Below are 144,179 nucleotides of genomic sequence, written 5' to 3' on the forward strand. Positions count from 1 at the left end.
CTATTACAACTACTGCCACCACTACTCCTATTACAACTACTGCCACCACTACTCCTATTACAACTACTGCCACCACTACTCCTATTACAACTACTGCCACCACTACTCCTATTACAACAGCTACCACCACTACTCCTATTACAACAGCTACCACCACTACTCCTATTACAACAGCTACCACCACTACTCCTATTACAACTACTGCCACCACTGCTCCTATTACAACTATTGCCACCACTACTCCTATTACAACTATTGCCACCACTACTCCTATTACAACTATTGCCACCACTACTCCTATTACAACTACTGCCACCACTACTCCTATTACAACTACTGCCACCACTACTCCTATTACAACTACTGCCACCACTACTCCTATTACAACTACTGCCACCACTACTCCTATTACAACTACTACCACCACTACTCCTATTACAACAGCTACCACCACTACTCCTATTACAACTATTGCCACCACTACTCCTATTACAACTATTGCCACCACTACTCCTATTACAACTATTGCCACCACTACTCCTATTACAACAGCTACCACCACTACTCCTATTACAACAGCTACCACCACTACTCCTATTACAACTACTGCCACCACTACTCCTATTACAACTACTGCCACCACTACTCCTATTACAACTATTGCCACCACTACTCCTATTACAACTACTGCCACCACTACTCCTATTACAACTACTGCCACCACTACTCCTATTACAACTACTGCCACCACTACTCCTATTACAACTACTGCCACCACTACTCCTATTACAACAGCTACCACCACTACTCCTATTACAACAGCTACCACCACTACTCCTATTACAACAGCTACCACCACTACTCCTATTACAACTACTACATTTGCTGCGATCGTGAAATAGGAAGTTCTGCAACTTTCCAATAAACTTGTTTTTCAATTCATCACCATTATCAATATCTCTTCTTGCAGTCAGTAATTGGAGTCATTCTTTGTTTACATGTAGAGAAATCTTGTCCTGATAATTCGCACAGCTGAGGGTTTGTTACAGTTGTTTCTAGTCTAAACTGACAATCCTCTGTAAACTGAACAAATCAGAAGCAGAAATTTCACCTCTATCCTGATACTTTGTTGCAATGTATCAGAGCTGGTAAAATGTATCGATCTGGTATTCAGGCTGTCTAGACCTGCTGGATGGTCGCATCAAGCTACTGTGCAGCCTGTCCTCTAGATGTAGCTGAGCTGGTCCCGTTGTGGGACAAATGGATTATTTTCTTCACGTCGAAGAGGTGAGGATGAAGTTGGTTTATTATTTTATTTTTATTTCAGGTGACACAGGATTCAGTGGAAGGGGCGTGATTGTAAGTTTTTTGGTTTAATTTAGAAATATTAAAGTTATCTGTGTTTATTTCAAATAAATTATTTTATTCTGGGTGTGGGTGTTTTATTTTACTATTTGACTATGGGGTTAATAATGGGGGCGCCTCTCCATTACTAATCCCCAGGCTTGATGTCAGCTGCCAATACGAAGCCGACATCAACCCTATAACCCCACTTGCCACCACACCAGGCAAAGTTGGCAGAGCGAGGCTAAGCGCCAGAATTGGCGCATCTTATGAATGCGCCTTTTCTGGGGTGGCTGAGGGCTGGTGTTTGTAGTCTGGGAAGGGGGGGAGGCAATATTCATGGCGCCTTCCCAGGCTATTAATATCAGCCCCCAGCTGTCTGCATAACCTTCGCTAGCTGTTAAAATAGAGGGACCCTACTTAAATTTTTTTGGGGCGTCCCCCATTTTCATAACCAGTGAAGGCTAAGTATTCAGCTGGGGGCTGATATTAGTAGCCTGGGAAGCTCCATGGGTATTACCCCGTTCCCAGGCTATAAACATCTGCCCACAGCTGTCTGCTTAACCTCTGCAGGTGAATACAATTACGCCATTTTTTTAAGACATTTATTAATTTAATGATAATACATGCGAAGTAAACTACTGTCACTGCACTAATTATAGATGTCACTGACATCTTTAAAACTAGCTATTCTATGTAGATATCTATTCTTCTCTCTGTTCTATAATGTCGGGTGACTGTGATTTTACTGTACGCGGCTGATGAATTGTCTGGTTTTTAAGTAGACAGATGCATAAAAATCAGACGGCACTTGCATGGTCCGAGTGCTGTGCGATTTCTTTCTCGCACCCATTGACTTGCATTTGCGAGTCTCGTCTGAGATACGCGGCATGCTGCGATTTTGTTCTCAGTCCGATTTCAGCAGAGAAAGAAAAAAAAAAATCGCAGATGAGATGTAACCCATTGAATAACATTGGTCAGAGTGCAATCCAATTTTTTTTATCGGATTGCACTCGTCCGTTTTTCTCGTATGAGCCCTTATAGTGAGTAAATAAAGACATTGCAGTCACCATGGGCCAAATCTGACCACCCCTGCGCCCTGCAGCAACAGGATGTATTTGCAGGCATGTGGTGCCACCTTGTGGCTGACCTGAGTTACTGCAGTTTTCCCCCTGAATAAAAATCTACCTGATTAGCCAGGATTTATGGGATGCCTTTTATATATCTGAGCATGACTGCACCAAATGTATATGCCCCCTTACCTGTCAGAGGGTAATACTTACTGCTCTGCTCATCATCTGTAGGGTAACGCTGACGACAGGGAGCCCGTACAATTGGGAGGGAGAAGTTTTATTCCGACAGAAGTTTTACTATTTGTAATAAAATTATTCTGCACTTAATTGGGGATGACTTCCCTCTCTGGTTGTGGGGTCAGATCTGGGGGGATTATTTCTTGAAAGTGTTTACAGATCTGCAATTCACACTCAGATATTGATTCAAATTTCCCTTTTATTAGTGATCGGTTACGTCGGGTACTTATCTATATTTCACGATTACAATGAATGATACATTAAACACAATTACTGGATAATAAACAATTTAAAGGGTAACTCCACCCAAAACCCAAATTAAGGATCCTGGTTGCTGCACTCTGCTTCCATGAATGCACCAGAAGAAGTGCGGGAAAATAACCCTTTCCTCGCCACCTTGCCATGACAGATATAACTGTAGGGTCCAGAGATTTCAGCAGGGTTTCTCTGGATCCTACCAGACATTTTTCAGACACGGAGCAGATAATTTGTGAAAATGTAATTCCTGAATGTGAGATTTGTAGTTCTAGGTGGATTTCCTCTTTAAATAGGAGGAGGGGTATAAGGAAATATTGGAGGCACCAGGACAGGACTTATAATGCATCCCAAAATCCAGCGCACATCAGGATGACGACCTCCGAGCGTCCTACTGGTTCCGTAGATTTCGGCGGCTTTTTCTGCTTTGGTCACATGATCGCGCAGCAGCATTTTTTGGGGTAGTTGTTGCAGTAAGCTTTGTTCTCCTGTCCGTAGATGAAGTATTCACCCTGCTTACCTCCCCAGGTATAATGGACTTTGGAGAAAGGCAGGGACTCAACTTGTTGCATCTAAAAAAGGGAGACAATGAGAATCAGGCCACATTCACACGTTCAGTATTTTACAACCGTATTTGTAAGGCAAAATCAGGAGTGGAACAATTAGAGTAGAAGTATAATAGAAACACGTCACCACTTCTGGTTTTGGCTTACAAATAATGATGTAAAATACTGACCAAATACTGAACGTGTGAACATGGCCTTAGAGAGACAGTGAGAAGACTCCTTACTGGAAGTAATGTCCGCAGTCCTGTATAACACATCCCAAATGCATCATCCATAGTAAATATGGCAGGAGTTCCCCGAGCTCCATTGGGTCGTAGCCTTGGAATTAGATTTTTTTCCCATTTACCTGTCTCACGATCTTGGTATTAGCAGGAAGCGCGGCGGCGCGCTGCTCGATGCTCCGCTGAGAAGCTTCATTAATAGACGACTCATGGAATGTGGTGATCCGTTCAACCTACGAGCAAAGATTGATTTCTATCAGTTGTGAGGTTCATTTACATGATTGCAGTTGATTAGACAGGTCGACCGCGCGTCCCATGTGCACAGGAGCATGAGCAGTAATACAGGCACCGTGCACACGCAGAGGCGCCATTGCTCCCCGCAGCACATCACCGAGAACGATGATTAATGATTTCACACGACCAACATGTGTTTTGCTTTGGTGTCGAGTGATCAGCCGCCTGTTTACACTGAACGATTATCGAGAAATGACTTCCCAATTATTGGACAATGTAAATGCACCTACAGGTATGTTCACATTGCAGTTATTTTAAGACTTTTTTTTCCCACTCTGAAAACTCACATTAAAAAAAAGACTTCCAAGACTGCTTCTATTCATTTAGCTAGAAAACAGATTTTACATTCAGGTTTTTGATAATTTTTTTCCAAAAATACCATGTGGATAAAAGAAGTGAGTGGAGCCTCCTTCAGGCGTCTATGAAGCCACGGTAAATTGTACAATACAAGTAGTTGGGAAAGCTACAAAACCGCCTAGGTGTTTTTTTAACATTTTTTTTGAGTGGTTAAACCTAAAAAAAAAGGGACTTTTTTAAAATTCTTTTCCTAATGCATGTAAAAAAAAAAGTCAGAAAATCACCCCAAAAAATCTAAAAAAAGTAGAAAAAAACCACACTAGGAAAACATTTACAAAAATGCATTAGGACAGCCGGCCAGACACACAGCGACCAAAATGGTGACTGGTCTGCAAATAATGTCCTATGAGGAACGGTTAGAGGATCTGGGAATGTTTACCTGCAAAAGAGAAGATGGAGAGGAGACCTACAAATATCTGAAGGGCTGTCACACTGTAGAGGGATCAACTTTATTCTCATTTGCACATGGAAACACGAGAAGCAATGGGATGAAACTGAAAGGGAGAAGATACAGATTAGATACTAGATGACACTTTTTGACAGCGAGGGTGATCAAAGAGGGGAACAGGAGGCCACAAGAGGTGGTGAGTTCTCCTTCAATGGATGTCTTCAGAGGCCGGACAGACATCTGTCTGAGATGGTTTAGTGAATCCTGCATTGAGCAGGGGGTTGGACACGAGGACCCTGGAGGTCCCCTCCAACCAGTGGCTTACCGCCAATGGCGGCAGGCCGCGCGACTGCTATGGGGCCCGTGAGCCGGGGGGCTCCATAGCAGTCCAGGGACGACATACCGCCGCTGGTGCAGCTGCGCCGGGGGCCCGCCGATGCAGCTGCCCAGGGGCCCACCGGTGCAGCTGCCCGGAGGCCCACAATTGCAGCTTCTCCCTGCTGCTGACAGGAGAGAATGGCAGCAGAGCTGCAGAGATCAGTCCTCTGCTTCCTGCCCACCGCTTCCTCCCGCACACAGTCACGCGCTGCTTGATGACATCATCATGCAGTGCGGGCCTGTGTGAGGGAGGAAGTTGCAGACAACAAGGATGCTGCGGCCTGCGGGGGAACAGGCAGAGAGGTAAGTGTTTTTTTTTTTATTTTTACTGAAACGCTGGGGACGGGAGGTGGGGGAGAGCAATAATGGGGCTGGGGTGAGCAATGATGGGGATGGTGGGGCTGGGGAGAGCAATAATGGTGCTGATGGGGCTGGGGAGAGCAATGGTGGGGCTGGAGAGAGCAATAATGGGGCTGATAGGGCTGGGGAGAGCAATAATGGGGCTGGAGAGAGCAATAATGGGGCTGATGGGGCTGGAGAGAGCAATCATGGGGCTGGGGAGAGCAATGGTGGGGCTGGGAAGAGCAATAATGGGGCTGATCTGATAGGGCTGGGGAGAGCAATGGTGAGGTTGGGGAGAGCAATAATGGGGCTAGAGAGAACAATGATGGGGATGGTGGGGCTGGGGAGAGCAATAATGGGACTGATGGGGCTGGAGAGGGCAATGATGGGGATGATGGGGCTGGGGAGAGCAATGATAGGGCTGGGGAGAGCAATGATGGGGCTTATGGGGCTGGGGAGAGAAATGGTGGGGCTGGGGAGAGCAATAATAGGGCTGGGGAGAGCAATAATAGGGCTGGGGAGAGATACGATGTGATGGGGCTAGGGAGAGCAATAATGAGGCTGTCAGGGCTGGGGAGAGCAATGATTGGGCTGGGGAGATCAATGGTGTGGCTGGGCAAAGCAGTAAAGGGGCTGATGGGGCTGGGGAGAGCAATGGTGGGGCTGGGGAGAGCAATAATGGGGCTGATGGGGCTGGGGAAAGAAATAATGGGGCTGGGGAAAGCAATAATGGGGTTGGGGAGAGCAATGATGGGGATGGTGGGGCTGGGGAGAGCAATAATGGGGCTGATGGGGCTGAGGAGAGCCATGATAGGGTTGATGGGGCTGGGGAGGGCAAGGGTGGGGCTGGGGAGAGCAATAGTGGGGCTAAGGAGAGCAATGGTGGGCCTAGGCAAAGCAATAATGGCGCTGGGGAGAGTAATGGTGGAACTGGGGAGAGCAATGATGGGGCTGATTGGGCTGGGGAGAGCAATGGTGGGGCTGGGGAGAGCACTAATGGGACTGATGGGGCTGGTAGAGCAATGATGGGGCTGATGGGGCTGGGGAGAGCAATGATGGGACTGAGGAAAGTAATGATGGGGATGGTGGGTCTGGGGAGTGCACTGATGAGGCTGATGGGGCTGAGGAGAGCAATGATGGGGCTGGGGAGAGCATTAATGGGGCTAATGGGGCTGGGGAGAGAAATGGTGGGGCTGGGGAGAGCAATAATGGGGCTGAGGAGAGAAATGATGGGATGGTGGGGCTGGGGAGAGCAGTGATGGGGCTGGGGAGAGCAATGGTGGGGCTGGGGAGAGCAATGGTGGGGCTGATGGGGCTGGGAAGAGCAGTGATATGGCTGATGGGGCTGGGGAGAGAAATTGTGGGGCTGGGGAGAGAAATAATCGAGCTGGGGAGAGAAATGATGGGATAGTGGGGCTGGGGGGAGCAATAATGAGGCTGATGGGGCTAGGGAGAGCAATGATGGGGCTGGGGAGAGCAATGGTGTGGATGGGGAGAGCAATGATGGGGCTGGTGGGGCTGGGGAGAGCAATGATGGGGCTGGGGAGAGCAATGATGGGGCTGGGGAGAGCAGTGATGGGTCTGATGGGGCTGGGGAGAGGAATAATGGGGCTGATGGGGCTGGGGAGAGCAATGATGGGGTAGCGGAGAGCAATGGTGGGGCTGGGGAGAGCAATGATGGGGCTGGAGAGAGCAATAATGGGGCTGGGAGGGCTGGGGAAAGCAATGATGGGGCTGGGGAGAGCAATGATGGGGCTGGGGAGAGCAATGATGGGGCTGGGGAGAGCAATGGTGGGGCTGAGGAGAGCAATGATGGGGCTGATGGGGCTGCGGAAAGCAATAATGGGGCTGATGGGGCTGGGAAGAGCAATAATGGGGCTGATGGGGCTGGGGAGAACAAGGGTGGGGCTGGGGAGAGCAATGATGGAGCTAGGGAGAGCAATGATGGGGCTGGGGAGAGCAATAATGGGGCTGATGGGGCTGGGGAGAGCAATGATGGGGCTGGGGAGAGCAATACTGGGACTGGAGAGGACAATAATGGGGCTGGGGAGAGCAATGGTGGGGCTGGGGAGAGCAATGATGGGGATGGTGGGACTGGGGAGTGCAATGATGGGGCTGATGGGGCTGGGGAGAGAATTAATGGGGGTGATCGGGCTGGGGAGAGCAATTATGGGGCTGATGGGGCTGGGGAGAGCAATTCTAAGGCTGATGTGGCGGGGGAGAGCAATGATGGGGCTGGGGAGAGCAATTATGGGGCTGATGGGGCTGGGGAGAGCAATTCTAAGGCTGATGTGGCGGGGGAGAGCAATGATGGGGATGGTGGGCCTGGGGAGTGCAATGATGGGGTTGATGGGGCTGGGGAGAGCAATGATGGTGCTGGGGAGAGAAATTATGGGGCTGATGGGTCTGGGGAGAGCAATGATGGGGTTGGGGAGAGCAATGATGGGGCTGGGGAGAGCTATGATGGGGCTGGGGAGAGCAATAAGGGGGCTGATGGGGCTGGGGAGAGCAATGATGGGGCTGATGAGGCTGGGGAGAGCAATGGTGGGGCTCGGGAGAGCAATAAGGGGGCTGATGGGGCTGGGAGATCAATGATGGGGCTGGGGAGAACAATAATGGGGCTGATGGGGCTGGGGAGAGCAATGATGGGGCTGAGGAGAGCAATAATGCGGCTGATGGGGCTGGGGAGAGCAATGATGGAACTGATGGTGCTGGGGAGAGCAATGGTGGGGCTGGGGAGAGTAGTGATGGGGCTGGGGAGAGCAGTGATGGGGCTGATGGGGCTGGGGAGAGCAATGATGGGGATGGTGGGGATGGGGAGAGCAATGACGGGGATGGTGGGGATGGAGAGAGCAATGACGGGTTGCTGGGAGAGAACAATGATGGGGTGCTGGGAGAGAAATGATGGGGGTGCTGCGAGAGAAATGATGGGGGTGCTGGGAGAGAGAAATGATAGGGGTGCTGGGAGAGAGAAATGATGGAGGTGCTGTGACAGAGCAATGACGGGGGTGCTGTGACAGAGCAATGATGGAGGTGCTGGGACAGAGCAATGATGGGGGTGCTGGGAGAAAGCAATGACAGGGGGTGCTGGGAGAGATCAATGATGGGGGTGCTGGGAAAGAGCAATGATGTGGGTGCTTGTATATTTTTTGTGTGCACATAGCCTTACAGTTAATTGGGGAGAGTAACAGAGACTGAATAAGTTTTATTATTGGGCGGCGGAGATTATAGTTAATGGGGGGCACAGTGCTGCTTATCACTTTATATTTTGATTACTAAGTGGCTAATAGTATATTAATCGTGGGGGGTACATATCTGTATTCCGGGGCGCAGTGCGGGGGAGACACATGTATATATACAATATGTGACCTTGTTATTTTCTAGGCTGGAGATCATCGTGACAAGACGAGTCATGGCTGGGAGATGTAGACATAAAGGTCCGACCAGATGGAGAAGAAGCAACAGAAACCGACTCTGATAAGATGAGACGTCAGCGGTAAGTGCCTGGATGTAAATATTATTCTATATCTGCATTGTGTGACTTGGAGTGATAATGTTATCAGTATAATCCCTTAGGCTGCATTCTCACATTTGTGTAATGTCCGTGTGCTGCCAGATTTTTTTAATGGACGGCACACGGACTTGTAGAGTTTTCTGTGTCCATTCACACATCCATGAAAATCACGGATCTGAGAATGAGATCCGTGAGGGTCAGAGAATGTCCTGTTCTGATCTGATTTTGAGGATTAGAATAGGACATGCTCAATGTCTCTGTAAAAGTGGGCAGCACACCGACACTGCACACAGATGCAGGAATGTACCCGTGTTATGTATAGCATACTCCCTTAGTATATAAATATAGGAAAAAAAAATTAATCCCTTAGTATATAGTGTACACGCTTATTATGTATAGCGTCGTCCTTAGTGATATACTTTCCTCTTTTATGTATAACACCCTCCCTTATTACCTACCATCCTCTCTAGCTCTAGGGGGTCACAGTTGGGGGATTATACTGTGTTGGGGTCAGCATACTTTGCCCTGGGAGTTGAGGTGGGGTACAGTAGGGTCATTATATTGCGCATGTGGAGGAATTCACCATGGGGGTATCATACTGTGTTTGGGGGGCAATGAAAGAGGGATCTAGGACTTCAGCAGGAGGAAAATTACTATGTAAAGGCTGGAAAGTTGTGAGATCTTCTGTGACCTCGACAATTATTTACATTTTTTTGGGGGGTGCGTGGGGGGCCCAATTAGAACTTCTGCTATGGAGCCCCATGATTCCTATGTACGCTCCTGCCTCCAACTCTAACATTCTATCATTCTATTTCCTTAAGCTTGAAAAACTCGTAATTTTTGATCACCTGAAAATAAAGGTCATGTGAACATACCCTTAGATGTAGCAGAGATGGAAATGCTGATCTGTCTGTATATATATTACAGAATCCTCCTGGGTAATAGCGCAGGTTGTCACCACCAGTAACCAGGTTCTTTATCACCCCCTAGTAGACAATTGCTTCTCCACTCAGTAGGGGGCAGCACTTCCTGATTTTTTTTTTAAAGGTGTTCTATGACTTTCTCTCTTATCTTGCGCCTTGTCAATACTATGAAATATGTCTCACCACGGTATCCTCATCCAAGACGAGAACATCTCCCGACACTTTCTGGAAACGGTTCCCAGGGAATTCTGCTTTATCAAAGACCAAAACCAAACACGACTCCAGGTTTTTCCTGGAGGAAGAAAGAACAGCAACAGTTGATTGTATAAATCAGGGGTGGACATATAATTGATGCAACCTGTGAGAGCGCATAAGGGGCCCAAAAGGTCACGGGGCCCATTTCTACCTCCAAATCAGGTGCACTTTTGCATTTTTAGGACCTCTTGGATTGCAAAGGGCCCAAATATTGTGCTTGCATAGGGGCCCTTTTCTGTGTCCGACTATAAGGAGGATGAAACATTGCCCGTTGCCCCAGGGTATGATGGCGCCTGCACGAGATCTTGGCTGAGAAAAGAGCGACCTGTCAATCACTGGCAGGAAGAAAAAGAGGCTGGAGGAGCCGGGAGATGCAAACCAAGCCCATGTACTGGTGGCTCATTTGCATAAGAATTCGCCAATTACGATTACTAGGCAATGGAGACACAGACTTATTATATAAAGGTATGGGAGCAATCGTCATTACAGGTACTTTACTGTGATGATGTTACTTTGGGGTCTAACAACTTGTTGACAGGTTCCCATTAAGGACAATTTTTAATTTTAATCTCAATTTCCTTTTCCTTTTTTTTTGTTGGTGAGACGCAATGTGAGTTCATCGCCAGCCACTGTCCAACAGATTCACTATAATTTAAGCCAAAAAGTGGAGTATAAAATATAAAAAATGATGATTCACGCGGAAAGTCTCAAAATTCACAAACAACTATAGTGAACGCTCTGAGACATCTAAAGGGAAAAATGAGCAACTTTGCAAATAACTGTGATACATTGTTTCCTTGTGCAAATCTTCAATAGGATCAGAGATGCAGTACACAGAATGGCCACTAGAACGGGGTCTGGCCACTACATGTGATACTCGTGTGGGGGGCTATAATGGTATCAAACTGAGTGGGGGCATAATGCTGACAGACAATTATAATGTACAGTACAGACCAAAAGTTTGGACACACCTTCTCATTTAAAGATTTTTCTGTATTTTCATGACTATGAAAATTGTACATTCACACTGAAGGCATCAAAACTATGAATTAACACATGTGGAATTATATACTTAACAAAAAAGTGTGAAATAACTGAAAATATGTCTTATATTCTAGGTTCTTCAAAGTAGCCACCTTTTGCTTTGATGACGGCTTTGCACACTCTTGGCATTCTCTTGATGAGCTTCAAGAGGTAGTCACCGGAAATGGTCTTCCAACAATCTTGAAGGAGTTCCCAGAGATGCTTAGCACTTGTTGGCCCTTTTGCCTTTACTCTGCGGTCCAGCTCACCCCAAACCATCTCGATTGGGTTCAGGTCTGGTGACTGTGGAGGCCAGGTCATCTGGCGTAGCCCCCCATCACTCTCCTTCTTAGTCAAATAGCCCTTACACAGCCTGGAGGTGTTTGGGGTCATTGTCCTGTTGAAAAATAAATGATGGTCCAACTAAACGCAAACCGGATGGAATAGCATGCCGCTGCAAGATGCTGTGGTAGCCATGCTGGATCAGTATGCCTTCAATTTTGAATAAATCCCCAACAGTGTCACCAGCAAAGCAACCCCACACCATCACACCTCCTCCTCCATGCTTCACGGTGGGAACCAGGCATGTAGAGTCCATCCGTTCACCTTTTCTGCGTCGAACAAAGACACGGTGGTTGGAACCAAAGATCTCAAATTTGGACTCATCAGACCAAAGCACAGATTTCCACTGGTCTAATGTCCATTCCTTGTGTTCTTTAGCCCAAACAAGTCTCTTCTGCTTGTTGCCTGTCCTTAGCAGTGGTTTCCTAGCAGCTATTTTACCATGAAGGCCTGCTGCACAAAGTCTCCTCTTAACAGTTGTTGTAGAGATGTGTCTGCTGCTAGAACTCTGTGTGGCATTGACCTGGTCTCTAATCTGAGATGCTGTTAACCTGCGATTTCTGAGGCTGGTGACTCGGATAAACTTATCCTCAGAAGCAGAGATGACTCTTGGTCTTCCTTTCCTGGGGCGGTCCTCATATGAGCTAGTTTCTTTGTAGTGCTTGATGGTTTTTGTAACTGCACTTGGGGACACATTCAAAGTTTGCCCAATTTTTCGGACTGACTGACCTTCATTTCTTAAAGTCTTGATGGCCACTCATTTTTTTTTACTTAGCTGCTTTTTTCTTGCCATAATACAAATTCTAACAGTCTATTCAGTAGGACTATCAGCTGTGTATCCACCAGACTTCTGCACAACACAACTGATGGTCCCAACCCCATTTATAAAGAAAGAAATCCCACTTCTTAAACCTGACAGGGCACACCTGTGAAGTGAAAACCATTTCCGGTGACTACCTCTTGAAGCTCATCAAGAGAATGCCAAGAGTGTGCAAAGCAGTCATCAAAGCAAAAGGTGGCTACTTTGAAGAACCTAGAATATAAGACATATTTTCAGTTGTTTCACACTTTTTTGTTAAGTATATAATTCCACATGTGTTAATTCATAGTTTTGATGCCTTCAGTGTGAATGTACAATTTTCATATTCATGAAAATACAGAAAAATATTTAAATGAGGTGTGTCCAAACTTTTGGTCTGTACTGTAGGTGGGGAACTATGGGGACATCCGGCCCATTTTTGGGGTTTTGTGTGAAATTATGTCCAATTTGCCTTTTTTCTTTGTTATTTTTGTGTTATTCCAATACACACAAAGGAAATAAACCTGTATGTAACAAAACGTGTAATTGCAATAATCTTCTGGGAGAAATACTTCATTTTCTGGTACAATTTCGAGCATGACTGTGTGTATATATATATATATATATATATATATATATATATATATATATATATATATATATATATACAATTTCTTTTATGCTGGCAGTGTCCTTGTGTTCTCACCATTTTACTTTCATCTGCAAGAAGGTAATCAGTTTTCCTTGCCCTGAGCAGTTTGAGCACTTTACTTTTCCCTTGGCACTACATGTATAGCATCTGTAGAGAGAAAGCTGGCGTTAGGTTGGTGACCATATGGCGATGTTACAGGTCCTAGAACATAGATCATCCAGGATCACTTTATATGTAGGATAAATAGTGCTGCCCCCACCAAAGTGTGTAACCTAGGAAAACAACCCCACCCGACCCTGAAGGTGAATGGGCTAAATTGTCAGGGACATATGTAGAAAAGGAGCATCAGGGGCACTAAGACTAAATCCTTACAGACTTACTACAGTTCATTTACTTTTAAAATGTTGAAAGCAGGGTAATTTTCATAAGAGTAGAATGAGCTGCAGTGTAAAGCACAGGGGACAGAGCAGCAGCCTGAGACTATGATAAAGCAGCAGGTAGAATTGTGACTATCATGTCTGACTACATGTGACTATAATCAGCATGGACTTGTTCCCCACCAATGCACCCAAAGACAACAGTTATAGAGCAATGAAGAAAATAAAAAAAACAAAACAAATGACTTAATAATTGTGCACACAGTGAACATGTCTAGAAGTTCCTCTCTACAGTACGGTGCCTTGTAAAAGTATTCATACCCCATTACATCCACAAACAAATGTATTTTATTGGTATTTTATGTGATATCAACACAAAGTAACACGTATTTGTGAAGTGTAAAGGAAATGATACAAGGTTTTCTAATTATTTTAAGGATTTAAATCTGAAAATTGTGCCATGCATAAGTATTCAGCCCCTGTAGTCTGATGCCCCTAAATAAAATCCAGAGTGACCAATTACCTCCAGAAGTCACATAATTAATACATTGCTTACTTTTGGTCTGTACTGTATGTGTGATTTCTTTTCAATATAACTACAGCTGTTCTGTGAAAGCCTCAGAGGTTTGTGTGAGAACAGTAGGGATCAAACAGAATCATGAAAACCAAGGAGCCCCCCAGACAGGTCAGGGATAAAGCAGAAAACGAAGGAGCCCACCAGACAGGTCAGGGATAAAGCAGAAAACCAAAGAGCTCACCAGACAGGTCAAGTGTAATGGAAAGGATACAAGGTTTTCTAATTATTTTAAGGATTTAAATCAGAAAATTGTGCCATGCATAAGTATTCAGTCCCTGTAGTCTGATGCCCCTAAATAAAATCCAGAGTGACCAATTACCTCCAGAAGTCACATAATTAATACATTGCGTCCACCTACTGTATGTGTGATTTCTTTTCAATATAACTACAGCTGTTCTGTGAAAGCCTCAGAGGTTTGTGTGAGAACAGTAGGGATCAAACAGAATCATGAAAACCAAGGAGCCCCCCAGACAGGTCAGGGATAAAGTAGAAAACCAAGGAGCCCACCAGACAGGTCAGGGATAAAGCAGATAACCAAAGAGCTCACCAGACAGGTCAAGTGTAATGGAAAGGATACAAGGTTTTCTAATTATTTTAAGGATTTAAATCTGAAAATTGTGCCATGCATAAGTATTCAGTCCCTGTAGTCTGATGCCCCTAAATAAAATCCAGAGTGACCAATTACCTCCAGAAGTCACATAATTAATACATTGCGTCCACCTACTGTATGTGTGATTTCTTTTCAGTATATCTACAGTTGTTCTGTGAAAGCCTCAGAGGTTTGTGTGAGAAAAGTAGGGATCAAACAGAATCATGAAAACCAAGGAGCCCACCAGACAGGTCAGGGATAAAGCAGAAAACCAAGGAGCCCACCAGACAGGTCAGGGATAAAGTTGTGGAGAAGAGTAAAGCAGGGTTCGGTTCTAAAAAAAAAATAGCCCAAGCTCTGAACATCTCACGGAGCACTGTGCAATCCATCATCCAAAAATCGAAGAAATATGGCACAGATGCAAACCTACCAAGACATTGCTGTCCACCTAACCTGACATTCCAAGCAAGGAGAACACTAATTAGAGAAGCATAACTAACAAATAAAGTTGCACTCTGTAGCGCTACAGCATGTAAACATCGATGTAAATACTTTTATGCCCAAAAATGACAAAATTATTCTCGGAGTGATACCTTTATTGGCTAACCAGAAAAAAAAAAAAAATATATATGCAAGCTTTCAGAGCACAGAGGCTCCTTTTTTTCAGGCAAATTTTCAAATGAATTCATAAGAAAAGGGGCACAACATTTAAGAGATTTGAGCACCCGCAGTCAGTATCCACCAGCACCGGGACTATCAGGACGCCAACGTGACACAAGCAAGCAACTGCCAAAGCGCAATTTTCAACCATCCAACCACAGGTTAGCAACTGAGCAAAGTAAGTGGTTTTTACTACCCACTGGCAACAGGATTACAACTCGCTGCAGCAATCAGCTTTAACATTACCATTGAAGATGGTTGTAGGTCCTGACATCGAGAAACGCCTTACCGCGGCTGTCAGGTACAAATGAATTGGCCAATTTATGCGCTAAGATTTCTCATTTATTTACAGCAGTAATGCTATTCATTTTCCATACTTCATATTTCATGCGCTAAAAAAATTTTTCAAAAATTTTTTTTATTTATTTCTATTCTTTACAGCAGTTATGCTATTCATATTTCATATTTCACATCTATATACTCAGTGTTACAGTGTGCTACTTTATTTGTTCAGCCTTGTATTGGCGGCTGTTTTGAAGCCCAGGTTAGTAATGGAGGACGTTTATAAGACGCCCCCATTACTAACCGTGTGATAAAATATTTGCCGCCTTTTCAATAAAAACACGTCCAGAATAAAGTATTTTAATGAAATAAAAAACACACGGTTTTAAAAATTTTTTTTTATTGTATGCCTCCGCGAAGCCCTCTATCTCCTGAAAAAAAACGTAAAATAACAAACAACAATATTCATCACCTGTCCGCCATCACCAACGCAGTCCACGTACCGCCAAGTGTCCCACGACGATCTGGGTCACTTCTACAGCTGTGATATCAGCAATCACTGATGTCACAGCTGTAGAATACAGCACTGTATACTGACAGGGGTGTAAAATCACTCCTATCAGTACACATGCTGCAGGAGGTCACTAGGGTTCATCAGCTGATGAGCCCCGCTATGCTCACCACCATGGGAACATTCTTGCGAATGTTCCCAGGGTTAGGTGAGCATCAGCTGATTGGTCGCGTGACTATCAGGGAGAAATGTTTTCCCACAAGTGTGTCCAGTTCATTCGTAATTGTGTGTTTGTGTAAATTCATTCTCGTTTGCAGTTTTTGCATAGTTTCTCCAATATAAACTCCTTCCGGGCACCTTGTACATTTTATCATGTACACCACATTGGAAGATGTACATGAAACAACATCCATGATCTTATAGTCCTGATTTGTGTTTGATATATGGACTGTATTTGATGATAATATGTGGGTACAAGTTTTGCATTTTTTTGTTTTTACATGGGAATGTGCCCGTCACTGATGGTGATGAGAGGACACTTCTGACAAGGAGATTCCTTAAGTTAGGGGGCTGTTGGAGAGAAGTGGTAGTTCTGGGAATATTTCTTTCAGTTTGTGGTCCCTGTGGAATATGGGTTGGAGATCAGCACCAATTTTCCTTAGGATGTTCATGTGGGGGTTGTATGTGACCACAAGAGGCGCCTGTTGTTGTCCTCCCTTTGTCTGTAATCCAGGAGGCTACTTCTTGGTATCCTTGTAGTTCTGTTGATCTGTTCATCTATTTCCAGTGGATGGCATCCTTGTTGTAGGAATGTATTCCTCAGTCATAGCAGCAGCGATTTTCTGTCCTTACTGTCTGAACAAATTTGGATGTACCTCAGAGCTTGACTGTAGATGATTGATTTTTTTGTGTGTCTTGGATGAAAGCTGTTCCATCTAAAATATGCCGGACGTCCTGTGGATTTATGGTAAATTTCTGTTTGTATGGTGTTGTCTTTGATGGATATGGTCGTGTCCAGAAAATGTATTTGGGATTTTGAGAAGTTGAGGGTGAGCTTGATGGTTGGGTGGAACCAGTTGAAGTTATCGTGGAAGGTCAGCAGATCATCTTTTGAACCTGTCCAGATTATTAGCAGATCATCAATGTAGCGAAGTATGCTAGAGGTTTAATAGAGCAAGATGACAAAAACTCCTCCTCTAGATTAGCCATAAATAGGTTAACATATTGTGGGGACATTTTGCTTCCCATGGCGCTGCCCATGCATTGTTGGTATAAATTGTTCCCAAAGGAGCAATACAACAAGAAATAGAATTCAACAATAGAAATACAACAAGGATACCATCCACTAGTAATAGATGAACAGAGCCACAGGGCTACAAGGATACCAAGAAACAGTCTCCTGGATTATGGACAGAGGGAGGACAACAATAGGGTAACTCTTGTGGTCACATACATACATGAACATCCTAAGGAAAATTGGTGCTGATCTCCAACCCATATTCTACAGGGACCACAAACTAAAAGAAATATTCCCAGAACTACCACTTCTCTCCTACAAACAGCCCCCTAATTTAAGGAATCTCCTTGTCAGAAGTGTCCTCTCATCACCATCAGTGACTGGCACATTCCCATGTAAAAAAAAAAAAGCAAAACTTGTACCCACATATTACCATCTGTAACATCCCTGGCAGCGTGCTGGCATGGCTTACCATCCCCCACCATGCAAGACCGCCAATTTACCTATCAGTCCAGGCTGTGCACTATATTCCTTTACTTGCTGTGTGCATGTCTCTTGTCTGCTGGCTTAGGGCGGCGGCGCTGTTACTTCCTGATTCTTAAAGCTACAGTGTGCACAATCCTAATGCGTCCCCAGCCTATTGCTGTGAGTCACTGGATACTTAAACCTCCCCCACCCTGTGGGTGGTGCCTGAGCAACACTTTCTTTCAGTGTATTCTGTGCAACTGAGTTGCCAGGTCCTGTCCTGTATCTTGTCTGTTTCCGCCTTCCTGGGGGCTGAGTACGCAGGCCCGTTACTTGTATCTGTGACTTCTAGTCAATTCCTGCCACCCTGGGGGCTGAGTACCCAGGCTCGTTCCTGTATCGCCACCCTTGGGGCTGAGTACCCAGGCCCGTTACCTGTATCTGTGACTTCTAGTCTATTCCTGACACCCTGGGGTCTGAGTACCCAGGTTCGTTCCAGTGTCAGTTCTTGTCTGAACTGTGTCCTAGTCCGTTACCTGTTTGTCTCTATGTCCGATCCTTCCCTTTACCTCCTGTGTCTGAACCAGTACCTAACTCCAACTCGTTGTCTCTGTACTTCTGTTTGTGAGTTTTGTGCCCACTCGCTACTTCATTGCAAGTACCTTGTATGTATCTGGTTCTGCTTGTCCCGTTTCCCTGCCTCCGTATCTACCTCCTGTGTTCTAGCTATCTTTCTGTGTTTCCCAGTCTGTTCCATGTGAACAGAGCCCTGTCCTGTCTGTCTGCGCCTGCGGTTCCGCTCTGCTCTGCTCCGCTTGTCCTCAGCGCCTGCGGTTCCGCTCTGCTCCGCTTGACCTCCACGCCTGCGGTACTGCTCTGCTCCGCTTGTCCTCTGCACCTGCGGTTCCGCTCTGCTGCGCTTGTCCTCCGCACCTGCGATTCCGCTCTGCTCTGCTCCGCTTGTCCTCCTCACCTGCAGTTCCACTCTGCTCTGCTTGTCCTACGCACCTGCGGTTCCGCTCTGCTCCGCTTGTCCTCTGCGGCGGCAGTTCCGCTCTGCTCTGCTTGTCCTCCGCGTCTGCGGTTCCACTCTGCTTGTCCTCTGTGCCTGCAGTTCCGCTCTGGTCCGCTTGTCCTCCGCGCCTGAAGTTCTGCTCTGCTTGTCCTCCGCGCCTGCGACTCTGCTCTGCTTGTTCACCGCACCTGCGGCTCTGTTCCGGTATTTCAGTCTGTACGGGTCCCTATCCAGCCTGTTTTCCTACCTGCCAGTATCGGCCTGCCTGCATACCAGACGTGCCTGCCGATACCCACCTGCCTGCATACCAGCCGTGCCTGCCGGTACCCACCTGCTTGCATACCAGCCGTGCCTGCCAGTACTCGCTGGTCTGCATACCAGCCAAACCTGCCCGTTCCTGCATTCCCCGGTGTGGGTCAACAGCTGTGACCGGGGCCTGACCTGGAGTAGCACCTGGGCCACCTCCCACGTCTCTCTTCGGACCACGGAGTCGATTAAGCCGTCGTGTGTTCGTGGTCGGATCTGGCGAGGCCCCTAGTCATGCCCCTCCAGACACTCCACGGTTCGTGGCCCAGTGGGACCACTAACCACGCTCACGCCAGTCAGTCCGGGTGTGAGCGTAACACCATCAAATACTGTCTGCATACCAAGCACAAATCAGGACTACAAAATCATGGATGTCTTTTCATGTACATCTTCCAATGTGGTTTACATGAAACAATGTACAAGGTGCCTGGAAGGAGTTTATATTGTAGAAACTATGCAAAAACTGCAAACGAGAATGGATTTACACGGAAACACAATTAAGAATGAACTGGACACGCCTGTGGGAAAACATTTCTCTGGCCCGGGACACTGTATGAAAGATCTAAAGGTTTTAGTACTGAAAGGTCATTTCAAGGGCGACAGAGAAAAATCTGGGAATTTAAATTGATAAGAATGTTCAATTCACTGACAACAGGACTCAATCTAACACCTGGCTTTATAACTCACTACATGGATTCAATTCACACCTCCACCAGACGGGCTTCAAATAATTAAACATTCCCAAAGACTTGCCATTTGCAACTAAAACCCCTAAATTTGATCTCTTTGACTTATCATTAGGAGGCATCACCCCCTCCACCTCATGAACAAATGTCATACTGTAACATCTCTTAAATGTTGTGCTTCTTTCTTATGAACTCATTTGTAATCTTGCTTGATGAAGGAGCCTCTGTGCTCTGAAACCTTGCATATATATATTTTTTTCTGGTTAGCCAATAAAGGTTTCACTCCTAGAATATTTTTGTCATTTTTGGGCATAAAAGTATTTACATAGATTTTCTGGCTAACACGGTATCACAATATAACTTTGTATGGTACATCAGCATGTAAACATGAAATATATGAAATTTGAATTGCATTACTGCTCTAGAAAAAAGGAAAAAACGAAGTTACTTAGTGTCACGTTTCTGTTGTCAGATTACTGGGGGGCCAGGAGCTCCTTGTCCCTAACAGTAGACTGAGCTGCTGCAGTTGCCCAGCCAGAGCCATAATAGGATCCATGATGGATCAAAAAATAGTATAGGCCAGTGTTACTGTCACGATGCAGTTTTCGGATTACCCGGGGCCAGGGGCTCCTTCCCTGTCCCTACCGCTTGGGGCGCCCTAGCTATTCCTGCTCCCCAGATTACTTTTGATGGTGAAGATGCTGGGGCCACTGTTAGAACCCTCCTGTTAGCTTTTTCTATCTTGTGTTTTGCGGTCACGTGACCATCTGCCTATATATTCCAGCTCCGCCCTTCTGGCTTTGCTGGACTTCAATGTTGTTTTACTGTTTTGCTAGCCTGGTGCTTCGGTGCATATCTCTGTCAGTTTGCTTGGTCCTCTGGGACCTCTAGTACTTTTTGTCTTTTGTGTTCTACAACAATTTCTGTTTAGGAGGTGTCCCATTTTTTTGTCCCAGTGCTTAGTTCTTTTAGGGACCCCTCCCTTAATTCTATAGGTCTTCGTTCAGACTAGCCGAGGACGAAGGTGGGTCTGTTCACTAGTGTTGAGCCACCCCCGTAGTGTTCGAGTTCGGTTCGGTTCGTCGAACACCCGTGTGTTCGCCGAACTGTTCGTCGAACTGTTCGTCGAACACCTTCGAACACCGTTAAAAACAATGGCAGGCAAACAAAAACACATAGAAACACATGGACACCTTTGAAGGTGTTTTCTAAAAGCTGACAAACTGCTCAGAAGACACAACTAACACATGGAAAAGTGACAAGTACATATAGTCATGCGAAAATAAAAGAGGTGGAGGAGTAAAAGGAGGGGGAGACACAGATATAGGCATGTCATGCCCTTCTAAAATCCAAAAAGTGAGAAGCCGACACGGCCAGTCCGCTCCTGCCCGTGCCACCTCCGTGTCGCCGGGTTTGTGCCAGAGCCGCGGTGAACCCTGACGGCCAGCCCCCCTCTCCCAATACTGGTGCCTGTCCGCTGGTGGGTCGAGCGAGCCCCCCTGTGGTGGAGGCAGCTCTAAGCTTTTTAATTTAAATTGTCTCTCTAATTTGAATGAATACACTTTAAATCCATTTACAAGGATCTATTGGAGGGCAAGTCTCATGCCAGCAGCCGCGTAATTCCAGCTCCAGTAGCGTCCACTAAAGCTGCTGCAGTTAAAAAGCTTTTATAAGGATCGAGCTCGGCTGTCCACCGCAAGGCATCCTAGTGCCAGTCCCAGCCCCTATGCCTTGGGGTGCCTCCTGATGCTCTTCACTAAGTATCCCGTGGTCCCGAATCATTTCCTTTGAAAAAATTAAGTGTCTAAACTACAGGTGGTGTAGCTTGCTTAACAGCCGGGATAATCCGCTGACTAGCAGACACTGCTACTAGGCACAAAGTATTTCCTGGGCTAGATGCAGTTAAAAATTTGTAATTAGATACTCTCGTTGGATGCTGAGAAAGCATTCCATAGAGTCTCCTGGCACGCCATATATGATTCTCTTAAAAAGCTTGGGGTAGGGGTCTAGGTGACCCTTTTATAGCCAAAATCACGGCCCTGTATCGCAATACGTCACCTAGGCTGAAGATAAATGGAACTGTAGCACCCTGAGGGCTCGGTTGCTACAGACGTATTGCACCTCACCCAGAGGTGTGATATCTCACGCTCAGGTAAGGATGGAGTGTGGATCAGGACCCGACACCTGCATGCATTACACCACATTGCCGTGGGGCAGGGCGACCAATATGCCCCTGAGATGGGCACGACAGTCCCTGTCCCTGGCTGGAGTGGGGGGAGGGAACACTGAGGAAGGGGAACCCTGTAGTGCAGGAGCAGGGAGGAAGCAGTTCCTGGGTGCATTGAGAAGGGAGTATAAAAGGTGGGCACCATCTTAGTTCAGTGCAGAGAAGTCTGAGCAGAAGTGGCAGGGAGCAGGGGCTCTGCATGAGCTCTGCTCCGGAGGCGGGCCTAGTAACAGAGGCCCAGGCCTGGAAGAGGGAGAAGGAAGGAAGAGGAGCGGAGAAGGCTCCAGGAACGAGGAATGAAGGGATCCCAGGGGTGCGGACGGGCGAGTCGCCACCGCACGCCCGAATCCACCTGCGTGGAGGGGTCAGGCCAAAGGGGGAGACCGGTCCCCGAACTAGTGGAGGCAGGAAACGACCCTCAGCTAGAAACCGGAGGCTCTGACATTTTATGTAGCGCAGCCCCTCGCTACACCCGCTAGGAAGGCACCACATAGGGTCAGGGAAACTGGCGCCAAGTTTACCAAGAGGAGGCCCGAGGCAGCCGGACAGAAGTGTTGGTAAGAAAGGCCAGACAAAGGACACACAAAGGGGGTCCTGTGAAGTGCTCCAAAGTTATCTGGGAGTTGTCTGAGCCCCTCACCTGGTGAGCACAGTACGACGTGGGCAGCCGTTACCTGCAGACGTGGTCTGGATAATAAGAACTGTGAGTAAAGGCCGTGGACTGCATCACTGACTCCGTGTCATTACTGCTGCTGCCCTGCACCATCACCCCCATCCTCCGCATACACTGCCCTGAGGCTATACTCCTCCCGTGGGGAGTTATGCTACGCTCTGCTGCACCCACAACACCAGCCTCAGCGGTCTGCCCTGGAGCGGCGGTTCACTCTGACCGCAATCCACGGGTGGCGTAGTCGGACATTTAAACATCAAAACCACATAAATAGTTCCGCCACTGGTTTGACCGCCCTGAGCCACGGAACCGGGTCGCCGCCACGAAGACTACAACCACCAGCATCCACCAAAAAGGGTCCGGCTCCGGGTGTCCCAAGGCCCAGGAGGTGCGTCAGAACATTTTCATCACCTTTCACAATCACCAATGGGACAAGGCAGGGATGTCCTCTGTCCCCTCTCTTATACATCCTAGTGACGGAGCACCTGCTCTCATCAATTCGCCATAACCCCAATATTAGGTGGATTGAGGTGGGAGGCACCGAGTACAAGTGCTCTCTATTTGCTGATGATGTCCTAGTATATATCACTCAATCACATATATCCATCCCTGCTGTTATGGCTGAAATAGATCACTTTGTTACATGGTCAAATTTTAAAATCAATGCAGCGAAGTCTGAAGCCCTCGATGTCTCCCTCCCCAAATCCATACAGGATTCCATCCAGTCCAACTTTCCCTTTGCCTGGCCCTCACAGGGTATCAAATACTTAGGAATTCCTATTCATAGAGACCTCTCCCATCTATGTTATCTTAATTTTGGGCCCTTTATTGAACAACTCCATACAGACCACGGTTGGCAAGTTAGAACTGTAAGATTCACTACGTGAACCGCTGGTGTTTTGTGGAAAAGCACATGTACACTGCGTTCCAAATTATTATGCAAAAAGTGTTTAGGAGTGATAAGGGAAGAAGTTTGTTTGTCAGTTAAACTCATTGATGGTGATGTGTGTCAGGGCTCTTTATATCACTGTAAGCAATTGCAGACACCTGTGCTAATTAGTTTGGCAGGTGTGTCCAATGAAAGGCAAGACTACTTAAGAAGGCTCTCTCACATTATTAAGCAGCCTACATTTTCTGCCAAAATGGGAAAGAAAAAGGATGTGTCGGCTGCTGAGAAGCAACAAATTGTGGAGTGTTTAGGTCAAGGCATGACTACAATCAACATTGTGCGATGATCAGGATGAAGTGTCTTGGCAATCAAGAAGTATGTAGCTGATTCACAGTACACACGTGTGCGTGCTGATAAGGGCAAATTGAGGACTCTTTCCTACAGGCAATTACGTCAGGTTGAAAGAGCAGCGGCAAAAAAGCCTTGTCATAGCAGCAGACAAGTTTTTGAAGCTGCTTGTGCCTCCAACGTCCCCCGAACAACAAGATGCAGGGTCCTTCAGAGGTTTGCAGCTGTGCATATGCCATCCTGTCGACCTCCTCTATCCACTTCACACAAGCAGAAACGGCTCCAGTGGGCCAAACATTACATGAAGACTGATTTCAAAACAGTTTTGTTCACGGATGAGTGCCGTGCAGCGCTCGATGGTCCAGATGGATGGAGTGGAGGATGGCTGGTTGATGGACACCCCACGCAAACACGGCTACAGCGCCAACAAGGAGGAGGTGGAGTAATGTTTTGGGCTGGAATCATGGGGAGAGAGATTGTCGGCCCCTTTAGGATCCCTGAAGGCGCTAAAGATGAACTCCATAATGTATGTGGATTTTCTCAAACAGCACTTCCTGCCATGGTTCAAGAAGAAGAACCGTGTATTTCACAGCAAGATCATTTTTCTGCATGATAATGCACCATCTCATGCTGCACATAAAACATCTGCATCTCTGGCTGATATGGGCATAAAAGGGGACAAACTTATGGTGTGACCCCCATGCTCCCCTGACCTCTACCCCATTCAGAACCTTTGGAGCATCATTAAAAGGAGTGTCTATGATGGCGGGAGGCAGTTCACATCTAAGCAACAGCTCTGGGAGGGTATTCTGTCCTCATGCAAAACAATTGAAGCAGAAACCATCCAAAACCTGACAAATTCAATGGACGAGAGAGTTCAGAAGCTCCTTTCGAACAAGGGGTCCTATGTGAAAATGTAACATCACCTAGAATAAAGTTTTGAGTTGAAAACTGTTTGATTTCAGTTTCTAACAACCTGCTAATGCTTATAATTTCAAAAATGACCATTTTTTTGGTCTTTATTAAAATGAAAAGGTTGATCGAAAAGTTTGGGGGATCTAAGAGTGTGGCAACCCAGTAGTCATGATTACTTCGAATTCTGACAATATGAGGGTCATGCTGCAGGTAGTGCAGCAAGAAGGCACTTATATGTCTTGCGCATCTCGGAGCCCCAAAATTATTTTCCGGGCTAGATGCAGCTAAAGATTATTTTTAATTTTAAATCTGGTGAAGCTTTAGTATAGATGGCCTAATAGGATCAGTGCTGCACACTGCTACAAAGCCCAAATTATTTTCCAGTCAAGATACAGATAAACATGATTAGTAATTTGAAAGCTTAAAACGGTTGGTAGGGTGATTTTAACCAATCATCAAGCTTTTACTCTGCCCAGGATGACACAGGGGTAGAAAAGTCGTTTCGGATCCATGATTTGTTCATCTTTATGAACGTGAGTCTGTCTACATTATCAGTGGAGAGCCGCGTGCGCTTATCTGTCAGCACACCACCAGCAGCGCTGAACACACGTTCAGACAGAACGCTGGCTGCGGGGCATGACAAGATCTCCAAGGCGTAAGTGGCTAGCTCCGGCCATTTATCCAGATTGGAAGCCCAAAAAGAGCAAGGGTCCAGTGACACAGTCATGGCTTCAATGTTTACTTGGAGATACTCCTGTACCATCGTCTCTAGGCGTTGACTATGTGTCAGACTTCTTGTCTCCTGTGGCCTTGCAAAGGATGGGCTAAAAAAGTGGTGAAATGATCCCGCAAAATTGATGTTACCAGCAGATACTGTGGTTCTGTTACGGTTTGAGTGCTGAACACTTGACGGTCCCACGGTTGGCAAGTTGGAACTGTGAGATTCACTACGTGCACCACTGGTATTTTGTGGAAAAGCACATGTAAGATTCTGCAACAGTCTCTGCTGATACTCCTGCATGCGTGCATCCCTTTCTATGGCAGGAATAATTTCTGCAAATTTACTTTTGTACCGGGGATCTAACAGTGTGGCAACCCAGTAGTCAGGATTATTTCTAATTCTCACAATTCGAGGGTCATGTTGCAGGTAGTGCAGCAAGAAGGCACTCATGTGTGTTGCGCATCCAGGAGCACCAAGTCCCTGTTGTGTTGGTGGCGAGGTAACAATAATGCTTCCTTCCTCTGTCCTCTCCCCCCAACCTCGCACAACAGAAATGTGATCAAGGTCTCCCTCATCTGATGAGTCTTCCATCAGTTCGTCCTCCACTTCTTCCTGGGCTCCTGCACCTTCCTCACTAGTTTGGCTGCTACCATGCGCCCTGGTAAAACCATCTCCCCCACCCTCACATGCCTGCCGCCTTGGTGCTGCCGACCATCTGGACCTTGCAGATGTTAGCCCTTCCGCATACAACTCCTCCTCCTCTACTTCCTCCACCTCCTCTTGTGCCACCACCTGACTCCGAATTCTGTTTAACATGTGCTCCAGCATGTAAATCACCGGAATAGTCATGCTGATAATGGCATCGTCAGCACTAAACATCTTCGTCGCCATTTCAAAACTGTGCAGAAGGGTGCATAGGTCCCTGATCTGAGACCACTCCTCCAGCGTGATTTGCCCCACCTCTGAATCTCGTTGGCCCAGGCTATACGTCAGAACGTATTGCACCAGGGCTTGTCGGTGCTGCCACAGTCGCTGCAACATGTGCAGAGTTGAATTCCACCGGGTAGGCACATCGCATTTTAGCCGGTGAAGTGGCAGGCCCAACGACTTCTGTAGAGATGTAAGTCACTGAGCTGCGGGATGCGAACGGCGGAAGTGAGCACACAGCGACCGTGCCCTCTGCAGAAGGCCATCTAGTCTGGGATAGTGGGCTAAAAATTGCTGGACAACCAGGTTCAACACGTGAGCCATACAAGGCACGTGTGTGACATTGCCCCGGCGAAGGGCCGCACCCAGGTTTGCAGCATTGTCGCACACGGCCTTCCCTGGTTTCAGGTCCAGTGGAGACAACCATTCATGAAATTGGTTCTCCAGAGCTGACCACAACTCCTCAGCTGTGTGACTCACATTTCCCAGACATTTCAATGTAAAAACCGCCTGATTACGTTGAGCCCTACTGCCAGCATAGTAAGGAGGTGTGCAGGATCCCTTCTGCGCAGTTAGAAAGCTTGTGGCATGACCAGACAGGCTTTGGGTGCAGGTGGAAGACCGAGAGGAGGTTGAGGAGGCAGAAGCAGTGGAGGAACTTTGACATAAAGAGGATTGACGCACAACTCGTGGGGACGGCAAGACTTGGACAGCAGCCCCTTGTCCTGCTGTCACCATAGTTACCCAGTGCCCAGTCAGCGACATGTAACGCCCCTGTCCATGCCTACTCGTCCAAGTGTCTGTGGTGAAATGCACCCTGTCACACACAGAGTTTCTCAAAGAAGCGGTGATGTTGTGTGCGACATGCTGGTGGAGCGCAGGCACACCTTTCTTTGAGAAGTAGTGCCGACTGGGCATCTGGTACTGGGGCACTGCGACGGACATAAGGTCTCGAAAATCCTCTGTGTCCACCAGGCGGAAAGGCAGCATTTCTGTAGCCAAGAGCTTGCAGATGGTGAAATTCAACCTCTTAGCTTTCTCATGGCTAGGAGGAAATGGTCTTTTACTTGTCCACATCTGAGGGACCGAGGGCTGGCTATTGTGCTTAGACGGGGTTGATAAGGGTGTCCCCGGCAAACTGCCGGTCTGTGAGGAAGATGCAGGCGGACATGTTAGGTTGCCTTGATCCAAAGGTGGTGCTATCGATGTCGGACAGCGCTCAACACCAGCTGGTGTTCCCACCTCCAAAGAAAATGATGACCTGCCAATCACGCTGGCTGTTGCGGGTAAAGAGGTGGCAGGTCTGCGCCCCAAAACAGGTGTGACTGCTGTCCCCCCAGTCACAGAGGATGAAGAGGCCGCGGATGCACAAGATATGGCAGACGGTGGTTGGCCCGGCCGGCTAGGCCGCATTGTAGCACACTGAGCTTCCCACTGCAACTTATGCTTCATGTCCATGTGCCGGTTCATGCATGAAGTACTCAAACTCTGTATTTTTTGGCCTCTACTTAGCTTTTGCTGACAAATGTTACAGATAACACGAGTTGGGTCATCTTTATCGATCTGAAAAAATGCCCAGGCTATGCAAGGCTTAGCACCCATGCGACCTGACGAGCCACCACGACTTGTGGTGAGAGGCAGAGTTGTGTTTGAGGATGCAGTTGTTGACGTGCTTCCAGTACTACGTCTCTGTCCAGGAAGGCGCAACCTGACCTCGTCATCACTAGCATCTTCCTCCACCTCCTCTGCTGACCTCATCTCTTGGCTGACTGTGGGTTGACAGTAAGTGGGATCTCCAACCTCATCATCATCACCCTGTGTGTTATCACACCCGTCGTCCTCAGAGCCAACCTGTTCCTGCCCTGACAAAAAACTAAAGTTGTCGCTCCAATCAGGTATTTGAGTCTTATCATCGTCTTCCTCATTGTCTCCACCAACAGGAGTTACAGTTTGGGAATGAGGGTCTACATTATGGTCAGAACCTTCTGCGTCTGGTCCTGGATCCGACTCATAAAGATTCTGGGCATCAGTGCAGATCATTTCCTCGTCTGGATTCACAGAAGCGCTGGAGTCGACCTCTGATTCCCAGGCTATAGTATGAGTAAACAGCTCTGCAGACTCAACCATCTGTTCTACCTCATACTCAGACGGGCAGCTGGAGATTTGGGAGCTGTGAGGAAGCAAGTGCGATTTGGGTGACACCTTTGAGGACTGGAGTATTTGTGATGTTGAAGTTGATGTGGAGGAGAGCCCACTTAAAGGAGCACTTGATATCCGTTGAAGCACCTGCTGTTTTTGTGCCTCATCTGGAATTTGTAGCGATTGGCGTGGCCGTAAGAAAGGGATCTTATCACATTGTCCGCTAAAAGAAGTAGACATTTTAGTTTGGCTGGAAGATGGTCTTTCTTCTGCAGATGTTACTGTTGCTTTAACACCTACCCCACGGACACAACCTTTTTTCCCCTTCCCAACACGCCTATTCCCCTTTCCATCAGCAGCAGGCCTTTTTCCACTCATTTTGGTGGTTAACTAATTCACAACTCTGGAGTTGTTTGCACAAAAAAACAATGGATGGTAACCGAGCAGAGCTGAGTGGCCAAACTGTGGTATTAGGCCAAAACTATTGGCTGGGTTAGATGCAGAAAAAAATTATATTCAATTTGCAACCTGATGGAGGTCAGTATAGATGGACTAATACAACAAGTCCCACACACAGCTAGAAGCCCAATATTTTTTCAGAGGTAGATGCAGAAAAAAATATATTCAGTTTGCAACCTGATGGAGGTCAGTATAGCTGGACTAATAGAACAAGTCCCACACACTGCTAGAAGGCCAAATATTTTTTCAGAGCTAGATGCAGAAAAAAATAATATTCAGTTTGCAACCTGATGGAGGTCAGTATAGATGGATTAATAGAACAAGACCCACACACAGCTAGAAGCCCAATATTTTTTCAGAGCTAGATGCAGAAAAAAATTATATTCAGTTTGCAACCTGATGGAGGTCAGTATAGATGGATTAATAGAACAAGACCCACACACAGCTAGAAGCCCAATATTTTTTCAGAGCTAGATGCAGAAAAAAATTATATTCAGTTTGCAACCTGATGGAGGTCAGTATAGATGGACTAATACAACAAGTCCCACTCACAGCTAGAAGCCCAATATTTTTTCAGAGGTAGATGCAGAAAAAAATATATTCAGTTTGCAACCTGATGGAGGTCAGTATAGGTGGACTAATAGAACAAGTCCCACACACTGCTAGAAGGCCAAATATTTTTTCAGAGCTAGATGCAGAAAAAAATTATATTCAGTTTGCAACCTGATGGAGGTCAGTATAGATGGATTAATAGAACAAGACCCACACACAGCTAGAAGCCCAATATTTTTTCAGAGCTAGATGCAGAAAAAAATTATATTCAGTTTGCAACCTGATGGAGGTCAGTATAGATGGATTAATAGAACAAGACCCACACACAGCTAGAAGCCCAATATTTTTTCAGAGCTAGATGCCGAAAAAAATTATATTCAGTTTGCAACCTGATGGAGGTCAGTATAGATGGACTAATACAACAAGTCCCACTCACAGCTAGAAGCCCAATATTTTTTCAGAGGTAGATGCAGAAAAAAATATATTCAGTTTGCAACCTGATGGAGGTCAGTATAGGTGGACTAATAGAACAAGTCCCACACACTGCTAGAAGGCCAAATATTTTTTCAGAGCTAGATGCAGAAAAAAATTATATTCAGTTTGCAACCTGATGGAGGTCAGTATAGATGGATTAATAGAACAAGACCCACACACAGCTAGAAGCCCAATATTTTTTCAGAGCTAGATGCAGAAAAAAATTATATTCAGTTTGCAACCTGATGGAGGTCAGTATAGATGGATTAATAGAACAAGACCCACACACAGCTAGAAGCCCAATATTTTTTCAGAGCTAGATGCCGAAAAAAATTATATTCAGTTTGCAACCTGATGGAGGTCAGTATAGATGGACTAATACAACAAGTCCCACACACAGCTAGAAGCCCAATATTTTTTCAGAGGTAGATGCAGAAAAAAATATATTCAGTTTGCAACCTGATGGAGGTCAGTATAGGTGGACTAATAGAACAAGTCCCACACACTGCTAGAAGGCCAAATATTTTTTCAGAGCTAGATGCAGAAAAAAATTATATTCAGTTTGCAACCTGATGGAGGTCAGTATAGATGGATTAATAGAACAAGACCCACACACAGCTAGAAGCCCAATATTTTTTCAGAGCTAGATGCAGAAAAAAATTAGATTCAGTTTGCAACCTGATGGAGGTCAGTATAGATGGACTAATAGAATGATGCTATGCCCAAAAGATTTTACTTCACTAGGTGCAGTAAAAAAATTGGTATTCTATACACAGGTGGTATATCTTGCAACACAGATAGGCTACTCCACTGACTAACACACTCTGCAATAGGCCAAAAAGGATTAGCTTTGCTAGATTCAGCCAAATGCTGTGAAAAAAACTTGCACAGCACTGGCACAGACCTGCCTGGCAAAAACTGATAGGAACTGATGTAACCTAGTCCTGAAAAGGACTCCAATTACAATTAGTCTTTACTCCCACAACCTATCTATTTAAGAGCACAGACCTGCCTGATAAAAGTCGTAGGAAATGCTGTAACCTAGTCCTTAAAAGGACTGCAATCACAACTATTCCCTACTCCCAAGCTATCTGTATATTTGTGCGAAAATTGGCTTGAAGTTAACAAGGTATAGCGCACACAGCAACAGCGGTGCCGTCTAACACGCAGCTGCAGCAGTGAGAAAATGGTGGCGACGGGGAAAATGGCTTGGTCTTATAGGGCAAGGACATGTGACATACACTGCCAATGACACATGCCCTTGCTTGTGTGAAAAAAAGCACTTCGCTCCGTGTGTGCGCTGCTGATAGGCTGACAGATTGCACCTCCCCACTGTAAATGCGGGAAAGAGAAAAAAAAATGGAGATCTTCATTGTTCCTGCAGAGATCCATCCCCTGCCCCTCCCCCCACCCCGCTGTACACTCAAACTGCGTATTAACATTAATTTTCATCATTACTGAGAAAAAATCCAGTTATGATTTTGGTGCACGAACAGTTATCGAACATAACCTCGAACAGCCGAATTTTTCTCAAATTGTTCGTGTTCGCCGAACGGCTCGAACACCGCCCAAAACAGCTCGAATTTGAGATTGGCGAACAGTTCGAGTAGAACAACGCTCATCTCTACTGTTCACTAGGAACAGGCAGCCCGCTACATCGTAGGGATTCAGCTTAGTCTTATTGTAGGGACAGCTTTCCCCTATCTTTCCTTAGTTCTTGTTGCAGATCATAACAGTAAGTCCAGCCCAAAAAAACTAAAAGGAAAGAAATTCGGGGATCAGTATGGTTTCCGTCCAGGCTTTGGCTCATCGCCTGCAGGGATTGTCTCTGGAGGTGGCCGAGCTTCAGCAACACGTGAGTAGCTGTCCTGGAGCGCATTTTGTCGAACCCAAGGTAAGACTGCCAGATGTTTTTTGTGGTAAACAGCAAGATTTTTTTTCCTTTAAAAATGCTTGTTTGTATTTTTGTTTGAGACCAAGATCCTCTGGGAATGAATCACAGCGCATTGGTTTTATGTCACTTTTTCGCAAAGAACCACAGGGTTGGGCCTTTTTCTCTCCAGCCTAATGATCCGTGTTTAAGTTCTGTTGAAGAATTTTTTTCTGCTATGGGGCTATTATATGACGATCCTGATCGAATCTCATCTGCTGAATCAGAAATTAGACATTTGAATCAGGGGTCTGATGATGTTGAAAATTATTGCACACACTTCAGGAGATGGGCTTCAGAAGTTAAGTGGAATGATTCGGTGCTGAGATGTTTATTTCTTGCTGGTCTGAGTGAAAGGGTTAAGGATTTGCTAATTGCATTTCCTGCACCTGAGACTCTGCAGGAAGCTATGCAGTTAGCTATTCGCATAGACAGGAGACTGAGGTGCAGGCTCAATGAGGTAAAGACTCCGGTAATGTCAGGTCCTAGTCCCCAGAAAATCTGCTCTGATGGTGGGGAACCGATGGAGATTGGGGTGATGTCACTCCGCTCTCAGGAAAAAGACCGGAGATTCGCCGAGGGATTGTGTCTTTATTGTGGTAAAGGTGACCATTTGATTAAGTATTGTGAGCGTCATTTAAGTGAAGAAAAAAAAAAGGTCAGTTACGCCCGTATAGCTTGTTTACGCTCTGCAGGAGTGTTTCTTTCTGGGAGTACTACTCTGCAGGGAGATTTGATTGAATTTCAGGTATTTGTGAATTGTGGTTCAACACTTAATGTGATTGATAAAGGGTTTTTGGAAAACCTTAAATTGAAATACAAACCTTTGTCATCTCCTATTTCTGTGGTTGCAATTGATAACACTCCTTTGAAATGTATTACTCACAAGACTGCTGCATTTCCCCTCACTATCAATGGAATTCACCAAGAAATTTTGGACTTGGTTGTTTTGGATAATTTACCCTCTCCAGTTGTTCTAGGATTGCCTTGGTTAAAACTGCACAATCCTTTACTGGACTGGTCTACTAATGTGATTAAGTCTTGGAGTCCGAAGTGCTATGATAAATGTTGCAATGGTCGCATTGCGGCTGTGGAAAAAGTGGCATTACCTGTACCTATTCAAGATTTTTGGAGGGTTTTTTCGGAGGAGGAGTCGCAAGTTTTACCTCCTCATAGGGATTATGATTGCACCATTGAGTTTGTTCCGGGTGCTACTCTTCCCAAAAGTCGCTTGTTTAATCTGACTATCCCTGAGAGAAAGGCCTTGGAGGAGTACATACAGACTAGCCTGGCTGCTGGTCACATTAGACCTTCTAAGTCGCCTGTGGCAGTCAGATTCTTCTTTGTTAAAAAAAGGACGGCGGTTTACGTCTGGATTTTCGTGAAATTAATAAGATTACCGTACGCAATTCCTACCCATTACCGTTAATTCCTGACTTGTTTAACCAGTTAGTGGGAGCCAAGTAGTTCTCCAAAATTGATCTCCGGGGGGCATACAATTTGTTACGTGTGAAGGAGGGTGATGAATGGAAAACTGCTTTTAACACTCCGGTAGGTCATTTTGAGAACCTGGTGATGCCTTTTGGTCTTACCAATGCACCTGCATTTTTTCAGAACCTTATTAATCACATCCTGAGACCTCTGATTGGTAAGAATGTGGTTGTGTATTTGGATGACATTTTGATTTATTCACCAGACCTGGAGTCCCATTGGCAGAGTGTACATGAAGTTTTGCAGTTATTGAGTGACAATTCACTTTTTGCTAAACTGGAGAAATGCGAGTTCGCTGTGCAGAGAATTCGTTTTTTGGGCTACATTATCTCCAGCGAGGGCTTTGAGATGGACCCTGTGAAGGTTCAGGCTGTGCAGGAATGGCCTAGGCCTATTGGTTTGAAATCTATACAGAGATTTTTGGGTTTTGCCAATTATTACAGGAAATTCATTAAGAATTTTTCTGTAATTGTTAACCCTCTAACCGATCTCACCAGGAAAGGTGCGAATACGGCCCAGTGGACTACTGAGGCCATTGAAGCGTTTGAGTATCTCAAAGAGAGGCTCAGTTCTGCCCCTATCCTTATGCAGCCTGATGAGACCAAGCCTTTTATGGTCGAGGTCGATGCTTCATCGGTGGGGGTCGGAGCAGTTTTGTCTCAGGAGAACAATGGTGGAGTACATCCTTGTGCCTTCTTTTCGAATTTTTTTTCGGAAACCGAACTGAATTATGATGTTGGAAATCAGGAGTTACTGGCTATTAAACTCGCATTTGAACATTGGCGTCATTTTTTGGAAGGCGCTAGATTTCCTATTCAGGTTTTCACAGATCATAAGAATTTGATCTATCTGGATGCTGCCAAGCGCTTGAATGCCCGTCAAGCTAGGTGGGCACTTTTTTTTTCTATGTTTCATTTTTCTGTTACCTATATCCCTGGTACTAAGAATGTTAAAGCCGATGCTTTATCTCGCAGCTTCTCTCCTATGGTCGGTGCCGAGGAGGAGGAGAGCATTTTACAGAAAGGACTTGTGGTGGCGACTTTAGACTCCGTTTTGGAGAATGGGATTCTGAAAGCTCAAGATGATGCTCCATCTAACACTCCCCATGGGAGGTTGTTCGTGCCTAGAGCCTTTAGGAGAGATTTGTTTGTGGAGTGTCATGAGTCTCGGTTGGCAGGTCATCCAGGAATTTCGGAGACTAAGAGACTGATCAGTCGCAGATTTTGGTGGCCTGGATGGCAGAAGGAAGTCATCAAGTGGGTGCGTCAGTGTACTGTGTGCGCTAGGTCAAAGGCTTCACATACTCCTGCTGTGGGGTTGCTTTGCCCTCTGGAGGTTCCTAGTGCGCATTGGACGCATCTCACTATGGATTTTATTACTGATCTTCCTGTGTCCGATGGTTTTACTGTCATCTGTGTGGTCGTGGACCGTTTTAGTAAGATGTGTCATTTGGTTCCATTCATTAAGTTGCCCTGCTCCAAGACACTCGCTAAGGCGTTTGTTAAGGAGGTTGTCAAACTCCATGGCGTTCCCACGGATATTGTTTCTGATAGAGGACCTCAGTTTGTGGCTCGCTTTTGTCGTGCTTTTTGTGACAGGTTGGGAGTTCATTTGTCATTTTCGTCTGGTTATCATCCTGAGTCTAATGGACAGACTGAAAGAAAGAACCAGGATGTTGAACAGTTTTTGCGTTGTTTTGTGGCAGACAATCAAGAGGTGTGGTCGGAGTTTCTGCCTCTCGCAGAATTTGCTCTTAACAATCATACATCTTCTTCTGCTGGGTGTTCTCCTTTTTTTTGTTGTACTGGGAGACATCCGTCTTTTGGTTCGTTCTCCAAATTGGTGTCGGCTGTGCCGGAGGAGGAGAATTTTTCCGGTGATTTGGAGAGAGCTTGGACTAATGTACGTTGTAACCTTCAAGAGGCTAACAAAAAGTCCAAGAAGTATTTTGACAGGAAACGTAAAGAGGTTTTGTTTACTGTGGGTGACATGGTTTGGTTGTCCTCGAAGAACCTGCGGTTGAGGATTCCCTCTAAAAAACTGGGTCCTAAGTTTGTGGGTCCTTTTAAAGTGCTTCAGGTTGTTAACCAGTCTGCTGTTAGGTTGGATGTCCCTACTTCCTGGAAGTTAAATCCTGTGTTTCATGTTTCCTTGATGAAAAAGGCTGACGTATCTGATAGGTACGTCACTATCACAGTTCCTCCTGTGGTGGACAACGGTGAATATGAAATTTCGCGTATCTTGAATTCAAGATGGCATAGAGGGAGATTACAGTATCTTGTCTCCTAGAAGGGTTTCGGTCTCGAAGACAACTCCTGGGTAAGGACGGATGATGTATCTGCTCCTAGGCTTGTTAAAGCTTTCCACAGGAGGTTTCCGGATAGGCCTGGGCCTGGAGGATCCGGAGGATCCTCATAAAAGAGAGGGTATGTAGCACCCCGAGGACTCGGCTGCTACAGGGGTATTACACCTCAAACCAGAGGTGTGGTATTCCACTCCCGGGTAAGGATGGAGTGTGGGACTGAGCTCAGATAGCTGCATGCACTACACTCATCCCATTTCCGGGGGACAGAACAACGGTACTCCCACCAAGTAGATGTGCAGGTACGACAGCGTCTGTCCCTGGCTGGAGTGGGAGGGGGGGAGGAACATCCCAGTAGTGTAGGGGCAGATAGGGGAGGGGCTCTGGGCATAGAGGTAGGAGCCCATTGGGTGCTAGTCACCTGGGCTCACACATAGAGGGAGTATATAAGGTGGGCACCATCTAGGAACAGGGTGAGTTCAGGGAGTGAGTTCAGAGAAGAGCTCAGCCAGGAGGGCTGACAGGGAGCTGTGGCTCCGGCTGGGCCCAGCTCCAGGGCCAGGCCTGTAGTGGAGAGGAGGAGGAAGAAAGGCCCAGAGACGCAGGACAAGAGGGAACCCTGAGATCCCACAAGTGGACGGGTGAAGGGTTGGCAGAAAAGGGTACCGCATCCCAAGCTGGCAGAGGCAAGATATCCTTAACCAGGAACCGGAGGTCGTGGTCAAGTTTTGGCACGACCCTCACCACACTCACCAGGAAGGCATACCACGAATAGGGTCAGGAAAGCCAGAGAAGGTTTTACCACCAAGAGGCCCGAGGGAGCCGGACAACGGTGGGTCCCTGGTGGGAACGGCCAGTAGGAAGGAAGAGAGGGGAGCTCAGGACCACGCTCTGGAACTGCCTGGGGGTTGGCCGAGTCCCACACCTGGTGGACGCAGCACGACTCGGGTGGTCACTCAAGGCCGGAGTGACCGGAGCAACACCTGTGAGTAAAAACCCTGAAACTGCATCACACGTCTCTGAGCTTCCTTGCCGCACCATCACTACCACCATCATCTACACTTGCTGCCCTGAGGCCGTACCCCTCCCGTTGGGGGTTATACCATCTACGCTGCACAACCATATCACCGGCCTCAGCGGACTGTCCTGCAGCAGCGGCCCTAAAGCTGCATTCAACGGGTGGCGTAGTCGTACAACACCCTACTATTCAAGACACTGCCGTTCAGCTTGACTCCCTGGGCACGGACCGGGTCACCGCCACGAGACTACTACCCCCATCTGATCCGGATCCGGGTAAGCTCCCCCGTGCGCGCGATGCCGCGCGACGCAGCAGGCCCAGGGGCGCGTCAACTTTGGCGTAGTCGGCAGGATTTCGTGCCCGCAACTACCGGGTACTGCGTGCCTGAAGAAAAGTTTACATGTACCGTGAGAAGAAGTCTCCCGCCAATTCCAGAGGGTCCCCGCCATCGGACGCCATCTCGGGTCGTTTCCCGCCGTTTGCCCGCCATCTGCAGCCTTTTCCCGCCATCCACGGAGTTTCCCGCCATTGGGAGACGGTTCCCGCCATCTGAGACGATTTCCCGCCCTGGCAGAGCGGACGCCATTATGGGCGTGCCAGAGGGTGGCAAGAGACGACCTCCCATCGTGGGCCTGGTCCCAGAAGAGCGCCAAAAGCGGAGACCGCCCCCACCAGCAAAGACTGCAATGATAGAGATGTCCATCAGAGCGAGGGGTTTGCCCCTGGAACTGACAATCACTAAGTGGCCCCGGGACCACCCTCAGTATGGGCGGATCAAGAACAAAAGAGAGAGGATGGGTGCAGCCTGGAGGAGTCTGGAGAGATCGCACCCGGAGATGGAGGGAGAGTCAGGCAGCACCGACCAAACACACAAAATACACAAAATACACAAAATACACACAAACACACAAAATATGCACTTACAGACAACATAGCAGAACACCAGGGAGAAAAGGAAGGTAAACAAAATAGGAGAGGACAAGGAATTCCACACAGGCAAAACACCAAGCAACAGTCACAGAACAATTCTCCAAAACGCCTCTACCGAACACCGAATCCTCCACTCCTCACTAGGCAGTACAAGACTTAACACTGGTAATCTAGATTGCCAGAGGCAAGTATATATAGGAGATGGGAGTGGCCATAACTGAACAGCTGAGATCATCCAAGCTAGGAAGCTTCAGAGAAACCAAGCTCAACAGATTAACCCCTGCACTGCTAACAGAAACCTGCAGCGTTTAATATGAAGAAGTGCTTCTGTTCAGTGCAGGAGTATGTGAAATCAGACAACGTGGTCTTCTGTCGCAGTAAACTCGTGACTGTACCCCCCTTCTAAGAGGGACCTCCAGAACCTCAGGGCCGGGTTTATCAGGGTGTGCCGTGTGAAAGACCGGATCAACCTGACCGCATGGACATCAGATGCTGGTATCCACATCCTCTCTTCAGAACTGTAACCCTTCCAGTGTACTAGATACTGAAGTGACCGATGAACTAAGCGAGAATCAACGATCTTTATCTATCTGAAACTCCAAATTCCCATCAACAATGAGGGGAGATGGAGGCAGTGGTGATGGTTCAGAGGATGTGACGTATTTTTTGACCAAAGACCGGTGAAACACATTATGAATACTAAAAGTAGGTGGCAAAGCAAGGCAGAATGCTACAGGATTGTTGACGGCCACAATCATGTAAGGACCGATGAACCTGGGACCCAGTTTCCAAGAAGGGACCTTTAAGTTAATGTTCCCTGAGAACAACCACACCAAGTCACCAACACACAGGTCTGGACCCACCACACATCTCCGATCAGCCACACTCTTATATTTGGACCCCATCTTCAAATTAATAAAAACCTCTTGCCACACAGCTGTAATAGATGATGAAAACCGTTCTTCTTCAGGTATTCATGAGGAGAGATTCCTATTAAATGACCTGAACTGAGGATGAAACCTGTAGGCCCTGAAGAACAAGAACTTACCAGTGAATTTGTGACAACGAGCTGGAGGTAAGTAAGTAACCCAATCCTCCTGATTCTCAAACACAAAACACCTAAGATAAGTCTCAAGATTCTGGCGATCAGTTTGCCCATTAGACTGTGGATGAAAAGCTGAGGAAAACAACAGATGCACCCCCAAATGAGCGCAAAAAGTTTTCCAGAACTTGTAAATAAATTGCAACCCTCAATCAGAAACAATATCGTTAGGAATCCGATGTAATCTCACGATTTGCGCCAAGGTCTTGGCGTTGGGTAAGGCTGGTAGCGGAATGAAATGAGACCTCTTACTGAATCTGTCCACCACCACCAAAATAACTGTATTATCTGCAGATATTGGTAAATCAGTAATGAAATCTACTGATAAATGAGTCCACGGTCTACTGGGAATTGCCAATGGTTGGAGAGACCCAGACGGACGAGTATGAGGGGTCTTAGAACGTGCACACACACTGCAGGCAGCTACATACTCCCGAACATCCTGATGCACCCCAGACCACCAAAAACGCCGGGTAAGGAGATCTGTGGTGGCTTTATTACCAGGATGTCCAGCCAAGACAGAATCATGATGTTCACTTAAAACTTTAAGACGGAGATTCATAGGTACGAACAGTTTACTTAATGGACAGGCAGCCGTGGCGCCCCCCTGAGCCTCTACGACCTCCTTCTCAAGATCAGAACCTATAGAAGCAATAACTTCTCCTTTCTGTAATATAGGAAGTGGTTCACAATGATCTCCTCCCCCAGAAATACAACAAGATAATGCATCCGCCGTAACATTCTTATCCCTGGCCTATACGTAATGAAAAATTTTAATCTGGCGAAGAATAGAGACCACCTTGTCTGTCTGGGCGTCAGACGCTTAGGATATTCTAAATACAATACATTTTTATCATCCGTGATTACCATGACCGGATGTACTGCCCCCTCCAGAAAACGCCACTCTTCAAAAGCCCACTTAATTGCCAAGAGTTCTTTGGTACCAATATCATAGTTTTTCTCAGTGGACAATAGTTTCTTAGAAAAATTTGCACACGGACGCCATTAACTAGGTAACGCACCCTGTGACAATGCAGCCCCCAATTCAGACGCGTCAACTTCTGCAGTAAATGGCTGAGTGACGTCAGGGTGTATAAGGATTGGCGCAGATGGAAAAACAGGTATCAAAAGCCTCCCGCCGATTCTCTATCTCCAAACCAATCACGTGTGTCTAATTGAGGACAATGTGCAATAATAAGCGATGATGTGCACACTGGGATTAATTCCAACTGACTAATGTGTACAGATTGCAATGATCTCTGATTACCAACCTAGCAAGTAAAAAAAAATACAATGCTGTTACCTAATGAAATAAAGCAATAATTATACATAGAAGAACAATATACACGTTTTTTTATTTTAATTTTTAGTATCCAACTCTGACTTTATCAAAAAGGGTCAGAGTGGATAGACTGCACGAATAGTACAGGGGATAAGTAAATATCATATTTTAATATATCCCAATAAAGGTTAATCTTAATATAGTTAATCCACCTTAGGCAGTAACATGAATTAATGTAGTGGACTTCAGGATGTGCAGTACATAGGTCCTCAATCAGTGAATTGTTCCATCATTTATTAGACCTTATTCATTTCAATGGCAGGGAATATGTCATCAAATCTGAATACAGAGAAGTGGCTGGAGGAAGCGAGAAATGTGTTCTTGGATAGAGACCTACCTACAGACACACATCTATGAATCAATGAATTTGGCTTTTAAAAAGCTTACCTTGTTATACAAAGATTATATATGGTCCTGGGGGGAAGTTCAGGGATTGCAAAATTATCTACAACATTAGATCGTCCCAAGAGGTCTGAAGATCAATATTGTCCCTAATCGAAGAGTGAGATCAGTAGTTCTGGTGGCAAAGTGGGAAAAGGAGGCCAAGGTAAGCTCTTTGAGGTTGAGCTTCATACTGAGTTTGGCAAGACACTAAAAGAAACTATAGAACAAATGAGGAAATTTTCTGCTGATGCAGAATTTGAGAAAAAAGAAAAAGTGTTAAAACTAAATATGGAAAAATTCACATCTTTTATTAAAGGGAGAACGCATCATCAATTTTTAAGCGACTTGGTAAACTTCAAAGAGAATAGGGCATACGACCTGCAAAATCTTATAGGGGGAGGAGGAGTTGATATCTCGTCCTCCCAGTGCGATACCTTAGATAGTGAAAGTGTGTGACGCTTGAAAGCCCTACCCTGGGAGATGGGGACTCTGAGCCGGGTCCTGTTGTTGTAGATGGGGGGTGCAGCCATGGCCCGGACCCACTCCGTGCTCAGGGCCGTCGCACTAAAAAGGATGGTATGGGCTTATCCGGGTTGAGTGGCTGATCTCGACTACGCCACCTGTGGCACCTGGTGAAGGCCACCAACGCTGCTGCAGCCCGCCGAGGCATGGTGTTATGGCAGCCGTCGTTGTTACTACTCCCCACAGGCAGAGCAAGGCCTCAGGGCAGAAGGACAGGAGGAAGGGGGTTGTAGTCCAGGAGGTCTGGTGTTGCGTAGTGCGGTGTAGTGCAGAATAAAGAGTTCGGAGGCCATAGGGGTTAACTTCCAGGGTTTTTTACTCACGTTGTAGAGTACAGCTGCAAGGCTTCTCCCTGCTCCTCGCGGAGTTCTGCGGTCACCAGAGACGGGGGGGGGGGGGGGGTCCGACAACCTCCGAGTAAGTCCAGTGTTCAATCAGGACCCCGCACCAGAGTGTTCCTAGACTTCAGACCGGGTCCCTTTCCTGTCTGTGTGTAGATAGGCCGGGTCTCCCTCTGAACTCCTCTCAGAAAAAGGGTACGGGTGGCAGCTCCGCTCCTTCCGTTACCCGATGGGATCCTCAGGGCCTACCGGGCTTTCCCGACCAGGACGTGGAGCAGCAAGGTCGGGTGTCGGGGGCCGGTACCCCTCTTGCAGCCGGAATCCCTCTGAATATATCAGGTTGGCGAGGACAGGTGGCATACACGGCTCCATCTGCATCCTCCCTGTGATCCATTTGCGGTGGAGCTACACTCTTAAGCTCTGGGCCTTCTTGATCATGGTCCTTGACCGGGCTGAGACATACATTATCTGCAGCCTGCCCCTCGACCCAAGGCCGAGGTATGAGGGGCCGTGTCCCCGTCCTCTGCAGGTCCACACAGGATCTACGCTCAGGGAGGATAGATCACGATGAGATAACGATCAAAGACCATCAAAAGAACCAAGAGCCTAGATGGCTGTGTATTAAATATGAAATTTACAGTGTCACTAAAATGTGAGTCCTCCACCCTCACCCACTAAATGGTTCCCCTATCTCTTGGTTCCCCAGTTTCCCGATAACCAGGAGGGCAGCACCTAGTGCATTCTAGCCCCCTCTGGTGGGAGAAGTGTGGTGTTGGATGTGAAGGAAGGGTCCTGACCATCACACTGTTCTTACCTCAGAGGAGGAACACTACACTCCATTAGAGAAGTGCAGCATCCCTGTGGCGGTCGAACCCTCGGGGGCGCCACAAAAGAACTCAAACTAACTTGGGAAGGGGCAACAGAACAAGAGGACAACCGGGGAAGAAATGTACATACGGAGAGAAGAAGGGGCAGGTTTGAGTATCATACAAGATCGAGGGACAACCAGCCATGCCCTGGAACAAGCCAGAGTTCTGGAGGTACCTCCTCAGGATCCTCTGCTTCCTTGCTTGCAAGGACCACCTCTAGCTTTGAGTACTCTTCATAGAGAGGAGGGAGTAGATAGGTGTTCAGGATATCGGGGTTACTTGTATGTTGAAGTGGGAGAATCTACTGTTATGTGTGAGATCAATCAGGCCAGTGGCGCAATCCCTAAAAAACAAACAATGAAAATAGCTAAGAATTGAGATGATATAGAAGTGGGAGAATGTACGAGATGGATCAGGCCAATGGGATAAATCCTGAAACATAAATAACTTAAACAGCCAGATTGAGGGTAGAAAAGGACCATTTAAACAGTGAGATACACAGACCCATTGGATTGGATACAGGGACTGAAGTTCAAAGACTCTTTCAAAATCTTCCATAAAGGGACCTATCAAACAAAGAGACTATTCGATTGTCCAGGTGATCGTCATTTGTTCCGACAACACGATATGACAATTTTGAATGGACAAAAGATGTGGCTTTATTCAAGAGGAAACTTCGATGGGCTAAGTTTATGAAACAGAGGGAACGTAATAAATGTAGAGATGCAGGTGTCTCACAACATGAACTATCAAATCTAAGGCTCTTGGAAGATCTATGGCGTGAGGGACAAGGAGGTTTAGTGGATGGTTCCTTTACAGACTTGAAATTAAAAAGCACTAAAACGCCGCCTACGTTTGACCCTAGCCACATAGATATCTTTGAGAAATTGGTTACAAAAGCTCTAGGGAATATTAAGGGGGAGAAGGTGAGGAACAACTTAGTAGCCCCCGAATTACAAGCCCTCCTGAATATGGAAAAGGATCAAGCAATTATAGTGAAGGCTTCAGACAAAGGAGGAAACATTGTAATTATGAGGTCCCAATTAGTGATGAGCGAGCATGTTCTCTTAACCCTTTCGGCGAGCATGCTCAGGTGCTCGCCAAGTATTTACGGCAAGCTTGGGTGTTATGTTTTAGTCACTGCGTGTCCATGATTTGCGACTGTTTGACAGCTTTAATACATGTGAGGAATTCCTAAGTGACAGGCATTCCTCACATGTATTAAAGTCGCCAAACAGTCGAGTCGCAAATCATGTGTGGCGCCCTTGCGGGTTCAGTCGCCACAGAGGTACTGCATCTCACCCAGAGGTGTGGGATACCACTCTCAGGTAAGGATGGACTACTGCCCGGGACCCACCCACTTGCATCCATTACACTCCACTTCAGAGGGCAGGGCGAGATTGCTCCTAAGGGAGAGCACAGTCCCTGGTCCCTAGCTGGAGGGTGGAACCATGTAGTGGGTGTGGGTGGAGGAAGTAGTTTAAGGGAGCACTTCAGAAGGAGAGTATAAAAAGGGGAGCCATCTTGAAAGGACAGATCAGTCTGAGAGGAGAAGTAGTGGGAGCAGGAGGAGAGGAGGAAGGAGCGGGCCTAGTTGAGAGGCCCAGGCTTCACTGAGGGAAGAGGATGGGAGCAGAGGAAGGCTCCAAGAGTGAAGGGATCCCAGGGGCACGGGAAGTGCGGATGCCACCCGTGCGCCCGAATCTATCAGGACGTGGAGGGATCAGGCCGCAGAGGGGACCGCCCCCTAAACTAGTGGAGAACTACACGGCTCAGCTAGGAAACCGGAGGCATCTGCATTTTCAGGGTGCAGTTGCTCACAGCCGCAGCTAAATCACCGAAAAGGTAGCCACACAGGATTCAGGGAACTGTAGGTTGCCCGCCAAGATCCGAGCTTACCGGCTTGGGACACTGGTTGCAAGGCGCAGGGCAGGAGGGTGAGAACCAGCGCAGGAAGACGACCGATGAAGGCACACAGAATGGGGTCCCGTTAAGTACTCCTGAAATACCTGAGGGATTGCTGAACCCCTTCCTTGGTGAACGCAGGACGACGTGGGAGGTCACATACCGGTACTGGTGACCTGGAGTCTAACAACTGTGAGTAAACCTTGAAGACTGCACTCCACTGTGTCCTAGCATTATTAGCTGCACCATCCCTTGCACTACACTGCACAACAACATCTACCTCATCTATAATCACCACAGCACCGCCCTGGAGCTTAGCTCTACCTGTGGAGAGCTGAACCAACTCTGCTGCATCACCAACAGCTCCAGAGGACCTGCTCCGCAGCGGCGGCTCCATAGAGCCGCATACCACAGCTGGCGTCACGAACACTATCTATAAAAACTATAAATCCCCTTTTATTGACAGCCCTGGGTCACGGACCGGGTCACCGCCACTGTGACATCCCCCAGCATCGACCGGCCCGCCTACTTAGTACCCCACGGCCCAGAGGGCGCATCACATGTGCATGGAGTGACTCAAACATAACACAGGACCACAAGGAAGATACTCTGAAAACACCCGAGCATGCTCGAAAATCTCAAGAAACGAGCATGCTCTCTCATCACTAGTACCAATATAAGCAAATATGTCTTGATCTGCTGTCAGACCGTGGGTGCTATGAGATATTGGAGCATGAGCCTACGAAAAAGTACCTACAAGAACTTGAGATGATCCTACTTAACCCCTTTACCCCCGAAGGCTGTTTGTACTTTAATAACCAGGCCAATTTTTACAATACTGACCACTGTCACTTTATGAGGTAATAACTCTGGAATGCTTCAACGGATCAGACTGATTCTGAGATTGGTTTTTGTGACATATTGTACTTCATGATAGTGGTAACATATCTTTGATATGACTTGTGTTTATTTGTGAAAAAAATCAGAAATTTGGCATAAATTTGGAAAATTTAGCAATTTTCAAACTTTGAATTTTCATGCCCTTAAATCAGGGAGGTATGTCACACAAAATAGATAATAAATAACATTTCTCACATGTCTACTTTACATCAGCACAATTTCGGACCAAACTTTCTTTCTGTTAGGAAGTTATAAGAGTTAAAAGTTAACCAGCGATTTCTAATTTTTCCAACAAAATTTACCAAACCATTTTTTTAGGGACCACATCACATTTGCAGTGACTTTGAGGGGCCTTTATGACAAAAAATACCCAAAAGTGACACCATTCTAAAAATTGCACCCCTCAAGGTGCTCACATTCAAGATGTTTATTAACCCTTCAAGTTCTTCAGAGGAATTTTTGGAATGTGGAAGAAAACAATGAACATTTAACTTTTTTTCACAAAAATGTTACTTTAGACCCACATTTTTTTATTTTCACAAGGGTAGCAGGAAAAAATGGACCCCAAAATGTGTTTCGAAAATTTCTCTTGAGCATGCCGTTACCCCATATGTGGGGGAAAACCACTGTTTGGGCACACGGCATGGCTCGGAAGGGAAGGAGCACCATTTGATGCCAGGTAGTGTTTGGGGAGCCTAAACAGTGGAAACCATTTTGGAAACTAGACCCCTTAAAGAACTTATCTAGTTATATACTGAGCACTTTGAACCCCCAAGTGTTTCACAAAAGTTTATAACATAGAGCCGTGAAAATAAAAAAAATCACTTTTTTTCCACAAAAATGATCTTTTAGCCCCAATTTTTTTATTTTCACAAGGGTAACAGGAGAAATTGGACCCCAAAAGTTGTTGTGCAATTTTTCCTGAATATGGAGATATACCATATGTGGGGGAAAACTATTGTTTGGTCACACGGCAGGGCTCGGAAATGAAGGAGTGACATTTTGGAATGCAGACTTTGACGGAATGGTTTGCGGGTGTCATATCGCGTTTGGAGAACCCCTGATGTGCATAAACAGTGGAAAACCCCCACAAGTGTCCCCATTTTGGAAACTAGACCCCTCAAGAAATTTATTTAGATGTGTGGTGACCCCCTTGAACCCACAGGTGCTTCACAGAATTTTACAACGTAATATATTTTTCCCACAAAAATGTTGTTTTAGCCCCCAATATTTTCATTTTCACAAAGATAGCAGGAGAAAATGGACCCCAAAATTTGTTATGCAATTTCTCCTGAGTACGCCGATACCCCCAGGTGCTTCAAAGAAGTTTATAACGTTGAGCCGTGTGAATAAAAAAATCTAATTTTTCCCACAAAAATGTTTTTAGCCCCAAATTTTGCATTTTCATAGGGGTAATAGGAAAAATTGCACCATACAATTTTTTGTGCAATTTCTCCTTAGTATGCAGATATCCCATATGTGGTCGAAAACTACTTTTGAGGCACAGTGCAAAGCTCAGAAGGGAAGAAGCTGGTTTGACGGTGCCATGTCACATTGGAAGAGCCCCTAAGGTGCCAGAACAGCAGAACCCCCCATAAGATACCCCACTTTACAAACTACGCCTCTCAATGAATTAATCTAGGGGTGCAGTGATCATGTTGACATCACATGTGCCTCACAGAATTTTACACCATTTGGCGGTGAAGAAAGAATAATTACATTTTTACCACCAAAGTTTTGTTTTAGCTCCAGATTTTACATTTTCACACTGAGAAATGGGTAAAAATGGCACCAAAATTTGTCACACAATTTCTGGTGAATGTAGAAATACCCCATATGTGGCTGTACAGTACTGCTTAGTTGCACAGCGAGACTTGGGAGGGACGAAGCGCTATTTGCCTCCTGGAGCGCAGATTTTCCTAGAGTAGTATGCAGACTCCATATACACAGCTTCTAAGTGCCAGAACAGCAGAATCCCCCTCAAGTGACCCCATTTTGGAAATTATACCCCTTTGAGAATTTATCTACAGGTGTGGTGAGGATTTTAACTACATGAGTGTTTTTCAGAAACAAGCAGCAGTGGATGTTGCTGAGTGAAAATTGCAAACTGCCGTTGCAGTGACCAGTACGTTGTGCCCAGCTGGATGGACCTGAGTGGGAATTTGCTTTTTTTGTGGATTGAGTCGAAGCTTTTATTGTGATCCAAAATGTTATTTAAAATGTTCCCATTTATCCTGTGCTCTACGCTGAGCACTGATATAGGGGTTAAATCTCCGAGTGACGTAATTCCTCGAGGGTTCCATTCACTACAATGAGATGAGGCAGCAGAGTTACTCTGGACTCCGCCTCGCATCTGTTTAGCGGTGTCCTTTTTTGCAGAGGTTCACAAAACTGTGGCCGACGGCACTTTTATGCACACCTAATAAAAAAATGGACACTGTGGGATCACAGGCCAGACGGCGTCCATGGTGTCTCCATCTGCTTCATTACAGGGACTCTTCCACCGGGGATTTCATCTGAATCACGTATTTCAGAGATTTACATGGAAACCCCGATGTAAGTGCTCAGCGCAGAGCGCAGGATAAATGTGAGCCAAGCCTTACTGCGATCTTTGGGAGGCAGAACGAACAAATTAGCAGGTGAAGAATTGGTTTTATTTATTTTTTACGCCGTTCCTCATGTGGTGTAAGTGATTAGATGACGTTATTCTTCGAGTCGGTGCAATTACAGCAATACCAGTTTTATATCGGGTTTTTATGTTTGGCAGCTGTCACACAATAAAATATGCTTTTTTTTTTGCATAGCCATATTTTGAGAGCTATAATTTTTCTATATTTCGGCCGACAGAGTCATGTAAGGGCTTTTTTTGTGGGACAAGTTGATCTTTTTATTGGTACCATTTTTGTCACGTGACATTTCTTAATTGCTTTCTATTCTGGTTTGTGGGAGGCAGAATAAACAAAAACCAGCAATTCAGGAATTGTTTTTTTTAATTTTTTTATGCCGTTACGCGTTTACTAAAATTGATAAGGCAGCATTATTCTTCGGGTCAGTATGTTTACAGCGGTACCCCATTTATAGCTTTTTTCATGTTTTGGCGCTTTTACACAAAAAAAACCTATTTTATAGAAAAAATAATTTTTTTGCATCGCTTAATTCTGAGAGCTATAACTTTTTTATTTTTAAGCTGATGGAGCTGTATGTCAGCTTGTTTTTTGTGGGACAAGGGGACGTTTTCAGCGGTACCATTTTTATTTACATTCGTCTTTTTGATCGCGTATTATTCCACTTTTTGTTCAGCGGTGTCAGGGAAACATTGAGAAATATTGAACATATTCTTTCTTTCCCTGAAGTACCCTCACCCCTCACTTCCACCTTTTGTCCCAAGACAAGAGTTAGCAATCGACCACTTGTCAGTGGAAAAGCTATCTCCGTGTAGATCTCAGCACAAAACCCCAATTAGCACACTCATAAGTAAGGCCTTGTACACAAATGCTGGCAAAATAGGTGTTACAACCTAATTGAAATGCTAGCATCTTTCTTCCTGGCAGACGCAGGGGGTGATTAAACGTAGGCTTGCAGTAGTTTGCGTGTAGCTGTTGAGGCTTGCTTCATGAGCTTCAAAGGGAAATCTATGGTCTTGCCAGCACCGATACGAAATATGGAATAACTGAAGTTCCATATTTCTGATAATAATGGGACCTATATTTTTAGTGGCAGGGTCAGCCAAGGAGCGATATGCTCATTTTTTCATAGTGCAAAAGCACCAGAATAGCAGACCGCAATGGCGCAATGTGTGGTCTCTAAATGAAGGTAAAATCATAATAGAAAATATGGTATCACTTTTGGGCTTCTGGGATCAACCAGCGATAAGTTATCCCACAAACCAGATTTTTACTACAAACATGAAGGGTGGAGCCGAGCCCACATGATGTCAGCAAAGGGGGGGTGTGGGCAAATCTCTCCCTTGAGCATAAAATAGTTTGCTGAGGTTGGAGATTTATTCATTGCCAGAGGGGTATAAGGACTATAAGCAACGGATCCTGTTCGATAAGAGTCTAATAAAATCGGGGAGCCCCTCCTCCACCTAAGTTGAATCGTCTCAGCGATTGTATAGTAAGTTTCCTCCTTTAATCCTTATTATTTTGTGTAACAGCTTATGCATTTTAATGTCTCCTTTGTAAAATCCTTGTATACAGTGGGTACGGAAAGTATTCAGACCCCTTTAAGTTTGTCACTCTTTGTTTCATTGCAGCCATTTGGTAAATTCTAAAAAGTTCATTTTTTTTCTCATTAAAGTACACTCTGCACCCCATCTTGACTGAAAAAAACAGAAATGTAGAAATTTTTACAAATTTATTAAAAAAGAAAAACTGAAATATCACATGGTCATAAGTATTCAGACCCTTTGCTCAGACACTTATATTTAAGTCACATGCTGTCCATTTCCTTGTGATTATCCTTGAGATGGTTCTACTCCTTCATTGGAGTCTAGTTGTGTTTAATTAAACTGATAGGACTTGATTTGGAAAGGCACACACCTGTCTATATAAGACCTCACAGCTCACAGTGCATGTCAGACCAAATGAGAATCATGAGCTAAAAGGAACTGCCCAAGGAGCTCAGAGACAGAATTGTGGCAAGGCTCAGATCTGGCCAAGGTTATAAAATAATTTCTGCATTACTTAAGGTTCCTAAGAGCACAGTGGCCTCCATAATCCTTAAATGGAAGAAGGATTTTTCAAGTTTTAAACGTTTTCTGTCGAATATCTTCGATGCTAATATGACATATTAAATATGGTTTTGTTCAGAATACAATTTTGCATTCTCTCCCTGTAATATTTTTAGCTTTTGAAGCAGTTTTGTCTGAAATTATTGCAACAATATGGGAATTGAAAGCACAACTAAATATTGTACATCTTCAGATCCAAAATTAGCCAATCACAGATGAGGTTCTTGTGACCAATCATAACCGGGATATGGCAGCCAATCACATTCCATTACATTGCATCACATCTGCTGCTTTGTTTGTTTGTTTTATCTGTTGGTCTATCTAGTGAATCATACTGTAGAGCTTTATGATGGGAGCCTTCAGATTTTTGTCAGCGGAGGATCGTGTGCGAGTTGTGGTGCTACATGAAGAGGGTTATACTGGCCCCCAGATCGCAAGGAAGATCGGCTGTAATCAGAGTACAGTCGTAAGAATTTTGCAGAAACATAAGCAGCTTGGAATTACCCAGGACAGGCCCTGATCTGGTCGGCCCAGAAAGTCAACTAAAAGGGAGGATAGAGTACTGATAAGAAAATCCCTTGCCAATCGAAAGCTCACCTCTCCTCAGCTTCTGCGAGAATGGCAAGAAAAGTGCAATATTGAGGTATCAACATCAACTGTTAGGACGAGATGTTTGGAAGCAGGATTGAGAGGGTGCAAGGCCTGAAAGAAGCCATTGATGACAGCCATACAAAGACAAAGGCGAAAACTATGGGCATTGAAATATTCAAAATGAAGGAAGGAGGAGTGGGAAAAAGTGCTATTTAGTGATGAAAGCACTTTTTGCATTTTAGGAAATGATGGCAAGTCTTATGTGAGAAGGTTTCCACATGAAGAGTACAAGCCAGAGCGTTTGAGCTTCTCTGTGAAACATCCGCTGAAAGTAATGGTCTGGGGCTGTATGGCAGCCAATGGTGTTGGAAGGCTTCATATTGTGGAGGGTATGGTTAATGCAAAAAAATACATAGACATCCTTAATAAGAAAATGCTGCCTTCTGCTCAACACCTATTTTCAGGGGATTTTATCTTCCAAGATGATAATGCTCCTTGTCACAGAGCTAAGACAGTAACGGAATGAAAAAAAAAGAACAAGGTGGCTACTATTGACTGGCCAGCCCAGTCCCCGGACCTCAATCCAATTGAAAATTTGTGGCACAAGGTATCAATAAAGATATCTAAAAAACAGCCAAGGACCAAGAGAGAGTTGATTGAGTCTCTGATACAGGCCTGGAACCACATCATCACTCGTGAACATCTGCAGAAGCTTGTTCACTCAATGCCACAGAGATGCAAGTTGGTGCTCAAGAGCAAAGGCTGGCCAATAACGTATTAGAAGCTAAAGATGCACTCAAAAGGCCCTTTTCAGGACTCTGAAATAAATAAGAAATAATAAATCTTAAAAAGTAAAATTTAAGTCTGTGTGAACTTGCATTGGAACTTAGAAACCTCTTTACCATTCTACACACTGTACTGGTGTAGGTATGGTTATGCTGTAAAAAAAATTATCAAAAATTTGCATACCATAACAATTTATACACTTGGGACATTCAAAAATGAGTATGGCATACAATGAGGGATTACAAAAACATATATGTTCCACCAGTTTCACTGTAGAGATGCAGAAGTATGAAATATATAGCTTTCTTCACGCCTATGCAGGACTTTTGAACACCTGTGTGTGTGTGTGTGTGTGTGTGTGTATATATATATATATATATATATATATATATATATATATATATATATATATATATATATATAATATATAATATATACACACACACACGGTGGGCCATTTAGATGGATACACCTAAATTAAATGGTAATGGTTGGTGATATCAACTTCCTGCTTGTGGCACATTAGTATATGGGAGTGGGAAAACTTTTCCAGATGGGGGGTGACCACGGCGGCCATTTTGAAGTCGGCCATTTTGGATCCAACTTTATTTTTTTCAATGGGAAAAGGGTCATGTGACACATCAAACTTATTGAGAATTTCATAAGAAAAACAATGGTGTGCTTGGTTTTAACGTAACTTTATTCTTTCATGAGTTTTTTACAAGTTTATGACCACTTATAAAATGTGTTCAAAGTGCTGCCCATTGTGTTGGATTGTCAATGCAACCCTCTTCTCCCACTCTTGACACACTGATAGCAACACCGCAAAAGAAATGCTAGCACAAGCTTCCAGTATCCGTTGTTTCAGATGCTGCACATCTCGTATCTTGATGGTATTGTGTGGTATATGGGGTACAAAGATAGTGGGGCCATTCTTCATCAATGGAAACCTCAATGCCACTGGATATCTGAAATTGCTACATGACGATGTGGTGCCCTCTTTATGCACTGAAGATGGCACGTTCCCTGAGTTTTTCCAACAAGATGGTGCACCACCACATTATGGGTGTCAGGTCCAAGCATTCCTACATGAACAGTTTCCTGGAAAATGGATTGGTCGTCGTGAGCCAGTTGAATGGCCACCAAGGTCTTCCGATCTGACCCCCTTAGACTTTTATGTTTGGGGTCATCTGAAGGCAATTGTCTATGCTGTGAAGATACGAGATGTGCAGCATCTGAAACATCGGATATTGGAAACCTGTGCTAGCATTTCTTCTGCGGTGTTGCTATCAGTGTGTCAAGAGTGGGAGAAGAGGGTAGCATTGACAATCCAACACAATGGGCAGCACTTTTTCATTTTTTTTTGCCCAGATTTAGGCTATGCATTTCTCCTTGTTAAAAAACATTCTGTTAGTTGCAGTCCACAGTTATAAGTTTGTATACATCTTTTTGAATCCTCTCTCTCTTCACTAGTATTAGCTATCCCTCCTAGCTTTGTGTCATCAGCAAATGTAATCAGTTTACCCTCAATTTCTTCATCTAAATCATTGCGAAGGATGTTTAATAACAAAGGGCCCAGGACAGAGCCTTGTGGTACCCCACTTGAGACATTTTTACAACTGGATGTGCAACCATTTATGACCATTCTTTGGGTCCGATCACTAAGCCAGTTATGAATCCACCTAACAGTTGCCTTGTCCATTCCATAGTTGGTCATTTTTTCAATAAGAATGGTATGATATACTTTGTCAAATGCTTTGCTAAAGTTGAGATATACTTTATCCACTGCTTTTCCCTGATCCACTCAGTCAGTGATTCTGTCATAGAAGGAAATTAAGTTAGTCTGACATGACTTATTAGTTACAAACCCATGCTGGCTCTGGTTAATCACTTCATTATCATAAAGGTACTTGGATGAATGTTGTTTAATAATTTGCTCAAAGATCTTTCCTGGTATAGAAGTCAGACTCACCGGCCTATAGTTCCCTGGGTCCACCTTCTTCCCCTTTTTGAAGATAGGGACAACATTTGCTCTTCTCCGATCTTCTGTGACTTCTGTTCTCCAAGAATCTTCAAAGATTATGGAGAGTGATTCAAAAATTTCCTCTGCCATCTCCTTCAGTACCCTAGCATGTAATTCATCTGGACCTGGAGACTTGAATTCATTTATGTTAGCTAAGTATTCCCTCACTATCTCTCTGTTTATAGATAGTGTGGACTCTTCTATTCCTTCAATATTACAGTGAAGTTCGGTCTTCTCAGCATTATTTTTTACCACGTTACCATTTTCATCCTGTAAAAATCCTATAGAATCTTTGACTTTTCTTTTACTTTCTTATTGCTTTTGACATGTCTTGTAAGCCTTAATTCATTATCAGCTTTAGTTAATCTGATGCGTGCCCTGCAGGTTCAGCAGACAGCAGTATATTCTTCTTTAGTTATGCCTCCCTCTTTCCATTTGATATTTCTTTCTTCCTTTTTAGCATGTGTTTAAGTTCTGTGTTCATCCTTCCTAGTTTCTTTAAATGCTTCATATTCTTCCCTCTTTTAGAGATAGCTAACGATTGTGCTTTCAGAATCTCATTTTTCTAAATGTCCCATCCTTCCTGGACATTTCTGTCCTTAAGGACATCCAGCCATTGGATCCCTCCTATACTCTTTCTGAGTCCCTTAAAATCTGCCTTTCTAAAATCTAACCTTGAAGTCTGACTCTTCACATGTCTTCCTCCTCTAGTTATCCATAATTCTATGATACCATGATCACTGCCTCCTGGGGTCCCAGCCACCCTTACCTCCTCAACCATTTCCTCCCTGTATATGAGGATTAGATCCAAGCTAGCAGATCCCCCTGTTCTCTCTTCTATCTTTTGGAAGATAAAGTTGTCAGCAAGAGAGGATGAGAATTTGCTGGACCTGTTACTTTTGCCTGAGAGAGATTCTCAACAAATGTCGGGATAGTTGAAATCTCCCATGATAACTTCTCCAAATTTTTTTGATAACTTGGCCATCTGATGCATAAAGAGTTCATCCATATCTTCAGCTTGCCCAGGTGGCCTGTAGTAAACGCCTATAATGGGGTCCTTTCCGTTCTTCTCTCCTTGTATTCTTACCCAAAAAGTTTCCATAGAACTCCCAGCCTCTGAAGCTTCAATCTGTAGAGATATACGCTTTTCTAGCATACAATGTGACACCTCCTCCCCGTTTATTAAGTCTGTTTCTTGCAGATAAGTCGTATCATTCTAGCCTTGTATTCCAATCATGTGTATCGGCCTAACAAGTTTCGGTGATGCCAATGACATCATATTCCTTTTCCTGTGTTAGTAGTTTCAATTCTCCTTGTTTGTTGACCATGCTTTGTGCATTTGTATAGAAACATCTTAGTTTGTGATCGGTTTCTCTCTCTCTCTAATATTTTTATTATTCTTATTCTTTTGTCTTTGTTCTTCCTTTCCACTTTTAATAGCAGAGCTCTCAATAGTATTTGTTCGCTGTATGACTTTCCCTGGCCTTTTGCTTCACTTCCCACAATGTTATAACTTAAAGCTCTCCTGATGCGTGTAGCAAGGCGACTTGCAAATATGTGTTTTCCAGACTTGGTAAGGTGCAGCCCATCTCTAGTAAGTAGTCCATCGTATAGGTAATTCACTCCATGATCCAGAAATACAAATCCTTGCTGACAGCACCATCACAGTAGCCAGTTGTTTACCTGTAGAATCTTGTTCCACTTTCTTGTTCCATGGCCATCCACTGGGAGGATGGATGAGAAGACCACCTGCGCTTCCAGCTCTTTCACATTTTTTTGCATAAGTCTTCAAAGTCACTGCAGATGGTTTCCAGGTCCTTTCTAGCGGTGTCGTTTGTCCCCACATGTATGAGCAGGAATGGGTAGGTCTGAAGAGTCCTGATATCCTGTCACACGTCTCTGATTTTTGCTGCTGGAAGACAGCACATTTCTCTTGAGGTTATGTCTGGTCTGCAGATAGCGGCCTCTGTTGCTCTCAACAGGGAGTCCCCCATGACCACCACTCTCCGTTTCTTCTTCACAACATTTTTCTTTCTCCATCCAAGAGGACTCCGAGTGCTTACAAGGTTGTTCTTTGCGGGCAAAGTCTTATCTTGCTGTATTTCTTCGTGGTTCTCCTGAATGAGAGCCTGGTACTGGTTCCTGAGCAGTATGGGTGCTGACTGCCTCTCGATCCTCCTGCTTCTCCTGGTCACATGCTTCCATTCCTCCGTTTCTTCAGGTGCACTACAAATGTCTTCTCTTTCTGTATTCTGAAGAGAAACCTGCTCTGTCTAAGAATTCCTCACCTCCCTTAATAATTTTCAATGTAGCTATTCTCTCTTCCGTGTGAATAATAGCGTGTATTAGGAATTCTTTTGTAGGGGAAAGTATTGAATCCTCAGTAAGGAAAATAAATCTGAAACTTAGTAGCTTCTAAAAATAATTTTTTTGAGTGCGTATCTAATTGAGGGCAAAGTGCAATAATAAGCGATGATGTGCACACTGGGATTAATTCCAACTGACTAATGTGTACAGATTGCAACTTTGTGTTAACACTTTGTGTTATTTTGAGTTTACATTTTGGGGCTTTGGACTCAATCACTAATTTTCCATTCAGTTATGGCCTGAAGTTACAATAGTTTCAACTTACAATTTTCGTTTCTGAAACAATATTGTAAATTGAGAGACAAATATGTAAAACAATTTGTCCATGTATAGAAAAAAAGAGTTTTGCACTAACGATGTGGTTGTTAACTTCCAAGCTGTAAACTCAGGGGCACTTTTGCCTAAGTTCAGACTAGTAAAACCAGTAAAAATCCAATGTAAAAAGTTAGAGATGCGCTAAGAAGTAAATCCAAAACTGAAAAATATAGAAATAATTGCAGCTTTCCATATGAATATAAACCAATAGAATATATAGGTAAAGGTTCCGAAAGCAATGCTTCTGGAGGGTTCTGGAGCAGTGCTTTCGGAACCTTTACCTATATATTCTATTGGTTTATATTCATATGGAATGCTACAATTATTTCTATATTTTTCAGTTTTGGATTTACTTCTTAGCGCATATCTAACTTTTGAAATATGTAAAACACAAAGCAGGAAAACAGGTAATGTGATCATAAAAAGTCAAAGATGTGACTAATAGCATTGTGAAGCATCAATTACTAGATGATGAGGATACAATGACAATAGAAGGAGACTCACATTGTTTTTCCATCTCCACTGCAGGTTATACACGATTCGCCTTGAAAGCTTTCACCAGAACCGGAGCACATTATGCAATCTCTCTGTGTGCAAAACATAGAGGAGAAGGGTTGGATCACAGACACCTTAGTTGGTTTGGTGTCTCGGTCTAGAGGTCTCCACCAATTGCTTTAAAGACTGTGTACAAGGGTGAGCTGCGGCATTTGTGTGTGCAGCCAGTGGTGTGCTGCCCATAGTGGCAAACCATGCGGCAGCTATCGGGCCTGTGAGCAAAGGTGTATCCAGTGGTGATTGACACCAGCTCCCTTACCCTCCAGAACCTCATCCATATGTCAACTGTTAAATAGAATTGTGCAACAGGGAACCGTTAGTTCTCTGCTGAGCCATTCATTATGTGTGTCTGAGACCCAGCACAGCAGGCACAATGACGTCTCGATTGTCTCAGTCTGCACACTGCACAAAGCAGCACATTAGGGGAAATGGTGCAAGGTGAGTCGTATTTTTAATGCTCTGTTGTGGCATCATACTGTGGGGTGGGCTGTGAAGTCATCAAACTGTATGGGGCGCTGTTGAGTCATCATACAGTGTGGGGTGCTGTGAGGTCATTATACTGATACTGTGTAGGGCTGTGGAGTCATCATACGGTGTGGGGTGCTGTGAGGTCATTATACTGTGTGGGGCTGTGGAGTCATCATACTGTGTGGTGGGCTGTGGAGTCATCATACTGTGTGGTGTCATCATACTGTGTAGGGCGCTGTGGAATCATCATGTGCTGTGGGGTCATCATACTGTGTGGAGTTATCATACTGTGTGGTGGGCTGTGGAGTCATCATACTGTGTGGGGTCATCATACTGTGTGGGGTCATCATACTGTGTGGAGTCATCATACTGTGTTGGAGGCTATGGGGTCATCATACTGTGTGGAGTCATCATACTGTGTTGGAGGCTATGGGGTCATCATACTGTGTGGGGTCATCATACTGTGTGGTGGGCTGTGGAGTCATCATACTGTGTTGGAGGCTATGGGGTCATCATACTGTGTGGAGTCATCATACTGTGTTGGAGGCTATGGGGTCATCATACTGTGTGGGAAGGTGTAGGGTAATTATTCTGTATAGGGGATTGTGGAGTCATCATACTGCGTAGGGATAAATATCTATATAAGCCCAAACTTAAAGGGGCACTTGTGAAAAACAAGATACCCAAAAAAGGAAGTAGAAAACTCCCAAGTTTAAAAAAATCTAGCAAATTTTATTACTTTAATCAGAACAATCCATACAAAAACACATAAAAAGAGAATGTGAGACACAGAAAAATACTCCCCCCTACTCCATCCAAAATCAGGTAATTTTACGTTACCTCAGAACTCAGGTACAGTTATCATAATAATACATATGTCTGAGTCTGTTTAGAATATAGAGGGTAGAGTACCAGTCTGTATACCTCAAAACAGACACAGATGGGTAGAAGAGCACAGGAAAATGCCTATGCATCAGGGTTGTAGTGAAGTATGACTATGCTTTAATATAGAGGTAACAATAAAACCAAAAATAGTTACAGTGGTGGCCAAAAGTATTGGCACCCATGCAATTTTGTCAGATAATACTCAGTTTCTTCCTGAAAATTATTGCAATTACAAATTCTTTGGTATTATTATCTTCATTTAATTTGCTTGCAAGGAAAAAACACAAAAGAGAATGAAGCAAAAATCAAATCATTGATTATTTCACTCAAAACTCCAAAAATGGGCCAGACAAAAGTATTGGCACCCTCAGTCTAATACTTGGTTGCACAACCTTTAGCCAAAATAACTGCGAACAACCGCTTCCGGCAACCATCAATGAGTTTCTTACAATGCTCTGCTGGAATTGTAGACCATTCTTCTTTGGCAAACTGCTCCAGGTCCCTGATATTTGAAGGGTGCCTTCTCCAAACTGCCATTTTGAGATCTCTCCACAGGTGTTCTATGGGATTCCGGTCTGGACTCATTGCTGGCTACCTTAGAAGTCTCCAGTGCTTTCTCTCAAACCATTTTATAATGCTTTTGGAAGTGTGTTTTGGGTCATTGTCCTGCTGGAAGACCCATGACCGCTGAGGGAGACCCAGCTTTCTCACACTGGACCCTACATTATGCTGCAAAATTTGTTGGTAGTCTTCAGACTTCATAATGCCATGCACACGGTCAAGCAGTCCAGTGCCAGAGGCAGCAAAGCAACCCCAAAACATCAGGGAACCTCCGCCATGTTTGACTGTAGGGACCGTGTTCTTTTCTTTGAATGCCTCTTTTTTTTTCTGTACACTCTGTTGATGCTTTTTCCCAAAAAGCTCTACTTTTGTCTCATCTGACCAGAGAACATTCTTCCAAAACGTTTTAGGCTTTCTCAGGTAAGTTTTGGCAAACTCCAGCCTGGCTTTTTTATGTCTCGGGGTAAGAAGTGGGGTCTTCCTGTGTATCCTACCATACAGTCCCTTTTCATTCAGACGCTGACGGATAGTACGGGTTGACACTGTTGTACCCTCGGACTGCAGGGCAGCTTGAACTTGTTTGGATGTTAGTCGAGGTTCTTTATCCACCATCCGCACAATCTTGCGTTGAAATCTCTCGTCAATTTTTCTTATCCGTCCACATCTAGGGAGGTTAGCCACAGTGCCATGGGCTTTACACTTCTTGATGACACTGCGCACGGAAGACACAGGAACATTCAGGTCTTTGGAGATGGACTGGTAGCCTTGAGATTGCTCATGCTTCCTCACAATTTGGTTTCTCAAGTCCTCAGACAGTTCTTTGGTCTTCTTTCTTTTCTCCATGCTCAATGTGGTACACACAAGGACACAGGACAGAGGTTGAGGCAACTTTAATCCATGTTAACTGGCTGCAAGTGTGATTTAGTTATTGCCAACACCTGTTAGGTGCCACAGGTAAGTTACAGGTGCTGTTAATTACACCAATTACAGAAGCATCACATGATTTTTCAAACAGTGCCAATACTTTTGTCCACCCCCTTTTTAGGTTTGGTGTGGAATTATATCCAATTTGGCTTTAGGACAATTCTTTTTGTGTTTTTTCATTGAAGACAAATTAAATGAAGATAATAATACCAAAGAATTTGTGATTGCAATCATTTTCAGGAAGAAACTGAGTATTATCTGACAGAATTGCAGGGGTGCCAATACTTTTGGCCACCACTGTACATAACAAGTCCAAGTAAATAACAACAGATAACATCGCATGAATAGGAGCAACTGGATGGATCTAGGAGGGCAGTGGGGTAGGACCCCAATGTGAATTCTGTGTAGGGTTCTTCCTCCTGGGATTTTTCTGTGTCTCACATTCTCTCTTTTATGTGTGTAGGTATGTGGGTGCTATAATACTGTGTGGGGACCTGTGGGGTCATCATACTGTGTGTAGGTATAACGTGCAAGGGGCTTTAGGGTCATCATACTGTGTAGGGCTGTGGGTCATCATACCGTGTGGTGGGCTGTGGGGACATCCTACTGTTTGGGGGGCTGTGAGGTCAACATACTGTGTGATGGGCTGGTGGGTCATCATACTGTGTAAGGATGTAGGGACTATCATACTGTGTGTAAAGATTTAGGGACTATCAAACTGTATGTAAGGATGTAAGGATGTAGGGACTATCATACTGTGTGTAAGGATGTAGGGACTATCATACTGTGTGGGAGGTTGTGGGGTCCTCATACTGTGTGAGAGGCTGTGGGATCATCATATTGTGTGGGAGGCAGTGGGGTCGTCCTACTGTGTATAGGGATGTAGGTGCTATCATACTGTGTGGTCATCATATTGTGTAAGGTTGTGGGCGATCATACAGTGTGGTGGACTGTGGGGGCATCAAACTATGTGGGGGCCTGTGAGGTCATCATACTGTTTAGGGCAATGTGGGATCATCATACTGTATGAGGGGCAGTCGGACGATTACAATTGTGCTCAAAAGTTTACATACCCCGGCAGAATTTTTCCTTTCTTGGCCTTGTTTCAAAGAATATGAACGATAACAAAAAAACTTTTCTCCACTCATGGTTATTGGTTGGGTGAAACCATTTATTGTCAAACTACTGTGTTTTCTCTTTTTAAATTTTAATGACAACCAAAAACATCCAAATGACCCTGATCAAAAGTTCACATACCCTGGTGATTTTGGGCTGATAACATGCACAGAATTTGACACAAATGGGTTTGAATGGCTACTAAAGGTAACATCTTCACCTGTAACCTGTTTGTTTGTAATCAGTGTGTGTGCATAAAAGCTGAGTGAGTTTCTGGGATCCAGACGAAGTCTTGCAATTTTGATCGAGCCACTGACGTTTCTGGATTGTGAGTCATGGGGAAAGCAAAAGAATTGTCAACGGATCTACGGGAAAAGGTAGTTGAACTGTATAACACAGGAAAGGGATACAAAGAAATATCCAAGGAATTGATAATGCCGGTTAGCAGCGTTCAAACTGTGATTAACAAATGGAAAATCTGTAGAAACCAAACCATGGTCAGGTAGACCAACAAAAATTTCGGCCACAGCTGCCAGGAAAATTGTTCGGGATGCAAAGAAAAACCCACAAATACCATCAGCTGAAATTCAGGACTCTCTAAAAGCTAGCGGTGTGGCTGTTTCCAGATGCACAATAAGGAGGCACTTGAAGAAAAATGGGCTGCATGGTCGAGTCGCCAGAAGAAAGCCATTACTGCACAAATGCCACAAAGTATCTCACCTACAATATGCCAAACAGCAGAGAGACAGACCTCAAAACTTCTGGAACAAGGTCATTTGGAGTGATAAGACCAAAATTTAACTTTTTGGCCACAACCATAAACGTTACATTTGGAGAGAGGTCAACAAGGCCCTATGATGAAAGGAACACCATTCCTACAGTAAAGCATGGAGGTGGATCGCTGATGTTTTGGGGATGTGTGAGCTACAAAGGCATAGGAAACTTGGTAAAAGTTGAAGGAAAGATAAATGCAGCAAATACTGGAGGCAAATTTGCGCTCATCAGCCCGGAAGCTGCGCATGGGACGTACTTAGACTTTCTAACATGACAACGATCCAAAACACAAGGCCACGTCAACCTGTCATTGGCTTCAGCAGAACAAAGTGAAGGTTCTGGAGTGGCCATCTCAGTCTCTGTGCGTGTGGGGGTGAACTCACTGTGGGGGTATTATGCTGTGTGTAGGGGTATTTTTTGTTGCATTATATTCTATAAGGGCCATGAAAATGGTTTTGTAATGGGTGAAATCACTAAGGGGCTTCATTGAGGACACAATTACTGTATAAGTGCTGCAATACATATCCCTCTGTCCATTTTTAGAAGTTGGGGGTATGATCACGCCTCAGCAGACAGTATCACACAGGATAGGATTAGATACACAGCTCAGCAGACAGTATCTCACAGGATAGGATTAGATACACGGCTCAGCAGACAGTATCACACAGGATAGGATTAGATACACGGCTCAGAAGACAGTATCACACAGGAGAGGATTAGATACACGGCTCAGAAGACAGTATCCCACAGGATAGGATTAGATACTCAGCTCAGCAGACAGTATGACAAAGGATAGGATTAGATACTCAGCTCAGCAGACAGTATCACACAGGATAGGATTAGATACACGGCTCAGCAGACAGTATCACACAGGAGAGGATTAGATACACAGCTCAGCAGTATCACACAGGAGAGGATTAGATACACAGCTCAACAGACAGTATCACACAGGATAGGGTTAGATACACAGCTCAGCAGACTGTATCACACAAGGCAGGATTAGATACACGGCTCAGCAGACAGTATCACACAGGATAGGATTAGATACACGGCTCAGCAGACAGTATCACACAAGATAGGATTAGATACACAGCTCAGCAGACAGTATCACACAAGATAGGATTAGATACAAAGCTCAGCAGACAGTATCACACAGGATAGGATTAGATACAAAGCTCAGCAGACAGTATCACACAAGATAGGATTAGATACACAGCTCAGCAGACAGTATCACACAAGATAGGATTAGATACACGGCTCAACAGACAGTATCACACAGGATAGGATTAGATACTCAGCTCAGCAGGCAGTATCACACAGGAGAGGATTAAATACACAGCTCAGCAGACAGTATCACACAGGATAGGATTAGATACACAGCTCAGCAGTCAGTATCACACAGGATAGGATTAGATACTCAGCTCAGCAGAGAGTATCACACAGGATAGGATTAGATACTCAGCTCAGCAGACAGTATCACACAGGGTAGGATTAGATACACAGCTCAGCAGACAGTATCACACAGGATAGGATTAGATACACAGCTCAGCAGACAGTGTCACACAGGATAGGATTAGATACACAGCTCAGCAGGCAGTATCACACAGGATAGGATTAAATACACGGCTCAGCAGACAGTATCACACAGGATAGGATTAGATACACGGCTCAGCAGACAGTATCACACAGGACGGGATTAGATACACAGCTCAGCAGACAGTGTCACACAGGACGGGATTAGATACACAGCTCAGCAGACAGTGTCACACAGGATAGGATTAGATACACGGCTCAGCAGACAGTATCACACAGGATAGGATTAGATACACGGCTCAGCAGACAGTATCACACAGGATAGGATTAAATACACGGCTCAGCAGACAGTATCACACAGGATAGGATTAGATACACGACTCAGCAGACAGTATCACACAGGATAGGATTAGATACACGACTCAGCAGACAGTATCACACAGCAGAGGATTAGATACACAGCTCAGCAGACAGTATCACACAGGATAGGATTAGATACACTGCTCAGCAGACAGTATCACAGGATAGGATTAGATACACGGCTCAGCAGACAGTATCACACAAGAAAGGATTAGATACACAACTCAGCAGACAGTATCACACAGGATCGGATTAGATACACGGCTCAGCAGACAGTATCACACAGGATAGGATTAGATACACGGCTCAGCAGACAGTATCAGACAGGAGAGGATTAGATACACGGCTCAGCAGACAGTATCACACAGGATAGGATTAGATACACAGCTCAGCAGTCAGTATCAGACAGGATAGGATTAGATACACGGCTCAGCAGACAGTATCACACAGGAGAGGATTAGATACACGGCTCAGCAGACAGTATCACACAGGATAGGATTAGAAACACAGTAGACAGTATCACAAATGATAGGATTAGATACACGACTCAGCAGACAGTACCACACAAGATAGGATTAGATACACAGCTCAGCAGACAGTATCACACAGGATAGGATTAGATACACATTAGACAGTATCACAAATTATAGGATTAGATACACGACTCAGCAGACAGTACCACACAAGATAGGATTAGATACACGGCTCAGCAGACAGTATCACACAGCAGAGGATTAGATACACAGCTCAGCAGACAGTATCACACAGGATAGGATTAGATACACAGCTAAGCAGACAGTATCACACAGGATAGGATTAGATACACAGCTCAGCAGACAGTATCACACAGGACAGGATTAGATACACAGCTCAGCAGACAGTATCACACAGGATAGGATTAGATACACAGCTCAGCAGACAGTATCACACAGGATAGGATTAGATACACAGCTCAGCAGTCAGTATCACACAGGATAGGATTAGATACACAGTAGACAGTATCACAAATGATAGGATTAGATACATGGCTCAGCAGACAGTATCACACAGGATAGGATTAGATACACAGCTCAGCAGACAGTATCACACAGGATAGGATTAGATACACAGCTCAGCAGACAGTATCACACAGGATAGGATTAGATACACGGCTCAGCAGACAGTATCACAAATGATAGGATTAGATACACGGCTCAGCAGACAGTATCACACAGGACGGGAATAGATACACAGCTCAGCAGACAGTATCACACAGGACGGGATTAGATACACGGCTCAGTAGACAGTATCACAAATGATAGGATTAGATACACGACTCAGCAGACAGTACCACACAAGATAGGATTAGATGCACGGCTCAGCAGACCGTATCACACAGCAGATGATTAGATACACAGCTCAGCAGACAGTATCACACAGGACGGGATTAGATACACAGCTCAGCAGACAGTATGACACAGGACGGGATTAGATACACAGCTCAGCAGACGGTATCACACAGGATAGGATTAGATACACAGCTCAGCCGACAGTATCACACAGGATAGGATTAGATACACGGCTCAGCAGACAGTATCACACAGGATAGGATTAGATACACAGCTCAGCAGACAGTATCACACAGGACGGGAATAGATACACAGCTCAGCAGACAGTATCACACAGGATAGGATTAGATACACAGCTCAGCAGACGGTATCACACAGGATAGGATTAGATACACAGTTCAGCAGACGGTATCACACAGCATAGGATTAGATACACAGCTCAGCAGACGGTATCACACAGCATAGGATTAGATACACGGCTCAGCAGACAGTATCACACAGGATAGGATTAGATACACGGCTCAGCAGACAGTATCACACAGGATAGGATTAGGTACACGGCTCAGCAGACAGTATCACACAGGATAGGATTAGATACACGGCTCAGCAGACAGTATCACACAGGATAGGATTAGATACACAGCTCAGCAGACAGTATCACACAGGATAGGATTAGATACTCCAGATCAGAGGGAGATGTTATGACACATGAAATGCTTAGATACACCAGTCACACACTGTTAAATTGCAGCTTTGGATATCTGTATTATTTCTTATGAATGTTCCATAGTATATTCTACTACTTACGTTTTTCTTTCCATTACAGGTCGGGCAGCATTTCATGCCATCTCCACCGCAGTGTGAGCAAAGCTGCAGCGAAACAAATGATGGCAACAGGCGTCACCCTCAGCTTCCAGCGAGATACAACCGACATACAGGTTCATCTCACTAAATTAGAATATCATCAAAAAGTTAATTTATTTCAGTTCTTCAATACAAAAAGTGAAACTCCTATATTATATAGAGTCATTACACACAGAGGGATCTATTATATAGAGTCATTACACACAGAGGGATCTATTTCACTTGTTTATTTCTGTTAATGCTGATGATTATGGCTTACAGCCAATGAAAACATAAAAGTCATTATCTCAGTAAATTAAAATAATTAACAAAAAACACCTGCAAAAGTTCCCTAAGCATTTAAAAAGGTCCCTTAGTCTGTTTCAGTAGGCTCCACAATCATGGGGAAGACTGCTGACTTGACAGATGTCCAGAAGGCAGTCACTGACACACTCCACAAGGTCCCAGAGTCTGGAGGAAGAGTGGAGAGGCCACAATCCAAGCTGCTGGAGGTCTAGTGTGAAGTTTCCACCATCAGTGATGGTTTGGGGGGCCATGTCATCTGCTGGTGGAGGTCCACTGTGTTTTATCAAGACCAAAGTCAGCGCAGCCGTCTACCAGGACATTTTACAGCTCTTCATGCTTCCCTCTGCCGACAAGCTTTATGGAGATGGAAATGTCATTCTCCAGCAGGACTTGGCCCCTGTCCACACGGCCAAAAGTACCAATACCTGGTTTACACACAACAGTATCACTGTGCTTGATTGGCAGCAAACTCGCCTGACCTTAACCCCATAGAGGATCTATTATAGAGAATCTATGGGGTATTGTCAAGAGGAAGATGAGAGACCCCAGACCCAACAATGCAGACGAGCTGAGGGCTGCTATCAAAGCCACCTGGGCTTCCATAACACCTCAGCAGGGCCACAGGCTGATCCCTCCATGCCACAGGCTGATCCCTCCATGCCACAGGCTGATCCCTCCATGCCACAGGCTGATCCCTCCATGCCACAGGCTGATCCCTCCATGCCACAGGCTGATCCCTCCATGCCAGATTGCCGCATTGATGCAGTAATTGATGCACAAGGTGCCCGACCAAGTATTGAGGCATTTACTGAACAGACATTTCAGATTTTAATAACATTTTTCAAGCTGTTGTTATAAAGTATTCTAATTTACTGAGATAATGACTTTTGTGTTTTCATTGGCTGTAAGTCATAATCATTAACCTTAACAGAAATTAATACGTGAAATAGTCACTCTGTAATGACTCTATATAATAGATCCCTCTGTGTGTAATGACTCTATATAATAGATCAATCTGCGTGTAATGTCTCTATATAATAGATCCCTCTGCGTGTAATGACTCTATATAATAGATCCCTCTGTGTGTAATGACTCTATATAATATACCCCTCTGTGTGTAATGACTCTATATAATAGATACCTCTGTGTGTAATGACTCTATATAATAGATCCCTCTGTGTGTAATGACTCTATATAATAGATCCCTGTGTGTAATGACTCTATATAATAGATCCCTCTGCGTGTAATGACTCTATATAATAGATCCCTCTGTGTGTAATGACTCTATATAATAGATCCCTCTGTGTGTAATGACTCTATATAATAGATCGCTCTGTGTGTAATGACTCTATATAATAGATCCCTCTGTGTGTAATGACTATATAATAGATCCCTCTGTGTGTAATGACTCTATATAATAGATCCCTCTGTGTGTAATGACTCTATATAATAGATCCCTCTGTGTGTAATGACTCTATATAATAGATCCCTCTGTGTGTAATGACTCTATATAATAGATCCCTCTGTGTGTAATGACTCTATATAATATAGGAGTTTCACTTTCTGTATTGAAGAAGTGAAATAAATTAACTTTTTTATGATATTCTAATTTAGTGAGATGCATCTGTATATTGCTGAGAGCTTCTGCCCATTCACAGGTAACAGTGTTGCTGTCAATCACTGCATCTCAAGATCCAGCAGCACAAAGTTGCTATGATAAATACTTTGGGGGGAGTATATAAAACATCTACACTAGTTTTTTTTGTGTCTTAAAGTTGCAAACTTTGTTGCATGCCATCTTTGTGCAAAAAAAAAAAATATTTTTCCATATTATGCTGCAACTGGATTGAAAAATGGTTTTGATTAACTTAGGGAGCAGGTCATAACTAGATTTATGAATGAAAAGCCTGAGTAATTAAGACTGGCATTGTGCACCCAATCTTACAATTCACACATCCGTTTTGTATGCCGTATGCGACCTTGTGTCCGTGTGAAAAACCCGCAGAAATGTCAGTTTTTTTTGTGCAGCACGCACAAGATGACATCCGTGTGTCACGTACCGGAGCCTGGAAATCAGCGATACAGCTTGCATTGATGGCCGGTGCCTGCTGCTGGAGGTGTGGCGCCCTGCTGCGCATTGGTGCCACAGAACCCAGAAGGGTGCATGGATGGACTTCTCCACAAGAGGCCCTCACGCATTCACACACCTCCACCCTACCACCTCAGACCACCAGAGGGAGCACGTTAGGGATATATATAGGGAGGGTGGAGCCAGGCAGTTCAGTTTCAGTTAAGTCTTCAGTCAGACTGAGAGAGAGTCTGAGAGTGTGCTGACGCTCAGAGAGCAGCGAAGAAGCAGCACGCTGGCTGCTGTGCTTAGGCGAACCAAGGCCTACAGCACGTGTGAGGGCCTTGAGTGTGGCCGAAGGCGAGAGGAGAAGGAAGAAGTAGTGAGGGGGCAGAGGAGCATACCAGGCTCACCCCGAGATATATACCGGACACCGGGTCCGCGCCTACGGGGTCCCTTTATACCCAGTAGGAACCACCGGAACCCCTGGAGGACTACAGGTCCCAGGTTAACCAGCAGGTGCAAGGGAGAGAGAGACAGTAACCAAGCTAGGCCTATTTCCAGGCAGGCCAGAAGCTTAGCGAGTAAAGCCACGGATCAGGAGGCCCTATGCCCGCTCACTGGGGAGAGTCCAAAAGTGCGCCCTTCGCCCGGAGTACCCTGGACCGTGCCTGCATCATCACCAGTAAAGGTACTGAAGCTTACCCCCGTGTGAGTGTCCGTCTTTCCTCCGGGACCGTCCTGCCGTCTCTCCCCAGCATCCACCATCTACCCCTACACTGCCCTGGAGCTAGCTCTACCTGTGGAGAGCCACACCATCCCTGCTGCCGTAACACCATCTCCAGAGGACTGCTCCGTAGCGGCGGCACCTTCTAGCCGCATTCCACAGGTGGCGTCATGAATAGTGTTGAGCATTCCGATACTGAAATATCGGGTATCGGCCGATATTCACTGTATCGGAATTCCGATACTTAATTCCGATACTTTTATAATATCGAATACCGGAATCGGAAGTTCCCATAATGCCTGCGCTCTGCAGTGTCTGTGAAGGATGACAAGCTGGATGGCAGCGCTCAGCTGCGATCCAGCTTGTCATCAGAATGCCATCCCAGCGTGGGAGAATTCTCCTGATTGTTTAAAAGCCGGCGGGCGGTAAAAAGCCGCCGGCTTTTAAACAATCACACAGCCCCATACTGCTTCCCCGCAGCCTCCCACCCCGATCCTCCGCTCCCCTCGCCACCTCCAATCCCAATCGTAAATTAGGACCGGGCGGGGAGCGCAGCACCAAGGAGCGAAGGACCCGGGCGGGGAAGCCGGCAGTGAAAAGACTTCACCGCCGGCTTTCCCGTTCTGTGCTGCGCTTTCCCGCCGGTTATTTCAAATGAACAGCTGAGGTATCAGGTGATGCCGATCAGTTGTTCATTTGAAGTAGCCGCGGTGCCCTCAGAGGGTTCATGTGAGTTCATGCTTGACTGCATTGCATGAACTCACATGAACTTTCCCACGGCCGCACAGGTCAGCCACTCCTCCCAGACCCGTCATGATTAGTGTGTGCGCGGTGTGTGTGCGGGGTGTGTGTGTGCGGGGTGTGTGTGTGCGGGGTGTGTGTGTGTGCGGGGTGTGTGTGTGCGGGGTGTGTGTGTGTGCGGGGTGTGTGTGCGGGGTGTCTGTGCGTGCAGGCAGACATAGGCCGATGTGACACTACTACTCCCATCGGCCTATGTCTGTCCCCCGTCCACTCGTGCCAGCAGGATCAGCTCGATGGGAGCAGTAGTTCCCATCAGCCTGATCCTGCTATATAAATTGCCCTACTGTGTCCCCAATAAATGTTAGATACATGTCATTGGTGGCCAGTGGTTACCTAAAAGAAATTAGTTTATACATTACCTGTCCCCGCCGATCGCCACCTAAAATAAAGTAAAAAATAAAAAACTACACCTATACTCACCTAGACACCTAATTCCCCGAAGCCATCGATCTCCTGTAATAAAATATAAAATAATAAACCACAACCTTATCCTTACCCCTCCGTAGCAGTCCACGAGTGTCCCACGAAGATCTCCAGTTCAGAGCAGCCACATAGAATGTGACCGCTCTGAACCGCCGCCGCCGCTAGAATGACGGGGCCGTAAGGGTTCACCAGAGTTAAGGCAGCGCTGCTCCGGTTAGCTGCTTTACGGCACTGCTGTATCGTGAGAAATTCCCACGGTACAGCACTGCCGTAAAGGAGGTCTCCGGAGCTGCGCTGCCTGAATGCACTCCGGTAACCTCAGTCAGTGGCTCCCGCTGCCGGGAGCGGACGTGTTCCCGGCAGCGTGAGCTTACAGCAGCCATGCACAGCTGTCACCATCTCCAGATGTGACAGCTGTGCATGGGAGATCAGCGCAGGAACGTGGACAGGTAACTATTTTTTTTTAGTAAACTAAGAATTAAATAAAATGGTGTTTTATTTCAAATAAATTATTTTTTTCTGGGTGTAGTGTGTTTTTTCTTTTTAACACTTTGTAGGTTAGTAATGGGGGTGTCTTATAGACGCCCATCATTACTAACCTGGGCTTCATGGCAGCTGGCGCTGACATGAACCCCACCACTATTACCCCCTGCCACCGCACCAGGGCAGCGTGGAAGAGCGAGGCTAAGTGCCAGAATTGGCGCATCCTATGAATGCGCCATTTCTGGGGCGGCTGACGGCTGGTGTTTCTAGCCTGGGAGGGGGCCAATATTCATGGCTCCCTTCCTGGGCTATTAATATCAGCCCCCAGCTGTCTGCCTAGCCTTTGCTAGCTATTAAAATAGGGGGGACCCCACGTCATTTTTTTTGGGGGGGTCCCCCATTTTAATAGCTAGTAAAGGCTAGGTATTCAGCTGGGGGCTGATATTAGTAGCCTGGGAAGCTCCGTGGGTTTTACCCCCTTCCCAGGCTTCAAACATCTGCCCCAGCCGTCTGCTTAACCTCCGCTAGAGACTAAAATTATGGGGGATCCCACGCTATTTTTTTTTAAAATAAATCCTTTATTTTAACACTAAATGACATTTGAGGACTTAATAAAGATGCAGTCCCTAAATTATTATTTATTTTTTAATAAATTTTTCCCAAAACTTTTGACGTGGGCTTCGCCATATTTTTGTATGCCAGCCAGGTACAGCATCCAGCTTCTATGAACGCGCCATTTTCCAGGGCGGCCGCGGACTGCAATTTTCAGCGGGGGGGGGGGGGGGGGCAGAAAGCTTGGGCCTCCCTGCGCTGCAGATTCCATCCCCCAGCTGCCTAGTTGTACCTGGCTGGACACAAAAATAGGGAGAAGCTCCACGTTTTTTTTTTTTTAATTATTTCATGAAATTCATGGAATAATTAAGAAAAAAAGGGCTTCCCTATATTGTTGTGTCTGGCCAGGTACAAATAGGCAGCTGGTGGTTGGGGGCAGCCCGTTCCTGCCTGCTGTACCTGGCTGGACAAAAATATAGTGTGAAGCCCCACGTCAATTTTTTTTTAATTATTTCAGGAAATTCATGAAATAATTAAAAAAAAATTATGTGGGGCTTCGCCCTATATTTGTGTCCAGTCAGGTACAGCAGGCAGGAACGGGCTGCCCCCAACCACCAGCTGCCTATTTGTACCTGGCCAGACACAACAATATAGGGAATAGTGTTGAGCCACCCCCGTAGTGTTCGAGTTCGGTTCGGTTCGTCGAACACCCGTGTGTTCGCCGAACTGTTTGTCAAACTGTTCGTCGAACACCTTCGAACACCGTTAAAACCAATGGCAGGCAAACAAAAACACATAGAAACACATACAAAACACCTTCAAAGGTGTCCAAAAGCTGACAAACTGCTCAGAAGACATAACTAACACATGGAAAAGTGACAAGTACATATAGTCATGCGAAAAGAAAAGAGGTGGAGGAGTAAAAGGAGGGGGAGACACAGATATAGGCATGTCATGCCCTTCTAAAATCCAAAAAGTGAGAAGCCGAGACGGCCAGTCCGCTCCTGCCCGTGCCACCTCCGTGTCGCCGGGTTTGTGCCAGAGCCGCGGTGAACCCTGACGGCCAGCCCCCCTCTCCCAATACTGGTGCCTGTCCGCTGGTGGGTCGAGAGAGCCCCCCTGTGGTGGAGGCAGCTCTAAGCTTTTTAATTTAAATTGTCCCTCTAATTTGAATGAATACACTTTAAATCCTTTTACAAGGATCTATTGGAGGGCAAGTCTCATGCCAGCAGCCGCGTAATTCCAGCTCCAGTAGCGTCCACTAAAGCTGCTGCAGTTAAAAAGCTTTTATAAGGATCGAGCTCGGCTGTCCACCGCAAGGCATCCTACTGCCAGTCCCAGCCCCTATGCCTTGGGGTGCCTCCTGATGCTCTTCACTAAGTATCCCGTGGTCCCGAAGCATTTCCTTTGAAAAAATTAAGTGTCCAAACTACAGGTGGTGTAGCTTGCTTAACAGCCGGGATAATCCGCTGACTAGCAGACACTGCTACTAGGCACAAAGTATTTCCTGGGCTAGATGCAGTTAAAAATTTGTAAGTAGATACTCTCGTTGGATGCTGAGAAAGCATTCCATAGAGTCTCCTGGCACGCCATATATGATTCTCTTAAAAAGCTTGGGGTAGGGGTCTAGGGGACCCTTTTATAGCCAAAATCACGGCCCTGTATCACAATACGTCACCTAGGCTGAAGATAAATGGAACTGTAGCACCGAGGGCTCGGTTGCTACAGACGTATTGCACCTCACCCAGAGGTGTGATATCTCACTCTCAGATAAGGATGGAGTGTGGATCAGGACCCGACACCTGCATGCATTACACCACATTGCCGTGGGGCAGGGCGACCAATATGCCCCTGAGATGGGCACGACAGTCCCTGTCCATGGCTGGAGTGGGGGGAGGGAACACTGAGGAAGGGGAACCCTGCAGTGCAGGAGCAGGGAGGAAGCAGTTCCTGGGTGCATTGAGAAGGGAGTATAAAAGGTGGGCACCATCTTAGTTCAGTGCAGAGAAGTCTGAGCAGAAGTGGCAGGGAGCAGGGGCTCTGCATGAGCTCTGCTCCGGAGGCGGGCCTAGTAACAGAGGCCCAGGCCTGCAAGAGGGAGAAGGAAGGAAGAGGAGCGGAGAAGGCTCCAGGAACGAGGAATGAAGGGATCCCAGGGGTGCGGACGGGCGAGTCGCCACCGCACGCCCGAATCCACCTGCGTGGAGGGGTCAGGCCAAAGGGGGAGACCGGTCCCCGAACTAGTGGAGGCAGGAAACGACCCTCAGCTAGAGACCGGAGGCTCTGACATTTTATGTGGCGCAGCCCCTTGCTCCACCCGCTAGGAAGGCACCACATAGGGTCAGGGAAACTGGCGCCAAGTTTACCAAGAGGAGGCCCGAGGCAGCCGGACAGAAGTGTTGGTAAGAAAGGCCAGACAAAGGACATACAAAGGGGGTCCTGTGAAGCGCTCCAAAGTTATCTGGGAGTTGTCTGAGCCCCTCACCTGGTGAGCACAGTACGACGTGGGCAGCCGTTACCTGCAGACGTGGTCTGGATAATAAGAACTGTGAGTAAAGGCCCTGAACTGCATCACTGACTCCGTGTCGTTACTGCTGCTGCCCTGCACCATCACCCCCATCCTCCGCATACACTGCCCTGAGGCTATACTCCTCCCGTGGGGAGTTATGCTACGCTCTGCTGCACCCACAACACCAGCCTTAGCGGTCTGCCCTGTAGCGGCGGTTCACTCTGACCGCAATCCACGGGTGGCGTAGTCGGACATTTAAACATCAAAACCACATAAATAGTTCCGCCACTGGTTTGACCGCCCTGAGCCACGGAACCGGATCGCCGCCACGAAGACTACAACCACCAGCATCCACCAAAAAGGGTCCGGCTCCGGGTGTCCCAAGGCCCAGGGGGTGCGTCAGAACATTTTCATCACCTTTCACAATCACCAATGGGACAAGGCAGGGATGTCCTCTGTCCCCTCTCTTATACATCCTAGTGACGGAGCACCTGCTCTCATCAATTCGCCATAACCTCAATATTAGGTGGATTGAGGTGGGAGGCACCGAGTACAAGTGCTCTCTATTTGCTGATGATGTCCTAGTATATATCACTCAATCACATATATCCATCCATGCTGTTATGGCTGAAATAGATCACTTTGTTACATGGTAAAATTTTAAAATCAATGCAGCGAAGTCTGAGGCCCTCGATGTCTCCCTCCCTAAATCCATATAGGATTCCATCCAGTCCAACTTTCCCTTTGCCTGGCCCTCACAGGGTATCAAATACTTAGGAATTCCTATTCATAGAGACCTCTCCCATCTATGTTATCTTAATTTTGGGCCCTTTATTGAACAATTCCATACAGACCACGGTTGGCAAGTTGGAACTGTGAGATTCACTACGTGCACCACTGGTATTTTGTGGAAAAGCACATGTAAGATTCTGCAACAGTCTCTGCTGATACTCCTGCATGCGTGCATCCCTTTCTATGGCAGGAATAATTTCTGCAAATTTACTTTTGTACCGGGGATCTAACAGTGTGGCAACCCAGTAGTCAGGATTATTTCTAATTCTCACAATTCGAGGGTCATGTTGCAGGTAGTGCAGCAAGAAGGCACTCATGTGTGTTGCGCATCCAGGAGCACCAAGTCCCTGTTGTGTTGGTGGCGAGGTAACAATCATGCTTCCTTCCTCTGTCCTCTCCCCCCAACCTCGCACAACAGAAATGTGATCAAGGTCTCCCTCATCTGATGAGTCTTCCATCAGTTCGTCCTCCACTTCTTCCTGGGCTCCTGCACCTTCCTCACTAGTTTGGCTGCTACCATGCGCCCTGGTAAAATCATCTCCCCCACCCTCACATGCCTGCCGCCCTGGTGCTGCCGACCGTCTGGACCTTGCAGATGTTAGCCCTTCCGCATACAACTCCTCCTCCTCTACTTCCTCCACCTCCTCTTGTGCCACCACCTGACTCCGAATTCTGTTTAACATGTGCTCCAGCATGTAAATCACCGGAATAGTCATGCTGATAATGGCATCGTCAGCACTAAACATCTTCGTCGCCATTTCAAAACTGTGCAGAAGGGTGCATAGGTCCCTGATCTGAGACCACTCCTCCAGCGTGATTTGCCCCACCTCTGAATCTCGTTGGCCCAGGCTATACGTCAGAACGTATTGCACCAGGGCTTGTCGGTGCTGCCACAGTCGCTGCAACATGTGCAGAGTTGAATTCCACCGGGTAGGCACATTGCATTTTAGCCGGTGAAGTGGCAGGCCCAACGACTTCTGTAGAGATGTAAGTCGCTGAGCTGCGGGATGCGAACGGCGGAAGTGAGCACACAGCGACCGTGCCCTCTGCAGAAGGCCATCTAGTCTGGGATAGTGGGCTAAAAATTGCTGGACAACCAGGTTCAACACGTGAGCCATACAAGGCACATGTGTGACATTGCCCCGGCGAAGGGCCGCACCCAGGTTTGCAGCATTGTCGCACACGGCCTTCCCTGGTTTCAGGTCCAGTGGAGACAACCATTCATGAAATTGGTTCTCCAGAGCTGACCACAACTCCTCAGCTGTGTGACTCACATTTCCCAGACATTTCAATGTAAAAACCGCCTGATGACGTTGAGCCCTACTGCCAGCATAGTAAGGAGGTGTGCAGGATCCCTTCTGCGCAGTTAGAAAGCTTGTGGCATGACCAGACAGGCTTTGGGTGCAGGTGGAAGACCGAGAGGAGGTTGAGGAGGCAGAAGCAGTGGAGGAAAAATGACATAAAGAGGATTGACGCACAACTCGTGGGGACGGCAAGACTTGGACAGCAGCCCCTTGTCCTGCTGTCACCATAGTTACCCAGTGCCCAGTCAGCGACATGTAACGCCCCTGTCCATGCCTACTCGTCCAAGTGTCTGTGGTGAAATGCACCCTGTCACACACAGAGTTTCTCAAAGAAGCGGTGATGTTGTGTGCGACATGCTGGTGGAGCGCAGGCACACCTTTCTTTGAGAAGTAGTGCCGACTGGGCATCTGGTACTGGGGCACTGCGACGGACATAAGGTCTCGAAAATCCTCTGTGTCCACCAGGCGGAAAGGCAGCATTTCTGTAGCCAAGAGCTTGCAGATGGTGAAATTCAACCTCTTAGCTTTCTCATGGCTAGGAGGAAATGGTCTTTTACTTGTCCACATCTGAGGGACCGAGGGCTGGCTATTGTGCTTAGACGGGGTTGATAAGGGTGTCCCCGGCAAACTGCCGGTCTGTGAGGAAGATGCAGGCGGACATGTTAGGTTGCCTTGATCCAAAGGTGGTGCTATCGATGTCGGACAGCGCTCAAGACCAGCTGGTGTTACCACCTCCAAAGAAAATGATGACCTGCCAATCACGCTGGCTGTTGCGGGTAAAGAGGTGGCAGGTCTGCGCCCCAAAACAGGTGTGACTGCTGTCCCCCCAGTCACAGAGGATGAAGAGGCCGCGGATGCACAAGATATGGCAGACGGTGGTTGGCCCGGCCGGCTAGACCGCATTGTAGCACACTGAGCTTCCCACTGCAACTTATGCTTCATGTCCATGTGCCGGTTCATGCATGAAGTACTCAAACTATGTATTTTTTGGCCTCTACTTAGCTTTTGCTGACAAATGTTACAGATAACACGAGTTGGGTCATCTTTATCGATCTGAAAAAATGCCCAGGCTATGCAAGGCTTAGCACCCATGCGACCTGAAGAGCCACCACGACTTGTGGTGAGAGGCAGAGTTGTGTTTGAGGATGCAGTTGTTGACGTGCTTCCAGTACTACGTCTCTGTCCAGGAAGGCGCAACCTGACCTCGTCGTCACTAGCATCTTCCTCCACCTCCTCTGCTGACCTCATCTCTTGGCTGACTGTGGGTTGACAGTAAGTGGGATCTCCGACCTCATCATCATCACCCTGTGTGTTATCACACCCGTCGTCCTCAGAGCCAACCTGTTCCTGCCCTGACAAAAAACTAAAGTTGTCGCTCCAATCAGGTATTTGAGTCTTATCATCGTCTTCCTCATTGTCTCCACCAACAGGAGTTACAGTTTGGGAATGAGGGTCTACATTATGGTCAGAACCTTCTGCGTCTGGTCCTGGATCCGACTCATAAAGATTCTGGGCATCAGTGCAGATCATTTCCTCGTCTGGATTCACAGAAGCGCTGGAGTCGACCTCTGATTCCCAGGCTATAGTATGAGTAAACAGCTCTGCAGACTCAACCATCTGTTCTACCTCATACTCAGACGGGCAGCTGGAGATTTGGGAGCTGTGAGGAAGCAAGTGCGATTGGGGTGACACCTTTGAGGACTGGAGTATTTGTGATGTTGAAGTTGATGTGGAGGAGAGCCCACTTAAAGGAGCACTTGATATCCGTTGAAGCACCTGCTGTTTTTGTGCCTCATCTGGAATTTGTAGCGATTGGCGTGGCCGTAAGAAAGGGATCTTATCACATTGTCCGCTAAAAGAAGTAGACATTTTAGTTTGGCTGGAAGATGGTCTTTCTTCTGCACCTACCCCACGGACACAACCTTTTTTCCCCTTCCCAACACGCCTATTCCCCTTTCCACCAGCAGCAGGCCTTTTTCCACTCATTTTGGTGGTTAACTAATTCACAACTCTGGAGTTGTTTGCACAAAAAAACAATGGATGGTAACCGAGCAGAGCTGAGTGGCCAAACTGTGGTATTAGGCCAAAACTATTGGCTGGGTTAGATGCAGAAAAAAATTATTTTTAATTTGCAACCTGATGGAGGTCAGTATAGATGGACTAATAGACCAAGTCCCACACACTGCTAGAAGCCCAAATATTTTTTCAGAGCTAGATGCAGAAAAAAATTATTTTTAATTTGCAACCTGATGGAGGTCAGTATAGATGGACTAATAGAACAAGTCCCACACACTGCTAGAAGCCCAAATATTTTTTCAGAGCTAAATGAAGAAAAAAATTATTTTTAATTTGCAACCTGATGGAGGTCAGTATAGATGGACTAATAGAATGATGCTATACCCAAAAGATTTTACTTCACTAGGTGCAGTAAAAAAATTGGTATTCTATACACAGGTGGTATATCTTGCAACACAGATAGGCTACTCCACTGACTAACACACTCTGCAATAGGCCAAAAAGGATTAGCTTTGCTAGATTCAGCCAAATGCTGTGAAAAAAACTTGCACAGCACTGGCACAGACCTGCCTGGCAAAAACTGATAGGAACTGATGTAACCTAGTCCTGAAAAGGACTGCAATTACAATTAGTCTTTACTCCCACAATCTATCTATTTAAGAGCACAGACCTGCCTGATAAAAGTCGTAGGAAATGCTGTAACCTAGTCCTTAAAAGGACTGCAATCACAACTATTCCCTACTCCCAAGCTATCTGTATATTTGTGCGAAAATTGGCTTGAAATTAACAAGGTATAGCGCACACAGCAACAGCGGTGCCGTCTAACACGCAGCTGCAGCAGTGAGAAAATGGTGGCGACGGGGAAAATGGCTTGATCTTATAGGGCAAGGACATGTGACATACACTGCCAATCACACATGCCCTTGCTTGTGTGAAAAAAAGCACTTCGCTCCGTGTGTGCGCTGCTGATAGGCTGACAGATTGCACCTCCCCACTGCAAATGCGGGAAAGAGAAAAAAAAATGGAGATCTTCATTGTTCCTGCAGAGATCCATCCCCTGCCCCTCCCCCCGCCCCGCTGTACACTCAAACTGCGTATTAACATTAATTTTCATCATTACTGAGAAAAAATCCAGTTATGATTTTGGTGCACGAACAGTTATCGAACATAACCTCGAACAGCCGAATTTTTCTCAAATTGTTCGTGTTCGCCGAACGGCTCGAACACCGCCCAAAACAGCTCGAATTTGAGATTGGCGAACAGTTCGAGTAGAACAACGCTCATCTCTAATAGGGAAGCCCTTTTTTTTTAAATTATTTCATGAAATAATTAAAAAAAAATTGATGTGGGGCTTCGCCCTATATTTGTGTCCAGTCAGGTACAGCAGGCAGGAACGGGCTGCCCCCAACCACCAGCTGCCTATTTGTACCTGGCCGGACACAACAATATAGGGAAGCCCTTTTTTTCTTAATTATTCCATGAATTTCATGAAATAATTAAAAAAAAAAATGTGTGGCGCTTCGCCCTATTTTTGTGTCCAGCCAGGTACAACTAGGCAGCTGGGGGCTGGAATCTGCAGCGCAGGGAGACCCAAGCTTTCTGGGCCCCACCCGCTGCAAATTGCAGTCCGCAGCCGCCCCGAAAAATGGCGCGTTCATAGAAGCGCCATCTTCTGGCGCTGTACCCAACTCATCCAGGGCCCTGGTGCGGTGGCTCACTGGGTAATAAAGGGGTTAAGGCCAGCTTGGCATTATCAGCTGGCCCTAAGCCCGAAATTCATGGGGTCACGCCAATATTAGACATGACCGCCATGAATTTCTAGTAAAGTATTTAAAAAAAACACAAACACCCAGAAAAAAGTCCTTTAATTGAAATAAAGACACAATTCTTTATTGTTCTAAATTAAACCATACTTACAGTCACGCCCATTCCAGCTGAAGCCAATGATCTCCTGCAATAAAAGTAAAATAATAAAGCAACCTCATCCTTACCTTTCCATGGTTTCCAGGACAGCTTCAGCTCTGCTACATCGAGATGACAGGCTGGACCGCAGCAGAACGCTGCCATCCAGCCTGTCATCCCGCAGACACTGAGAAGCGCAGGCATGCTTGCGCTCCTCAGTGTCTCGCTGTGACGGCATCCAGATCAGTCGAGGTCATGTCCAATGAACTCAGCTCACCTCATGCACGTCACTGACAGCGTGGGAGAATTCTCACGCTGAAGCGCTGAGTGCAGGAGAATTCTCCCACGCTGTCAGTGACGTCCAGGAGGTGAGCTGAGTTCATTGTCGGCTCATCTGGATGCCGTCACAGCCAGACACTGAGGAGTGGAAGCATGCCTGCGCTTCTCAGTGTCTGCGGGATGACAGGCTGGATGGCAGCGTTCTGCTGCGGTCCAGTCTGTCATCTCGATGTAGCAGAGCTGGAGCCGTCGTGGGAGCCATGGAAAGGTAAGGATGAGGTTGCTTTATTATTTTTCTTTTATTGCAGGAGATCGTTGGCTTCAGCTGGAATGGGCGTGATGGTAAGTATGGTTTAATTTAGAACAATAAAGAATTGTGTGTTTATTTCAATTAAAGGACTTTTTTCTGGGTGTTTGTGTTTTTTTTAAATACTTTACTAGAAATTCATGGTGGTCATGTCTAATATTGGCGTGACCCCATGAATTTCGGGCTTAGGGCCAGCTGATAATGCCAAGCTGGCCTTAACCCCTTTATTACCCAGTGAGCCACCGCACCAGGGCCCTGGATGAGTTGGGTACAGCGCCAGAAGATGGCGCTTCTATGAACGCGCCATTTTCCGGGGCGGCTGCGGACTGCAATTTGCAGCGGGTGGGGCCCAGAAAGCTTGGGCCTCCCTGCGCTGCAGATTCCAGCCCCCAGCTGCCTTGTTGTACCTGGCTGGACACAAAAATAGGGCGAAGCTCCACGTTTTTTTTTTTTAAATTCATGAAATTCATGAAATAATTACGAAAAAAAGGGCTTCCCTATATTGTTGTGTCCGGCTAGGTACAAATAGGCAGCTGGTGGTTGGGGGCAGCCCGTTCCTGCCTGCTGTACCTGACTGGACACAAATATAGGGCGAAGCCCCACATAATTTTTTTTTAATTATTTCATGAATTTCCTGAAATAATTTAAAAAAATTGAAGTGGGGCTTCGCACTATATTTGTGTCCAGCCAGGTACAGCAGGCAGGAACGGGCTGCCCCCATCCACCAGCTGCCTATTTGTACCTGGTTGGACACAACAATATAGGGAAGCCCTTTTTTTCTTAATTATTTCATGAATTTCATGAAATAATAAAAAAAAAAAAAATACGTGAAGCTTCTCCCTATTTTTGTGTCCAGCCAGGTACAACTAGGCAGCTGGGGGCTGGAATCTGCAGCGCAGGGAGGCCCAAGCTTTCTGCCCCCCCCCCCCGCTGAAAATTGCAGTCCGCAGCCACCCCGGAAAATGGCGCGTTCATAGAAGCTGGATGCTGTACCTGGCTGGCATACAAAAATATGGCGAAGCCCACGTCAAAAGTTTTGGGAAAAATTAATTAAAAAATAAATAATAATTTAGGGACTGCATCTTTATTAACTCCTCAAATGTCATTTAGTGTTAAAATAAAGGATTTATTTTAAAAAAAATTGACGTGGGGCTTCGCCCTATATTTGTGTCCAGCCAGGTACAGCAGGCAGGAACAGGCTGCCCCCAACCACCAGCTGCCTATTTGTACCTGGCCGGACACAACAATATAGGGAAGCCCTTTTTTAAAAAAATTATTTCATGAAATAATTAAAAAAAAATTGACGTGGGGCTTCGCACTATATTTGTGTCCAGCCAGGTACAGCAGGCAGGAATGGGCTGCCCCCAACCACCAGCTGCCTATTTGTACCTGGTTGGACACAACAATATAGGGAAGCCCTTTTTTTCTTAATTATTCCATGAATTTCATGAAATAATTAAAAAAAAAAATGCGTGGGACTTCGCCCTATTTTTGTGCCCAGCCAGATACAACTAGGCAGCTGGAGGCTGGAATCCGCAGCGCAGGGAGACCCAAGCTTTCTGGGCCACCCCCGCTGCAAATTGCAGTCCGCAGCCGCCCCAGAAAATGGCGCGTTCATAGAAGCGCCATCTTCTGGCGCTGTACCCAACTCATCCAGGGCCCTGGTGCGGTGGCTCACTGGGTAATAAAGGGGTTAAGGCCAGCTTGGCATTATCAGCTGGCCCTAAGCCCAAAATTCATGGGGTCACGCCAATATTAGACATGACCACCATGAATTTCTAGTAAAGTATTCAAAAAAACACAACACCCAGAAAAAAGTCCTTTAATTGAAATAAACACACAATTCTTTATTGTTCTAAATTAAACCATACTTACCGTCACGCCCATTCCAGCTGAAGCCAACGATCTCCTGCAATAAAAGTAAAATAATAAAGCAACCTCATCCTTACCTTTCCATGGCTCCCACGACAGCTTCAGCTCTGCTACATCGAGATGACAGGCTGGACCGCAGCAGAACGCTGCCATCCAGCCTGTCATCCCGCAGACACTGAGAAGCGCAGACATACTTCCACTCCTCAGTGTCTGGCTGTGACGGCATCCAGATGAGCCGAGGTCATGTCCAATGAACTCAGCTCACCTCATGTACGTCACTGACAGCGTGGGAAAATTCTCCTGCACTCAGCACTTCAGCGTGAGAATTTTCCCACACTGTCAGTGACGTGCATGAGGTGAGCTGAGTTCATTGGACATGACCTCACCTCATGTATGTCACTGACAGCGTGGGAGAATTCTCACGCTGAAGCGCTGAGTGCAGGAGAACTTTCCCACGCTGTCAGTGACGTGCATGAGGTGAGCTGAGTTCATTGGACATGAACTCGGCTCATCTGGATGACGTCACAGAGAGACACTGAGGAGCGCAAGCATGCCTGCGCTTCTCAGTGTCTGCGGGATGACAGGCTGGATGGCAGCGTTCTGCTGCGGTCCAGCCTGTCATCTCGATGTAGCAGAGCTGAAGCTGTCCTGGGAACCATCGAAAGGTAAGGATGAGGTTGCTTTATTATTTTTCTTTTATTGCAGGAGATCGTTGGCTTCAGCTGGAATGGGCGTGATGGTAAGTATGGTTTAATTTAGAACAATAAAGAATTGTGTCTTTATTTCAATTAAAGGACTTTACTCTGGGTGTTTGTGTTTTCTTTTAACTTTGACTATGGGGTTAGTAATGGGGGTGTCTTATAGACGCCTCTCCATTACTAACCTGGGCTTGATGTCAGCTGGCATTATAAGCTGACATCAACCCCAACCCTATTACCCCCTGCCACCGCACCAGGGCAGCGTGGAAGAGCGAGGCTAAGTGCCAGAATTGGCGCATCCTATGGATGCGCCATTTCTGGGGCGGCTGACGGCTGGTGTTTCTAGCCTGGGAGGGGGCCAATATTCATGGCACCCTTCCTGGGCTATTAATATCAGCCCCCAGCTGTCTGCCTAGCCTGTGCTAGCTATTAAATTAGGGGGGACCCCACGTTATTTTTTTTGGGGGGTTCCCCCATTTTAATAGCTAGTAAAGGCTAGGTATTCAGCTGGGGGCTGATATTAGTAGCCTGGGAAGCTCCGTGGGTATTACCCCCTTCCCAGGCTTCAAACATTTGCCCCAGCTGTCTGCTTAACCTCCGCTAGAGCCTAAAATTAAGGGGAACCCCACGCCAATTTTTTTTTAAATAAATCCTTTATTTTAACACTAAATGACAAGTACAGTAATCAACACTATCACTGTACTTCATATATATGTGACTGACATGTTTCTATCTATCTAATCTATGTGTGATTCTCTATTCTTTCTGTTCTAAATTGTCGGGTACAGATGCTGAATTGCCGGCCGGCTTTCTTAAAGAGACGGTGCATGAAAACACTATTATTTTTTTAAATAAATCCTTTATACTAAATGACAAGTACAGTAAGCAACACTGTCACTGTACTTCATATATATGTGACTGACATGTTTCTATCTATCTAATCTATGTGTGAAGCTCTATTCTTTCTGTTATAAATTGTCGGGTACCGCTGCTGAATTGCCGGCCGGCTTTTTTAAAGAGACGGTGCACGAAAACACTAATATTTTTTTTAATAAATCCTTTACACTAAATGACAAGTACAGTAAGCAACACTGTCACTGTACTTCATATATATGTGACTGACATGTTTCTATCTATCTAATCTATGTGTGAAGCTCTATTCTTTCTGTTGTAAATTGTCGGGTACCGGTGTATGCCGCTGATGAATTGCCGGCTTTTCATGTCATTCTACATTATTCTTAGTTGTTTTACTTCATGTAGAATTAACCTACAAGGAAAGAAAGGGTTTATTTTCATTCCGATATTTGTGTCCCATTGACTTGCATTGGTTTCCGGTATCGGAATCGGCGATATCCGATACTTTTTGGGTATCGGCCCGATCCAATCCGATACGATATTTCCTGATATCGGAAGGTATCGCTCAACACTAGTCATGAACTTTCCCGGAAATCCCCTATAAATATCCTATATCCCCTTTTTACTGACTACCCTGGGTCACGGACCGCGCCAGCCACCGTGATATCCCCCATACCGGCATCCATAAGAGGCCCGGCTGCCGAGTACCCCACGGCCCAGGGGGCGCGTCAGCTTTGGCGCCACGAACATGATTCCGTGCCCGTTGCCACCGGGTACTGTGCGCCTTAAAGGACTGTAATACTCACTGTGGTGAAGGTTTCCCACCATTCCCGAGATTTCCCGCCATTGTCCGCCATCTTCCTGTCGCCGCGCGGGAAGAAGGAGGCGTAACTGCGGGAATCAGAGAGGCGTAACCGCTGAAAGCGCGCGAAGCCCAGAACACGCCCCGCCCCGCCCCTGACGTTGAACCAGGAAGCGTCAGGTCCTGGAAGGAGCCCAGAGGACGCTCTGACGTCAGATGTGAGCGACACAAGGTCCTGGAAGAAGACCGTCGCCCGCGGAGCTGCGGCCTACCTGAAAAAGAAAGTGAAGAAGGTAAGCTCCGGTTCACTAGGGGGGCGCAACCATGGCCGACGACCAGCAAGCTGCCGGAGCACCGGTTAACGCTCCTGAAGCCCAACCTGCGCCCGGCGCTGCACAGGCCGGAGCTACCGCTCCACCAGCAGGGGTCGTGACTCCGTTGATACCCATGGCCCTAACGTATATCCCTGGAGCGAAATGGCTTCCCCAGTATAATGGCAAACCAGACACCCTGTCCGGGTTCAAGAGAAAAATATGAGGTGTGCTAGACATGTATTCTATGACTGGTAAGCAGAGAGCCGCTGTTGTGTGGGGACAATTGACTGGTGCCGCAGAGCGGGAAGTTGAAACCTGGCCAGCTGCAGACCAGGAATCAGTATCCATCATCTTTAAGAGACTACAAACTGTGTTTGAAAACCGCACTGAGACAGATCTCTGGATGAGGTTCTACCACTGTGTCCAGAAACCTGAGGACAGTGTCCAGGACTACGCCTAGCGCTTACAGGAAGCCCTGCGGGCCCTGAAATGGGTTAGTCCAGCCAGCATACAAAATGAAAATAAAATGCTCATGGAACAGTTCATCCGGGGGTTCAGGTCCCAGGAGGAAAGCAGAACTGTACGGTGGTGGGCCCTAGACCATCCAGATGCCACCTTTGACACCCTTAAGGAAATGGCTATAAAGGGGCTGCAGCCTCTGGAAACAACAGACACTACTATCCAGCGTTACCAGGGAAGGGCCACCCCAGTGCCCGCAGCACCCACTGCTCCTTCATTAACGGCTGAAACAAAGATGTAAACTGTGTCCCCAAGCGAGCTGGACAGCCTACGCTCTGAAGTGCGGCAGTTAAGTAAAACCCTGGCCACTGTCCTGAGCACCCTGCAGCTACAGACGGAGCCCGAGCCGGAAGGAAGGATCCTACTCGCTGACAGCCCTGAGGATGTCCCCTGGATGAGGAGAAGAAGGAGGACAACGCCACCCCGTAGGAGGACAATGCAACCCAGGAGGACAACGCCACCCCGTGGGAGGACCAACATCACCCTCCAGGAGAATTCATCTGCTACCGCTGCCAGAAGGCAGGCCATACAGCGCGGAACTGTCCTTTAAACGAGCAAACCCTGGGGCCGAGGGCTGACACCCAGGAGTAAATCAAGCAGGCCCATCAACCTGGTACCATCAGTTCGTGGGAGGAAAACCTTTCCTGTCCATTGTGCTGCATGGCATCGCGACACCTGCCCTGCTGGACACTGGATCTCAGGTAACCATCATACCTGATGTCCTCTACAAAAGGTACTGGTCCATAGATGAACTCCACCCGCCAGCCCCGAACCTCTCTGTGTATGCCTCTAACGGCCTTCCTCTTAACCTAGTAGCGGTTAAGGACGTGACAGTGAAGGTGGGGAGAGCGGAACTAAAGGACCAAGGACTGATTGTAGTGGAGTCTAACCCTGGTGATACAGACTTGTATATGATACTTGGTACAAATATTGTTGGTAACTGTTTGGGAGAAGTGTTGTTTTTGCTCCAACAGATTGCTGACGCTGCCAAACCAGGGCAGAGGAAGGTGCTCCAGAGGGAAATACGAGCCCTCCTGTACCAGCAACAGGTAAAGCTAACAGGTGGTGAGATTGGTAATGTACGGGTGACAGACCCGATACCCATTGTGATTCCCCCGATGAGTGAAATGCTGATTTGGTGTAGGGCAGCAATAGTTCTCAAAGGACAGAACTACCAGACGGTAGTGGAGCCCATTAGCTCGGAGCACAGACCTACACTCTTAACTGCCAGAGGGGTGGTTGATGTACGCAATGGGAGGGTATCCGTGCGTCTCCTAAATTGTGGGGAGGATGAAGTTAAGTTACCAAGATACGCCACTGTTGCCAGGTTGTATACTGTGAATGAAGAGGCCATACACACAGTGGAATCCTTGACCCCACCAGATACAGTGGAAGACAATGACTCAAAAACCCAGGTGGGGGATTGGGGTCAACAGCTCCATGTTGGGACTGACGCCACTCCTGTCCATCAGAAACAGGGTGTATACAGGGTGGTCCAGGAATACGAACAAGTATTCAGCAAACACCCACTTGATTTTGGGAGGATTAAAGGGGTACAACACCATATACCCACAGGTGACCATCCACCCATCAAAGAACGTTACAGGCCCATACCACCAGCACACTACCATAAAGCGAAGGAAATGTTGCATGACATGAAGAAGGCAGGGGTAGTAAGGGATAGCTGTAGCCCCTGGGCAGCTCCCCTGGTCCTGGTCAGGAAAAAGCATGGAAGCATGAGGATGTGTGTAGATTACAGACAGGTAAATCGCCTTTGCCCCATATAGAGGAATCCCTGGTTGCATTAAAGTCTGCAAATTACTTCTCTACCCTTGACCTCACTAGTGGGTACTGGCAAGTAGCTGTTGCGGAAGAGGACCGGGAGAAGACGGCCTTCACTACCCCGATGGGACTCTGCGAGTTCAATAGTATGCCGTTCGGACTCTGCAACGCCCCTGGAACATTCCAGAGATTGATGGAGTGCTGTTTGGGACACCGTAACTTCGAGACCGTGCTGCTTTACCTGGATGACGTAATAGTGTACTCCAAGACGTATGAGGACCATTTGAAGCACCTGGCGGAAGTATTTGAGTCGTTGTCCCGGTATGGCATGAAATTGAAGCCTTCCAAGTGCCACCTGCTCAAGCAGAAGGTTCAGTACCTGGGGCACATCGTCAGTCCAGAAGGAGTAGCACCAGACCCAGAGAAGGTCACTGCCATCCAGAAATGGCCAGAGCCGAAGAATCTCAAGGAGGTATGTCAGTTCCTGGGACTGGTCGGGTATTGCCAGAGATTTGTGAAGGACTACACCAAGAAGGCAGCGCCTTTGCAAGATCTCCTGGTAGGACACTCTAACAGAGGCAAGAACCCCCCCTTCCAGTGGGGTAAAGAGCAGACTGAGTCCTTTGCAGTGATGAAAGAGATCCTGACCGGCGAAGAAATCCTGGCCTACCCTGACCACAGCCAACCTTTCCTGCTGTACACTGATGCCAGCAAAGAGGGACTAGGAGCTGTGTTGAGTCAGAAGCAGTATGGCAAGGAGAAGGTGATCGCCTATGCTAGCAGGAAGCTTCGCCCGACTGAGAGAAATCCGGAAAACTATAGCTCTTTCAAGTTGGAGTTCCTGGCCTTGGTCTGGGCCATCACTGAACGATTCAAGCACTACTTGGCCTCCAGTAAGTTCACGGCCTATACTGACAACAACCCCTTGACACATCTAGAGACAGCCAAGTTGGGAGCCATGGAACAGCGTTGGATGGCCCGGCTGTCAAACTATCAGTTCACCATCAAGTACCAGGCAGGCCACAAGAACACCAATGCCGAAGCCCTATCCAGAATGCCTCACCAGTCGGACACTGAAGAAGAAGTGGATGACCTGGAAGAGATTGAGCTACCTGCCTTCCACAGAAATGGGATGGTCCACGAGCAGCGCACCTCCAGGAGGTATTGTGGTAAGACATTAAACCCTTTACCTCATCACAGTTGGAAGGAGACCCAGAACAGCGACCCGGTTGTAACCTGTATCAAAGAACTGATAACCCAGGAAGGTTCCTCACTGGAGAAGGATGCTCCTCCCCAAGCCAAGCAACTGTGGAATGAGAGAAGCCGGCTGTTCATCTATAGAGAGAAGCTGTGCCGAAGGCATGTCAACCCCAGGACCCATGAGATGGTATGGCAGATCGTTGTGCCCAGGACAGACATCCAGATGGTATTGGACTACCATGATCAAGCAGGGCACTTTGGCTGGAAGAAGCTGGAAACCCTCCTGAAGAATCGGTTTTATTGGGTTGGAATGCAGAGTTCCATAGAGAGGTGGTGCCGGGATTGTGGACCCTGTAGCCTCAGAAGAAAAGACTACAGCAGCCAGAATGCACCCTTGCAGCCCGTTAGACAACCCAGCCCCTGGAGATCGTCGCCCTGGATCACGTCAAGCTGTCAGCCAGCAGGTCAGGCTACTCGTATGCCCTGACCATGGTGAATCACTACTCCCGGTTCCTGGTGGTAGCCCCCGTCAAGGATCTGACGGCAGAAACTGCAGCAAGGACGTTTCAAGCATACTTCTGCAGGCCCCATGGATACCCGGTTAAGGTGCTGACGGATCAAGGCCACGCCTTTGAAGCCGAGCTGTTCAAAGAGTTTTGCCATCTGTACGGGTGTAAGAAGACTGGACTACACCGTACCACCCCCAAACCAATGGGTTATGTGAAAAGATGAATAACATAGTCATCGACCTGTTGAAGACCTTACCTCTAGAAGGAAGAAACCAGTGGCCAGACAAACTACCTGACCTGGTAGACCTGTACAATCACATACCTGTGAGTTCCACCAATTGTACTCCAGCATATCTCATGAGAGCAAGACCCGGAGAGTTGCCCATGGACCTGGAGCTTGGAGTGCTAGAGCCAGAAGCAGATATGTCCACTGAAGTACAGGAGAGTACAGGCCTGTGTCGAAGACAGTCTAAATAGGGTGAGAGATAAGCAGGAAGCACAGTACAACAAGAGTGCACCAGCCGAACCCTTCACACCTGGAGAAGTTGTGCTGAAACAAAAGAGAAGAAGCCACAAGCTTGATGACCAGTGGGAACGGGAACCTTACACTGTGTTGAATTCCAGATTCGACAATAGGAAAACCTGTCTAATTAGCAAAGACGGAGGAAGAACAACTGCAACGGTATTAAGAGACCATCTGAAGTTGTGCCCAAGTCCGCTGAAGCCCCAGGAGGAAGAGCCTCTCACCGTACCAGAGGAGCCTAAAGAAGAAGTACTCCATACTGTCTTAGGAGATTTCCCGGCAGATTGGCCTCAACTGGATGGAGCGGTAATAATACCTGTGCTACACTTCTACCAACAGCCAGAAGACTCTCCACTGCAAGTAAGACCTGTAAGTTCCCCGGAAGAGCATGCTCAGGAAGAATCCCCGGAAGAAGGATCACCGGTAGAAGCAGAGCCAATAGGCCCAGTAACCAGTGTACTTGCCAGTCCCGTAGAGAGGTTAAGGCAGTCTTGCAGTCCACCAACACATAGAGCGGAAAATAGCGCAAGCATCCACACTACACGCATTCCAGTACTACGTAGGTCATCGCGTAGCACAAAAGGCCAGACTCCGTCAGGTATAGAGAGTAAATAGGGAAACACTGACAGTGTAAATAGTTACCCAGTTGTGTAATGCACATTGTTTATTGTATAAAATGAAATTAACTATATGTGTTTATTTAATTACCCGTCAGGGTACATATAAAGGACTCGGTGGCTGAGGACTGTGAACAGCCCAAAAACTGTCATGTACATAGTTGCACTACCTGGAGTGCCCCTTAAGTGACCACGGAACAAAAACCCCTTTGGCGTGGCCGAAGATGTGGTCCAGCACCTGGATCACCTATGCCCTGTAGCCACGCCCAGGGCCTACGTTGAGGGTTTTCAGGCGGGTCCCTCATGTTCCTTCATTGGTGAAATGGACCCCAGGGTACGGGACTTAATTAATGTTATTTATAATTGTTATTATTGTATTATAATGTTACCTGTAACGTTCAAGAAAAGTGCCTCCCATAAAGGGAAATGTTATTGTTTAACCTGTTTTGAGAAAAATGCTTCAGTCCAGGAGTACTGAGGTTTACTAGGTGGGAATGTGGCGCCCTGCTGCGCATTGGTGCCACAGAGCCCAGAAGGGTGCATGGATGGACTTCTCCACAAGAGGCCCTCACACATTCACACACCTCCACCCTACCACCTCAGACCACCAGAGGGAGCCCGTTTGGGATATATATAGGGAGGGTGGAGCCAGGTAGTTCAGTTTCAGTTGAGTGTTCAGTCAGACTGAGAGAGAGTCTGAGAGTGTGCTGACGCTCAGAGAGCAGCGAAGAGGCAGCACGCTGGCTGCTGTGCTTAGGCGAGCCAAGGCCTACAGCACGTGTGAGGGCTTTGAGTGTGGCAGAAGGCGAGAGGAGAAGGAAGAAGTAGCGAGGGGGCAGAGGAGCATACCAGGCTCACCCCGAGATATATACCGGACACTGGGTCCTCGCCTACGGGGTCCCTTTATACCCAGTAGGAATCACCGGAACCCCTGGAGGACTACAGGTCCCAGGTTAACCAAACGCTGACTACAGTACCAGGGCTAGGAGTCACGGAGGCCCCAGCATCCAGGGAGAGTGATCTCCAAGAGAAGGCCCTACCACCAGGCCAGCAGGTGCAAGGGAGAGAGAGACAGTAACTAAGCTAGGCCTAGTTCCAGGCAGGCCAGAAGCTTAGCAAGTAAAGCCACGGATCAGGAGGCCCTATACCCGCTCACTGGGGAGAGTCCAAAAGTGCGCCCTTCGCCCGGAGTACCCAGGATCGTGCCTGCACCATCACCAGTAAAGGTACTGAAGCTTACCCCTATGTGAGTGTCCGTCTTTCCTCCGGGACCGTCATGCCGTCTCTCCCCAGCATCCACCATCTACCCCTACACTGCCCTGGAGCTAGCTCCACCTGTGGAGAGCCACACCATCCCTGCTGCCGTAACACCAGCTCCAGAGGACTGCTCCGCAGCGGCGGCACCTTCTAGCCGCATTCCACAGGTGGCGTCACAAACTTTCCCAAAAATCCCCTATAAATATCCTATATCCCCTTTTTACTGACCGCCCTGGGTCACGGACCGCGCCAGCCACCGTGATATCCCCCATACCGGCATCCATAAGAGGCCCAGCTGCCGAGTACCCCACGGCCCAGGGGGCGCGTCAGAGGCAACTCTCATCATTGTCCCCTTTACGCTGAGAGCGCAAGCCAGGCCAGGGGACACTGTTGAGAGTAGCATTCAGCCCCCGCTGTCTACATTGAGTGTAAAATCTATATAAATAAAAATGTAAATGTTTATTTGTTCAAAATCTTAAATCTCCGAATGTCCTTCACCAATTGCTTTGAAATTTTGACACAATGTTGCATTTGAATACACGCATGTTTTTATATACCTACTATGTTTTTATATACAGCGAGAGGTGGGTGTTCCGAGCTCAGTCCCAGGCTGACTCTCCCCGGCCGCCCAGCATTCTTCCCTACTTAGTGACAACTCATTCATAAACCCTTCTCCCTCTCCTTCATTCGCCCCAGCCTCTGCCTGTGCTCTGCTCCTTTCGTGTCCCCCCTGGGGGTTGGAGGGAAGGGGAATGACGAGACCGTCTGTTCGAGGCCGAAAGATGCTCTGCTCATCACCACCACCGCATGAGAGGCGGCCGCCTTTGCTCTCCAGCACCGCTGCTGCTGCGGCTTCTTCTCCGGCAGGTGAGTCTTATTTCCAACTGCACAATAACAACCGGGGGAGGGAGGGAGGTAGAGAGGGAGCCTACACGGAGGGGCGCAGGCTGTGGCCTCCGCTTTAGGCGCAGACTGGGCCCGACCCTCACATCAGTGGGCGGATAGCGAGCGAGTGCAAATCCCACTGTGCCACCGTCAGGAGCGGCGCTGTGATCTGGCCGGTACCAGCCCAGCCCCCTCTGCTGCCTGCCTTCATCTCTGCACCTCCTCCTGTCACATTCCTTCTGTACTAAAGAATTGCATAACTAGCAATCCCTGACATGACCGGCTCCATTGTGACAGTAAGTACCAACCTCTTTAGTGACCTGTGCAGAGTACAGGCCTGCAGGGGTCACAGGGTACAGGCTGCCACCATGCCTGCCAATCTCTATATCTACACAGACAATGGAACAACAAAAAATATTGTATACCCACAAGCATGTGAAACTAATGATTTTAGAAATGTGCGCTTTCTCTTTTCTTTCTTTTCCACTTAACCAAACTGAGCCACAGCAACCCGTGGCCGGGTACAGCTAGTAAAGAATAAAATAAAAAAACACATTATACTCACCTTAACACCTAATCCCAGAAGCCATTGTCCCCCGTAAAGAAAAACAATAAAGAAAAAACAATATCCCTCACCTGTCCGAAGTGTGAAAAATCCATAGTGTCTCATGCTGTAATCCATCTGTGCGACATTTGCTCATCAGCAAGAGCGGTGGCTTAAGGCGACTGCTCACATTGAAGAGCACAGGAGAATGACTCGCTGCAGCGAGAGTGGACCTATGAACTGCGGTGACCTCAGTGAGATCATCGCAGTTCACTGTGAGAAATTTCTCTCGGTGTTGCGCTGAGCTCAATAAGTTCAGCACATTTCACCGTGAACTGCAATGAACTCAGTGAGAATTTTCTCGCGGTGCTAGCGGTGATCTTACTGAGGTCACCGCAGTTCATCATCCCGGCTCACACCGAACTGCCCGTGGGAACGCAGCTTCAGTGACCTGCGGTTCCCTCTATGACGTCACCGCTCATTACTGAAACTACGCTTGCAGCAGTTCATTGTCTCATGGTTTGCAGTCTGGACGATAGCATCATGCCATTGTTCAGGTTATAAACCAAATATCTCAGAGATGGATTACGTCGTGGGGCAGTATGTCGGACAGGTGAGGGATATGGTTGTTTTTTATTTTTGTTGTAGGTTACAAGGGCTTCAATGGATTAGATGTAAGGTGAGTATTTTTGTTGCTTATTATTTTCTGTCTTTTACAGTGGACACGGGCTTCAGATGAATAGGTGTAAGGTGAGTATAAATTTGTTTTTTATTTTTAAATAAATGTGTAAAACAGTGTGGATTTTTTCTTTCAAATAAAGAATTTCATTCAGGCTCTGTGTTTTTTTTACAAACTGTTACTATGGGATTAGTAATGGGGCGTCTTATAGATGCCTTTCATTACTAACCCCTGGGCTTTATGTCAGCTCCTAATACAAGGCTGACATGAGCCCCAGCCCTATTACCCCACTTGCCACCGCACCAGGGCAAGTGGGAAGAGTGGAGGCTAAGTGCCAGATTTGGCGCATCTTATTGCGCCATTTCTGGGGCCGCTGAGGGATGATGCTATTAGCCTAAGAGGGGGCCAATATCCATGGCCCCTTCCCTGGCTCTTAATATCAGCCCACAGCCATATGTTTAGCCTTTGCTGGTTAGAATTTATAGGGGAACCCTACGTCAATTTTTTTCTGGGGTCCCTCTGTAATCTAGCCAGTAAATGCTAATCAAACAGCTGTTAGCTGTTATTAATAGCCAGGGAACATTTGGGGCTAATGGCCCCTTCCCTCGCTAGTAATATCAGCCGCCAGCAGGCGGCTTTCCCTCTGCTGAGTATGAATAATCAGTGGGAGCCCACCTCATTTATTTAATTGCAATCTCATTTCATGTACACAGGGGGTGCTGAATACAACTCCAAGCATTGTCTCCTACTTGCGCTGATCTCAGCAGCCGGCGCCTGGGATCAACACAAACTGTAATGCTTTTCAGAGGCGCCGGTACATGACGAAAGGCACACGAATGTGTCACACGGACACATGGATACACGGATGTCACACATACGGACCACGGATCTCACCAGTACTGTTTTTTCCTGTATAGGAATCACCAGGACGTGTGAAGGAGGCCTTAATGAAGGGTCTTCTGCAGTGAGAAACACCTAAATCATTAGGAGTTGCATGCCAATTAATGAATTAAACACATTTTATAAGTGTCATGCATATTGTTACAATCAGCGAATGGAATAGTTTTGTGGCATAAAGGATACCACTAAAGTGGTATAACTCTTAATGAACTTTCCAGGTGGGCTTTGCCACACCCTGTCTCACCCCAATTCCTCCTACTTTGGTGAAGCTAGCTAGGACTGGTGTAAACACGCCAAAAGTAACATAACAAGTAGATGGTACCAAGGCCTTTCTGGCAGAACAAACCTATGCTGGGAGCACAAGCTACTTAACTGCTTCAAAGATTCGCCTCAGACATACGGGAGCCATAATTTCACAAGGAGTTATGGAGTTATGGTATGTCTTAGCCGTATACCGATTACATTTTCGAGATCTCGTTAACGCCAGCTGGGGTCTCGACCCATTCTAGCACCCCAGGATGGGGAGATATGTAGAACGGCTAGTATGAGTCAGGTAGTGAAGCTGTGTTTGGCCTCCAAGCGTAACAGGAGTCCGAGCAGACCAAATGGTGCCAAAACCGCCTCTCTATGACCTTCCGTTGAGAAGTTATGATCCTTCATAGGTTTTGGAGTGTCAGCTACCAAACCTAAGGGGAAGAAATTAGGACTATCCCAGGGAACGAGAAAGGGAGTGACTGACCAAGGGATTAATTTGTGCGAGGGTGTGGCCCTTGTTCTCTTCTGAGGGAGGTCACTCCGTGTACCATGTTGGAAGGTTCGCTGGTACTCCACACCTCCCAAGTGGCTGCGCGGCACCAAGGCCTAACACCCAACTGGTAACTGACTTCTGTATCATCTGCTTATACTGTTATTATTATTGTACTACCACCTGTATTTGCAAATCTGACCACCATATATGTATAACCATTGTGTATATAATATTCCTATCTACATAATAATAATAATAATAGTTTTTATTTTTATAGCGCCAACATATTCTGCAGCACTTTACAAATTTTAGGGGGGACATATACAGACAATACAGAATAAGCATATCTCAGTCTATTAGGAAATGGGGGAGACACAAAAGGTAAAAAGTACATATATTATATAATGCAGCCTTGATATACTAAATAGGATAAATAATAATACATGGAGTGGTCGCCAGCCAGTATGTGTACAGTCCTGACAGAGGCTATTAAGTACATGGTTGGTATGAACCTGAAGTTGAAGAAGATTTTAATGTGGGGGAAAACTGGGACAGACAGAGTGTGTTTAGGCGATACGCCAGTCTAAAGAAATGTGTTTTTAGGGTTCGCTTGAAACTGTGGGTATTGGGAATTAATCGAACTGTCCTGGGTAGTGCATTCCAAAGAATTGGCGCAGCACGCGAGAAATCTTGGAGATGGGAGTGGGAAGTTCGGATTATGGAGGATTTTAGTTTTAAGTCAGTTGAAGAACGGAGGGCACGTGTAGGGTGGTAGATTGAGACAAGAGAGGAGATGTAGGGGGGTACTGAAGCATTGAGCGCTTTGTGGGTAAGCGCTTTGTGGGTAAGCGTGATAAGTTTAAATTTAACTCTATATTGGATGGGCAACCAATGTAATGACTGGCACAAGGAAGAGGCATCGGTGTAGCAGTTGGCGACGAATATGATCCTGGCTGCTGCGTTAAGGACGGATTGGAGAGGGGAGAGTTTAGTAAGAGGGAGACCGATTAGTAGAGCGTTGCAATAGTCAAGACGAGAATGAATAAGAGTTACAGTAAGAGTTTTTGCCGAGTCAAAGGTGAGAAAAGTTCTGATTCTTGAGATGTTTTTGAGGTGTAGATGACATGAACGAGCGAGTGATTTGATGTGAGGAGTGAAAGAAAGATCTGAATCAAAAATGACCCCAAGACAGCGGGCTTGTTGCTGGGGAGTAATGGTTGAGCCACAAACGGAAATGGCAATATCGGGCACAGGTAGGTTAGTGGAGGGAGGAAAGACGAGTAGCTCAGTTTTTGACAGATTCAGTTTTAGGTAGAGGGAGGACATAATGTTAGACACAGCAGAAAGACAATCACTGGTCTTTTGTAGTAATGCAGGGGTGATGTCCGGAGCAGAGGTGTATAGTTGGGTGTCATCAGCATAGAGATGGTACTGAAAACCAAATCTGCTGATTGTTTGTCCAATGGGAGCGGTGTATAAGGAGAAAAGAAGGGGGCCTAGGACTGATCCTTGAGGAACCCCGACAGTAAGAGGAAGTAGGGAGGAGGAGGAGCCGGCAAAAGACACAGAGAAGGAGCGGTCAGAGAGATAGGAGGAGAACCAGGAGAGAACAGTGTCCTTGAGGCCAATAGTGCGGAGCATAGTGAGGAGGAGCTGGTGATCCACAGTGTCGAATGCTGCAGAGAGATCCAGGAGATCAGCAGGGAGTAGTGACCATTAGATTTAGCTGTTAGTAAATCATTAGAGACTTTAGTGAGGGCAGTTTCAGTAGAATGTAAAGAGCGGAAACCAGATTGTAAAGGGTCAAGAAGAGAGTTGTCTGAGAGATAGCGGATGAGACGGGAGTGGACCAGGCGTTCCAGGAGTTTAGAAATAAAGGGAAGATTGGAAACAGGTCTGTAGTTGGCCGTGCAGTTCTGGTCAAGGGATGTTTTTTTAAGTAATGGTTGTATGCTGGCGTGTTTAAAAAACAGCCAAAACTCTAACTGTTGCTCTTATTCACTCTTGTCTGGACTACTGCAACTCTCTTCTGATCGGTCTCCCTCTTACCAAACTTTCTCCTCTCCAATCCGTCCTGAATGTGGCAGCCAGGGTCGTATTTCTGTCCAGCAGCTTCACTGATGCCTCCATCTTTTGCCAGTCATTACACTGGTTACCAATTCGCTACAGGGTCCAATATAAACTCATCGCTCTCATCCACAAAGCTCTCCACAGTTCTGCACCGCCTTATATCTCCTCTCTCATCTCTGTCTATCGCCCTACACGTGCCCTCCGTTCTACAAATGACCTAAGACTAACATCCCCCATAATCCGAACCTCACACCTCCGTCTCCAAGACTTCTCTCGTGCTGCGCCAGTTCTCTGGAATGCTCTACCCCAGATGATCCGACTGATGCCTAGCCCCCATGTCTTCAAGCGCGCTTTAAAAACCCATCTCTTTAAACAAGCCTACCACCTCAACTACTCAGTAAACTAACTTTCCCCTGTTCCTTCCTTCTAAATATTATTCAGAATCTGTTTCCTACTATTCATCTGTCTCCACACCCTCCATGCACACGATAACTGCACTCGAAACTTGAGTATTGCACTTAAACATATGGGCTGATGACCGGATCATGCAGCCTTATATGAAAATCCCTATTTATTATAATTGCCTGACCTGAAATAACAAGCACTTTTCACCTATTGTGTCCCCTCATTTTCATGTAGATTGTAAGCTTGCGAGCAGGGACCTCACTCCTCCTGTAACTTTTGAAATGTGATACATTGTGTGGTTTATATTGTCTGTACATGTCCCCACTTAATTATAAAGTGCTGCGGAATATGTTGGCGCTATATAAAAAAAAAAATATTATTTATTATTATTATTATGCAGAACTGTCTACAATAACAAATAATTTATACTGAAAACATGTTGATACAGAAGCTACAACTGTTTCTTTACCTTCACCTCTGATGTATGAGGGACTTTCACTTTGCACTTATTTTCCTTAAACCACTCCGAACAGTTCACTTGTATATCCCATCGTCCAGGAGCCGGTCCATTGAAAGAACCATCCACTTCCTCCCCTATAGATGGATCACACAAAAATGATTAGTTAATCTAGTAGATAAGAGTGGACATTTACATGAAGGCTCTCTAGTTTTACATGGCAGCATATTTTCAACCAACAATACTCATGGGTAAATGTCATCTTACCCTTCTTTAAGCTCCTTCAGAAAACATGGTGGTGGGGGTTAATGACACTAAAGCAGTCATTAGACGTCTTCTGCACATACCATTTTACCATGGAATAAACTCCTCCAATATAAATAGGTGAATGTCATTGTAACAATAATTAAACTCCTCGAATATACATTGGGTACGTGAAGTATTCAGACCGTTTACGTTTTTCACTCTTTGTTTCATTGCAGTCATTTAGTAAATTCTAAAAAGTTCATTTTTTTTTCTCATTACACTCTGTACCACATCTTGACTGAAAATTTATTAAAAAAGAAAAACTGAAATATCACATGGTCATAAGTATTCAGACCCTTTGCTCAGATGCTCATATTTAAGTCACATGCTGTCCATTTCCTTGTGATCTTCCTTGAGATGGTTCTACTCCTTCATTGGAGTCCAGCTGTGTTTAATTAAACTGATAGGACTTGATTTGAAAAGGCACACACCTGTCTATATAAGACCTCACAGCTCACAGTGCATGTCAGACCAAATGAGAATCATGAGCTCAAAGGAACTGCCCAAGGAGCTCCGAGACAATTATGGCAAGGCACAGATCTGGCCAAGTTTACAAAAGAATTTCTGCATTACTCAAGGTTCCTAAGAGCACAGTGGCCTCCATAATCCCTAAATGGAAGACGTTTGGGACCACCAGAAGTCTTCCTAGACTTGGCCATCCAGCCAAAACTGAGCAATCGTGGGAGAAGAGCCTTGGTGAGAGACGTAAAGAAGAACCCCAAGATCACTGTGCCTGAGCTCCAGAGATGCAGTAGGGAGATGGGAGAAAGTTCCACAAAGTCAACTATCACTGCAGCCCTCCACCAGTAAGCCCTTTATGGCAGAGTGGCCCGACGGAAGCCTCTCCTCAGTGCAAAACATATGAAAGCCCGCATAGAGTTTGCTCAAAAACACATGAAGGTCTCCCAGACTAAGAGAAATAAAATTCTCTGGTCTGATGAGACGAAGATAGAACTTTTTGGTGATAACTCTAAGCGGTATGTGTGGAGAAAACCAGGCACTGCTCATCACCTGCCCAATACAATCCCAACAGTGAAACATGGTGGTGGCAGCATCATGCTATGGGGGTGTTTTTCAGCAGCAGGGACAGAACGACTGGTTGCAATTGAAGGAAACATGAATGCGGCCAAGTACAGAGATATCCTGGATGAAAACCTCTTCCAGAGTGCTCTGGACTTCAGACTTGGCCGAAGGTTCACCTTCCAACAAGACAATGACCCTAAGCAAACAGCTAAAATAACAAAGGAGCGGCTTCAGAACAACTCTATGACCATTCTTGACTGGCCCAGCCAGAGCCCTGACCTAAACCCAATTGAGCATCTCTGGAGAGACTTGAAAATGGCAGCCCAACAAAGTTCACCATCCAACGTGACAGAACTGGAGAGGATCTGTAAGGAAGAATGGCAGAGGATCCCCAAATCCAGGTGTGAAAAACTTGTTGCATCAGTCCCAAGAAGACTCATGGCTGTACTAGCTCAAAAGGGGTCTACTCAATACTGAGCAAAGGGTCTGAATACTTATGACCATGGGATATTTCAGTTTTTCTTTCTTAATAAATTTTCAAAAATGTCTACATTTCTGTTTTTTTTTCAGTCAAGATGGGGTGCAGAGTGTACTTTTATGAGAAAAAGAAATGAGCTTTTTAGAATTTACCAAATCGCTGCAATGAAACAAAGAGTGAAAAATTTAAAGGGGTCTGAATACTTTCTGTACTCACTGTACATGGCTGAATGTCACTGTAACATTATTTAAACTCCTCCAATATACAAGGGTGAATGTCACTGTAATATTAAATAAACTCCTTCAGTATACATGGGTGAATGTCATTGTAATATTAATTAAACTCCTTCAATATACAAGGGTGAATGTCATTTTATTATTATTTACCAGAAATTGCATACTGAACTCCAGGCAACTTACTAGTTTTACAGTTTATGTACAGTGTAAACTAATTAACACTGATTTTTTTATGCTGCCATCAGAGGAAAATTTATGAAAATTATAAAAGCATAGCAACAGTTATATAACTATATACACCTTCTTACTGATTTCAGAGTCAAACATTTTCAAACTGACACTTGCAAAGTGTGCAATAAAAGACTAAGCTCCTTCAGTATACATTAATATTATTTAATCTCCTGAAGTACACATGGATAAATGTCTTAACAACCATAAATTCCATAAGTATAGTAATTGTGGATGCCATGTTACTAGATATGTAACTCAATAAGTATTTATAGATGTGTATGATTATAGGTAGTGATGGGCGAACCTGTCACTGTTCGGGTTCGGCTAATATAGCCGAACACTGAACAGTTATTTTAAAGTTCGGGCTCGGGTACAAGAACAGTACCCGAACCCCGAACCCGAACACGGACCCCATTCATTTGAATCGGGGACCTGAATTTACCTGGTTTACCACGTTGTCATTTGCCTGACAGCGCAGGAAACACAGGCTCTGATCAGCGGTAATAGCATTACCACGGTCATAGCGCTGTGGCATCATGCTGACACCTGTCAGCATTATGCCACTGCTGTGACAGAGACCCGGCGGTAAAAAGCTTACTGCGGGTCATAGGCGCTGGCTGATGGTACTACTACCACCATCAGCCGGCGCTTCCTGCCATAGGAAACAGCGGGCACAGGCACCGCTGCATGGGAGAAGTAATGTCCCATCCACTGACGCCTGTGCCCGCTGTTTCCTATGGCAGGAGGCGCCGGCTGATGGTGGTAGTAGTACCATCAGCCAGTGCCTATGACCCGCTGTAAGCTTTTTACCGCTGGGTCTCTGTCACAGCTGTGGCATCATACTGACATCTGTCAGCATGATGCCACAGCGATCTGATCGCGATCAGAGCCTGTGTTTCCTGCACTGTCACGCAAGTGACAGCGCGGGAAACACCCGGACCCAAACAGTGACACGGACTTCCAGAGGAAGTCCGTGTTCGGGGTGCGGGACCGAACAGTAGATGTTCGGTACGGACGCCGAACTTCACTGTTTGTGTTCGCCCAACACTAATAGGTTGTTTAAATTAATAATTAATGTTTGTTAAAATATAACCCTGGTTTACTATATGCACATCTATAAACGTATTACACATGTATACATTCCAAGAGAAGGAATAAAAGGGCACATGTGCAATAGTGCAAAAATCTAATAATTCTCTTGGTACAAGAAATGTACTGTAACCAGGGGCGGACACAGACTGTAGTGGGCCCCTGTGCAAGAAATTTTTGGGGCCCCCCCCTGCCCTTCATAAGGCAACAAAGTTATGTAAACATAACCCCCCCCATGTGCATCTCTCATCCCCCCCCATGTGCATCTTTCATCGCCCCCCATGTGCATCTTTCATCGCCCCCCATGTGCATCTCTCATCCCCCCCATGTGCATCTCTCATCCCCCCCCATGTGCATCTCTCACCCCCCCCATGTGCATCTCTCACCCCCCCCCCCATGTGCATCTCTCATCCCCCCCGTGCATCTCATCCCCCCCGTTCCTAGTTAATTAATTGTATTTAAAAAAAATAAAACTTGTTATACTTACCCCCATGCGATCCCTGCAGAATCCTGGCGCTCGTCCACGTCGCTGCCACCAGGTTCTCCTGACGTTCGGCCATGTGACGGCGGCACATACATAGCCATCAGCTTTTGTTTTGGCCAAAAGATTTTTAAAGCCGCCACCACGATAAGGTAGACTCTTCTGGCCGGGCCCTACTCTAACCTATTAAAATTTTCTTAAAACATCCAATACTCTTTTTAGATATATTTTTATTTCGTTTTCTTTAAGGGAATGTGTCATATACATTTTTTTTTAAATGACCAATAATACCACATACAGGGAATACCGCCACACCATGACCAGACCACATATTACCACAACATAGTGACCGAATAATACCACACAGAAGGAAGAAAAACTGCCACACCATGACCAGACCACATATTACCACCACATTACTAATATTACCATAAGTGTCATTATACACGGGAGCTCTATACATGGTATGTATAATTTAAGTGTCCAGGTAATCTAGTGATCACCAGTGACATTATACACAGGAGCTCTGTATATAGTGTCAGTGTACAGGTAATACAGTGATCACCAGTGACATTATACACAGGAGCTCTGTATATAGTGTCAGTGTACAGGTAATACAGTGATCACCAGTGACATTATACACAGGAGCCCGGTACATAGTATATAGTGTAAGTGTACATGTAATACACTGACTCACTGGTGACGTCTCTAGGTGAAGTCCTTCATCTTCGCTTTTCTCCTTCATCCAGCACAGACCGCCATCACGTCTTCCAGCCAGGACTCGTCTCTGCATAAAATAACACAGTTATCTAGAGCACATTCCCCAACTTCTACATTACGCAGCTGAATACAGACGTGCACCCACCATTAATATATAGTTATTATGCCACTCACCATTCCAAATATAAATTGTAATCCACCACGGTGCCCCCATTAACTGTAAATAGGCACTTAATATATAATTTAATTAGAACCTCTACTCTTTCCACCAATTTGTTACCAGTTACACTCCTGCATCCGCAACGCCCCCTACTCTATACTTCCTGCTCCCCGCATTCATTATTTACATGCACCCCCTGCCCCAATTCATTATATCATGTCCGTGCTCTCCCCACCCCATCATCATTTACTCTCCCCCACCCCACATTCATTATGTGCAGCTCATTATCCCCCTACTCCCAATTCCCCCATGTGCAGCTCATTTTCTCCCAATTCCCCCATGTGCAGCTCTCATCCCCCCCATGTGCACATCTCTCATCCCCCTCCCCATGTGCATCTCTCATCCCCCCACATGTGCAGCTCTCACCACCCCCCACATGTGCACCTCTCTCATCCCCCTCCCCCACATGTGCACCTCTCTCATCCCCCTCCCCCACATGTGCACCTCTCTCATCCCCCTCCCCCACATGTGCACCTCTCATCCCCCTCCCCCCATGTGCATCTCCCATTCCCCCCCATGTGCACCTCTCTCATCCCCCTACCCCCATGTGCATCTCCCATTCCCCCCCCATGTTCATCTCCCATTCCCCCCCCATATGTGCATCTCCCATTTCCCCCCCCCCTCCATATGTGCATCTCCCATTTCCCCCCCCTCCATATGTGCATCTCCCATTTCCCCCCCCCATATGTGCATCTCCCATTTCCCCCCCCATATGTGCATCTCCCATTTCCCCCCCCATATGTGCATCTCCCATTTCCCCCCCCATATGTGCATCTCCCATTTCCCCCCCCCATATGTGCATCTCCCATTTCCCCCCCCCATATGTGCATCTCCCATTTCCCCCCCCCATATGTGCATCTCCCATTCCCCTTCCCCCCCATGTGCATCTCCCATCCCCCCCCCCATATGTGCATCTCCCATTCCCCTTCCCCCCCATGTGCATCTCCCATCCCCCCCCCATATGTGCATCTCCCATTCCCCTTCCCCCCCATATGTGCATCTCCCATCCCCCCCCCCATATGTGCATCTCCCACCCCCCCCCCCATATGTGCATCTCCCATCCCCCCCCCCCCCATATGTGCATCTCCCATTCCCCTTCCCCCCATGTGCATCTCCCATCCCCCCCCCCCATATGTGCATCTCCCATCCCCCCCCCCCATATGTGCATCTCCCATTCCCCTTCCCCCCCATGTGCATCTCCCATCCCCCCCCCCATATGTGCATCTCCCATTCCCCTTCCCCCCCATGTGCATCTCCCATCCCCCCCCCCATATGTGCATCTCCCATTCCCCTTCCCCCCCATATGTGCATCTCCCATCCCCCCCCCCATATGTGCATCTCCCATCCCCCCCCCCATATGTGCATCTCCCATCCCCCCCCCCCCCATATGTGCATCTCCCATTCCCCTTCCCCCCCATGTGCATCTCCCATCCCCCCCCCCATATGTGCATCTCCCATCCCCCCCCCCCCATATGTGCATCTCCCATTCCCCTTCCCCCCCATGTGCATCTCCCATTCCCCCCACTCCTAGTTAATTGTATTTAAAAAAAAAAAATAAAACTTGTTATACTTACCCCCATGCGATCCCTGCAGAATCCTGGCGCTCGTCCAAATCGCTGACACCAGGTTCTCCTGACTTCCGGTCATGTGACGGCGCGGTCACATGACCGGAAGTCAGGGGAATCATAAAGGCGCTGCCGCAGCAGAGCAGCGCAGCGCTGATGTCCCGGACCCGGCGCTTAGCATGGGGCCGGGGGCCCCATGAGGAGAGAGACGCACAAGAGGGGGGGCTCCGAGGGGGCCCCTACCGGCCGGGCCCCATACTGGAGTCAGGGCAGTCATGCCCTGATGGCGGCCCTGCTGGAGGCTGGAGGGGCCCCCTCTCCCTCGGGGCCCCCGTTCAATGAACCGGCTGCACGGTCGGTAGTTCCGCCCCTGACTGTAACTATGAAGAGATCTGGAAGCAACGCCTAAGCCCACAAACACGCTGCCCTTTATGAAGGAAATAATAGTATAAATGAGATGTAACGACCACTCTGCCTGTTCCATACCGTAATATGCTTTAGTTTTCCAAGAAGTTATCCGTTCTTCAGTGAACGTATCTAAGGAATACTGCGATATAAAAAAGTGAATTTACAAACTATGTATAGATTTATTTTTCACAAAGTTCCATCATTTTGTGTATATATGGCCTCCTGGTTGTGTTATGTTGAAATATTACTTGTCTGCCCATCCATCCACCTTTTTATTGGAATTTTGGTCTAGCTTATCTTCCTTTTTAGGCCACGGCCTCACTATCAGTATTTGGCCAGTATTCGGTCAGTATTTTTTTCTCAGGAGTGGGAGCCAAAACATGGTGAGGAACTGTGAAGAAATGGCACCGAGGGACTCCGCAGAATCCGTCCGCTGCCACCGATGTGAACAAATGGGAACGGAGAGACCCTGCAGAATCTCACCGCTGCCACCAATGTGAAGAAACGGCACTGAGGGACCCTGCAGAATCCCACTGCTGCCACCACTTGTGATGGATCCACACTCCGCCACCCGCCTGAAGTCACTATTACATTAGATGGATGACGCGATACGGATCTGCCCTTTGTACCAACCTGACGTTCCGCACCCCCCTCAAGGTGGGGTAAGTTCAGATTGGTACAGTTCGACACAGACACCCCCTGTCCACACGGGTACAGGAAGGCACCAGGGAGCGAGAAGAGGTGGCCCACTCTGTCACTGACATGGAACCACACTCGCTCACACCCCTGACAGGCTGAGAGGCTCCTTCACTAGCTCCAATGAAGCAGAACCTTGTCAGCTTGGGAGAGCTGCCACCAGTTTCTATTAGATATAACAGACTCATATCGGGCTAGAAATCAGCCCAGTAGCATGTTTGTGGACCGAACAACAGACGTGAGAGTTTGTGGATTGAGATAAAAGAGCAGCCCAAGGTTAAATTATATATTTAATCGCCGTAAGGGCACACTATATACATAAGGGTTATACATACACAATGGTCAGAGTTGCAAACACAATAGTAGGGGTACAAAAGATATAAAGCAGTTATTAAGTGTCAGTTATTGGTCAGATGGACAACCTGGCCAGGAAAAAGACACTGGGTTCTGGCAGCAGGGACTCTTAACCTCTCTGGGTCACTCCCACTACTGCCCCCTGGTCAAGCCTAAGTCTCCACCCTTTGTCTAAACTCCCAAAAACTACAATGGGCTATACCTCCTTAATGGACGGTCCTAGAGGGCTGGTTCTGGTGTCATTGGACCCACCCGCCCCCTTCTACACGTGGATACTAAGGACCGGGGCCCTAGGGGCCCCCGCAAGGCTGTGCTGGGTATCTCCCTTTCCCTACGTGCTGGACTGTGCAGAAAGCTAGGGTGACCTTCCCCATTCTCTTGGGTTTCCAAAAATCAGTTGGTTTATCACTGGGATGTATCATATTCCCATAACTCGATGTTGAATTATAGTATCTTACCAAAGGACCGCATGGCCTGGGGGAGGGGTCATCCTGTGCCACTCAACACTGCTGTGAGGTATGTCACTCCCTGCTTCTTGGCCCTCTATCTTCCAGCTGAAGGGTCGAATTCAGATTTGCATTTGTAGATCTCTATAAACCCCCGCCAAACAGTGAACAATGATTGACATGGGATTATCCTGAATATTCTTCACACCTCCCTCCCTTTAGAGGGCGTTAGGGGGCAGCACCACCCGGTGTTCCCCCATGCGCCCGTCTACGACTTCCCTTTGTCGGGATAAGCCATCGGCATTGTCATGGTCACAGCCCTTTTTGTGGCGAATGGCGTAGCACTGCTGGAGCGCGAGGCTCCAGCATAGCAACCTCCCATTTGTTCCAGATACGGTGTGTAACAAGCTGAAGGGGTTGTGGTCTGTTTCCACAATGAATTGGCGTCCGTACAAGTATGTGGCTGCAGACGCTGCAGGGCCCACACAATTGCCAGACATTCCTTCTCCATCGTGGATTAGGCCACCTCCCTCGGCAGGAGCTTCCAGCTCAGGTACAAAATGGGGTGTTCATGGCCCGTAGTGTCGACCTGGCTGAGCACAGCACCAAGGCCAAAGTCACTGGCATCGGTCTGCACTACAAATGACTGCATGAAGTCGGCTGCCTGTAGTACCGGGGAGCTAGAAAGGGCGGTCTTCAGCACCCAGAAGGCTGTCTCACAGTCATTTGTCCAATCGACTGCAGAGGGCAGCTATTTCTTTTTTGAGGTCCGTCAGGGGCTTTGCCAGGCTACTGTACTGAGGGACGAACCTCCTAAAGTACTCGGCAGTGGCCAGGAAGGACATCACCTGTCTCTTGGTTCTGGGGGAGGGCCAGGATGCGATGGCATCCACCTTCTCGGGCTCTGGCATCAGAGCTCCCCCACCTACCCGGTGTCCCAGGTAGTGGACCTCACTCATACCCAGCTGGCACTTTTCCAGCTTAATGGTCAAGCCTGCCCATTAGATAAGCCCGAGCACATGCGCCAGATGCTCTAGGTGATCTTCCCAGGTGGGACTGAAGATGGCAATGTCATCCAGGTACGCGGCCGAGTACCCATCGAGTCCTTTGAGCAGCGTGTTGATCATCCTCTGAAAAGTGGCAGGGGCATACTTCATGCCGAATGGCATCACCGTGAACTCATACAGTCCGAATGGCGTGATAAAGGCAGAGCGTTCCTGTGCCTCGGGAGTCAGGGGAATCTGGCAATATCCCCGTCTCAGATGGTCAGGTACTTGGCCCCTGGCCAACTGATCGAGCGGGTCATCAATGCGCGGCATTGGGTACGCATCGGTGACAGTGACAGTGTTGAGCCCCCTGTAGTCCATGCAGAACCGGGTTGTCTGGTCCTTCTTTTCGAAGAGGACCACAGATGAGGCCCATGTGCTGCTGGAGGGTTGGATGACCCCCAGCTTCAGCATCTTGTCAATCTCCTGGCGCATGTGCTGTTGTACCTCTAGGGTGACCTGATATGCTGAACACCAGATTGGGGGGTGATCCCCGGTGTCCACATGATGGACGGCCGACTATGTCCTTCCGGGCTTTTTGCTGAACACATCCCGGAAGGGGTGTAGGGTTGCCCACAGCTGGGACTGTTGGCCCGACAGCAGCTGGTGGCAAACCTCCACGTCCTCAATGGTTCCACCCGCCCTGGCCTGGGCGAGCATGTCCGGGAGGGTCTCCGCCTCTCCCTCCTCTGGCAGATTGCATACGGGGAGGGCGCAGGCCTCCGACTCATGATGGACCTTCGTCATGTTTATGTGGAAGGCCTTCTGCCTTCCCCAGGCATGGTCCAGGGTGACAAGGTACGTTATGGCATTAAGCCGCTGGTGCACAAGGTACGGGCATTTCCAGGCCGCCTGAAGCTTGTCCTGGGGTACGGGGACCAGTACCCACACCTTTTGACCCACCTGGTAGGACCTCTCACAAGCATTCTGGTTGTACCATCGCTTCTGGTCGGCCTGGGCTCGCGTCATATTGTCGCGCACCAGCTGTGCCAAGACCTGCATTTTGTCACGGAAGCGCACGACATATTTGATGACCGACACTCCAGGGGTAGCTAAGTCCCCTTCCCAGACATCCTTCACCAGAGCCAGGGGGTCCCGTGAACGCCGGCCATACAGGAGCTCAAACGGGGAGAACCCCGTTGAGACCTGTAGAACCTGCCGGTAGGCAAATAGCAGGTGTTGGAGGTACCGCTCCCAGTCGCGCCCGTGGGAGTCAACCAACATCTTAAGTATCTGCTTCAGGGTGCCATTGAACCATTCACACAGGATATTGATCTGTGGGTGGTACGGGCTGGTCACCAGATGTTGCACCTGTATTTGCCTACGGAGGGCCTCCATCAGCTGTGACATGAACTGGGTCCCCAGGTCAGTGAGCATTTCCTGGGGAAAACCCACTCGGGAAAAATTCTTCAGTAAGGCAGTGGCCACCTTGTCGGCCTGAATGGTCGACAAGGCTACCGCTTCCGGGTACCGGGTGGCATAGTCTACTACCGTCAGTATGAATCGTTTCCCGGAGCAGCTGGGAGTGGCCATTGGGCCAACCAAATCCACAGCCACCCTCCTGAAAGGCTCTTCAATGATGGGTAGAGTTACCAGTGGGGCTTTGGGGCGCTGCCCCGCCTTCCGCATCCTCTGATAGGTGTCACACAACAGGCAGTAGGCAGTCACCTCGGCCCCCATCCTTGGCCAGTAGAAATGCTGGGCTAGCCTGGCCTTGGTTTTATTGATCCCTAAATGTCCAGCCATCGGAATCTCGTGCGCCATCCGCAACAACTCCGCCCTGAATGGATAGGGTACCACTAGCTGTCAGTCCCTGGGCCACACCTCCAGTGAACCTCGCTGGACCGTTACCTGGTACAGCTGTCCTTGGTCCCAGACCCGCTCGAGGTCTGAGTCCGAGGGAGGCTGTGCCACTTACTTCTTAAGAGCTTTCAGGCTGTTGTCAGTCTCTAACACCGCCTGAAACCCCTGACTGGATGTGGCCAGAACAGACAAAACTGCCACGTCTTCTGTCAGTTCCCCGGGACCTGTCTTCTGCCCTCCGTCTGACCTGGCAGCCACTTGGTCGGAAGGGGAGAAGCTGTTGGACTTTCGAGAGGCCCCTGGGGCCCACCACTGCGTGTGACCACAGGTAGCGCCCGCTTCTCCTCTGCTTCTGACCCAGCCTCTGGTCTAAACGGACTACCCTGGCCCTCTGACAACCCAGTTGTAGAGGAACCCTGCCATGCGGCCCTACCTGGGAGCAGTACTGTACAGTACATCACCCACCTCCACATCGCCATCAGTAGGCATGTTGACAACATTGGCATCATCTCTCGGCATCACAGACTTGGCCCTATCTTGGATCTCCTCATACCTAACAGACCGGATATTCAGTGTCTCCCACTCACACACCATCTCCTCATCTCACCCCCTATCTGTCGGTGTCCCCCAAGGTCAGTCCTAGGACCCCTCCTCTTCTCCATCTACACCTTTGGCTTGGGACAGCTCATTGAATGTCACGGCTTTAAGTATCACCTCTATGCTGATGACACACAGATCTACCTCTGCGGACCCGAAATCTCCTCCCTACTAACCAAAATCCCACAATGTCTGCCCGCTATTTCATCCTTCTTCTCTGCTAGATTTCTAAAATTTAACATTGACAAAACAGAATTCATCATCTTTCCTCCATCTCATTCATCCCCCCAAAACGACCTATCTATCAATGTCAATGGCTGTTCACTCTCCCCATTCCTCAACCACGAATCTGCAAAAACACTAGTGCACGCCCTCATCATCTCCAGCCTCGACTACTGCAACCTCCTACTCTGTGGGCTCCCTTCCAACACTCTTGCACCCTTCCAATCTATCCTAAACTCTGCTGCCCGACTAATCCACCTGTCCCCCTGCTATTCCCCGGCCTCTCCTCTCTGTCAATCCGTTCACTGGCTCCCCATTGCCTAGAGACTCCAGTTCAAAACCCTAACCATGGCATACAAAGCCATCCACAACCTGTCTCCTCCATACATCTGTGACCTAGTCTTCCATTACTTACCTACACGCAATCTCTTCCCACAATCGTATACAAGATTTCTCCCGTGCATCCCCCCCTACTCTGGAACTCTCTACCCCAACATATCAGGCTCTCACCTACCGTGGAAACCTTCAAAAGGAACCTGAAGACCCACCTCTTTCGACAAGCGTACAACCTGCAGTAACCCTCACTCCACCATACTGCTGCACATCCAGCTCTGGCCTCACCTACTGTATCCTCACCCATTCCTTGTAGACTGTGAGCCCTCGCTCCTCTTGTACCAGTCGCCGTCACGTTTTGTTCAAGATTATTGTAATTGTTCTTGTATGTACACCCCTTTTTCACATGTAAAGCGCCATGGAATTAATGGCGCTATAATAATAAAGAATAATAATAATAATAGGGGTGGACATAACGTTGTTTGGAAAGTCAGGTCTTGGGGGTTCAGTGGCCACATAGTGGGACTCTAGCAAGTCTCTCCCAAGTAAAACACTTGCGGGAATGTTCGGAGTTACCCCCACCTCCCGCACTCTCCAGTCCAAATGCACCTTGGCGATGGGCAGCGCCAGCTCGACGTCTCCAATCTCGGAGACGGCGAAAGTCTTCCCAGGTATTCAATCCTGGGGTGACACCAGTTTGGGCCGCACAAGGGTCATCTCGGCGCCGGTGTCTCGCAGTCCTATGGCCCTAGCGTGGCCTATGGTGACAATCTGAATGTTGTCAAGGGACCTCCCACCACCCCCACTCACACACAAAATAGTGGCAGTTTCTGGGACGGGCCCTTCTGGCGCTGGGGACACATGGCTTTGAAGTAAATAGAAAAAAAGGATACATTAACTATGTGAACACCCAAAATAAATATTCAAAATTTTATTACAAGCAAGATAATTTAGACATGATTAAAACCTAACATAAATTCAATACCATGATTGCAGATATGGAATACAATATACACAAGAACAGGAATGTATCAAAATAGGATAATAGATCAGATGGGAGCACCCATCATATCTGTGCACACTTACCATGAGGAAGCTGCTGTGTGCAGCAAAACGCGTGGGCTTGTGAGGTGGTGATTGCAGATATGATGGGGGCTCCCATCTGGTATATTTGATGTCTTTCTGGCAAACTGGCATCATATGAAGGGTGTGAGCTCTGGGGATTTTGCATATTGCACTTGATGATTTTGCTCCTCTTAATTACGATAATTATCATTATTGTACATAACTCACCATAGCATTGGGAGGTTCATTTCCAGCCAGTTTATATTTCATTCATTATATATGCAGGGAGCTGCATGTATTGCATATAGAGTGTTTATTTATTTACTGATCCTTGTATGTGATAGCAGCATTGATGTAATCTATTCAGGCTTATTACACCATACACATTCTATTGATGGAATATTGTTACTATAATACTGATGCTGTGTATGATCACATACCATATATACATTGGGGTTTGAAATTTAGTAGTTTCTATGTGCAATACTTTTACAAGCATAATCTGGGCTTGGTGCAAGAATAAGAATATTTTCCCCTGGTGTACCTTACTGATCTATTATCCTATTTTGATACATTCCTGTTCTTGTGTATATTGTATTCCATATCTGCAATCATAGTATTGATTTTATGTTAGGTTTTAATCGTGTCTAAATTGTCTTGCTTGTAATAAAATTTTGAATATTTATTTTGGGTGTGCACATAGTTAATATATCCTTTTTTTCTATTTATTGTGCAGCGCTTGTACATTATGGAGCACCCCATTTCTATATAGTGGCTGTGCATCTTACTTTGTGTTTCACATGGCTTTGAAGTGGCCCGGCTGTCTGCAAAGGTGACACAGTCGGGGCTCCCCTACCGGCGTGGAGAGGAAACCATGGGCCTGGTGGCCGGGACAGCAGGCACCACATTAATCTTACTCCCTCTCCAGCCGGCAAGTTTCTTGGCCTCTGGAGCCCTGTTGTTGGAGTACTTGTCAGCAAGTGTCGCTGTTGCAGAGGCCTGCAACAGCGACTGAGCAGTTTCTGTGGAACAGCCCGAAAGACCTCCAACAGTACCTCTGTGACCGGAAGCCAAAGTGATCGACCCAGCTGTCTGCAGGACCCAGCTGCATACTCCGGCGCTTCTTCTGGTATGACTCAGGGGTCAAGTTGTACTGTCGGACCAGAGCCTGCTTGATGCCCTCATAGCTCTGGGTGGTATCACTGGGCAGGTACCCAAAGATTTCCAGGACCTTACCCCTAAGGTGAGGGGTTAAGAACTGGACCCACTGGTCCTCAGGCAGATGGTACTGAAGACAGGTTCTTTCAAATGCCAGCAAGAAAGTGTCCAAGTCCCCTCCTTTGTCCAGGAGGGGGAAGTCCTCCGCCCATAGCTTCGGGACTCAGATCTCAGGGGACTCGGGACTGCCTGGAATCTGCAGCCAGAGCTGGGGCCGAAGCATATTTTCCTGGTGCTCGCGCTCCCGCTGACGTTCTGCTGCAGCTGTTGCCTCGCGACGTGCTGTTGCTACGTTGAGACGTTCTACTACAGCAGTGAGAGTCTCATAGGTGGCCTTGTCTCCAGCCATGAGACTGGCAAAGGCAGCTTGCACAAAGTCATCCAAGCCTGCCTGGCTCGGGGGATGGGCAGGTGGTGGGTGGCCCATTGCGGGACCATCCACTAGCGACTCTCTCCCTGGGCAGCTTAGGCGGACCTCCCCTCTTTCTGGAGCGACATCGTCTTCCACCTCTGCCCCACCATCTGGAACATTGGACATCTCCTTGGTTCTGCCCCTGGTGCCACTGGCCATCCTTGCACTTTATGGTCACTGACACCGAACTGCAACCTGATGCACCCACGCACCTTACAGTATTTGCACTAAGATTGTCTAGTGCTGAGCTGATCTTAAGACCCCAGCAGCAAAAGCTACTACTGGTAGTCCTTAATGTCTGTGAGTATGCGTTCCACACTCACACACACTATTATTTCGATCCCACACCGCTTGCCACCAATGTGAAGAGATGGCACCGAGGGACCCCGCAGAATCCCACTGCTGCCACCACTTGTGATGGATCCACACCCCGCCACCCGCCTGACGTCACTATGACGTCAGACGGATTACGCAATACGGATCTGCCCTTTGCACCAACGTGATGTTCCGCACCCCCTCAAGGACGCGTAAGGTCAGATTGGTACAGTTCTACACAGATACCCCCTGTCCACACGGGTACAGGGAGGCACCAGGGAGTGAAAAGAGGTGGCCCACTCAGTCACTGATGTGGCACCACACTCGCTCACACCCCTGACAGGCTGAGAGGCTCCTTCACTAGCTCCAATGAAGTAGAACCTTGTCAGCCTGGGATAGCTGCCACCAGTTTCTATTAGATATAACGGACTTATATCGGGCTAGAAACCAGCCCAGTAGCGTGTTCGTGAACCGAACAATGGATGTGAGAGTTTGTTGATGGAGATAAAAGAACAGCCCAAGGTTAAATTATATATTTAATCGCCGTAAGGGCACACTAGACGTTACACTATATACATAAGGGTTTTACATACACAATTTTCAGAGTTGCAAACACAATAGTAGGGGTACAAAAGATATAAAGCAGTTATTAAGAGTCAGTTACCGGTCAGATGGATGACCTGGCTTTCGGGGGAAGGGCTGCCACATGGGAGGCTTGTGGGCCCTCTCTTTGTTGCCGGACTCCTTCCACACGACGTGACATCACGACCTCCCCAGGAAAAAGACACTGGGCTCTGGCAGCAGGGGCTCTTAACCTCTCTGGGTCACTCCCACTACTGCCCCCTGGTCGAGCCCAAGATTCCACCCCTTGTCTAAAGTCACAAAAACTACAATGGGCTATACCTCCTTAATGGACGGTCCTAGAGGGCCGGTTCTGGTGTCATCAGATCAGGGGTGGACTGGACCGGGGTGGAGGGGTCAAATGCCCCCTGGGCCGGTCCCCTAGCAACTTTTTCAGGCCGCTCTACTAGAAAGCAGGTGCCGACTCTGTACATTTAAACATGCACAAGTCCCGGCAGCCGCTTCCCAGCCCTGCACACACGCCCACACTGTGTGCAGTGTGTCTGCTCAGCTCATGTCATCTAGCGCGCCAGGCTGCTTCTGGCCTGAGAGGAGTTTGTGAGCACAGAGCAATGGCACCGGGTCGGCTGGGGAGAGGCAGGAGCTCTTTGATGTTCTTGGGAGGAGGTGATAGGACAAGGCTCCCCTCACGCTCCCGGTATGTTCATAGCCAGGTCAGGTGTCTGTGTGCAGTTGCTCTGTCTGATTTATTAGAGCCGACTGACCCTTCACACAGACCAGGTCACGCTGTCAGTGAGAGTCATCGGCTGCAGCGTTACCCGATCTGCATGGAAGGTCAGTCTGCAGCAAAACTCAGTGAGGGTCAGATAGAGACTGCAGGCAGTGTATACAGCACTCTGCATTATCTGATCCTGAACTTACAGGACAACATATAGTATTTATACATAACCATATATTATAGCATGTGAGGTCTTGTAGCCAGGAGCAGATTCAGTCAGTGCATGTAACATTGTATATGTGCACAGCATAAGGGTATGTGCACACCATCAGTAATTGCTGCGGATTGCACTTGCACACTTGCGCTGCTTGCAATCCGCAGCGGCCAAATGTTACAGCATAGTGGATGGGATTTGTAGAAATCCCATGTCCACTATGTGTCTCCGTGCACCTGCGGATCACCTGCGGACACGGATATGTGGCGAGTCTTCACAGGCCGCAGCATGTCAATTTCTCTTGCGGAGACGCTGGTTTCCGCAAGAGAAATTCTACCAGTGTAATGTATAGGATGCGGTGAATGGTTCAATGAACACATGCGGATTCACCTGCGTGCAGCACGTTGAATGCAGCATAAAGTATGCTGCATTCAAAGCGCTGCCAGAAAGGATCGTCTGCACATACCCTTACACATCCGGTGTACACCTTGTTATATACCATCTGATGTCTGTAGCTACAGTATAGTATATACTAATCTGTATACTGGCTGTGCTGTATTGTGTGCACAGACATCAGATGGACCGTGGTGTAAGTAGAGTCCTATGAGCCCCGATGTAAAATTTGGACCGGGGACGCCACCAGCATGTTTGTCAGATATATGGGCCCTGTAAGAATGTCCCCTCTCTTGCAGTAATGTCCCCCATCATGTCATAAAGTTCTCCTCCTGGTGCTCTCCTAAAACACATTTAAGCACAAAAAAATAAACAACACCTCTCACCAGTCTGCCTCCTGCGGCGAGAGGTGTCCTCTTCCTTCTCCATAGCCGGTGCAGTAACGTCATGCACCGCCTGTGACCAGTGTGAGAGTGTGAACTGTAATAGCAGCAGGAGAGCATTAGGACCCTGTGGGTTTTGCCTGGCTGAGCAGAGAGCAGGGGCAGACCGGGAGACCCTGCATGTTGTGAAGCAGACTGCTGTGTGAGACGCTGGAAGGAGAATCTGAGGAGAACTGTGAGGTCTGAACTGCAAAAAGACTCTCTGTCTACAAGCTTTCCTGTGGGGGTTGATAACCCCTGGCCCTAGGGAAGCTGTGTCCCTGCTTAAGATTAAGTGCTGAGCTGGGGAAAGCTGTGTGGCTCTTTGGAGTTTTGTGGAAGTCCATGCAGAGTGGACTAGAGACTTTGTGCTGAACCGGCTAAGTGGCGAGGATTCGGAAAGAGACAAAGGATACCATTTCTGTGATGGAGCGCGCGGTCGGTGGCCTGGGAAACAGTGAGTGACCATGAGAGGAGAGACGGGGTCCGGTGCCATTCACATTGAGAGGATACTGACAAGCCCTGGTGAAGAGTTCTTCTCGGACTGTAACCTGAGGCTACAGGACTAAAGTCCCTGGCATGTGGGCTCGGTATCGACCGACAAGGAAAAGTTGTTTTTATTTGGCGCCAACGTTTTTCAGGACTAGCTGCAGCCACCGCGAATCACAGGCCTGTGAGAGACCACATCTGAGGTTAACGGTACCGTAGCTTTAAGATATCTGGGTATCCCTAAACTAGGGGTATAAGAGCAATTGGTGTAGTGTCATGCATTGTTATTGTTAATTTTGGTAGGTTTTTATTCAGTGTGCCTTTCAGGGATTCCCATAGAACACCCTCACTAGATTGACACAGTGTTTAGGTAAAATTGTTCCATAACCTGGGAACCTTGGGATTGGCACATTAATTTCAGCTTTTGCTGAGTGTGTGTAACTATTAGAGATAGTGTCCTAGGTGGAACCTGAGACTGATTCACTCAATACTGAATCATAGTCTAACCCCTGTTTCAGTAAAGAAAGGTGAGCAAATCTATTCACAGGACCATGGTCCAGCAGCCATGCCGGTAGTCCGTGGCCTCCTGACAAGAGCCCTGAAGACCTCCTCCTACCTGCCAGAATCTTCTCTTTTGATTTGCAGCCCTGTTGCAATGTCACTTTTGAGAGTGACACACACACATGACATCGCGCCAGTGTAATGACCGTAGGTCCGAGAGAGATCCAGTGAGTCACAAACTGAGACAGAGACAGAAATAAACAACACTTTCTTTACTAAAGCAGGGATTAGACTAAAATTCAGTATTGCATGAATCAGTCTCAGGTTCTACCTGGGACACTGTCTCTACTAACTACACACAATCAGCAAAAGCTGAAATCAATGTGCCAATCTCAAGGTTTCCAGTTGATGTGAATTATACTAAACATCTGGAACAATTTTACCTAAACACTGTGTCAATCTAGTGTGGGTGTTCTATAGGGACCCCTGAGATAGCACACTGAGTACAATCCTACCACTATTAACAATAACATTGCATGAAATTATACCAATTGCTCTTATACTCCTAGTATAGGGATGCCCGGGTATCTTAAAGTTACGGTACCGTTAACCTCAGATGTGGTCTATCACAGGCCTGTGAATCGCAGTGGCTGCAGCTAGTTCTGGAAAACTTTGGCTCCAAATAAAAAGCAATGTTTACAAAAACAGCAAAGGTTCCTTGTCTTGTTGGCCGATGCCGAGCCCTCACGCCGGGGACTTTAGTCCTGTAGCCTCAGGTTAAGGTCTGGAAAGAACTCTTCCCCAGGCTTGTCAGTATTCTCTCAATGTGAATGGCACAGGACCCCTTCTCTACTCACTGTTTTCCAGACCACCGACCATGCGCTCCGTCACAGAGATGATATCCTCAGTCTCTTTCCTTCTCACTCGACACTTGGCTCATTCAGCACAAAGTCTCTAGTCCACTCAGGACCACAAAACTCCAAAGAGCCACACAGCTTTCCCCAGCTCAGCACTCGTTCTTAAGCAGGGACACAGCTTCACCAGCGCCAATGGTTAACAACCCCCACAGGAAAGCTTGTAGAGAGAGAGTCTCGTTGAAGTTCAGTCCTCACAGTTCTCCTCAGACTCTCCTTCCAGCGTCTCACATAGCAGACACCCTCAGAACACACAGGGTCTCCCGATCTGCCCCTGCTCTGAGCTCAGTCAGGAAAATCCCACAGGGTCCTAATGCTCTCCTGCTGCTATCACAGTTCAAACTCTCACATGCCACCCCACTAGAGGTTGGCGTCCTCGACACACCTCCTCACTCAAAGTCATCTTGTGCATAGCGCTGTGGGGGTATACCCGTCATAGCTCGAGTAGTTCTCCTGAGACCCACCCCAACAGGCTCAGTCCCCAAGGGGGCAGAAGTCTCTTCAGCGGTATCATCAGAGGGAGCCAATGAGACTGCTCCCTTCTAAGGTGTGGCACCCTGTGCCACATCATCCGGGTCAGGTAACTGACCTGATTCCCTGTTCTCTGAAGGACATACCACATTCTCAACACTCTCTCCACATGGGGACAGATTGATCACAGGAGGCAAGTAAGCAGGCGCAGAGGGAGACTCACCATCAAATTCAAGAGCATTAGGAATGCCCACCCCTCGGGACACGGCCTGTGGTTTCATGGGAACGGAGACCGCATCTTCAAACCAGCACCGTTGTAGCATGTTACGATGAAGATTACGGGTGGGTCCCCCTGTCCCCACCGGCTCAACCTCGTAGACTGGAATCTCAGGGCTCACCCGTTTTTTTACCAGGTACGGAGTCGCCACCCATCGTTCACTCAGCTTTCCAGACCGTCGTTTGATTCTCACCAACACTCTATGCCCCGGGGAGAAAGGCTCGGCTTGTACGGGACGCGCGTCCCTATGGATCACCTGACTGAGTCGATCACCCCCCACCTGATGCACCACCCTTAATCGCAGCCAGTGTTCTCGAACCCATTCTGATGCGGTCAGAGGGGGATTGGAGGAGGGACCTGGCATGCTCAAATCCTCAATGTCCCGCCCTGGCCTCCCAAACATCAACATGTGTGGTGAGTAGCCAGTAGTGCTGTGCACTCTATTATTGTTTGCCCACATCAATTCTGGGAGATACTCAGGCCAGCATACCTGCTGTTTACCCTCTAACGTCCTCAACATCGGCAACAGAGTCCGATTAAAGTGCTCACAAGTTCCGTTACCTTGGGGACGGTAAGGTGTCGTTCGCGACGGTGCGATGCCATACAGCTAGTACAGCTCCTTCATCAATGCCCCCTCGAAACATGCCCCTTGATCGGAGTGTATTCTTTGCGGACACCCAAACACCTGGATGAAATGTCGACACATGGCCTCAGCCGCCGACTCCGCCGTCTGATCTCTTGTCGGCACTGCTACAGCATACTTGGTGAAGTGGTCTGTCATTACCAAGCAATAGGAATACCCAGGCATTGAGTATCCTATCAAGACATAGTCAATCATGAGCAGCTCTAAGGGAGCGGAAGTCTTAATAGATTGCGTGGGCGCCCGCTGCTCAGGGCTCTTACTGAGCCCACAGACCCAACACTGCCGACACGCCTCTGTCACCATCCCCCCCAATTCAGGACAATAGAGGACTCGCTGTAGTCACTGGAGTGTGTATTCACTCCCAAAGTGGGCCCCCTTCTCATGTGCCTCGCGAGCGACCACCGGACCCATCCCCATAGGGATTACTAGCTGGTACCGGTGCTGCTGCTCAGATGGCAGGTACACCTTACGGTACAAGAGGCCCTGTTCCACACACAACTTATCCCACTGTCGCAGTATTTTTATTCCTTCCGCGGACAGCTGGGCCTTGTCCTCTGCACGCAGCCAGACCCCTTTTTGTACCCAATTGCGCACTAGTGCAATGTCTGGGCAATCGTTCTGGTCTTTCGCCCAATCCGAGGATGTTTTTCCCAGAACACACGGCATCCCTAACGCCACCCCACTTGAATGTACCACACTTTGGAAGATAGGTACCTGCCCCAAGTCAGGGGTTTCAGTGTCCTCAAGCTGGTCATCAACATTTTCCCCAGAGGACCCAAGGGGCACCCTTGAGAGTGCATCCGCATTTCCGTTTTTCCGTCCAGAGCGAAACTTAATTTGATAGTTAAACTTAGCAAGGCGAGCGACCCACCGCTGCTCCAATGCTCCCAGTTTTGCATTTTCTAGGTGAGCCAGAGGGTTATTATCAGTCATGACTAGCACCTCAGCTCCTGTTAAATACTCGGCAAAGTGTTCTGTCATCGCCCACACCAGGGCCAGTAGCTCTAGGTGAAACAAGCTGTAGTTAGCTGGGTTGCTTTCAGTGTCTCTTAAAGACCTGCTGCCATAGGCGATTACTCGCTCCTGACCATCCTGCACTTGTGCTAGTACCACCCCAAGCCCATGCAGACTGCCATCGGTGTATAATAGGAAAGGGGAATCAAACCGGGTATACGCCAACAACGGAGCACTTGTTCGGGCGGCCTTCACCTCCTCAAATGCCTTTTGCTGCTGCGGTCCAAATGGGATGGGGCGATTTTGGGGGCCCTGTGCCATCCCTCTTAAATGCTCATTCAGGGGACTCAGTTCTTGTGAAAACTTAGGTACAAATCACTGATAGTACTCTGCTAAACCCAAGAAGGCCAGAACCTCTCGCAGGGTACGGGGCGGTGGCCACTCCTGCACGACCATGACCTTACTGGTCGCGGGCAGCACCCCGTCTGGAGTCACCACGTGGCCTAAATACTCAATCTGACTATGTAACAGTTGGCACTTTTTTGGTTTTATTTTTAGGCCGTAACAACTGAGCCACCGGAGAACTTGACGTAACTTCTCAAGATGGTCTTCAAATGAGGTCCCGAGCACCACAATGTCATCTAGATATATCAGGACTGATTCAAAATTCAGATCGCCTAAGCAATGTTCCATGAGGCGTTGGAAAATTCGTTAGTGAGCCTGAAGGGCATCCGGTTGAATTCATAGAGCCCCATTGGTAGGACAAACGCAGTCTTGGCCCGATCTATTTCGGCCATTGGTACCTGGCCAATAGCCACTTGCTAAAAGCAACGTTGAGAAATATTTGGCCCGACCGAATGCCGACAGAGACTCTTCTATGCGAGGTAATGGATATGTGTCCCGCACCGTGTGAGCATTCAATTTGCGATAGTCCACACAAAACCGAAGTGTCCAATCCTTCTTCCGCACCAAGACCACCGGGGCCACCCAGGGGCTCTGGCTCTCTCAGATCACTTGGTTGTCAAGCATACTGGCCACCATGCCCTTCACCTCTTGATAGAACGTCGGGGGAATTTGACGATAACGTTCCCTAATAGGAGGGGTATACCCCGTGGGAATCTCATGCTCAATGGTCCGGGAACAACCGAAGTCCTCCGCATGTCGCGAAAAGGTCTCTTGATGTTCCCACAAGACCCTCTCCAGCTGCTCCAATTGCACGGGGATCAGTTTCTCACGATCCAATCCCATCTGGTCCATGATCACACGACCATTCCATTCTTTGGTAGGAGGTTCGGTCCAGCCTACTTCAACCGCATATGTCCAAGAAGACTGTTCATCTGGGCGCAGTTCGAACACTGCCTTGTCAGGCACCTTCCCCGCTGGCACGAAGAGTTCAGCCAGAATGGTCCCAGCAGGAATTGTAACAGCCTCATCTAGAACGTTGATGCATCTGACCGGCACCCGTCCATTCTTCACAATCGCCATAGTCTGGGCCACGTGCGCCTTGGCGAACGAGGACTTCTCTGGGGCTGGCTCGAGTAGTACTTCAAGCCCATTCAGTCTCTGTGCAGCCCCCACCGGTAGCATTAAGAGTTCTTCTTGTCAGGGCTCTAGCAAGATCGTGGTCCGCGATGGCACTCAGACCAGGCCCACTTGGCCCCCAGGGACCGCACTCTTCAGGAGATCGCAGCTCAGCACTAGACGGTGTAACATTCTCTCTGTGGTCGATGGTGGGTAGCACGAGCCCAGTATCGGGGTCCCTCACTGGCATACATCTGATGATTTAAATCTCGCAGAACTTTCATTCCGAGCATCATCTCCATCGCTCTTCTAGGAGGGTGGTCCACCAGCACTATCCCTTTCTGACCCAGCTGTTGACCAAACATTTTCAGTATGCATCCACACGATCCCGTTCACCGTCAGTTGGCCATTGTTAGCGGCGGTAAGTCGTATCACTAGGCTGTCCTCGGAAACCACTAGTTGACTGAAATGCCTCTCGTACACCTCTACATTCAGATCCTGTGTCAACCAAGCATCTCATTTTCCGCCCTTCAAACTCTGCTTCCAGCACTGGACTGCATGCGAACAATTCTTGTTCTTCCCGTCAAGGGCTTTGTGGGGGGTGGGCCGCTGCTGCTCGCCCTCTCACGGCAGCGGCTGGGAGTTTAACGCCGGCGAATGAGGCTCTAGGGCTGCAGACATCCAGCAGTATCAGGAGATGAGTCCCCGACGCCCACACCTCCAGCAGGTGACTGCTCCTCGTGGATGAGAACTTGAATCATTCGAGGAGGACGACCTGGCAGATTGGGGAACCACCATTCCAGAGGACGCAGTGGGTGGCCCTTCCGTGGGAGTAGGGACTGGTCCAGCCCTGAGTTTAGACACCTCCAGCTTTAGCTCCTTCAGTTCGGCATGCAGAGCCTGTACAACATTTACCAGTCCTTCCCCTCCTGAAACTGGCGCCCGACCTCCCTGCAGCTGTGCGCTGTCCACTGCCCTCTCGACCACCAGAGTAGACTCCTCCTCCCTTTCCACCATGGCCCAATAAATCTGCAGAAGGATAATTCCAGGGTAGCCCAGGTCATCTCCATCAGTTTGTCTCGAAGGAGTTTATTGGCTAACCCTGTTATGAATTGATCCCGGAGCAAGCGGTCTACGTCTCGGAATGCCCCCTTGGCCCCTAGGTCTAGTCGCTGCACCTCATTCAACGTTTCCTGTAAGGTATTCGAGTACTGTATCAAGGTCTCACATTCCCTTTGGGGCCGATTGAAAAACAAGGATCGAACCTGGGCTACGCGAGCCCGGCCTCCCGAATTCCCCTCTAACAGCTCCAAGATTTTCTCTAACGTGCTCCTCTCTGACTCTGGACGTACCATCACCATCCGCCTAGCGTCGCCCTCTAGTGCATTTAATGCCAGCTCTGCTCGCAACTCGGGGGCCAGATTACACACGCAGAATACTCCGGACCCTCTCAGCCAAATCCTGCAACGCCATGTTACGCCCATCGTATTTCTGCATGTGTTGGAGTAAAGCTCCTATCGGCACATATCCTCCCAAAGTTGCCGCGGCTGCCAGGGGTTCCGCAACCAGTGAAGGGGCTGCTGGTGCAGCAGAGTCATTTCTTCCCTCGCCTCCGTCCATGACAAGCACTGGATCCTGCCGACAATGCCAAAAATGTAATGACCGGAGGTCCGAGAGAGATCCAGCGAGTCACAAACTGAGACCGAGACAGAAATAAACAACACTTTCTTTACTAAAACAGGGATTAGACTAAAATTCAGTATTACATGAATCAGTCTCAGGTTCTACCTGGGACACTGTCCCTACTAAATACACACAATCAGCAAAAGCTGAAATCAATGTGCCAATCTCAAGGTTCCCAGTTTATGTGAATTATACTAAAGATCTGGAACAATTTTACCTAAACACTGTGTCAATCTAGTGAGGGTGTTCTATAGGGACCCCTGAGATGGCACACTGAGTACAATCCTACCACTATTAACAATAGCAATGCATGAAATTATACCAATTGCTCTTATACCCCTAGTATAGGGATACCCAGATATCTTAACCCCTTTACCCCCAGTATGGTTTGCACGTTAATGACCAGGCCAATTTTTACAATTCTGACCACTATCACTTTATGAGGTAATTAGTCTGAAACGCTTCAACGGATCCCACTGATTCTGAGATTGTTTTTTCATGACATATTGTACTTCATGATAGTGGTAAAATTTCTTCGATATCACTTGTGTTTATTTGTGAAAAAATTGGAAATTTGGCAAAAATTTAGAAAATTTCTCAATTTTCAAAATTTTTATTTTTATGGCGTTAAATCAGAGAGATATGTTACACAAAATATTTAATAAATAATATTTCCCACATGTCTACTTTACATCAGCACAATTTTGGAACTTTTTTACTAGTGCGCTATAAGGGTTAAAAGTTGATCAGCGATTTTTCTCCTTTTTCCAACAAAATTTACAAAACCATTTTTTTAGGGACCACATCACATTTGAAGTGACTTTGAGGGGCCTTTATGACAGAAAATACCCAAAAGTGACACCATTCTAAAAACTGCACCCCTCAAGGTGCTCAAAACCACATTCGAGAAGTTTATTAACCCTTCACGTGCTTCACAGGAATTTTTGGAATGGGGAAGAAAAAAATGAACATTTAACTTTTTTTCACAAAAATGTTACTTTAGACCCCATTTTTTTTATTTTTGCAGGGGTAACAGGAAAAAATGGACCCCAAAATTTGTTGAACAATTTCCCCTGAGCCCACAGATACCCCATATGTTGGGAAAAAACAATGTTTGGGCGCACGGCAGGGCTCAGAAGGGAAGGAGCGCCATTTGACTTTTTGAATGTAAAATTTGCTTGAATAATTAGCGGACGCCATGTTGCGTTTGGAGAGCTCCTGATGTGCCTAAACAGTGGAAACCCCTCATAAGTGATACCATTTTGAAACTAGACCCCTCAAGGAACTTATCTAGATGTGTGGTGAGCACCTTGAACCCCCAGGTGCTTCACAGAAGTTTATAAAATGGAGCCGTGAAAATAAAATTTTCACATTTTTCCCACAAAAATGTTTTTCAGCCCCCAGTTTTGCATTTTCATAAGGGTAACAGGAGAAATTGCACCATGCAACTTGTTGTGCAATCTCTCCTGAGTAAGCCGATACCCCATATGTGGGGGAAAATCACTGCTTGGGCGTAATGCAGGTTTCGGAAGGGAAGGAGCGCCATTTGACTTTTTGAATGTAAAATTTGCTTGAATAATTAGCGGATGTGCCCCTGATGTACCTAAACAGTGGAAAACCCACACAAGTGACACCATTTTGGAAACTAGACCCCTGAAGGATTTTATCAAAGGGTATAGTGTACATTTTGAACCCAGAGGTACGACAGAATTTGATAACATTAGGTCATCATATTGAATAAGTTGTCATTAGTCTTGAGCGCAAGTGCTTGTGACTTGAATTTGCATTGGGTGATCGGGTATGCACCATGTATGTATCATGGGTGCTCGAGTGACATGCTCAAGTCCCTGCCCCGCATGCTTCACGGTTGTTAGACACCCAAAAGAAAACATGCGGAGATCGCTCGTGCATGGAAGGCGATCCCAGGAACGTTTTTTTTGGCAGGGAAGCATATGGGGCAGAGACTCGAGCATGTCATTCGAACACCCACGATACTCAGTGCATACACGAGCACCCGATGCAAACTCAAGTAGCGAGCACTTGCGCTCAACACTGGTCGCCATATTGTCATCATTTTTTTTTTCTTTACTTTTGAAAAAATCCCAACCCTAACCCCAACCCTAATACAACCCCAACCCTAGCCCAACCCTAACCCCAACCCTAACCCCAACCCTAACCTCAACCCTAACCCTAACCCCAACCCTAACCCCAACCCTAGTCCAACCCTAACCCAACCTTAACCCTAGCACAACCCTAACCCCAACCCTAATACAACCCTAACCCTAGCACAACCCTAACCCTAGAGTTTATTTTTTTACATCATTCCTCGTGTGGTATAAGTGATTAGACGACTTTATTCTTCGGGTCGGTGCGATTACAGCGATACCAGATTTATATCGGGTTTTTATGATTGACAGCTGTCACACACTAAAAGACGCTTTTTTTGCAAAGACTAGTTTTTGCATCGCCATATTTTGAGAGCTATAATTTTTCCATATTTTGGCCGACAGAGTCATGTGATAGCTCGTTTTTTGCGGGACAAGTTGACGTTTTTATTGGTACCATTTTCGGGCATGTGACATTTTTTGATCGCTTTCTATTCCGATTTTTGGAGGCAGAATAAACAAAAACCAGAAATTCAGGAATTTATTTATTTTTTTTTATGCTGTTTCACGTTTGGTAAAATTGATAAGGTAGCTTTATTCTTCGGGTCAGTACATTTACAGCGGTACTGCATTTATATAGTTTTTTTATATATTTTGGCGCTTTTACACAATAAAAACTATTTTCTAGAAAAAAGAACTAAAATAACTTTTTTATTTTTCGGATGATGGAGCTGTGTGGCAGCTTGTTTTTTTCGGGACAAGATGACATTTTCAGTGGTACCATTTTTACTTACATTCGTCTTTTTAATCACGTGTTATTCCATTTTTTGTTTAGCGGTATGATGATAAAGCATTGATTTTTGCTTAGTTTTTTATTTTTACCGTGTTCACTAAAGGGGTTAACTAGTGGGACATTTTTATAGGTCAGGTCGTTCCGGACGCGGTGATACCAAATATGTGTACTTTTATTGGTTTAATTTTTTTTTCATAATAAATAAATATTATGGGTTCAATATATTTTTATTTTTTGGGGATTATTTTTTTCATTTTTTTTTATATTTTTATAATTTTTTTTTTCACTTTTCTACTTTTTTTTTTATTCTTACACATTGTCCCACTATGGGACTTTCTCTTTTTGCAGTCTGATCGGCTGCATTAGTATAGAGAGCAGCAGCTCCCTATGCCATGCAGCCTGTCAGCGCTGCACACAGGGGAGACATTACTTTGGTCATGCACTGCGCATGACCAAAGTAACATCCTGTCTCCTGGTGACCCGGATGTTGTCATGACAACATCGGGTCGTCATGACAACATCCGGAAGCAGCCGCAGACGCCGCGGGACGCCGGCAGGAGAGGTGAGTATAGCGATCACCTCCCCCCTTGCCACCGCAATGTTGTGATTGACTTCGCTCCTTGCACATAGCACCGGGTGTCAGCTGTGACAATCAGCTGACACCCGGCGGCGATCGCCCCGCACCGCTTGTGTGTGGGCTCGATCGCAGCGCGCATGATAGTACGTAGCTGGCCCTATAGGCCCAGGGCGCAGCTACTACTATTACTGACAAGGTCGTAAAGGGGTTAAAGTTACAGTACCGTTAACCTCAGATGTGGTCTATCACAGGCCTGTGAATCGCAGTGGCTGCAGCTAGTCCCGGAAAACTTTGGCGCCAAATAAAAAGCAACGTTTACAAAAACAGCAAAGGTTCCTTGTCTTGTTGGCCGATGCCGAGCCCTCACGCCGGGGACTTTAGTCCTGTAGCCTCAGGTTAAGGTCTGGAAAGAACTGTTCACCAGGCTTGTCAGTATTCTCTCAATGTAAATGGCACCGGACCCCGTCTCTCCTCTCGCAGTCACTCACTGTTTTCCAGACCACCGACCATGCGCTCCGTCACAGAGATGATATCCTCAGTCTCTTTCCTTCTCACTCGACACTTGGCTCGTTCAGCACAAAGTCTCTAGTCCACTCAGCATGGACTTCCACAAAACTCCAAAGAGCCACACAGTTTTCCCCAGCTCAGCACTCGTTCTTAATCAGGGACACAGCTTCACCAGGGCCAGGGGTTGTCAACCCCCACAGGAAAGCTTGTAAAGAGAGAGTCTTATTGCAGTTCAGACCTCGCAGTTCTCCTCAGACTCTCCTTCCAGCGTCTCACACAGCAGACACCCTCAGAACACACAGGGTCTCCAGCTCTGTCCCTGCTCTGAGCTCAGCCAGGCAAAACCCACAGGGTCCTAATGCTCTCCTGCTGCTATCACAGTTCACACTATCACACCAGGATGCAAATTAGGAAGAACCAAGTATTCCAGCAGATAGTAGGAAGTGCAGGGCTCCTGCCCAGGGCCACCAAATACTTACCTTGTCCCCTTACCACGGTCCTGCAAAAAAAAAAATCATTATTTTTTATATACCAGTCATGTATTCTCCTGTATACTGTATATAATATACTACGTGCACAGACATCACGTTATATACAGGATAATATGCGGCTGGTGTAAAATGTCTGTAGTCATAGTATAATGTACAGTGGGTACGGAAAATATTCAGACCCCTTTAAATTTTTCTCTCTTTGTTTCATTGCAGCCATTTAGTAAATTCTGAAAAGTTCATTTTTTTCTCTTTAAAGTACACTCTGCACCCCATCTTCACTGAAAAAACAAACAGAAATGTGGAAATTTTTGCAAATTTACTAAAAAAGAAAAACTGAAATATCACATGGTCATAAGTCTTCAGACCCTTTGCTCAGTATTGAGTAGAAGCCCCCTTTTGAGCTAGTACAGCCTTTTACCGAATGGCTGCAATGAAACAAAGAGTGAAAAATTTAAAGGGGTCTGAATACTTTCCGTACCCACTGTATACCTTTATAAATCCTGTATATGTATATGACATCTGATGACTGTAGTCAACCTGTGATAGATACCATTATACTATCACATACTATGTATCTGGTGTCTGTAGTCACATATTCTCCTGTATATTGATTGTGCTATACTGTGTGCACAAATATCATATGTATATACAGTATAATATGTGACTGATATATCCTTCACTATGACCTTTTTTCATTGCTGTGGAGTTTGTGTCATTGGTGATTTGGATGAGCAAATATGTTAGGAAAAAAACAAACAAAAAAGGTATTCAGAGGTACAGTAAGTATGTAGCGCCCTATACTTATGTGTGGCCACCTTAACGCTAGGTATATTCTAATGTTAGTGTAGTTTAGTGTCAATGTGTTAATATACCCACCATCACCATCTTCTACAGTATCCAGCGCTGTTCTGCCCTTGTTCTGAGTCACGTGTTGGCAATTCAGTCTCTCCACATTAGGCCACGGCCCCACTATCAGTATTTGGTCAGTATTTTTTTTTCAGGAGCCAAAACCAGGTGAGGAACAATCAGAGAAAATGTATAATAGAAACAAGTCAATAATTCTGCATTTATCACCCACTCCTGGTTTTGGCTCCCACTCCTGAGAAAAAATACTGACCGAATACTGACCAAATACCGATAGTGGGACCGTGGCGTAATGCGGAGAGTCTGAATCGCCGTCACGTGACTCAGAAGAGGTGCGGAACAGCGCTGGATATCGGAGAGAATGGCGATCGGTGGGTATATTAACACATTGACACTAAACTACACACATTTATACAGGATTAGGGAAAAAAGTTAATGGCAAGCTTCCTTAAGTGGAATAAGCCCTGGCATCACTGTCTCCACCTTTATACGAATAGAACATGAAGAAGAAGTCCGGGCTGCAGCTGATCTCTGACTTCCTCTTCATGTTCAATTCGTGCGAAGGCGGAGACAGTGTCGCCAGCGCTGATTGGGCGCCAGAGGAACGTGTCCAATGAGGATGTCCGCTGTATTGAGACGACTCAATAGTGAATTTCATACTGTAAGCTGTAACGGGTCTGGGAGGTGGAACCTCTGAGCAACTATACAAAGGGGCAGTCCTTGTAAGGAAGCGGGTGGCTCCCAGGGTAGGCGGGCAGGTAGTCACGGCAAGTGACGGGGACAGTCTCTGGGTAGAAGGGCAGGAGGTCACGGCAAGTGACGGGGACAGTCTCTGGGTAGAAGGGCAGGAGGTCACGGCTAGTGACGGGGACAGTCTCTGGGTAGAAGGGCAGGAGGTCACGGCAAGTGACGGGGACAGTCTCTAGACAGGCAGGTGGTCACAGCAGGTGACGGCAGAGTCTCCAGGTAGGCTAGCAGGCAGGTAGCAGGCGGACGCTCCCAGGTGAGCGGGTAAGAGTCTCTGGACAGGCAGGTGGTCACAGCACGTGACGGCAGAGCCTCCAGGTAGGCTAGCAGGCAGGTAGCAGATGAGCGCTCCCAGGTGAGCGGGCAATCAGATCCATAGACAGACTGGCAGGGCTGGTAGGCAGACTGTCGGACCGCAAGAATGCAAGTAGATAGACAAGTATCAGGCAGGTATCAAGCAGGAATCTGGCAGGTAACTGGCAGGTAACTGGCAGGTATCTGGTAACGGAACCTGAGGGCTGAAACAGAATGATAGGCTATGCAACAACATTGTTCGGGCACCTCCATTTTGGAGGAGGTGCCTTATATATGGTGAGGTCCTCCGGCCATTGGCCGGGGTCCCCTTAGGACGGCGCGCGTGGCCCCTTTAAGAGAGGGGGAGCGCGCGCGCGCGCCCTAAGCACAGTGGCCGGGAAGCAGCGTGCGCTGCCAGCAGAGCGGGAGGAAGACGCCGGGCACGGAGCGGAGAGGTGAGGGGAACAGCGTCCCTGCCTAGCAGGAGGCAGGGACGCCGACGCTACAGTACCCCCCCCTTTAGGCCCCCCCTTTTTTACGCCAGACAGAAATTTATCAAGGATGAGAGGGGCATGGATGTTCTCCCGGGGCTCCCACGTTCTCTCCTCAGGACCAAACCCCTTCCAATCTACTAGAAAAAAGGTCTTTCCTCTTACCCTTTTGGTGGCCAGAATGTTCTCTACCTCAAATTCGTTTTCAGCGGAAACCGGAGCAGGAGGCGTACCTGTAGACTTGGAAAAAGAGTTAAGTACCACGGGTTTGAGGAGAGATACATGGAAGGAGTTAGGGATCCGCAAGTTGGCCGGGAGTTTCAATTTATAGGCCACCGGATTGATTTGTTTGATAACTTTCAGTGGGCCGATGAACCGAGGCCCTAACTTGTAGGAAGGAATCTTGAGCCGGACATACTTGGACGAGAGCCAGACTTTATCTCCAGGATGGAATTGTGGAGGATCCAGGCGTTTTTTGTCAGCGTGTTTTTTCATCCGCTCGGACGACTGAAGGAGTGAGGATCGGGTACTCTCCCAAATGGAGGAGAATTCGCTAACGAGAGATTCCGCAGCCGGATTGTCCACCGAGGTGGAGACGGGAAATGGGATCCGAGGATGCTGACCGAAGACTACAAAAAACGGGGATTTGGAGGAATATTCGCTCTCGTGATTATTGTAAGAGAACTCGGCCCATGGTAGGAGATCCACCCAGTCCGAATGGTGGGCATTAACGAAGTGCCGGAGGTAACTGGTCAGGATCTGATTGATCCGCTCCACTTGACCATTGGACTGTGGGTGGTAAGCGGAGGAGAAGTCCAGGGTGATGTTAAGCAGCTTACATGTGGCTCTCCAGAAGCGTGAGGTGAACTGAACCCCACGATCCGACACGATGTGGAGGGGCAGACCATGGAGACGGAAGATGTGGCGGACAAAGTCTTTAGCCAGCTCGGGTGCAGACGGGAGACCCGGCAGGGGAATGAAGTGAGCCATCTTGGAAAAGCGGTCAGCGACCACCCAAATGACTGTACAACCGGCAGAGACAGGGAGATCCGTTATAAAGTCCATAGCTATATGCTGCCACGGGGCAGCAGGTACTGGAAGAGGAAGGAGGCGACCGGCTGGCAGGTGTCTCGGAACCTTGTTGCGGGCGCAGGACACACAGGCTGAAACAAAGTCTATTACGTCCTTGTGCAGGGTAGGCCACCAGTAATGCCGGGCAATAAGCTGGAGGGTCTTTTTCTGACCGGCGTGGCCAGCTAGTTTAGACGAGTGACCCCAGTGTAGGACCTTCTTCCGATCAGGTACTGTTACAAACGTCTTACCGGGAGGGAGACGATTTAGATTCACGGGGGCCACCTGCATTACTCTGGCGGGATCAATGATGTGCTTAGGCTCCTCCTCTAGATCAGACACCAGGAAGGATCGGGACAAGGCGTCAGCTTTGATGTTTTTGTCTGCCGGGCGAAAATGAAGAACGAAATCAAAGCGGGCAAAAAACAAGGACCACCGGGCTTGGCGCGGGTTAAGTCTCTGGGCGCTCTGGAGGTAAGCCAAGTTCTTGTGGTCCGTGTAAATAATTACCGGGTGAAGAGCCCCCTCGAGCAGGTAACGCCACTCCTCCAGTGCCAGCTTAATGGCCAATAACTCTCGGTCTCCTATAGAATAATTGCGCTCAGAAGGGGAGAAGAGTTTGGAGAAGAAGTCACAAGTTACCATTCTTCCGGAAGACGACTTTTGGGTAAGTACCGCTCCGGCTCCAGAGGAGGAGGCGTCCACTTCCAGGAAGAATTGTTTGTTGCCGTCCGGACGATGCAGCACCGGGGCGGAAGAGAAAGCCTGTTTTAAGGAAAGAAAGGCCTCCTCTGCTTCGGGCGGCCATTCTCTGGGATTAGTGCCCTTACGGGTGAGCGCAGAGATTGGGGCAGTCCGGGAAGAGAAGTGCGGTATGAAGAGGCGGTAGTAGTTGGCGAAGCCCAGGAACCGCTGAATAGCCTTCAACCCCTCTGGTCGGGGCCACTTCTGGATGGCTGACAGTTTCTCAGGATCCATTCGTAGGCCGGTCTGAGAGATTATGTAGCCCAAAAACGGAAGCGAGGTCTGCTCAAAGAGGCACTTCTCATATTTAGCGTAGAGGTGGTTCTGCCTGAGCCTGAGCAGAACCTGACGAACATCCCTCCGGTGTGTGAGAAGATCCGGAGAGAAGACCAAGATGTCGTCCAGGTACACCACTACGCAGGAGTAGAGAAGGTCCCGGAAGATGTCATTGACCAACTCTTGAAAGACGGCGGGAGCGTTACAGAGACCGAAGGGCATTACCAGGTATTCATAGTGGCCGTCCCGGGTGTTAAATGCCGTCTTCCATTCATCCCCCTGACGGATACGGACCAGGTTATACGCCCCCCGGAGGTCCAGCTTGGTGAAGATTCTAGCCCCCCTCAGACGGTCAAATAATTCCGGAATGAGCGGAAGGGGGTATTTATTCTTCACCGTGATCTGGTTAAGGCCTCTATAGTCTATACAGGGACGGAGTGAGCCATCCTTCTTTTTGACGAAGAAGAAGCCTGCTCCCGCCGGGGAGGTCGATTTCCGGATAAATCCCCGGGCCAGATTCTCCTCAATATATTCAGACATGGACCGGGTCTCAGCAGCGGACAAAGGGTAAATACGCCCACGGGGAGGAGTAGCGCCAGGCATCAGGTAGATTGGGCAGTCGTATGGTCTATGAGGGGGTAATGTGTAGCGTCGGCGTCCCTGCCCTCTGCTAGGCAGGGACGCTGTTCCCCTCACCTCTCTGCTCCAAGCCCGGCGTCCTCCTCCCGCTCTATTGGCAGCGCGCGCTCCTTCCCGGCCACTGTGCTTAGGGCGCGCGCGCGCTTCCTCCCTCTTAAAGGGGCCGCGCGCGTCGTCCTAAGGAGTCCCCGGCCAATGGCCGGAGGACTTCACCATATATAAGGCACCTCCTCCAAAATGGAGGTGCCCGAGCAATGTTGTTGCACTGTTCTCCACTCTGCTTCAGCCCTCAGGTCCCGTTGCCAGTTACCTGCCAGATACCTGCCAGATTCCCGCCAGATTCCTGCCAGCCTGATATTCAACTACCTGCCTGCTAGCCTGAGGTCCGACGGTCTGCCTTACTACTCCTGTCAGTCTGTCTAAGGACCAGCTTGCCCGCTCACCTGGGAGCGCACATCAACTACCTGCCTGCTTGCCTGAGGTCCGACGGTCTGCCTTCCAACTCTTGTCAGTCTGTCTATGGACCAGCTTGCCCGCTCACCTGGGAGCGCACATCTGCTACCTGCCCGCTAGCCTACCAGGAGGCTCTGCCGTCATGTGCTGTGACCACCTGCCTGTCCAGTGACTTCTGCCCGCTCACCCGGGAGCGCTCATCTGCTGCCTGTCTGCTAGCCTACCTGGAGGCTCTGCCGTCACGTGCTGTGACCACCTGCCTGTCCAGTGACTTCTGCCCGCTCACCTGGGAGCGCTCATCTGCTGCCTGTCTGCTAGCCTACCTGGAGGCTCTGCCGTCACGTGCTGTGACCACCCGCCTGTCCAGAGACTTCTGCCTGCTCACCTGGGAGCTCACGTCTACCATCAGCCGCCACAGGTCGTACCAACCCCTTCACCCAGAGACTGCCCCGGTCACTTGCCGTGACCATCTGCCCGTTCACCCAGAGACTGCCCCGGTCACTTGCCGTGACCATCTGCCCGTTCACCCAGAGACTGCCCCGGTCACTTGCCGTGACCATCTGCCCGTTCACCCAGAGACTGCCCCGGTCACTTGCCGTGACCATCTGCCCGTTCACCCAGAGACTGCCCCGGTCACTTGCCGTGATCATCTGCCCGTTCATCCAGAGACTGCCCCGGTCACTTGCCGTGATCTCCTGCCCGTTCTTCTAGAGACTGTCCCGGTCACCTGCTGTGACTGCCTGCCTGGTCGCCACCCGCTCCCTTACAAGGACCGCCCCCTTGTATAGTAGCTCAGAGGTTCCGCCTCCCAGACCCGTTACAGTTTGCTCGGGCCATGGAACCCGGTGGCACCCAAGCTCCCTCGCTCTCGGACCTCTGTCATGAACTGTCCCGTCAGAGGTCCCAACAGGAGTCCATCCTGGGTCACCTGCGGAATGTCAATTCTCGCCTGGACACTCTGACTGCTCCACCAGCAACCACCGCCAGTGCCATGACTCGCAACCCGGCAGCTCCGCTGCCCACCAATACTATGGTATCCTACTCCGGACCCCGGCTTTCTGCACCTCCTCGCTTCGGAGGCGACTCCGCCCAGGCTCGGGGCTTCATAAATCAGTGCACCCTGCACTTTGAACTCCTGTCCCACCAGTTTAACTCCGACCGGGCCAAAATTGCCTTCATCATGTCCCATCTCACCGGGGAGGCCCTGGCCTGGCTAAATCCTCTATGGGAGAGAGGAGACCCCCTGGTGTCCGACTTGCCTGCCTTTCTCATGGCTTTCCGGAAAGTCTTCAACGAACCCGGACGGAAGACCTCATCCGCATCATCTCTGCTACGCCTCCGTCAGGGAAGTCTCACCGTGGGCCAATATGCCATACGGTTCCGTACCCTTGCCTCGGAGCTGGCCTGGGATAACGACGCTCTGGTATCCGTCTTCTGGGAGGGTCTGTCCGGCCGCATTAAAGATGAACTTGCCGGTCGGGACATTCCTACCACTCTCGATGACCTAATAACTCTTGCCACCCGGATTGACCTACGGTTCCAGGAGCGTGCCAAAGAGGTCACCCGTGAGAGGAGGTTTCCACGTCTAGCTCCTACTTTTCAGAGATCCGTCTCTCCCCAGGTACACTCTCCTGAGCCTATGCAGGTCGACCAGACCAAGATGGTCAAAACCCGTCAGGACTTACGCCGTGCCGAAGGGAGCTGCTTCTACTGTGGCAGTAAGGAGCACCGGATCCGTACCTGCCCGGAGAGGTCGGGAAACGCCTGTGTCTAGGTTCGCTCAGAGAGGTCAACCTAGACAAGAATAAATCCTCTCCATCTCTGTTACTGTCAGTCTCTATTATCTGCGGGGAGAATCGTTATTTCGAACTAGCCCAACTTGACTCTGGAGCGGCCGGGAATCTTATCTCACAGTCCCTGGTAGAAAAATACCGCATTCCCACCAAACCTCTGGCTGTACCAATATCTGTCGCTGCTGTGGATGGGGGCCTCTTACCACGTCCCATCCAACTCATCACCGAATCCGTAACTCTGCAGGTGGGAATGCTGCATTCTGAGAGCATCTCTTTTCATGTTCTGCCTGGACTCTCTCACGCCCTCTTACTAGGTCTACCTTGGCTCCAGAGACATGCACCCGTGCTTGACTGGCAGACCGGAGAAGTCCTTCGCTGGGGACAGGACTGTCATAAGACTTGTTTGGTTCCTGTTCATCCCGTCCGTCCTTCTCCTACCCCAACTAATCTACCTGGACTTCCGATTCCCTATTGGTCATTCGCTGATGTCTTTAATAAAAAGGAGGCAGAGACATTACCCCCTCATAGACCATACGACTGTCCTATCGACCTGTTACCCGGTACTACTCCTCCCCGTGGGCGTATTTACCCATTGTCCGCTGCTGAGACCCGGTCGATGTCCGAATATATTGAGGAGAATTTGGCCAGGGGATTCATCCGGAAATCTACCTCCCCGGCGGGAGCAGGCTTCTTCTTCGTAAAAAAGAAGGACGGCTCTCTCCGTCCCTGTATAGACTATAGAGGCCTTAACCAGATCACGGTGAAGAATAAGTACCCCCTTCCGCTCATTTCAGAATTATTTGATCGCCTGAGGGGGGCTAGAGTCTTCACCAAACTGGACCTCCGTGGGGCGTACAACCTGGTCCGTATCCGTCAAGGGGATGAATGGAAGACTGCATTCAACACCCGGGACGGCCACTATGAATATCTGGTAATGCCCTTTGGTCTCTGTAACGCTCCTGCCGTCTTTCAAGAGTTGGTCAATGACATCTTCCGGGACCTTCTCTACTCCTGCGTTGTGGTGTACCTGGACGACATCTTGGTCTTCTCTCCGGACCTCCAGACTCACCGGAGGGACGTTCGTCAGGTCCTGCTCAGGCTCAGGCAGAACCACCTCTTCGCTAAATATGAGAAGTGCCTCTTTGAGCAGACCTCGCTTCCGTTTTTGGGCTACATTATTTCTCAGACCGGCCTACGAATGGATCCAGAGAAACTGTCTGCCATCGAGAAATGGCCCCGACCGGAGGGGTTGAAGGCCATTCAGCGGTTCCTGGGCTTCGCCAACTACTACCGCCTCTTCATACCGCACTTCTCTTCCCGGACTGCCCCAATTTCCGCGCTCACCCGTAAGGGTACTAATCCCAAAGAGTGGCCGCCCGAAGCAGAGGAGGCCTTTCTTTCCTTAAAACAGGCCTTCTCTTCCGCCCCGGTGCTGCATCGTCCGGACGGCAACAAGCAGTTCTTTCTGGAGGTTGACGCCTCCTCCTCTGGAGCCGGAGCTGTACTTACTCAAAAATCTTCTTCCGGGAGGATGGTAACTTGCGGCTTCTTCTCTAAACTCTTCTCCTCCTCAGAGCGCAATTATTCCATAGGAGACCGAGAGTTATTGGCCATCAAGCTGGCATTGGAGGAGTGGCGTTACCTACTCGAGGGGGCTCTTCATCCTGTAATAATTTACACTGACCACAAGAACTTGGCTTATCTCCAGCATGCCCAGAGACTTAACCCGCGCCAAGCCCGGTGGTCCTTGTTTTTTGCTCGCTTTGATTTTGTTCTACATTTTCGCCCGGCTGACAAGAACATCAAAGCAGACGCCTTGTCCCGATCCTTTCTGGTATCTGATCTCGAGGAAGAACCTAAACATATCATCGATCCCGCCAGAGTAATGCAGGTGGCTCCCGTGAGTCTAAATCGTCTCCCTCCCGGTAAGACGTTCGTATCGGTACCTGATCGGGAGAAGATCCTACACTGGGGTCATTCGTCTAAACTAGCTGGCCACGCCGGTCAGAAAAAGACCCTCCAGCTTATTTCCCGGCACTACTGGTGGCCTAACCTGCGCAAGGATGTAATAGACTTTGTTTCTGCCTGTGTGTCCTGTGCCCGCAACAAAGTTCCGAGACACCTGCCAGCCGGTCGCCTTCTTCCTCTGCCAGTACCTGCTGCCCCCTGGCAGCATATAGCGATGGACTTCATAACTGATCTTCCCGTCTCTGCCGGTTGTACGGTCATTTGGGTGGTCGCTGACCGCTTTTCCAAGATGGCTCACTTCATTCCCCTGCCAGGCCTCCCGTCTGCACCCGAGCTGGCTAAAGACTTTATCCGCCACATCTTCCGTCTTCATGGCCTGCCCCGTCACATCGTGTCGGATCGTGGGGTTCAGTTCACTTCTCGTTTCTGGAGAGCCACTTGTAAATTGCTAGACGTCACCCTGGACTTCTCCTCCGCTTACCACCCACAGTCTAATGGTCAAGTGGAGCGGATCAATCAGATCCTGACCAGTTACCTCCGGCACTTCGTTAATGCCCACCATTCTGACTTGGTGGATCTCCTGCCATGGGCCGAATTCTCGTACAACAATCACGAGAGCGAATCTTCCTCCAAATCCCCGTTTTTTGTAGTCTTCGGTCAGCATCCTCGGATCCCGTTTCCCGTCTCCACCTCGGTGGACAATCCGGCTGCGGAATCTCTTGTTAACAAATTTTCCTCCACATGGGAGAGTACCCGATCCGCACTCCTTCTGTCATCCGAGCGTATGAAAAGACATGCTGACAAAAAACGTCTGGATCCTCCTCAATTCCGTCCAGGGGATAAGGTCTGGCTCTCGTCCAAGTATGTCCGGCTCAAGATTCCTTCCTATAAGTTAGGGCCTCGGTTCATCGGTCCTCTGGAGGTCATCAGTCAGATCAACCCGGTGGCCTATAAATTGAAACTCCCGGCCAACTTGCGGATCCCTAACTCCTTCCATGTATCTCTCCTCAAACCTGTGGTACTTAACTCTTTTTCCAAGTCTACAGGCACGCCTCCTGCTCCGGTTTCCGCTGAAAACGAATTTGAGGTAGAGAACATTCTGGCCACCAAAAGGGTAAGAGGGAAGACCTTTTTTCTAGTAGATTGGAAGGGGTTTGGTCCTGAAGAGAGAACGTGGGAGCCCCGGGAGAACATCCATGCCCCTCTCATCCTTGCTAAATTTCTGTCTGGCCTAAAAAAGGGGGGGCCTAAAGGGGGGGGTACTGTAGCGTCGGCGTCCCTGCCCTCTGCTAGGCAGGGACGCTGTTCCCCTCACCTCTCTGCTCCGAGCCCGGCATCCTCCTCCCGCTCTGTTGGCAGCGCGCGCTCCTTCCCGGCAACTGTGCTTAGGGCGCGCGCGCGCGCTTCCTCCCTCTTAAAGGGGCCGCGCGCGTCGTCCTAAGGAGTCCCCGGCCAATGGCCGGAGGACTTCACCATATATAAGGCACCTCCTCCAAAATGGAGGTGCCCGAGCAATGTTGTTGCACTGTTCTCCACTCTGCTTCAGCCCTCAGGTCCCGTTGCCAGTTACCTGCCAGATACCTGCCAGATTCCCGCCAGATTCCTGCCAGCCTGATATTCAACTACCTGCCTGCTAGCCTGAGGTCCGACGGTCTGCCTTACTACTCCTGTCAGTCTGTCTAAGGACCAGCTTGCCCGTTCACCTGGGAGCGCACATCAACTACCTGCCTGCTTGCCTGAGGTCCGACGGTCTGCCTTCCAACTCTTGTCAGTCTGTCTATGGACCAGCTTGCCCGCTCACCTGGGAGCGCACATCTGCTACCTGCCCGCTAGCCTACCAGGAGGCTCTGCCGTCACGTGCTGTGACCACCTGCCTGTCCAGTGACTTCTGCCCGCTCACCCGGGAGCGCTCATCTGCTGCCTGTCTGCTAGCCTACCTGGAGGCTCTGCCGTCACGTGCTGTGACCACCTGCCTGTCCAGTGACTTCTGCCCGCTCACCTGGGAGCGCTCATCTGCTGCCTGTCTGCTAGCCTACCTGGAGGCTCTGCCATCACGTGCTGTGACCACCCGCCTGTCCAGAGACTTCTGCCTGCTCACCTGGGAGCTCACGTCTACCATCAGCCGCCACAGGTCGTACCAACCCCTTCACCCAGAGACTGCCCCGGTCACTTGCCGTGACCATCTGCCCGTTCACCCAGAGACTGCCCCGGTCACTTGCCGTGACCATCTGCCCGTTCACCCAGAGACTGCCCCGGTCACTTGCCGTGACCATCTGCCCGTTCACCCAGAGACTGCCCCGGTCACTTGCCGTGACCATCTGCCCGTTCACCCAGAGACTGCCCCGGTCACTTGCCGTGACCATCTGCCCGTTCACCCAGAGACTGCCCCGGTCACTTGCCGTGATCATCTGCCCGTTCATCCAGAGACTGCCCCGGTCACTTGCCGTGATCTCCTGCCCGTTCTTCTAGAGACTGTCCCGGTCACCTGCTGTGACTGCCTGCCTGGTCGCCACCCGCTCCCTTACAAGGACCGTCCCCTTGTATAGTAGCTCAGAGGTTCCGCCTCCCAGACCCGTTACATAATGTCTCTGCCTCCTTTTTATTAAAGACGTCCGCATAAGACCAATAGGGAACCGGAAGACCAGGTAGATTTCCTGGGGTAGGAGAAGGACGGACAGGATGGACAGGAACTAAACAAGTCTTATGGCAGTCCTGTCCCCAGCGAAGAACTTCTCCGGTCTGCCAATCAAGCACGGGTGCATGTTTCTGAAGCCAAGGTAGGCCTAGCAAGAGGGCGTGAGAGAGTCCAGGCAGAACATGAAAGAAGATGCTCTCAGAGTGCAGCATTCCCACCTGCAGGGTTATGGATTCGGTGATGAGTTGGATGGGATGTGGTAAGAGGCCCCCATCTACGGCAGCGACAGATAAGGGTACAGCTAGGGGTTTGGTGGGAATGCGGTATTTCTCTACCTGGACTGAGAAATGAGATTTCCGGCAGCTCCAGAGTCAAGTTGGGCTAGTTCAAAATAACGGTTCTCCCCGCAGATGATAGAGACCGACAGCAACAGACATGGAGAGGGTTTATTCTTATCTAGGACGACCTCTCTGAGCGATCCTAGACACAGGCGTTTCCCGACCTCTCCGGGCAGGAACGGATCCGGTGCTCCTTACTGCCACAGTAGAAGCAGCTCCCCTCGGCTCGGCGTAACTCTTGACGGGTCTTGACCATCTTGGTCTGGTCGACCTGCATAGGCTCGGGTGAGTGCGCCTGGGGAGTAACGGGAGAAGTGACGAGTTTCTGGAAGGTAGGGGCTAGACGTGGAAACCTCCTCTCACGGGTGACCTCTTTGGCGCGCTCCTGGAACCGGATGTCAATCCGGGTGGCAAGAGTTATTAAGTCGTCGAGAGTGGTAGGAATGTCCCGACCGGCGAGTTCATCTTTAATACGGCCGGACAGACCCTCCCAAAAGACAGACACCAGGCTCCGAAGCAAGGGTACGGAACCGTATGGCATATTGGCCCACGGTGAGATTTCATTGACGGAGGCGTAGCAGAGATGATGTGGATGAGGTCTTCCGTCCTGGTTTGTCGAAGACTTTCCGGAAAGCCGTGAGAAAGGCTGGCAGGTTGGACACCAGGGGGTCTCCTCTCTCCCATAGAGGATTTAGCCAAGCCAGTGCCTCTCCCGTGAGATGGGACATGATGAAGGCTACTTTGGCTCGGTCGGTGGAAAACTGGTGTGCCAACAGTTCGAAGTGCAGAGTGCACTGGTTAATGAAGCCCCGTGCCTGGCTGAGATCTCCGCCAAAATGAGGAGGAGCGGAGAGGCGGGGACCGGGAAGAGATGCCATGGTGTTGATGGGCTGCGGCGGTGCCGGGGTAGTAAGTGTGCGTGTGGAGGCAGCTCCCGAAGAGGTAGACAATGTGTCCAGGCGGGAGTTAACACTACGCAGGTGACTCAGGATGGACTCCTGTTGGGACCTCTGACGGGAAAGTTCATGACACAAGTCCGAGAGCGAGGGAGCTTGGGTGCCACCGGGTTCCATGGCCCGAGCAAACTGTAACGGGTCTGGGAGGTGGAACCTCTGAGCAACGATACAAAGGGGCAGTCCTTGTAAGGAAGCGGGTGGCTCCCAGGGTAGGCGGGCAGGTAGTCACGGCAAGTGACGGGGGCAGTCTCTGGGTAGAAGGGCAGGAGGTCATGGCAAGTGACGGGGACAGTCTCTGGGTAGAAGGGCAGGAGGTCACGGCTAGTGACGGGGACAATCTCTGGGTAGAAGGACAGGAGGTCACGGCAAGTGACGGGGACAGTCTCTAGACAGGCGGGTGGTCACGGCAAGTGACGGCTAAGCCTCCAGATAGGCTAGCAGGCGGGTAGCAGGAGGACACTCCCAGGTGAGCGGGCAAGAGTCTCTGGACAGGCAGGTGGTCACAGCAGGTGACGGCAGAGCCTCCAGGTAGGCTAGCAGGCAGGTAGCAGGCGGACGCTCCCAGGTGAGTGGGTAAGAGTCTCTGGACAGGCAGGTGGTCACAGCACGTGACGGCAGAGCCTCCAGGTAGGCTAGCAGGCAGGTAGCAGATGGACGCTCCCAGGTGAGTGGGTAAGAGTCTCTGGACAGGCAGGTGGTCACAGCACGTGACGGCAGGGCCTCCAGGTAGGCTAGCAGGCAGGTAGCAGATGAGCGCTCCCAGGTGAGCGGGCAATCAGATCCATAGACAGACTGGCAGGGCTGGTAGGCAGACTGTCGGACCGCAGGAATGCAAGTAGATTGACAAGTATCAGGCAGGTATTAAGCAGGAATCTGGCAGGTAACTGGCAGGTATCTGGTAACGGAACCTGAGAGCTGAAGCAGAGTGATAGGCTATGCAACAACATTGCTCGGGCACCTCCATTTTGGAGGAGGTGCCTTATATATGGTGAGGTCCTCCGGCCATTGGCCGGAGTCCCCTTACGACGGCGCGCACGGCCCCTTTAAGAGAGGGGGAGCGCACCCGCGCACGCCCTAAGCACAGTGGCCGGGAAGCAGCGCGCGCTGCCAGCAGAGCGGGAGGAAGACGCCGGGCACGGAGCAGAGAGGTGAGGGGAACAGCGTCCCTGCCTAGCAGGAGGCAGGGACGCCGACGCTACATAAGCACAATAAGGATGAGCTGCTGCTCATGGGCCACTACAGTCTGCTTGCCCCCCAGACCAAAATTTGCCAGCCAGCCTCTGCATCGGACTTAGCCGGACCCCTGCTACGCGTGGATATCAAGCACCGGGGCCCTAGGGGCCCCTGCAAGGCTTCACCGGGGATTTTCCTTTCCCTACATGCTGGACTGTGCTGAAAGCCTGGGTGACATTCACCATTCTCTTTGGTTTCCAAAAATCTAGTTGGTTTATCACTGGGATGTATCGTATTCCCATAACTCGATGTTGAATTATAGTATCTCACACAAAGAACCGCATTGCCTGGGGGAAGGGTCAGCCTGGGTCATCCTGTGCCACTCACAGCTGCTGTGAGGTATGTCACTCCCTGCCTCTCGGCCCCCTCCCTTGCAGCTGAAGTGTCGAATTCAGATTTGCATTTGTAGACCTCTATAACCCCCGCCAAACAGTGCACAATGATTGACATGGGATTATCTTAAATATTCTTCACAGGAACAATCATAGAAAAGGTATAATTGAAACAAATGCACCAATTCTGCATTTATCATCCACTCCTGGATTTGGCTCCCTCTCCTGAGAAAAAATACTGACCAAATACTGGTAGTGGGGCTGTGGCCTTAGGGTGAAGATTTGTTGCTGCACCCCTTCCTTAAGGTATGTTCACACAGAGTTTTTAAGTGGATTTTAGAGAAGATTCTGCTCCAAAATTCACAAGGAAAACTGCTTCACATTTACTTGCAGTGAGTTTCCTAGTCGGCGTGCACGCGACTGGGGTACATCGTAGTGATGTCATGTGCTGGCTGTCGCTTGCACGCTGAAGTCAGCTGAGGCTACAGAAGAGAACGCCGCAAGGCGAGGGAGCGCAGGAGGGTGAGTATAATTGTTTATTTTTTTACGGGTTAAAGAACAGTGGCAGAACAGGGAACATATATAGCAGGATGGGGGACATATATACCAGGATGGGAGACATATACCAGGATGAGGGGCATATACACCAGGATGGGGGACATATACACCAGTATGGGGGAGATATACACCAGGATGAGGGACATACTGTATATACCAGGATGGGGGACATACACACCAGGATGGGAGACATATATACCAAGATGAGCCCAGGATGGGTGACATATATACCAGGATGGAAGACATATATATCAGGATGGGAAACATATATACCAGGATGGGGGACACATATACCAGGATGAGAGACATATATACCAGGATGGGCCCAGGATGGGAAACATATATACCAGGATGGGGGACACATATACCAGGATGGGAGACATATATACCAGGATGGGCCCAGGATGGGAGACACATATACCAGGATGGGGAAAATATATACCAGGATGAGTGTATATATACTGTATACCAGGATGGGTCTCAGGATGAGGGACATACAGTATATAGCAGAACGGGAACAAATATACCAGGATGGGGAACATATTTACCAAAATGGGAGACATATATGCCAGGATGGAGGACATACTGTATATAGCAAAACAGGAACATATATACCAGGATAGGGGATATATATACAAGGATGGGGGACATATGTCAATGTTACGATACTGGCGTAGTACTGCTGGAAACCAGTGGCTGAAAGAGCACAAGCAGGAAGAGCAAGGGGTAGTAGAAGCTCTTGGATATAACAAGGAGTTGTAGGAAAGAATCCGTAGAGGAATAGACACGTCTGGGTAAGAATGTTCAAAAGCTGGAGACTGAAACTAGGCTAACAGAGAGACACAATACTCAAGCAACAAGTGAGAGATCCATGTGGCTTTAAGTAGGCCCAAACAGGAAACAAGATGAATTCCATAGATTCAGAATCCACAATCTTGGAAAAGGGCAATTGCAGAACACAGCAGCAGCCCAGGAATGAAACTGCAGCACAATATTAAAGTGAGCAGTAACATATATACCAGGATTGGGGACATATATACTGGAATGGGTTCAGGATGGGGGACATATATAACGGAATGGGCCCAGGATGAGGGACATATAAACTTGGAACGGGCCCAGGATGGAGGACATATATACCTGGAAGGTGCCCAGGACTACATAATGGTGGAAAGGGGTGGGGGTGGGGGGGGCAACATGTGTGTCCTTATAGAATTTAGAACGTTACAAGGGCCACTGTTGGACTGGGGTGCCAAGCGCCCACCAGTAACAGTGACTCTGAGGCCCACTGTTCTGCTATATGTAAATATTACCTTACCCTCATTCACAAATTTGCCATTGCTTCTATATAACAACAAACTGGTCAGAATATTAAATGAATGATGAGATGCTGTTATTGTCTGTACATAGTAAATCAAGTTAATTGTGCCAAACATTGCTTTTATACAGAGCTGGGGGGTCTTCTGCAGAGGGGCCTACTGGGGGATTCACCTGTTCTCCTGTGGGCCAGTCCGAGCCTGAGAAGGGCCCATACATCTGACCAACATGAAGGGTTGGACCAGGTCCAAATCTTGCACCGGGGCCCTTCAGACTTTAGTTACGCCACTGTGTATAGTTATGTTCTACAGTTGGGGAAGAAAGCCATAGCATATGGAATAATAGCGGTTATCATACCTTGTAGGCAGGAAAACTCTCCATCTTCTCAATGGTCATCTGTTCTGCTGGGGTAGAACTGTAACAACAATGTTTCTCGGCCAATTCCAGGAAGGCTTGTCGCGCCTCCTCTTCTGAAATGTGTGGACGTCTGCACAGAAAGTTTCAAAAATAATAAATCTAAGTACGAAAATGTGAAATAAACTGCTGCATCCGATCTGTCTGCTGAGCTGCTTTAACTGTAAAATGGTTGGGAATGGTGCAGGAGTGTATGGGGGGCTCTGTGGGGCATCATAGTGTATGGGGGCTCTGTGGGGCATCATACTG

The 144,179-nt window shown here is 47.7% G+C and overlaps 1 protein-coding gene across 1 annotated transcript; it reads right to left on the minus strand.

The window, feature by feature from the left end:
• Window positions 1–2,872: 2,872 nt before the first annotated feature.
• Window positions 2,873–104,177, minus strand: LOC141156598 (protein SSUH2 homolog). The gene is made up of 7 exons (XM_073642796.1): window positions 104,127–104,177; window positions 97,304–97,428; window positions 56,344–56,426; window positions 13,018–13,110; window positions 10,076–10,184; window positions 3,822–3,929; window positions 2,873–3,481 (listed from the first exon to the last, which is right to left on the minus strand). The coding sequence occupies exons 3-7, from the start codon at window positions 56,412–56,414 to the stop codon at window positions 3,341–3,343; spliced, it is 522 nt and encodes a 173-aa protein (XP_073498897.1). The 5' UTR covers window positions 56,415–56,426; window positions 97,304–97,428; window positions 104,127–104,177; the 3' UTR covers window positions 2,873–3,340.
• Between the last annotated feature and the right edge of the window lie 40,002 nt (window positions 104,178–144,179).

Source organism: Phyllobates terribilis, unplaced genomic scaffold, assembly GCF_046119375.1.
Source record: "Phyllobates terribilis strain yellow unplaced genomic scaffold, ASM4611937v1 Scaffold_8__6_contigs__length_399053987, whole genome shotgun sequence".
Classification (NCBI taxonomy): domain Eukaryota; kingdom Metazoa; phylum Chordata; class Amphibia; order Anura; family Dendrobatidae; genus Phyllobates; species Phyllobates terribilis.

Excerpts from the sequence above, each read along its gene's own strand:
- LOC141156598 (XM_073642796.1), bottom strand. The coding sequence starts at position 56,414 with ATGTGCTCCGGTTCTGGTGAAAGCTTTCAAGGCGAATCGTGTATAACC. Across the intron at positions 10,185-13,017 it reads TTGCAGATGAAAGTAAAATG|GAAAAACCTGGAGTCGTGTT; the intron begins GTGAGAACACAA and ends TTCTTCCTCCAG. Across the intron at positions 3,930-10,075 it reads TCTTGGATGAGGATACCGTG|GTTGAACGGATCACCACATT; the intron begins GTGAGACATATT and ends CTTTGCTCGTAG.